The sequence below is a fragment of the Theobroma cacao genome, chromosome 5 (genome assembly GCF_053813885.1).
Source record: "Theobroma cacao isolate CCN51 chromosome 5, ASM5381388v1, whole genome shotgun sequence".
Taxonomy (NCBI): Eukaryota; Viridiplantae; Streptophyta; class Magnoliopsida; order Malvales; family Malvaceae; genus Theobroma; species Theobroma cacao.
Window position 1 is genome coordinate 38,760,154 of NC_142643.1, and position 108,596 is coordinate 38,868,749.

General features: G+C 32.0%; 13 protein-coding genes, 1 non-coding gene and 1 pseudogene across 20 annotated transcripts; 10 read left to right on the top strand and 5 right to left on the bottom strand.

Annotated features, from left to right (window-relative positions):
* The first annotated feature begins 5,073 nt into the window (after window positions 1-5,073).
* LOC18599371 (WRKY transcription factor SUSIBA2) lies at window positions 5,074-10,469 on the top strand. The gene is made up of 5 exons (XM_018121345.2): window positions 5,074-5,616; window positions 6,983-7,144; window positions 8,217-9,106; window positions 9,212-9,370; window positions 9,608-10,469. The coding sequence occupies exons 1-5, from the start codon at window positions 5,302-5,304 to the stop codon at window positions 10,350-10,352; spliced, it is 2,271 nt and encodes a 756-aa protein (XP_017976834.2). The 5' UTR covers window positions 5,074-5,301; the 3' UTR covers window positions 10,353-10,469.
* A 4,114-nt stretch (window positions 10,470-14,583) lies between these two features.
* On the top strand, window positions 14,584-15,341 carry LOC18599372 (protein METHYLENE BLUE SENSITIVITY 1). Its single transcript, XM_007029316.3, has one exon. It carries the CDS (start codon window positions 14,730-14,732, stop codon window positions 15,042-15,044), a length of 315 nt encoding a protein of 104 aa, XP_007029378.1. The 5' UTR covers window positions 14,584-14,729; the 3' UTR covers window positions 15,045-15,341.
* Window positions 15,342-20,177: 4,836 nt separating this feature from the next.
* LOC148762859 (small nucleolar RNA snoR8a) lies at window positions 20,178-20,270 on the top strand. Its single transcript, XR_016026854.1, has one exon. It is a non-coding gene; the product is annotated as a small nucleolar RNA snoR8a (small nucleolar RNA).
* Window positions 20,271-21,757: 1,487 nt separating this feature from the next.
* On the bottom strand, window positions 21,758-24,673 carry LOC18599373 (inositol diphosphatase DSP3). The gene is made up of 5 exons (XM_018121348.2): window positions 24,272-24,673; window positions 23,721-23,814; window positions 23,101-23,158; window positions 22,946-22,989; window positions 21,758-22,430 (listed from the first exon to the last, which is right to left on the bottom strand). The coding sequence occupies exons 1-5, from the start codon at window positions 24,421-24,423 to the stop codon at window positions 22,173-22,175; spliced, it is 606 nt and encodes a 201-aa protein (XP_017976837.2). The 5' UTR covers window positions 24,424-24,673; the 3' UTR covers window positions 21,758-22,172.
* Window positions 24,674-37,257: 12,584 nt separating this feature from the next.
* On the top strand, window positions 37,258-39,483 carry LOC18599375 (photosystem I reaction center subunit XI, chloroplastic-like). The gene is made up of 2 exons (XM_007029319.3): window positions 37,258-37,535; window positions 38,863-39,483. Exons 1-2 carry the CDS (start codon window positions 37,374-37,376, stop codon window positions 39,352-39,354), a joined length of 654 nt encoding a protein of 217 aa, XP_007029381.1. The 5' UTR covers window positions 37,258-37,373; the 3' UTR covers window positions 39,355-39,483.
* A 1,562-nt stretch (window positions 39,484-41,045) lies between these two features.
* On the top strand, window positions 41,046-41,861 carry LOC18599376 (uncharacterized). The gene has a single exon (XM_018121347.2). It carries the CDS (start codon window positions 41,046-41,048, stop codon window positions 41,673-41,675), a length of 630 nt encoding a protein of 209 aa, XP_017976836.1. The 3' UTR covers window positions 41,676-41,861.
* A 67-nt stretch (window positions 41,862-41,928) lies between these two features.
* On the bottom strand, window positions 41,929-43,282 carry RIC4 (ROP-interactive CRIB motif-containing protein 4). Of its 2 annotated transcripts, none has more exons than XM_018121349.2 (3): window positions 43,027-43,282; window positions 42,785-42,943; window positions 41,929-42,403 (listed from the first exon to the last, which is right to left on the bottom strand). In XM_018121349.2, the coding sequence occupies exons 1-3, from the start codon at window positions 43,154-43,156 to the stop codon at window positions 42,168-42,170; spliced, it is 525 nt and encodes a 174-aa protein (XP_017976838.1). In that variant the 5' UTR covers window positions 43,157-43,282; the 3' UTR covers window positions 41,929-42,167. The 2 variants fall into 2 exon arrangements, with proteins under 2 accessions (XP_017976838.1, XP_017976839.1); XM_018121350.2 differs by having other exon boundaries at window positions 42,785-42,928; window positions 43,027-43,280.
* Window positions 43,283-44,600: 1,318 nt separating this feature from the next.
* Window positions 44,601-48,309, bottom strand: LOC148762860 (pentatricopeptide repeat-containing protein At2g03880, mitochondrial pseudogene; annotated as a pseudogene). Of its 2 annotated transcripts, none has more exons than XR_016026362.1 (2): window positions 45,634-48,309; window positions 44,601-44,819 (listed from the first exon to the last, which is right to left on the bottom strand). The product of XR_016026362.1 is annotated as a pentatricopeptide repeat-containing protein At2g03880, mitochondrial pseudogene, transcript variant X2 (transcript). The 2 variants fall into 2 exon arrangements; XR_016026361.1 differs by lacking the exon at window positions 44,601-44,819 and adding an exon at window positions 44,864-45,208.
* Window positions 48,310-48,407: 98 nt separating this feature from the next.
* On the bottom strand, window positions 48,408-53,508 carry LOC18599379 (GDT1-like protein 4). Its single transcript, XM_088806570.1, has 9 exons — window positions 53,142-53,508; window positions 52,959-53,027; window positions 52,238-52,381; window positions 51,898-51,996; window positions 51,615-51,687; window positions 50,731-50,816; window positions 50,184-50,267; window positions 50,000-50,059; window positions 48,408-48,824 (listed from the first exon to the last, which is right to left on the bottom strand). Exons 1-9 carry the CDS (start codon window positions 53,217-53,219, stop codon window positions 48,636-48,638), a joined length of 882 nt encoding a protein of 293 aa, XP_088662696.1. The 5' UTR covers window positions 53,220-53,508; the 3' UTR covers window positions 48,408-48,635.
* Window positions 53,509-57,963: 4,455 nt separating this feature from the next.
* Window positions 57,964-64,984, bottom strand: LOC108661863 (rust resistance kinase Lr10-like). Of its 4 annotated transcripts, XM_088806566.1 has the most exons (4): window positions 64,188-64,984; window positions 62,709-62,744; window positions 62,043-62,072; window positions 57,964-59,128 (listed from the first exon to the last, which is right to left on the bottom strand). In XM_088806566.1, the coding sequence occupies exons 1-4, from the start codon at window positions 64,879-64,881 to the stop codon at window positions 58,089-58,091; spliced, it is 1,800 nt and encodes a 599-aa protein (XP_088662692.1). In that variant the 5' UTR covers window positions 64,882-64,984; the 3' UTR covers window positions 57,964-58,088. The 4 variants fall into 4 exon arrangements, with proteins under 4 accessions (XP_088662692.1, XP_088662694.1, XP_088662693.1 ...); XM_088806568.1 differs by lacking the exon at window positions 62,709-62,744; XM_088806567.1 differs by lacking the exon at window positions 62,043-62,072.
* Window positions 64,985-66,385: 1,401 nt separating this feature from the next.
* On the top strand, window positions 66,386-68,992 carry LOC18599381 (rust resistance kinase Lr10-like). The gene is made up of 3 exons (XM_018120634.2): window positions 66,386-67,209; window positions 67,573-67,599; window positions 67,681-68,992. The coding sequence occupies exons 1-3, from the start codon at window positions 66,465-66,467 to the stop codon at window positions 68,829-68,831; spliced, it is 1,923 nt and encodes a 640-aa protein (XP_017976123.2). The 5' UTR covers window positions 66,386-66,464; the 3' UTR covers window positions 68,832-68,992.
* Window positions 68,993-74,167: 5,175 nt separating this feature from the next.
* ZFN1 (zinc finger protein 1) lies at window positions 74,168-84,934 on the top strand. Its single transcript, XM_007029329.3, has 7 exons — window positions 74,168-74,659; window positions 76,665-76,822; window positions 77,251-77,313; window positions 79,856-79,975; window positions 80,542-80,832; window positions 82,193-82,519; window positions 84,338-84,934. The coding sequence occupies exons 1-7, from the start codon at window positions 74,545-74,547 to the stop codon at window positions 84,617-84,619; spliced, it is 1,356 nt and encodes a 451-aa protein (XP_007029391.1). The 5' UTR covers window positions 74,168-74,544; the 3' UTR covers window positions 84,620-84,934.
* Window positions 84,935-92,356: 7,422 nt separating this feature from the next.
* Window positions 92,357-96,612, top strand: LOC18599384 (protein SIEVE ELEMENT OCCLUSION A-like). The gene is made up of 7 exons (XM_018120620.2): window positions 92,357-92,617; window positions 92,749-92,844; window positions 92,932-93,332; window positions 93,438-93,535; window positions 95,030-95,157; window positions 95,253-95,723; window positions 95,813-96,612. The coding sequence occupies exons 1-7, from the start codon at window positions 92,468-92,470 to the stop codon at window positions 96,404-96,406; spliced, it is 1,938 nt and encodes a 645-aa protein (XP_017976109.2). The 5' UTR covers window positions 92,357-92,467; the 3' UTR covers window positions 96,407-96,612.
* A 3,292-nt stretch (window positions 96,613-99,904) lies between these two features.
* LOC108661854 (protein SIEVE ELEMENT OCCLUSION A-like) lies at window positions 99,905-103,154 on the top strand. The gene is made up of 7 exons (XM_018120618.2): window positions 99,905-100,119; window positions 100,245-100,340; window positions 100,425-100,825; window positions 100,911-101,008; window positions 101,531-101,688; window positions 101,816-102,283; window positions 102,359-103,154. Exons 1-7 carry the CDS (start codon window positions 99,958-99,960, stop codon window positions 102,950-102,952), a joined length of 1,977 nt encoding a protein of 658 aa, XP_017976107.2. The 5' UTR covers window positions 99,905-99,957; the 3' UTR covers window positions 102,953-103,154.
* Window positions 103,155-105,876: 2,722 nt separating this feature from the next.
* LOC18599385 (ubiquitin carboxyl-terminal hydrolase) lies at window positions 105,877-107,316 on the top strand. The gene is made up of 2 exons (XM_007029333.3): window positions 105,877-106,416; window positions 106,525-107,316. The coding sequence occupies exons 1-2, from the start codon at window positions 106,324-106,326 to the stop codon at window positions 106,771-106,773; spliced, it is 342 nt and encodes a 113-aa protein (XP_007029395.1). The 5' UTR covers window positions 105,877-106,323; the 3' UTR covers window positions 106,774-107,316.
* Window positions 107,317-108,596: the final 1,280 nt, after the last annotated feature.

Genomic DNA, 108,596 nt, shown 5'->3' on the forward strand with positions numbered 1-108,596 from the left:
AAGTATATTGTTGATGATTCCTAAAAATTTAGAGAAGAAAATCTATAAAAACTTAAAATATATGATCAAATAAAATAGAATTGAAAAAAATAAACAAATATAAATAATAAAAATAATAATATAAATGAAAAAAGAAGGATAAAAAAACTTTACTTTTTTGTAATTTCACAATGAAAGGACAAAAAAGAAGAGAAAGAGAAAAAGAAAGAGATGGAAAAAGGTGTGAAGAAACTTAAAAAGAGAGAAAATTTAAGAATTAGCGTAAAATTAAATGGATTTATAAGGTCATTTTATTATTTTTAAATGATAATATATTGTATTAATAACTTAATTAAAAATTATTTTGGAGGCTCATTAAAAAATATATGTAATATATATAAAATTTTAAAACTTTTGAAGTTTAAGGTTTAGGGTTTAGGATTTATGAACACTCCACCCCTGTTCTTAAGTGAACTTGGTTAAATAAAATAAATTTTGAAGTTAAATAATATGATTACAATGTGTTTGTTCTCAATCATAAAATAGATATGAACTTGTTGTTGCAATTATGATTTCCTTTGAAGTTAAATTATAATTCGTAAAATTGCAAAGTAGAAATAGTATAAAAAAACTAACTACTTTAATAATGTCCGACCGTAAATTAACACAAGTAGGAGGAATTTGACCACATGATGGCAAAGTTAAAGGGTAAAATTTTCTCTAATGTTTGCAGCTTCTTGCATGTAGCAGTGGCCGTGAGGAACGATGAAGAGTTTGAGCAATCTTTCGGGGACTGTAAAGATTGCTAACATTTATCAGAATGTGTTGCCAAAGAAGATTGGGTGATATTCGATTGCCTTCACAACAACTTTAGAGAGTATTTTTAGAGTGTGAGAGAGTCTCCTTGTCTTGGAACTTTATATTTGGTTTTTGTTATGGAAATATTACTTGTCCGAGGAGCGCCTAATTTTTTATACTATTTCTACTTTGGAATAATTTTCTAGCAATAGCCCAACTTAACTTACTATTGCCTTGGTATTTCTGGTGTTTAAAACGGGTCGTATTGTCCAGTTACATGGTTTGGGAGGCAAAAGCATTTTCTGATTGCTGACTCTGCCAAGATTAATTACGACAAACTATACGTTTTGGAGGCAAATGCTAAATGGGATGTAGCTCGAATGGTAGAGAACTAGCACCGCTTTGATTGGGAGAAACAACGTCACGTAATATGATCAAAACCCACATCAACATGATCAAGAAAATGGGGGCGATACTTATGGTCTAACAATTGAGGATCAAGATAGTGAAAGAAAAACCCTAGTTACCTATCAAAAAGGATGAAAGAAGAATCTTCTTAAATCTAAGTAAGCGTAAAGAAGATCCGAAATAGTTAGAAAAAACTCATGTCAAAGGCAATTTAATTTAGGTATGAGAATTTTAGTGTGTAAAACTCTAAACAACTAATCACTTTGACTGAATTCAAGTCAATTCAATTCAAAAATGAAAGTTTGGTTCCCACATCTTGTTACTAAGTCAATGAAGATGTTAAGAGTGAAGACAAATGAAGTTCAAATTAATCTCTTTTGCATTACAGAAATTAATTTTTTTTGTGAAGATTTACTATTAGGATTTACTTCCCATTATTGGCCTCTTTTTATTGTAGGACATATTTGTGAATAAAAAATCAATCGAATCTTGATAAATGATTGATCTACTGTCAATATGCTCCCTTTAAAGAAAATGAAAGAGCTTGAAGTTCTTTTGAATGAACTATCCAAGAGTTGCTTAAAAATCCAAGAGTTCAATCAAGGAAGCTCTCAGAAAAGTTAGGCTCCAACTTTTCATTGATGGCATGGATTCAAATCCTTTGTCTTTTGTTTGATGCAAAGACAACGAACAACATATTGTTAGGGCAACCATGGATGCATCAAAATGGCGTTGTCTCTTCAGCACTTCATCAATACTTATAATACTCTAGAAGTGGTCAAGTGAAGACAATTGTTGTAGACTTTAAGCCATTTACTATAACAAAGGCATGCTTTTATTAGAAAGCATGTGAAGGAAGTACAACATACACATGATCAAAGAATTAATGAAGTTGAACCATCAAAGCAAAAGGGAAAGAAATTGTCCTTGACAATTAAGGAAGATGAAATTATTCTAGGTTTAAAGAATTTGCTTCTTCCATTCACTTGCTCAAAAAACTCAAAACGTTTTTAAAATTTCTATTAAAAGAATTCATAAAATCGACAGAAAGATCATTGGTTGAACATGATGGACTTCTTTGTAATAAGCAAACGGTTTTTATCATAATACTTACAGATTTCTAATAAGAGATATATACAAATGATGGGATATCACAAAATTGGCACACAAATCAAGTCAACCAACTCAAGAGACCACACAAGTTTTAACCAAGATTGGTAAGGTTTGGGGAAAAGAGACTTATTATTCTCGTTGAAACTTCAAAGTTAGTGCTTGATTCTCTCTATTGAAATTGAAAATTCGCCAAGAAATTTTAAGATACATAACAAAAGAAGAAGTTGATGAGGAGGACGAAAATCCAATCGAGTTTTCTAGACTTTCAATATTTTATTACTTGAGTATGTCCACGGCTCAAATATCAAATTCCCATCATTTGAGCATGTCTTTGATTCGAGATTCAATTTTTAATTCAATTAAAGCAATAACACATTGAAATTTCAAAACCATCTAAAAGAAAGCTTAAAAGTGATTTTTTAAAATTGTAATTTTTTTTAAAAAAATATGGATGAATGTTATAGTATAAGACCCTAAAAGTGATTTTTCAAAATTAACCATCTAAATATTATTAAAAAGATAAACTATTTTCTATAAATATGAAAGCTCAATAGGTCATAGATTATAAAATTAAAAGTAATATTCTCTAATCTTATGAATTCAATCTTTCTTATACTAAGCTGGGGAAACTCTAAATTGTGTTCTCAACATTTAGGATAGACTGAAAATTCTAAAAGGTATACGTCATCACTTTTGTAAATTCGGAATGATACAGATTTGCTAAATCCTACCGAATTTAACACATGTGGATATATAGTTACAAGATTCGTGCAATTAAATTCGGAAGTTAGGCTACTATAAATTGTAAACCCGTGGGGAAGAAATTTTTTTTTCTTTTTTTTTATATTTTAATTTTTTGTTGTGGAGATTTCTCATGTAGCATTCCAGGTGTCTTTTCAGCCGGAAAAAGCTTGAACGAAAATCTAACCTCTTTCAAGATTTTATGGCTCTACCCTCCGGTTTGGGCTCCGCTCCTCGATGGCAAACACAATCATCGCCAGAAAAAGGGCGCCAGAGACAAGTGTCCAACGCTAGCTTCTTTTTTTTTCTTTTTTCTTTTTTATGAAAAAGAAACTGATTATTTTTAAATTTCTTTCTTTTTTTTATAAAATTTGAGATAAATAAGTTATTAATAAATTTAATTTCTCATAGTTACTATTTTATTTATTATTTTTACTATAATTGTAATCACTGTTCATGCACATTAGATTCATGATTTATATAGATAAAGTGAACAAAATCATTTTGAATTGAACAAATTGATAGAATTGAATTGAGTTTGGTCAACTCGGTTCGATTACAACAACAGTTATTGATGAGTTTAATTTCAAAGTTTGGTTATTTTGGTGGGTAAATTTTTCAATCAAATCAATAGAAAAATCAAACTTAAATGAATATAAATTTAAATTATTATATATGTGTATGATATTTCTTAAATATAAATTTGTGAAAATTGCTATTGAATTTGTTAAAAATATTGTTAAATTTGTTTGAAAATGTTGAAATTTATATTTATATATATTATCTTGAAAATTTTTAAAAATATTGTTAAAATTTGTTTGAGTTCAATTTTTCAAAATCAACTGCAAATAGTTTAGTTTTCGATCCATTCACTAAGTTATAAAAATTCAATGGAATTCAATTTTTGAATAAATAAATAAATTTATTTATTTATTTATTTATTTATTTTTAACATCAAATTGATTTAAGTGAAGATTTGCATATCCCTATTTATAAGTAAGTTTTAGGTACCAAAGATTTCCATAAATGATTGAAAAGCAATAAATTAAAAAAATGAAAGTTTTAATTTAATCTTTCAAATTAAAATAAAATACTTTGTAACTTGTAAGATTAACACTAATAAAAAGACACTAATAAAAATACTTTTACCTATTGAGTCAATATTTAATGCTAGAAACACGAAAGCATAAACAGTTACTCCACATCAATATGAAAGAGAACAATGAAAACACTAATGCAAGCATAATTGTAAACTAGTGATGGATAATTCAGAATGTGTGTTTCAATTAATGGACGTGAAGTTTTTTTTTTTTTTTTTTTGGTTTACACTTTACCTTCAATTTGACTTGAAACAAATTTTAATACAAAAATTTGTCTGTTAGTAAAATATTTATAATTTTGATCATTAATTTTTATATATACACATAATTAAAAATTTTAAAACTTAAAAAAGGAAACCCAAAATGAAAAAAAAAAACTGGATTGATTGAACAATAATTAAAACTTTTTAAAAAATGATCATAATTTTAAATAGATTGTTTTATGCAAAAATATATATATACAGAAAAGTAATAATTTTCCTGTAAATTGAAAATAAAATAATTGCAATACACATTTTAATAAAAAATAAAAAAAGGATTTGGATTCAACTTTTTCAAAGAAGATACATTTACCTAACATATATATCCTTTTTATCTTGCTTTCGTTTGATTCAAAGAAATTGAAAGAATATAACAAATTGCTTAACAAAATTATATCAAATTAGATTTTGAAATTCAATCAAGAAAAATTTTCTTTTTTCATATTCTTCCCTTCTGAAACTATAGATGAAAAATGATAATTAAAAATTTATCATAAATTCAAAATTTAAAATACAAAAATATATAAGCTTTTTAAATATTTCCCTTTTTAAAATTCTAAATATGGTAGCATTTTTTGTAATTAAGGTAATATAATAATAATTTTTTCGTAAATATGGTAAGACAAGACAACAACCGAACAAACAAGCTGTAACTTGGCAAACCGGACCAAAAAATGTTTAAATCTCTTGCTGTCTCTCTTCCTTCTAAAATTCTTTTCAAAACTTGAAAAGCTCTGAAAAAACATTCTCTCAACATTTCAGCTCCAACAGTCAGTGGAGCTGAAACGAACCAAAGCGAAATTTCCTTTTCTTTTTTATTTTATTTTAATTTTCAGTTTAAAAACCAAATGCCTGATTCCAAAATCACAGCTGCATAACTTTAATCTCTCCCTTCCCTATCCATGGACCACAATGTAACCGTTTTCACCAACCGCCAAGAATCCGTTACGGCTGATGACGATGATGATGATTCCAAAACCGCTGATTACGGCGGAGGAGCCGGAGGCGGCGGCGGTTTTGGTAAGAGAGGCGGCAGCATTGCGGAGAGGAGGGCTGCAACGTGCGGGTTCAAGGCGGAGAGGATAAGTACGGCGAGGTTCCGGGCGTCCACTAGCCCCTTGGCCTCCCCATCGGCGCGGTCGCCTTACCTTACTATTCCTCCTGGGATTAGCCCCACTGCTTTGTTGGATTCTCCTATTATGTTGCCCAACGCTCAGGTACCGGTTTATATTATTTTTTTTCTAATTAAGTATTATAATTTTTTCTCAATTAATAATTTTTCCATGTTTAAAGTTTTACATTCTCTGAAAACAATTTTGGAGAAAATGAGGTATTTTATTTTGACTGTCACAAAGTCATCTTCAATGCTTCTTTTTGAGTGGCAAAGGTCATCTTTTAAGCTTTGTTTGGTTGCTGTTGTTGTTTTTTCTTAAAAAAAACTTTAGGAAGCAAATAGCGAAAAAATTCGTTTAGATGCAAATGTGAAAAAATTTGAAGAATTAAAAATTAAAATTGTAATTATTTCGGTAATAGAGCACACAATTTATAGTAATATAGAGTATTTTTTTTAAGGTACTGACTGAAATATGGAGTATAATCATATTAAAAGTGGTGTTGTGTTTTATAATTTGTCTATTTCTAATCAAATGCGATTTTACTCTATGCTATTTGCTTTCACTTTTTAATTGATCCGTAAGAAGCAGAAAGTGAACAAAAAGTAGTAACAAAGGAGCGGAACCTTGGTTGTCTAGTCCCAACTAAGTTTTTTGGTAGGTTTTATTTCCCTTACAGGCATTTTTATTAGATTCAAGGATGATGGACGTTTGATGTTGTACTTATGATATGAAAATTGTAGTGTATGTGTGCTTGTGAATCAGGCATTTATTATTACATTTTTAATTGAAATATATAAATGCAAAGTAATGGTAATTCATATGATGTTAGTTGTCTAGTCACAACTATTTTTGTTTATAGCTTTTGAAGTTTGTATCAGCATATAATTATTTTCAATTCTGTCATTGGCAGCCTTAAAATCTAGCCTATTTTAGTTGTCTGGTTACAAGTTAGCTGCAGAAGGAAACTAGAAAGTAGGGTCCGCAAAAGTTTATGGATTATAAACAATCTATTGAAACCCCTGAATTGAATGCTAATAAAGGGTTCTTAGCTTGTGGTGCTGTTGGTTATATTTTTACTTGATTTCGGATATTGGATCTTAAATCTGAACGCCTTATTCAAGTACATTTAAAGCGAGTTCTTTTGTTCGGCAATATTGCAGATCAGTTGAATTAAGTGAAGCATGCTAGTAAGCTTTAATAAGTATTGATTCTTTATGAACTGGATCGTAAATTAGTTTGCCTTGTGTTTTGTCTATTATATTTAAAAGAGAAAAATCCTTTAGTCAACAGTCTTATCTAAATTTGTTTATCTACGCTGTTTAAGAAAAATATCATATAGAAATAAAAAAGGTTTTTTTTTTATCATTTTTAACTGATAGATGAATTTATATCTCAAAGTTCGTGTTTAATGCATAACTCTGGAGTTTTTCACTAGCATGTTCTCTAATGGCTTCTGTTTCTGGAACAGGTATCTCCCACCACTGGAACATTTCCAGTACCCTTTCTCAATCATGATAGTCAAGTGCTGAATCCTAGCAATGGGGACAGAGGCAGCAATATAGTCTCTTCCTTCACATTCAAGCCGCAGAATTTGGATTCTCAGCCAAGCTTTTCTAGTTTAGAAGATCAGGTGATTTCTTCTATTCTATTAGTACTTTGTCATAAAGTTTAAACCCCTGCTGATGGCTGCCAGATTCATAAACTTGACATGTTCCTAATCCTTCACAAGTGTTTATATACAAACTGTATTCACAGTGACTTATCTAAACTTTGGCGTGTATAATTATGACTTCTATGCCTTGTTTTTCAGCCTTCATTTGTAACTCAAATTCATTTCAACCTTAGTTGACCTATTTGTCTATATAATATTCTTCATTGCACATTACCTCTTTTGTCCATCCCTTTTGTTGTTCCCTTTGGCATATTTTTTATTTTTTGATGCAAAATCAGTTAAGCAAGCCTGTTTTAGAGATCAGGAAGGATATTACAACAACATTTTTATGTTCATTCTACTATAGAACTGGTGACATTTGCTTTTGGGTAGATTTCTACAGCCCTCCATGAGATTAATCCCTTCTCTTTTATAGTTGACGAAATTTCCCTATTATTCTCAGCTTTTTGTTCATTTGGGTTTTGGGGGTTAGTCCTGAACTTCTTAGATGCAATGCTCTAAGGGTGTTAAAGTAGGAATATGCAGTGCTAATTGTGCTGGTAAAACTATCCTTCTTTGAGAAGTTTGGTTGAAGTGGAATCCAAGTTATTCCTAAATTCTATTAACCTTGTTCTACTGTAAGTAGATAGTTCAGAATGTCATCTTTGTTCATCACTCAATGGTCAGAATTCAGTTTGCTTGTGGATATGCATTATCATCAGAGTTTATGTTGTGATTAATCTGTCTTTCATTTTTTTTAAGCTTAAGCAGGAAAACTATGTTCTTTATGTTCACATATGTTCTTTATTATGGTTTATATGTTTTATCATACCGTCAAGGGCATTTTTAAAAGGGAGTGGCATCATCCTGGCAAGCAGCAGAATTAGATTATTTATAGTTCAAGAGTATCTTTCGATGGCCAAGTTTTATACATTTGGACAAGTTTCTGAATCAGAGTATCAAACATGCAGTCCCTATCCCCTGTCACATGCATATTTAAGTGTTTCATATAAAACACTATTTCAGTTAGTGATCAATTTTTTTTTTGTAGGTTTCTTCCTCTTTTAATCTTGTTCAGAGTGCTGAGGTTCATTGTCAACGTCTTGCCAAATTGGAACCACCTTTGGATTTTGAATTTCCTGCAGAATTCTCAAAAAAAGCTAGTTCAATGAATTCTGCAGCAGTATCAGTTGCTGATGTCAAAGTTTTAAATGACATTGTGAACGATAATGCTAATTTGGGATTCCATCCTTCTGAGTTGGCTAGTGATGAAATGCCTATGCCGAAAGAACCTCTTCTTGGACAAGATGTTAACACGCATCTTTCTGAAGGTGATCAGAAGGGGATAAACACTGCAATGGGAATGGCAAGAACATCAGAAGATGGATATAATTGGAGGAAGTATGGACAGAAACAGGTAAAGGGTAGTGAATATCCAAGAAGCTACTATAAATGTACCCATCCAAATTGTCAGGTGAAGAAGAAGGTAGAGCGTTCACTTGATGGCCAAATTACTGAAATCATCTACAAGGGTGCCCATAATCACCCAAAGCCTTTGCCTTGTCGTCGGCCATCCATTGGGTCCACTTTATCATCTGATGAAATGTCCGAGATTGCAGAAGGTGGTGGAACTTGTGTCAAAGTTGAGGGTGGTTTAATTTGGAGAAATGCCCAAGCAGGGTCCAGGGATATTAAGCTTGGGTCTGATTGGAGAGCTGATGGTCTGGAAAGAACATCCTCAACATCTGTTGTAACAGATCTTTCTGATCCACTGTCAACTGCCCAAGGGAAATCTTTTGGTGCATTTGAATTGGCTGAAACTCCAGAGTTTTCATCAACACTTGCTAGTCATGATGATGATAATGATGATAGGGCTACCCAGGGAAGTATATCACTGTGTGATGATGCAGCTAATGATGATGAGTCTGAGTCAAAAAGAAGGTAAGTTTCTATATTGCTATACATGTGACTCAATGATGGTGTATCCACTGCTGTTCGCTTTTTACTAACATTTTTTTTTTGCTTTGTTATCCACTTTTATTGCAGGAAGACAGAGAGCTGCTTGACGGAGATGAATGCGACATCTGGGGCTCTTCGTGAACCAAGAGTTGTTGTACAAATAGAAAGTGATGTGGACATACTTGATGATGGCTATCGTTGGAGGAAGTATGGGCAGAAGGTTGTCAAAGGAAACCCTAATCCTAGGTACTGAAACTTGTCAGCTGTCTCTCTTTCTTGCTCCATCACAATTCTTTTGTGTGTAAAACTAAATGAATCACCCAAAGATGGAGGGTTAAATTATACGTTTATGCTTCAAGCATGCACAGTTCTGTTAGTTTTATGAGGGTCAAATTCATGTTATTTATTCTCAATCTTACCAAAAAGCTTGGTGCTCTCATATATAAAGACCTATTGAAAATTTTTGTTGTTTTTGTCTTGTAGGAGCTATTACAAATGCACAACTCCTGGATGTCCTGTGAGAAAGCATGTGGAAAGAGCCTCCCATAATCTAAAATGTGTACTCACGACGTATGACGGAAAACACAATCATGAAGTTCCAGCTGCCAGAAGCAGCAGTCATGTTAATTCAAGTGGTTGTAATTTACCACCAACCGTGCCTAACACTCAAGCTGCCCTGGCATTAGCCAGAAATACCAATGCTCTGAAGCCTGAAACACCAATTCAAGATATTGTACCTCCTTTTGATCAAAAGCCTGAATTTAAAAATGAATATCTGAGACCTAGTTTTCTTAGGGATTTCAGCAATGAGATGAAGCTTGGGGCAGCTTCACTGGCTTCTGTTTACCAAATGAAGTTTCCTTCCATACAGAATACTATTCCTTATGGCTCTTTTGGAGTAAATCCAAACTGCATTGCAGCTCATCAATCTGGTTCACTAGCCTCAACAGTTCCGAATTTTCCAATGTCATTGCCGTTGAATCACCCAACATCAGCAAATCTATCATTGGCTGGTTTTGATATTAATAACGGTGGAAAATCAACTGGTCCAACACACTCTTTCCTTCCAGGGCAACAGTTAAAAGAGAGTACTACAAGGTTCCTTGGGATTAAACAGGAGGTAAAGGATGACAACCTTTATAATCCTTGCCTACCCATTGTTGACCATGCAAGTGCATCATCATTATCATCAGTCTTTCAGCAGGCCAACGGAAATTTTCCATCCTAGATCACATTTATTTGCTTCATAGAGTCTTTAAGATGTTGGATTCTACTTGACTTTCGATTACTATGTTGCTTAATTGTCATATATATATACATATATTTATTTATTTTCTCCTTCAAATCTGTGCTGTTTCTTATACAAAATGCTTACAACTATATATGTATGTAATCCTTTATGATTTTCAATTTTACAATAGAAATTTAATATTACAGGTTAAAAATTGGTTGCATCTTATGCTTTGTGCATGAGTGTGAAATTGTTTCTTAATGTTTTATTACTTATCATTATGCATATATGAAAGGAAAACATTGAGGCTCAAACCAAAGTCTAAGCTCATGTCCCCACCCCACCCTACTATAGGGATGCGTTGTTCTCCATTCCTCTCCTTGACAATGTGGCAGGCCATTGAAAAATTCTATAGTAGTTGATTTTTTTTTTCTTTATTATGTGTTTTTTCATTTTAAGTTTATGGAAGAATCAGGTATGGAGCTTGGCATGGATTTGAATGTATCAGCTGTGACTGGATTCTCATATGCCTGTTGCTAGAGAAGATTGCTGACAAGTAAGTAGATGCATGGATGGTTAAATATATGACTATAGCATGTTACATCCTCAAATGCCATCCTTTTCCATTTGCATTTTTAAATATCTTGTTTAATATATTCAAAGTAAGGCAGTAATTGAATCCATCATGTTATGTTGTTTTTAGATAGTTGCTGCAGTTTTGTGATTCTTGAAACATGGTTACCATTTGGGGCTTCTACTCCTATAGGAGCCCAAGGGGTGGTCTGCTCTGTTTTCTCCCTTCATTAGTATCCCTGCGTGTTTGGCTGGCTCTGTTCCTGAAAGAACATGTGTTCCTTTGTTTGGTTGTCATATGCAGCCATTCTTCTTGAATGAATATTCTTCAAAATCATTTAAAATTAAAGAATAGTTAATACCAATTAGCTATTTCATAGTTGAGGAATGGTTTTAAAAAATGATAAATATCAAAATACTCCTTACAAATTTGAAAAATTATGATCTTACCTAAATAAAAATGTTCTTTTTTTCTCTCTCCTCTCATTCTCCCTTCATTCCTTAGCCTTTCTTTCTCTCTAATTTTTAATTATATATCTTAAAAATTTATATTTTAAATTTAAAAATTAATTGAAATTATTAATATTTTAATCATAACAACATTTAACTTATAAATAAAAAATTAAAACATTAATAATTAAATAATAAAAAATATTAATATATAAATTATCAATTATTCATATTTAAAATAAAAATAAAATTTTAATTACATATTATAAAAATAATAGTTTAAATTTAAACATTAATTAAAATTATTATTATTTTAAAATGTTAATAATTAATTATAAATAAAAATATTAATATTTTAAATTAATTATGACTTATTAATATTTAAAAATAAAATAAAAACTATTCTTGGTTATATATTATAAAAATAATATTTTTAAATTTGAAAATTAATTTAAATTTATTACTATTTTAATCATAATAACATTTAAATTATAATTTAAATTATCAATTATTAATATTTTAAATTAATTAAAAATTATTAATATTTATAAAGTAAAATAAAATAAAAATAAATTTTTAATTATATATTATTAAAATAATATTTTAAATTAAGAAATTAATTAATTGTTAATATTTTAATCATAATATATTCAAATTATAAATAAATATTAATTTTTTAATATATTAATGATTAAATTATAAATAAAATATTAATATTCAAATTATCAATTATCAATGTTTTAAATTAATTATAAATTATTAATATTTAAAAATAAAATAAAATAAAAATAAATAATCATATATTATAATAAATGATATTTTTATCTTTTTATTTTTTATTTTTTTATTATTTTAAAATTATTTTTACCAAACAAACATTGTAATAAGTCATAATAGCAATTACTATCTTATTTCATTCTGTTAACTAAATTACACAATAATATTTTTATTCTATTCCTATCTTATTTTATTTCCATAAAATACTTATTTTATTTTATTACATTTTATTCCATGAACTAAACATACCAGCTTATTAATATACTCAAAAGACTCCACGATTAAGTAGTGTTTTGTTTTTGTTTTTTGAGACAAAAAAATTTAACAAAAACCCTAGTTTTCAATTTCCTTCATTTGTATTCCCTTTTCGATTTTTTTTATAAACTAGATAAATTATTATATACATTACGTGTATCACGGGCTAGAACTTCAATCCAACTCAGTGCAGCTTTAAACTCTAAAAATAGAACTTAAGTAAGTCTATAAATCACAGGTGACGTTTCTAACCCAATTTTCAGTTTCCCTCCTTTGTATTCCCTCTCCGATTTTCTTTTTATAAACTAGATAAATTATTATATACACTACATGTGTCACAACCGAAACTTAAACTCAATCCCGTGCAACTTTAAGTTCTAAAAATAGAGTTTAAGTAAGTGCATAAATCACAAGCTCACGTTTTTAACTCAAAAGACATGTCTGATAAGTGCGGTCTTAAGCTCTCAAAATAGAGCTTAAGTCTGCCTATAAATCACATAAAGCTTAAGTCAACATTTAAATCACAGGTCCACGTTATTGTGTTTAAACGTATAAACGTGTTTAATCGTGTTATCGTGTTTAAATGTGTATACATGACATGTTTATCAACTTGTTAAAAATTAATAGTCAAAAAGCTATTTTAGCCTTACTTAAATAATTTTAAACAATTATTTTAATAAGATTTTTAAATTTTATAAAGATAGTAATGTAATTATGTTATGCCCAAATCCTAATTTTAAATTTTGTTTTGTTATATTTGATGTTTTTGTTATTTTGTTTTGTTATAATTGTTTTTATAATTATTGATTTTAAATTTAAATAATAAAATTATATTTAATAGTAAATATTTTTATTTAATCGTGTTAAACGTGTTTATCGTATTATTAATCGTGTCGTGTCATATATTTACACATTTAACAAACGTGTCTAAACATGTTATGTCGTGTTACACGATTATTAAACGTATACATGTACGTATTTTAGATTTAAAACACGAATTGTATTCGTGTCGTGTTTGTGTTTAACCTTAACGTGTTTCGTGTCTAATAGTGTCTGACACGTTTAAGATACGAAAACATGAATTATCAAGTCGACCCAAGACCTATTTCATCTCTTACTGATATGGGATACGTGACATTCTACATTTACTCGTAGAGAAGAATGACTCTTACACTAGTCCGAGTCTACCTCGACTTTTGTATTTCTCATGTGGGTCTCACGTCAATGAATATCTGGATCAACTATGATATTTAGCTTTCAAGAGTCAAAACTTAAGTAAGCTTATAAATCACAAGCTTCCGTTCTTAACTTAAAAGACATGTTTATTAAGTGGTGAAAGATTCATATTTATATATTCAAAATCTACCTTTTATTTCTTATTAATGTAGGATGCGTGATAACATGCATAGTCATATGGTAAAACTTTATACATGAAACAAGGAAGGGGGCACAAAACGGTATTTGTTAAAAAAAGGTGGACATTAGAAACATATTGATATTTAGTTGGATACTCAAAACTTGAATTTGCTGTTTGTTCTTGACGAAAAATTTGCAGCTATTGGAATTAAAGTAATAGTAAGGTTACACAATTATTTTTATTAATTAACAATTTAATTAAATATTCATGAAAAATTAATAAATAATTTTTTTGAAAAAAAGAAGTAATATAGGAAGGGCAAGGGAAAGGAATATGGACATTAGAAACACATATTGATTTACATTTGAATACTCAAATACTTAAAACTATTTAAAAATCCTTTTCATAATCAAACTGAACCGCAAGAAAATTGCATCCCTGTCCATCTCTAATTGAGATTCATATTCCAAATGTAAATGCTTTAATCAATTTCAACTTATTTATATATTGACACCAATTTTGATCAAATTGACTCTATATATATATATATTAAATATAATTAAATTGAGACATGATATTGTGAATATAAATCAAATAAGTCAAGTCCAAAATGATTCAACTCAAAATAAATTGGCGATTATCCAAATCAAATATGAATATAGCAGTAGCACCTCCACCCCTGCCCTAAAACATAATGGTAGGATATGAACTCTAGCTCATAATTGATTATTGATCAAACCTCATCTTAACCCACATTGATAGCTGTAGCCCACACGCCATGCCCACTCCTTAGATAAGCCTATAAATTGCCACACCTTTCCCCTCTCCCTTACCCCAAATAATTCTAACATTACCCCTCGTCCCCCAGAAGGCCAGTCCACCCAAGAGATAAAAAAACAAAAGCTCCTCTTTCATTTAGGGTTTTGCTTTTTTTTTTTTTTCTTCTTTGTTATCTATCAATCATGACAGGCAAAGCCAAGCCCAAGAAGCATACGGCCAAGGAAATCGCGACCAAGGTCGACGCCGCAACCACCAACCGAGGCGGCGGCAAGGCCGGATTAGCTGACCGTTCGGGTGTGGAGAAGGGTGGACATGCCAAGTATGAGTGTCCTCATTGCAAAACAACGGCTCCCGATCTGAAGTCGATGCAGATTCATCATGATGCGAAGCATCCGAAGATTCCCTTTGAAGAATCAAAGCTTGTGAATCGTCATGCTGGTCATGTGGCTGATTGTTCCAAGTCTCGTCCCGGTGTTAGGGGTAGCTTTAAAAAGTAAAAAACAAAATATTGTCTTTTTGGTCAAGATTTGGTGTTTTGGGGATGTTTTGGATTCTGGGTTTGGTTCCTTTTTTTTCCTTTTTCCTTTGTCTTTTTAATTGTTTGTGATGGTAGTAGAGATGGGAAAGAGAAAAGGGGGGTTTGGTGAATGAAGGTTGGATATTTTTGTAAGGCCTTCCTTAATTATGATGATGATGATGATGATGATGATGTATATTAATCCATCTTGATTATGATGATGATGGTGATGTTATACCTTCTTTATTAATCGTAATGAAGTGTTTGTGGGATATAAGGTTCTTATCTTGTATCACTGTGTGCTTGTTTTCCATTATATTTTTGGGTTATATTGATAGTTCAAGAACTTGTTTTTAGAAACATTTAAATCCTAATGCTTTGTTAATTTTGGTGGACTGTAATTTCTTTTGGAGGCTTTTGGTAGCTTTGAATAGCAGGTTCCTATGATTGCTAACCGATTCTAGGTTCTTTCTTCGTTGTCTAATAGCAAGTAGCTTAATTTCTGTAGCTATGCTTAAGAATGAGAACTTCTACATGTTGAAATGCTTGGATCTTTTAGTTCAAGATTGGTAAGATGATTTCTAAAGTACAAAGAGCTTGACTTTGATCCTTTTATCGGATTAGGGTGCTAAAAGAAGTTGATTCTGCAAAGTATATACATGTAGGAATTAGGGTGCTAAAAGAGGTTGTTTCTGTGAAGTATATATGCTTTGTGATGCCTCTATGAAAGTGAATCATGCATGCACTTGCCATATTAGTTTCTCTATTGTTTCGAAGATTGTATATTTGGGTAATTAAGTAGTTTAAACTTATTATGGGATGCAGATACTGAACAAATGTGTCTAATTGCTGTTTTTGGGCATTCTTTTTAATATAATTAAAACTGGAATTATAAATGTGTGTTATGCTTGAGTTAGATTACTACTAGTAATTGAGTGTTAGAATTTTATTTACTGGATCTGTGAGTTTTAGTTTTACACTCATAGCGCTTTATGCAAAACCCTGGCAGTGATCTTTGTTGTAGTTAATGTCATTCCATGAGTTAATTATGTTGCTGCTGATGGTAGATTAAAGCTTTATTTGGAGAAGTTCAAACGTTCTAATTTACCTATGAACGAGTTTATTATAATACTGGATAATGTTAGAATGAGGTTGATCATGCCCTTCACCTTTTTCTTTTCTTTTGTGATCTAACGATGGTCAGGAAGGTTTTATTTCTTAGTGGTTGCTCATGCTTTCCCTTTTTACTCTGGGTTTTATGCCTTTGACGGAAAACTTTGCTGAAGATCTTGCTGTACAGCTTGTGCTCTGTTTTCACTTTCATATTACTACAAGCTTATATTCTTGGGTAAGGACCATATCATTTTTCTTCTGGCAGGCATCTTCATTTTCCCCTGCCAGACATATGGAAGTAGTCAAGCAAATTGCATTAAGTTATTTTGTTTTAACATGTTTTCTTAGTCTTGCTTATTTGCAATTCTTCGAGCAAGTATGACGTTGGATATTGTTTTGTTAAGGAATTGATCAGGGGATTTGGGGACATGACTTGGAATGGTGTTAACTGTTAACCCCTTATAAAACATATTAAGGTATTTTCCACATACTGATCCATGCTTTATGATCTCACTATACATGGGCATATGTCTATTATTACATTTCCTTCCTTACAAGGACTTCAGAAAGTTATCCCCAGTCTTTTCCTACTGGCGAAAAAAAAAAAAAACATTTTGTCTCCAGCACCTAGTCCAGAAATTGGTGAGACCTCTGTAGCAGTGCCCTAATTAACCTTAACATTTGGAATCTGTAAGTGTAGTGCCATGTTTGTGGTATCAATAATGATGAGAGTATATGCACAAATTTGTGTTGAGAAAGGAGAAGGGATTATTGATTAATTACAATATGTTCATGAGTTCATCAAATGCCATCTCAAAGATGCTGGATTCTCTCCACTTGCCTTCTTTTCTGATCATTCTGGGTGCTTTCTTCCAGAGAAGATGTTTTTGAGCATGACTACCAGCCTGGCCCGGGCTCCTGCTTCTTACAAACTGTTTTGAAATTTGTTTACATTTACCACGTCCATATTCTTTCAAACCAGCTAGAAATAGCATATGTTCCATCTCAGTCCATGGCATCCCAGACAAAAAACAGAAAGAAAGAAAGAAAGAAATTATTATCACATTAACATCGATGCTTGCAAGTGTTCCACAATATAAATGCTTAGCTCGACTTATATTCTTCCAATATTCAATATAGTTCATTGATTTTTCCTTTTTATTTCAATTGCTTTGAGAACTCTTAATTGTTCTAAATTTACCAAATTTAAAATATTATTAATTAAATCAATAATAATTGATACACGATCTCATATCTTTGAATAGGGTCAAATCCTCCTTCTCCCAAACTTTTTTAAAAAAAAAAAAAAACACAATCCAAAAACAAGAATTAAAACCCACCCAAAAGTAAAGCAAAGTATACTTATCATGATGCGAGGCTGCTTAAAACATGGCTACCAAGTATGAACCTTACAACATATTTAATGAATAGGTATTAATTTTGGCAGGCAATATGGTTTAATTAGCTCAGCTAATTAACAACTGGTTAATGAATGCTAATAACATACATATATAAGATAGATGTTCATCTATTTTAATTGATTTGATGAAGAAAGAAAAGTGTCAAAACAACATAAAAAATAAAAAAGTCATACCAATTAAATATAGAATTATAGTACCTTATACCAATTAAACAGATTACAAGTAATTATCACAACACAAATTTAGTATCCTTTTTGCATTTTGTTAGATCAATGCCAAGGAGCATGAGGGCTTGCCCTTTACGTATTGAATTTTGGCCAGTTTTGTGCCTTTATTGCCAATGAGATTAAGGAATAAAAAATGATTGTGATTTAAATTAGCCCTAGTCCATGCAGGGTATAAATAAGACCTGATAATCCATTCAATATTTAACACATTTACGATGCAATCCAGCATTTTCTTGCAATCCAAACATGGAAATATTGATATCACAGAAATTAGTGAAACCCATAAACTGATCAAAGAGGAATTTGCATGGTTCGGATAGAGAAAATTTGGCTATGTCTAGCTAGAAATTTGGTGTATATGCGTCAAGTATATACTACAATTTCTGATCATTAAAATCACATGAACAAAATCTGTAGATCTTTGTTATGATAGTTGGAAACAAAATCACTAAAAATCAAGCAAAGAGATAAGTTTAATCAGTAATATAATTATATCGTATATATTGATTATATGGTTTTTATATTCGATATATACTTTAGAGTTTTTTTTTTTCATGTTCTTGCACATTATATGTTGCACTATACTAAATAAAAGTATAAATTGCATCTTCACAAAAGTGAAATAAATATGTTATCGCTCAAATTGGAATTAAAACACCCGATTGGTATACATGTGCATTGACCATTTATAAAATCAAGTGTTGGACCATACTCGATTTGCCATGTGTAAATATGGTAATTATGAAGTCCAATGATTAGGAAAGTTTATGTTTTGAGAGTTGTTGAAACCGTTGAAAAGTAGCGGAATTGGAGAATTGTAATTAGGTGTAATTGATAGAAGAAAATTAAAGAGTTTAAAATCAAATCATAGGTGGAGATTTGTTGAGTTTTGAGTTGATTGTAATTCAAAATCTTATTTGATTACAATTCTTGTTTGTGTATAATATTATGAGTATTAATCCTGCAGTTTTAATTTTCTTGTCCCATATTGAGTATTAATCCTATTCTATTTTAAACTTTTGTATTATAAAAGTGAATCTCTAATGAAGTACTATTTTTGAGAGTCCTAGAAGAATCATCTATCTTTTGCTCTAGTTAAAGTTAAAGTGGGTGTAGGTTAGTGTGTTCTTATAAGGTTATTGAGAGAAGGTGTACAAAGAGTCTATTGGGTTGGTTTGAGAAATTATAGAGAGAGGTATTATTATATTTTAATTTCTCAATAGTTGAAAAATTATTTCATATATAGGGTCGAGACCGAATCACATAAATTTGTGTTTTTTCATTTATTTAATTTCTCTTAAATTTATTTTTATTGTTTTTTAAACAATTTTCATAACATGACACTAGTTAACTTCACAAAAGTAACATAATCATGTCACCTACATCTACATCGAGATGGAGGGGAAAGTTGTCCATCGCAAACTGTGCATTCCATTTTTGTAAAGAAACAATGGAAACGGAAAATACGCTGGTCAAAAGAACCCTTCAGTCCCTATACTTTTTAATTTTATTCAATTTAATTGCTATACTAAAATCGAAGCGATTTAGTCATTCAATTTTGAAAATTGCATCAATTTAATCCCTCATCCTAACGGCATCTAATTTTATCGTTAAAGGATGACGTTAGTACTGACATCAACGATGACGTAAGTGTTGATGTGTCACATTTTGATGACGTGGTGTTTGAGATAATGATGTGGCACGCTACGTGGCATCGAGTGATAATGTGGCAATGCCACGTGGCAGTATACAATGACGTGGTAGTGCTAACGTGACATTGACATGCTGACATGTCGGTGCCACGTGGAAGATCAAAAAATTTTCCAAAAAAAAAATTTTTGCCACGTTATAAGGACTAAATTGAACAAAACTAATATATTGAGGGACTAAATTGAACAAAATTAAGATGTTGAGGGACTAAATTGAAAAAAATATTTAAAAAATATAAATCTTTTAGTAAATTATTGCTATGCTTATTAATAGATCAAATATTTAAGTGTAAAAGATTTATAATATTAAATATATATATATAAACATTTTCTTACTTGATTATTTGATTCTAAAATATGTAAATTAATTTATATTTTTTTACAAAAATTAAGTTTGAATACTCCTTCTACAAAAATAATTTTGAAAATAATTTCATACTTGAAGTCAAATTTAGATGAATAACTTATATTACATTAACATAAAATAATGTAAAATGACTAAATAAATTCTTTTTTCTTCTATTTATAATAGTATAAAAATTTGAAATTTATTTAACTTAATTTTTAACTTGAGCTAAAGTCAAATTAACAAAATATGTTGATTTAGTTTTTTTTTCAAAAAAAAATGAAGAACAGAGATATAGAGTTAGCAATGATTATAAAAATAATTCTTCGTTTTGACTTGCTTAATTTGAACATGACAAGTCTCTTATTACAACCATAGAATCTAAGCTCCACCATTTTAATTTTTTATTTATTTTTTATGTTTTTATTTTGTTTAATATTTCAAGTTATATTTTTTAAGTTGGAATTTCTTAGATTAAGGATTGCATTTATGGTTGATAAAGTTAAATATAATTCTAGATATTTGTATCATTTTATTTTATTAACAATTTTTTTGTAGATCCAAATTAATAATTTAAATTTAAATTTAGTAGAATTGATTGTGGTATTTGAGTTTAAATAAAAACATTTTATAAGAAATTTTTAGTAAATTTAAATAAAAAGGTAAATTAAGTAAGAGTTGAATAATTGCAAAAGAATGTGTATTTGTAAATTGTGAAAGTTGTGACTAAATCAATATTTTTTTTAATTTGAGTAAATTTAAATAAAAAGTATATTGGTTAAGAGTTGAATAATTTCAGAAGAATGTGCATTTACAAATTGTGAAAGTTGTAACTAAATCAACATATTTAATCATTTTATATTATTTTATTTTAACAAAATGTAAGTTATTCAACTGAATTTGACTTTAGGTATAATATTTTCAAAATTTCTTTTATAGAAGGAGAATTCAAATTTAATTTTTGTAAAAAAGATAAATTAATTTACATATTTTAGAATCAAATAATCAAATAAGAAAATATTTATATATATATTTTTAACACCTTTTACATTTAAATATTTGACTTATAGATAAACATATCAATAATCTAAAGATTTGAACTTTTCAAATATTTTTTTTCAATTTAGTCCTTTAACATTTTAATTTTGTTCAATTTAATCCCTATATTATATATTTTTATTTAATTTAATCCCTATGACTTGATAGATATTTTTTGAAAATTTTTTTAATCTACCACGTGGCACTGACATGTCAGCATGTCAGTGGCACGTCAACGCTACCACGTCATCGTATATGCCACGTGGCATTACCACGTCATCACTCGATACCATGTGGCATGCCATGTTATTATCTCAAACGTCACGTCATCAAAATGTGACACATCAGTACTGACATTACCCTTTTACGATAAAATTAGATGCCATTAGGTAGAGAGATTAAATTGACGTAATTTTTAAAATCAAAGAACTAAATTGCTTCGATTTTGAGTACAATAATTAAATTAAATAAAATTGAAGAGTATAGGGACTAAAAGGATCTTTTGACCAAAAGACAATCTACAGTTGGACCATAGATAAACTGTATGCCTCGACGTCGTGAGCGGCAAGGTTGAACCGTTTGAAATGCAAACTACACATTCATATTCACCCAAAACTGTCAAAAACCATACAATTGAATCACAGGGTTCCAGGTTCGAACTCCCCTTTCCTCAATTTTTAAAGTCACAAATTCTTAACACAATTAAAAATAAGTTGGTGACTTGCTATCACAGTCACAACCTCATTGCTGCTAATCTCACCGCTGCCATCGCACTTCTAATCTCAAACTAAAACATGAACGTTCAATTTGAAACAAAGATTGTATCTTTATAAAAAATAAAATAAATAAATAAATATATTATATAATTTAAACAGATCTTGTCCATGGAAGATGTTGGTTGCCCATGAATCAATAAACAAAGAATGCTATCCCAACACTTCACTGTAAAGACAGTACAGACTGAAATACATTCACAGAGAGAGAGAGAGAGAGAGAGAGTAAAAATTCTTGATTGATCCTCCCTGTAAAAATTTCAATGAAATGCAAATTGTTCTTATGGTGGAATAGAACTACAGTGCAAAATTACTTCCCCTATGTGTATGAACTAAAATTGAAAGAGAGAAGTACACCAAGAAGGCGAAAGCGAAAAGTACTTTACACAATGTGTTTTAAAAGTTGTATATGAGCGACTGCAAAACTGACATTAAGTAACCACTTTTTGAACTCCAGAGTATAACCAATGTGTGGACTTGTTTAAACCGAGGTTATTTGGGGCTTCTGTACAGTCTCTTCGCTGTAAAGCAACCTCCTCTTCTTTGAACCGTATCCTTGGTACTGATAAATGAGGCTGTGAAGGCACTGCCTGAGGCTTATGATATCAAATGTTTCTATAAATCTCAAATCTGTAGTCCTGGATTTGATGCCAGCAAAACGTTGATACTCCTCAAATACAGATGACAAGCACCAATTCTGCAATTTCCTCAAGCAACCAACAAGGCTACCTGTGCGATGCTGCATTAAGTAAAAGAAAAAAAGGTCAGAACTGCTATAATTTACAAACGAAAAAAATATATATACAGAAATTACAACGTAAACAAGAAAAACCAATCCTATGATGTCACTTCAAGAGAAAAAACAACAAATTTCAGTCTTAAACCCATTAAGGTACTCATCTATTATTATAAACTAAGGGCACAAATGAGCTTCAAATCCAAATAAGATTTATTTTTCCTTTATCTTTACTCTTTCAACAAACCAACCAATCAGTGCACAAAAACCCATACTGTTGTTTCCACAAAACTTCCATGTAATTCAACTTTATAGTGTAGTTGATGCAAATTGATCAAGTATAGGTGTTTCTTATCAGCTAAGCTAAACTTGTAAAGGAAACTCATGCCTGACAACACACATGTATCATACATGCCTAATATCGACAAGCAAACACCCATTATGAATTCAGTTCACTCAGCAACGCTAACTTTACACAGGGAAGTAAGCACGTGTAATAGCTGAATTTGAACTATTACCTTTCCACGTTTGCAATGGATCAAAACAGGATGATTTCTCACATCTGTAAACAACCAAAAAAGACTCTTAGAAAACCATAAAGGTCAAACATGCTGGTAAGGAACAAAGAAGTGAAACTGAAAGACATGAATTCCATGGTTTATGAATTCAGTACCAATTAGGATCTTGAGAGCACCCCTGATGGAATTCTTGAGAGTAGCAACAGAAGGCTCCTGTGAATACAAAGGATTATAAACAAAAACATCAGCAAAAACAGAACCCCAATTCTCTATAGGGAACCAAAAGTACCATTAACAACAGAAATACCACATCCACACTTGGCAAAAAATTTCATTCAATTTTAAGATAAGATAAAATTGACTTTCTTGAATCATTAATGATTTATCAATTTTCAACATTGAACATTCTTCTTGACCGGCAAGTTGTTGAAATTGTTATCACCTAATAAGTCCTAGAATTAAACAATTAATATATTCTCGACCAAATTTCCATACGCTGGATAGTCTAACTCTGCACTTAAATCCTTCACCAATCAGTGATCCAAAACTCTTGTGAAATATTTAAAATTCCACAAAATTCTTCAAAACAAAGCTGTATTAGACTGGCAACTAATTTTGACTGTGTAAGTGATCAATTATTCAAAGACGCAAACTAATCAAATTCAATAAGTATATAACACTGATCAAAATATTAAGTATATATGTATAAAAAATTTATTTATAAAAGCTCTGTAAATTGCCATTAAAGCAGAAAAGAAAGCGTAGAGGGAAATACCGTTTTCCCTTCAATCCCGAATTGGAAAAGCCGGATATTATGAGATCGAAGAAACTCCAAATTTTCTTCTGGATATGGCTCTGTACACAAATATCTGCTCAAGTTTTACAAAAAAAAAAAGAAGAAATTATTTTCCAACTGAAAATGGCACATTCAGAATTCACTCGGCAAAGGTTAATTTCCTCCATTTTCAGAACACAAGATAAAACATGCATGTTAAAAATTAAGTATTTAACCCATTCAACCTGTTTCTTTATTATTACTTTTTATGTTCTTTCTTCTTTTCCCCTCTCAATTTTCTCAACAACCAAACAAAGAAAAGAAAAAGAACAAAAAAACTGAGATTTAATAAAAAAGAAAGTATTTTTTTTACTTCTTAATTGTTCAGAAAACCAATGGCATTAACCACAAAAAATAAACCACCAAAAAGTGCAAAAATAATAGGAAAAAAAAACACCATTATCAATGCGACACAAAAACAGAAAGACTTCATTCGTTTCATTAATACAGCCAAAAAGAAGAAAAAAAAGAAAGAAACAGAAAGAACTTACATGATGGATCGAAGCTTTAAGGTTTCTACGAAGGCGAAATTGCAGGGTTGAGGGAAACTAGATCTATAAATGCCTTCTTCAACCATCGAAAAATTAGCCGGCGGCTCCAGTACGACGTCGTTCTCTTCGTCTCCTTCTATAATGAACCCCATCTCTCCTCCCCTCGCCCTTGCTATCAAACTCTTTGGAATAAAAAAAAGAATTAAGAAAACCAGCAACTAGAATGCAGCGATCATATACTTATGGAAAACGAAGAAGAGCCTTGTATGGTTAATGGTTTTATAGACACGGTTTCGGTTTAACCTCTTTTAAGCCTGAAAACGACGACGTGTTCCTTGTCGGTTAGGATTCTAGTAGTTCCATCCCTCTCCTTAACGAAACTCCTTTTCCCCGAGGGAATTGTCTGTCCTGCGGGGGGGGGGGGCGGTGTGGGTTTGGTTTTTTTTTTAATTTATTTTTAACAAATTAATTTGACCAAAAGGTTAAAAACAAAACGTTATGCTTTTTAATAAGAACTAGGGGTAAAAGTGGAAAAACAGCGGCGGCTTAAAAGCTATAGAAAGTCATTCGATTTAGAAGTGGTCTTCAGGACTGCCATGTGGACTTGGACTTGGACTTGGATTTGGATTTTGTGAATATTCTTTGAATGTTCTTTAATTCTCACATGTGATAATATCTCCTCTTTTTATTTTTCTTTATAATTTGATAAAAATTATTTACAGTGGGAGAATTTTTTAATTTTGGATAATTATAGCGGCAGAATTTTCTCATTAGAGAATATGAGAAAAAAATTATTAAAATATTATCCTATACATCCCTTTAAAGATTTTAAATTTTACTATTGAGATTAGAGGATTGATACGTGTCTTATTTAAATATTTATATAAAAATTAAAAATCAACATATGATAATTATCTAATTTTACTGGAAGAGTTTAAAAGTCTATCGTTCATGCATAAAATAATAATTCAACAAAAATAAAGTGTTAATCCATTATTCAAAAGAGATAAATTAAGTGGGAAAAAACACTCTAATTTGTCAACGAGATCCTCCCTAAAATTGGGCTTTTGAGTTATTAAACTGAAACCAAGAAGAATCCCACTTCTATTTTGACTATTTTCTAGAAAATTGTTTAGTTTAATATTTTCAAATTTGAAGAAAATGAGGTGTTAATTTAAGTAGGATATTACTAAAGCCAACTTGTTTTTTTTTTTTTTTATTTAAGGCGTGCTTTTTTTTTGTTATTATGCAGAAAAAATAGAAAGCAAAGGAAAAAAATAGTTAATTTGGTTCTCAAATTATAATGAAAGTATACATTTTGCACTTGAAAAAAAATTTGTAATTAGGTACTTAACTTTTTCAGTCAAATGTATGATATGTCAAAAAACACATAATCAAAATACTTGTCATGTATCTAAAAAAACCATATCTCTTTTTTCTTTCCATTTTAAAAATTTTCTAATTTTTTTTATTTTTGAATTAAAAATAAAATTAAAAAATTAAAAAAATATATCAAAGAGAGACTTATGGAAGAGAGAAAGAGAAAGGAAGTAAGAGAGGTTTTCAAAAATCTCACATCAAGCAAGTAGATAAATTTTAAATGACTTATAAATGATGGCGTTATATATCTCATAAATTAATCTTTTGAAAAAAAAATAATATTCCCGTGATAAATAATATCAAAACAAACTCAACTTGATTCAATTCTAGGCTAAGCACCTTCAGAAGGGAACAACTAGACACTTAGCACTTCGGGAAGAAAATAGATAAGGAATCCCGCCTGAATAATTCAAGGGACACAGGACAAATCCACTTAACTTTTGGTAGATTGACGTCAAACACCCCTTCCTCTTCCTTTATTTCCCTCTCTTCCCTTCCTATCTCTCCAATTTCCTCTTTCTTTCCCTTTTTTTTTTGAATTTTTTCTTTTCAGTAAAATTTTATAATTTTTTTCATTTTTTGACCTTTTAATTTGTAAATTTTTATTTTTTATTCTCAAAATATATATTTTAAAAATATTTCTAAAAAATAAAAATAAAATAAATTTTTTAAACACGTAACACTATTTATTTATTTAGGCAAATCTAGTCTAAACTATTGCTAAAGCATCTACTCGAAGATAAGATGAAATCTCATATGGAGGAGATATAAATGTATATAAACCTAAATTAAGATTTTCATAATGTGTTATCATCCAATCAACACATTAATTGATTTCATGATGAACGTGAGAAATAAAACATTCCCAATCTCTCAAAAAAGTAAATTTTTTATTTTTGAAATCAAGTGACCATTAAGATCCAAGTGTAGAGCAGCATTTGTACTTGAAATTTTTTGAATAGCAAGTAGGGAGTCTGACTCAACTTGTACTCTTCTATATTCCTTATTGCAACATAGTAATAAACCTTAATAAATGGCTCATAATCTCTTAGCACTGCCATCCACATTTAATTTAACAAAATTTGAATTCGGTCTCAACCAGCTTACTGCGAGCTCCTGTCTTGATCTCTGATGTTCTGGACCCATAGCATCCCAAGCTTGCACCATTTTATTGATTGTGTTTAGACACAACTAACGAAATTAATTAAAAGTTCAAATTGATTGACAAAAGTATATTTCAAGTACCTAAATAACAATTTTTTTCTTCCAATACCAAGGCAATTATTTTACAATAGTTCAAATGCTAAATATATAATTAATTAAAAAGAACTTTGTTTTAATAAAAAAATACAAAAATATTTATGTTGAGTAATTTATAGCAAAAGTATAATTAATTTAGGCTTGATTCATGGCTTTTTTTGTGTTTGCTCATATACCATTTACAAAAATTTGTTTTCGCTAACTATTTGATTTTACTTTTAAAGTAGCGAAAGTCAAAAAACGAAAGCCACTATATAATTAACCGCGAAACTCAATTTCTCTTCCAAAAGAAATAGAGTTTTCCTTGAAAAATGATTAAAAAATAGTCATCACCAGTATATTTTATCAAAGACTGACAGACGATTTGGTCAAACAGAGGTTTCGGGTTTGTCAAATCAGACTTTTCTGTGCAAGATTTTAGGTGCTTCTTCCAGAAAAGTAGGATAAGGGTGTTTGTTTTTCATGTGAAAAGGGACAGCGTATCAATCACGTCGCTTTGGGTCATAAAATTATATTTATTCATTGATATTCCAGAGTTAAAGTTTCTTAAATAGGTGAAACAACTGTGTTAGTGTATTTTTAAAATTATATCTCTTTATATGAAAAATTATAGATAAAATATTGTGTTTTTTTATATGAAATATTGTGATTATTTGAAAGTCACATCAATTGAAAAAATTATGTCACATGGTGTGACTTATTATGACTATTAGATTGAATATGATTTTTTATATATAAAGTGACATTTAAAAAAATATTTTTAAATTCAACAATTATAAGATAATTGAAAAATACTATTGTTTAAAAGTTTTGATTTGAAAAGTAATCTTTTTATATTATTGGAGAATTTTTTATTTGAGAGATTTATTATTTTATATAGTCTTTTTTTAATTTTTTTTTAAGGATCAGAAAACTTCTTTTTATATTATTTGCTTTACAAGCAAGTCATTTGTGTGTATATATATATGTCTTTATCTTATTAATGAAGAGTAGGATTTTTCTAACTCTATTCTTTTGAGTAATTTTATTTTCATAATATCAAAGCAGGTTACAAACCTTGTTTTTTTAAAAAAATGGTAGGAGATGATGTGAATAATGACAAAGGCAAGAGTATTGAAGAATTTATGGAGATTAAGAGTGCTAATCAAAGTAAGTTCATTGACGCCATTTCTCCATACTACTTGTATTCGTTTAATCATTCAGGCCTGATTTTTGTAAAGTATTTCTTAGTGAAAGTAGAGATAATTATTTCACATTGAGGCGTAGCTTTATGAACGCGCTCTATTCCAAAAACAAAGCAAGTTTTATGGATGAAACGATAAAAAACCAGATGTTGATTCTCTGGATTTACAACTATGGATACAATGCAATGCAGTGGTTCTTTCATGGTTTACAAATGCACTAGCTAAAGAGCTTCAAGGTAGTGCTACTCATGTTGAAATTGCAAGAGAAATATGGGTAGATTTGGAAGAAAGATTTATGCAAGGAATTGCCTCGAAAGTCTACAAGTTAAAGCGCATCATAGCTTTTTTACAATAAGAAAAATCCTCGATATCGTGCTATTATGGTAAATTAAAAATCATTTGGGGTGAGTTACAGGGTCTCAATCCAATCTCGTCATGCAAATGTGGATGTACCTGTCGTGTAGCGAAAAGGATGAAATCTATCAATGAAGAAGAAAAGGTTTTTGATTTTTTGATGGGACTTGATGAAGTATATTCAATTGTACGATCACAAATATTGAGTGTTAACCCATTGCCAAATCTTGGAAGAGCTTACTCCATTACAGCACAAGAAAAGAAGCAACGTTCGGTTGCTACAACTAGTGCACCCATCATTGAAGCTACTGCCTTATTGACTAAAGAAAATGATTTGCGACAAAAAAAAAAATGATGATGGGAGTCGTAACCAATTTCCATCTTGTATCCATTGTGGGAAGACAAACCATAGCAAAAAATATTGTTTCAAAGCGATTGGTTTTCCAAATTGGCGCAAATTTGGAAAGAGGAGCGGTAAACAAACTAATAGTGATCAATCGCATTCTCGAGGAAATGAATGGGACAGTAGCGTAGCGACAAACATGTCTTTAAGAGCTGCTTGTGCTGCCACAGTGGATGGAGTTGGATCGCCTATCCCAAGTTTGAGTTATGCACAACATCGGTAGCTATCTGCAAACATGACAACCTCCAACGCTTTTGGTAAGAGAAATGATGAATAGGTTGTAGATATAGGAGCCACAAATCATATAACCCATAATATAAACTCTTATCAAATGTGGTATCTCGACTTGATATATCATTAGTACAAATTCCTAACAATGAAACAATAGAGGTTCATCCTTTGGGCAAAGTTGCTTTTGAAAAAAGATTAATCCTTGAATGAATCCTTGAGGTTCTTGATTCTTGTTTCAATTTATTGTCTGTTAGTAAATTGACACATGTTTTACATTGTATGGTAACCTTTTGGCCTTTAATTTTTTTTTTGATTCAGAACTTACTGTCGTAACGTGCGGGTCCAGGAACCCGACCGCCAGACGCGATGTGAAAACTCTAAAAACTAGGAGTCTCCACCAATCTTTTTATTAGATGCGATTGGTCACCTATTGACTCGATTCTAATCGATGAAGCCTTAAATTAATTTTAAGCCCACAAAAAAAAAACTTTAAACTGGTATACGTTTTTCTAGATCTAAGTTCGGGAGTACGATTACACCCGAGAAAGGATTAGCACCCCTGAGATGCTCGTTCCATGAACGGTACCATTTTTAGATTATCCTATTAGACTTTTATTATATTTTCTTAGTTATGATTCTCTTATTTTATCCTTTATTTATCCTAAAATGGAATGCAAATGTGAAGTAAGATGAAATGCATGGCGTGAGATAAAAATGTCGGACGAATAACCTTTTATCGAGGATATTTTCCCGAATACGCCCACATACTGGTGGGACTCGGGATATTCTCTCACCTAGGGAATTATCCGAGAAACTCGTCCTTGCAAATTCGACAAATAATTCCCGTCATCGGGGTCATCATACGTTTTCTTTTTAAAATAATATTTTTGTGCATAATGAACCTAATTCGGATAAAAGCCTTTTATTAAAGATGTTTCTCGAGCCCTCCCATCATACTGGTGGGACTCGAGGACATCTTTTCACCTAGGACACTTTTCGAGAAATACCCGCCTTCGTAAGATCCTCGAAAGATCCCATCATCGGGGCTTACACTCGAAAACAAAAATATTTATATGCAATGATATGCATGATGCAATATATATGTACATACCATGCTAATACAATTGTCCATTTTTTTATTATTAATTATTACTTTCATTTTATTTTATATTTTATTATCATATTTTCTATTTTATTTCTAATTGTTATTTTTTTATACTTTACATTTTTTATTTTAAGTGACTCTTATATTTTCCTTTTATTATTAGATAAATTGTTTATGATTCCATGTTATTTTAATGAATAACAATTTTATTTTTTTTTATTTTTTTATTATACTATTTCTTATATTTTTTATATTTTTATTATTATTATATTTTTTCATAACCAAACTTTTATTAAAGCCTAAAATCTTATTTTATATATCTATATTTAATTTTTTTTCTTATCTTTGTCTTCACATTTTTTTATAATATTTATTAATTCATAGTTTGTGCCACTTGAGATTTAATGCTTAATTTTAAATTAGTTGTTGTTTTAGATTTTTTATTATATTTTTTGTAGTGTCTACACTTACCTTCGAGGAAGCCGATTAGAGTGGGTAGACAGCGAAATGCTCTTTATTACTTGGAACCGATGAGAGGGAAGAGGGCATTGATAGCTAGCGATTCGGTTAATGCAAGTTTATGGCATTGATGCTTGGGGCATCTACCAGTAAATCGCATTCGTTTCGTTCCTAATTTATCTATTTCTTTTGATTGCAAGAAGACTTTGTTTTGTGATGCTTGTTGTAAAGCAAAACAAACACGATTATCTTTTCCCATCAGTATAAATAAGACTATGCATGCCTTTGACTTAGTACACTGTGATATTTGAGGCTCATACAAAACAAAATCATTTTTTAGATCTCACTATTTTCTAACCATAGTGGATGATTTTAGTCAAACAACATGGGTCTTCCTCATGAAATACAAGTAAAAAATCAGAACGTATCTACTGTAATTTTTTAATTGGGTTTATATATAGTTTAACTTGAGAGTTAAAATTCTACGGACAGATAATGGCTTCGAATTTACTTATGATGATTTAATGACTCATTATTTTGATCATGGCATAGAACATCAATCTAGCTGTACAGACACACTGCAACAAAATGGAGTTGTTGAGCGAAAGCATAGGCATCATTTAGAAGTTCCACGAGCATTAAGATTTCAAGCTCATCTTCTTATTTCGTTTTGGGGTGAATGTGTTCTTACTGCCGCATACTTGATCAACCACATGCCACTCATTATTTTACAAAATAAAACTCCTTATGAGGTTTTACTTAGAAAAAGTCCCACATATGATTATTTAAGAAGCTTTGGATGTCTTTGTTATGGGCATATAATTAACAAGCCACGTGACAAGTTTGCTCCATGTGCTAAACCAAGTGTTTTTGTTGGGTATCTTAGTGGGCAAAAGGGATATAGAATTTATGATCTTGAAAGTAATAAGATTTACGTTTCGTGGGATGTTTATTTTTTAGAAGCCATTTTTCCATTTACAGATTCCTAGGTAGCAAAATTTGTACAATCAATTGATTTGGGTTGGACTACTGAATTGGATAATCCATCCAACCATGTAGTGCCCAATGTCACTGAACTTAGGATTAACGAGTCATCTACAAGCATCAACCCAACTACAAGCACAATTGGACCTGCGTCTCATAACCATAGGCTTGCAATAGACGAACCCATGTCGCAAGCTATTGCACATGAGTCTACTCCAATTGGGTCCACCTCATTCACCAATTCGCATGAGTCCTTTTCACTTGCCAGTGCTTAGTTAAAGTCAATTAGATCCGATTTGTCAGCAACAAAAGCTTCCTCGTCTGACTTAATTGGTTCTAACTTTGTTAATGAGTCTGAAAATATTATTTCAAAAACTCTTATTATTTTAGGCAAATGACAATTGCAAGTTTCACACTCCTTATTTGATTATGATTATATTTTACCCCCTCTCTCACGCTTCCAAGCATCCGTCGATCCCATCTCTTCTTTCGGCCAACTCAAGTTACATCCTCTTTCACAATTTATTTCTTACTCTAAATTTTCTCCCAATCACATTGCCTTCTTAGCAGCCATCTCATCCATTGATGAGTTGAAATCATTTTTTCAAGCAGTCAAACATGCACATTGGAGGGAAGCCATGGTGAAGGAAATTTTCACTTTGGAGGCAAATCATACTTGGACTTTGCAACTCTTACCCCCCTAATAAACGGGCTATTGATTCAAAATGGGTTTACAAAGTCAAATATCAACCAGATGGAAGTATTAAGCATTATAAGACGCAACTTGTTGCTAAAGGTTACACTTAAATTGAGGGTGTTGACTTTCATGAGACCTTTTCTCTTGTTGCAAAATTAGTCACTGTACATTGATTGTTGACACTTACTTTGATTAAGCATTGGGAATTACATCAACTAGATGTGAATAACGCATTTTTTACATGGTGACTTGGAAGAAGAGGTCTACATGAAGATCCCGCAAAGGTTTGCTAAATAGGGAGAGCAGCGGGTTAGTCGATTACGGAAATCTATATATGGACTCTGTCAAGCATCTCGAAATTGGTATCATAAGTTTACCACTTCTCTTCTTGCCATTGGTTTTTGTCAATCACAAGCAGATCACTCTATGTTCACTTCTTTTTGTATGAGGGTATTTTTTATTGTAATTCTCATATATGTTGATGATGTCATCATTATGACAATAGATTATGATCGCACTTCTCGGTTGAAATTTTATTTGGATGCAAAATTTTACATCAAGGATCTTGGCAAACTCCAGTATTTTCTTGGAATTGAAGTGGCACATTCTGCAGCAGGTATTGCACTAAGCCAACGTAAGAATGTACTTGATATCTTAGCCAAGAGTGGTCTCACAAGCTGTAAGCCGGCCAACTTTCCCACTGAGCAACAGCACAATTTTTCACTTGACTTTGGTGAAATTTGCATTGATCTAGGGCATTATCGTTACCTAACTGGTCGTTTACTTTATCTCACCATCACCCATCTAGACATCAGCTATGCAGTGCATATTCTTAGCTAGTTTATGCATGCCCCACGACAACCGCATCTTGATGCTACTCATAAAGTGTTGCGTTATCTCAAAAGAACCCCCAAGATAAGGCATTTTGCTTCCTTCGAATAGTTTACTATCTTAGCAAGCATATTGTGATGATGATTGGACAAGATGTTCGACGACACGCAGATCCACTACTGGTTATATTATCTTTCTTGGGTCTTCTCCCATCTCATGGCAATTTAAGAAAGAAATGGTGGTTTCTCGTTTTTTCACTAAAGCTGAATACAGAGCCATGGCCGCCACCATTAGTGAAATCATTTTGCTGATATAAATTTTACGAGATCTTAGAGTGACACATACTGCACTGATTCCCTTGTTCTGTGACAATTAAGCTGCTATTCACATCGTAGCCAATCCAGTCTTCCACGAACGAACAAAGCACATATAAATAGATTGTCATTTCATCCTGTAGCTCATTCAGTCACAAACTATTGTTACTCGAACTATTTCGTCACAAAACCAATTGGCTATATTCACTAAAGCACTTGGGTACGATCGATTTCATAAACTATTGGTCAAGTTAGGCATTCTACTCTTCATGCTCCAACTTGAGGGGGAGTATTGGAGGATTTTTTATTTATGAGATTTATTCTTTTATATAATCTTTCTTTGTTAATCTTTTTCTTTACTTGCACTACAAGGAAGTATATGATTAGAAAACTTCTTTTTATATTATTTACTTTACTTGTACTCCAACTAAGCCATGTATATATATATATGTGTGTGTGTGTGTGTGTCTTTATCTTGTTAATGAATAGTAAGATTTTTCTGACTCCATTCTTTTGAGTTATTTTATTTTTCACATATTGTAACTCAAAGGTTTTGCTTTATAGAATGAAAAATTGTTTTTTCATAAGTAATTATTGGAACAATACCTTCATCCAAAGATTTTATCTTGTAATAGGCATATGTGTCTTTAAGACTTACAAGTATCTTGATGAAAGAGTTGTATCCTTAAAAAGAGACGCTAAGAAGTCTATATAAAATATTTGCTATCAACCTTTTTCACACACCAAACAAACAAGATAAGAATAAAAAATCAACAACAAAAGAAGTGTTATGTTTTGAATAAAAATTAAAAAAATAAATATAAACACTTGAGATTTCATCTAAATTCTTTATAATCTACTTATCGCAAAACGTAGACTCTAAGACCATACAAGTTTGCAATTCTCGATTGTGTCTAAGGTCCTACTCTCATAAATGTAAGACAAGGTTGGAAATAGATTTTATTTTATGCCTAAGCTAGTCACGTAATTTCACGTAATTCCTCTGTGCACATTGAATAGTGAGGCTGAAATAAATCCTAAAGGATGATGCCAAACAAAAGAAGCAAGAAATTCATCCTACTTTTTGGTTAAAACTTTTTGTTCTCAAAGGTGGGCGCTTAAAGTTAGAGTACAGGTGCATAAAACCTCTAATCTTCACCCATTAATTTAGACCGGCTATTGACTTTTTAGACAAAACTCGTCATTTTTATATTTAAATAACATTTATGAAATATACGCTTTGAATTTTACTGATTTTTATTGAATTTCAACTAAATCTCATTTGTGCCAACATAGCACCTACCCTATCAGCAATACCATCTTGTGATTGATTATGAAAAGTGAATGATCAATGAATCGGTGCAAGAAATGATATGCACTTATTATCAATATATATTGTAAATAAATATTTTATAATGGTACGGTTTGTTTCCATAATTTAATTTAAAATTAATTAATAATAAGTGAAAATAATTAATTTTATATTTAAAGACTTATAGTATCCTAAACTTGATATATGCTCGTTAATATATTAACGTAAAGACGTTAATCTATTATTTCCCTTCAAATTAAATTTTTTCACTTTCACTGTTTTAGTGATTGTGTTACATCCAACGTCCTTTTTAACTTTTCTCGAACCTATAGTTATTCTACACTTAAAAGGCTTTGTATTTATTCACCTTTGCTTGTACGTAAGATTGTGCATCACTCAAATTTAAATAGAAATGTTAGGTCACCTCCCGTAACAGTTTAATATTTTGAAATAATCGACCGATCTTTAACAATTTCTTTAATAACTCTAGAAATTTATTTATCAAAAAAAAAAAAAAAAGCTGATCTAGACTCTAGACATTCAATGGTGACTTTTTTCATTGCCTTCTTGACATATATTATTTGGCTAAATCTACAAATGAAATAGGTAGAATTGTTATTTTGAGTCTAAATAATATTAAAAAAAATGAGTTTTTCGATATCTAATATATAATAACTTTTTAAAATTGCATAACTAATTAATAATATAAACCTACCAACAGTAACTCAATCTCAGTTAACCTTATTAATTTTATGTATATATTACATATTCTCTTCCTCTTTTGCTGGGATTATTTGCCTTCATGGTTGTGGAAGTAATCAAACTCATACTTCTCTTACTCACGTTTGATATGAGGTTGAATTCTTTGACCTTATAAGGCACTAAAAATTTTTTATTATTTCGCAAGATGGGGTAAGCCTATGTGTAAATGCCACATAAGCCATTAACATCTCACTTGTCTCTTGTTTTCTGTTTCATTCTTTTTCTCCTTTCCCAGCCGCCCACGCCTTTATGTGATATTCATCCGTGAAGCTATCATGCAAGACTAAAATGTTATTAAGAAAAGAAAACAAATTAATTTCTAGTAAGAATAAAAGGAAGTCTCTTTGTGCATTTTTATTTCTTGACAGATGATGATTACCTACCCTTCACATGAGAAGGAAAATTTTCTCTCTATTTGGGAGGAAATGTAAACTTTGTTTAGAGAGAGATGATGTCATGCCTCCTTTGGGAACATTTTTTTTTTTTTTACTTCATTTGATGTTTCCTTTTAGTATTTTCTTGTAATTTTGTGTTACTTGTTTTTAATATTAACATGATTCTTGCTATTAGATTATTTATTTTTGTTATTAAGATTTAGAGTTAGGGTTTAGGTTTTAGGAATTAAATTTTTATTAATCCGACACCGACCCTAGTCTTAGCCTTTCTCAGGACACCTTCCCTTCGTTCCTTGGCTTAGCAATAATTACTAATCATGCATGTCGACGTGGAATTTAGTTGGACAAATTACCCTATTCTAATAATAGAGTTAATTTGGGAAACAAGTAATCTTGTCCTTCCCAATGACGATGTTTTGTGTTTAAAACATATTAGGAAAAAAAAAAAAACTCTTTTCACCTGTTTAGTTAAACATATTAATAAGTTAGGTTTTGTGCTTTCAGTACAAATGAGGATGTTTGGGGCGGAGGGATGTTACATTACTAAAGGCAAATAGGGTCAAGCATTGGTTGTTATATTACTAAGTTAGTTAATAAGTGAGAAATTAAAGTAATTATTCCAACAAACTAGACATGTCCAAAAACGTGGCCTCTCTTTGGGTTACAAGGGAGTAGGGTGTTAATTAGTGACGGAAATTTCCTTTTTTTTTTCATTATTTAGTGACCAATTTTGGGGTATGGGAGAGAAAATTTTTTGTTACAGATGAGACATTCTCTGATAGAGGGTGTGAGCCCTACTAGTGAACTAATCTAGGCTAGGCAAACATACACCAATGATATTATGTAATAACCTATAAAGATGCTATACCTTGAATTATTGATTTAATCAAACTAATATAATGGTAGTAGTTGAATTGGTGTCATGTTAACTTGACACCTTTTTAAAAATTTGGACAGCCATATGTGACTTTGAGTGTTATTTTACATGTTCTACATTACCTAAAATTTATAATTTACCAAATCAATCTTACTAAATTGACCAATTACATTTTGTGTAATCAACTATTGGTCAATCTTTCAAAATTTTTATGCAATGTACGCCCTTGGCCTTTGAGGAGAATTATAATCCAATCCAAAAACAAATCAAGAACTAATTTTTTTTTATAAGCAATAAGAACTGATTATCAATGTTGCAATAACAGGAGATAAATTGTGAATACACAAAGCATACACACAATAGTTTGGATAAGAGATAAGATGTTGGTAGCATTTGGTCCAAAGAAAAGACTGTGCATCAAGAGCCACAGGCCACATAGCCATTAAACACAATCTCATTCATGGACTGCACTTAGCCTCTCAAAAACCTTATATCGCCTCTTCTCTCCTTCCATTGTCGTTACCAATCTTTTTACCTTGTTTGAAAGCAAAGCCATGGCAGCTGCTTCTCCCATGGCTAGCCACCTAAAGTCCAGCTTCACTTCACCAATTTCAAGGGCACTGGTCTCACCCAAGGTTCCCTTTGCCTCTCCACTTAGAGTCTTGCCTTCTAGGAGGCAATCTTCCTTCACCATCAGAGCCGTCCAATCTGAAAAGGTATGTTAATGTTAACCTATTTACGAATTTGAATATATATATATATGTGTGTGTGTGTTTTCTTTTTGAAAAGTTATTTGAACTTTAGAATTTAAGAATAGCACAGTATACTAACGGGAAATTTTAACCCTCTTTGGTTTAAAGAACAAATATGGACCACAAGATAATGGGAAATAGTCAAGTATGGTCTCCTATCCATAATGGATAATTCCCCTTGGAATTTGCAATGCTCAAGTTATCCCCTTTGATTTCAGCCGACTCTTTCCACTACGTCTAGCCACTTTTCAAAGTAACGATAATGCAATATTTTTTTTATATATTTTGTTGGGATTTTACTTAATAATTAGAATAAATTAACTTGCACATGGTGCGCATATAATTGAATTTATATATAATCTAAAAATTTCAAGGTATGAATTCTCTTAACCATTGAAAACAAAAAAGAGAAGCTTTCGTTGGCCTTACCCAGAACCTTAGGAGTCCCTTTGAATTCCATGAAGTCGATGTCATATTCATGCCGAATTCGAAGTGTATCATTTTTTAAACCTAGTTAACCAATAATAAAGCAATAACCCTTATATAAAAGGGACAGTGGAAAAATGATTAATTATGCAATCTTTGCAGTCATTTGACCAACTGAGAGACAAGATCAATAAAGGGTAATGATAAAAATGAGCAAGAGCAGTTAATTCAAAACCACGATGCTAGACAGATGGGCAATTTGGCGGCCTCCGAATTCCATTTCTTTGGGCAAAATGTGCTGGAAAGTGAGAAGTCAAGCTTGGTGTACAAGCATTAAGCATGTGGGTGGCCATTGAATATAATTTGTTACCCACGTAAAGGTCCCAAGGCAACTTGATCTTGTTTATATTTCACTTCACTAACCCCACACACCACTCACTCACTCTCTTTCTCATTACAAAAAGTATACCTTTAATGGAGGAGGATTTTGACCTCTAAATTTTCTTCTTCTTCTTCTTTTTATTATTTCTTGAAAAAAAGATGCTTGTCTCTAAGGGAAAGTAAGGTCAATGCTCGAGCTTATTGATTATGACTTATACCATGTCATATGATCCAATTGGCTGAAAAGGCATGCACCATGCTTAAGTGCTCAACAGGTAAATTGACTCGCCCATAAGATTTTCCCGAGATTTCGAAAATGTGGATGGGTAGAGATGTGGCATGATAGTTTAGAGACGACGTTTTCTAGGTCACAAGCAATATTGTCCACTTGGAAGGCCTTGTCTTTTTTACTATATTTTATTAAATTTGTTTGCTTCTGGGAAGAAAGCTTAGGACTAAATGTGGCTTGGTCTGGTTTTTTCAGCCAACGTACCAAGTAATTCAGCCCATCAATGGTGACCCATTTATTGGAAGCCTAGAAACCCCAATCACATCAAGCCCATTGATTGCTTGGTACCTCTCCAACCTCCCGGCTTACAGGACAGCAGTGAGCCCACTTCTGAGGGGAATCGAGGTGGGTCTGGCCCATGGATTCCTCCTTGTAGGACCATTTGTTAAGGCAGGGCCTTTGAGGAGCACCCCCGTCGCTGGGGGAGCAGGAAGCCTGGCAGCTGCTGGTCTTGTGGTTATACTAAGCATTTGCTTGTCAATGTACGGAGTTGCATCGTTTAAGGAAGGAGAGCCATCCACCGCACCTTCTTTAACCTTGACTGGGCGGAAGAAGGAGCCAGACCAGCTGCAAACAGCTGAGGGATGGGCTAGTTTCACTGGAGGATTCTTCTTTGGGGGAATTTCTGGTGTCACGTGGGCCTACTTCCTCCTTTATGTCCTAAACCTTCCTTACTTCTTCAAGTAGAGTTTTTTCTCCTTTTCAATTCTCTTCTGAAAATCAATGTATGTACGTTTGATATTATATGTTTCAAGTAGATGTTTACATTGTAACAATTCAGACTTGATATAGCACTTGTTATATCTTTTGCTTACAGCTTTGGTCTATTTCGATGTAGAGTATCAATTCTTCATGCTAGTTTACTAATTTGAAGATCGTTTATGATATATACATTGAAGACTGTTTAACTATAATTATAAAATTTACTTGTAAATATAATCTCACTAAAGAAAAAGAGTTAAACAAATCAATCCTTAACTAATTCTATAATCGTATTGATTAATTTGCATGCAGCGCCAGAGCAACGTTCCTAATGATCATATGTCTTCTCAACCATACGTGGGAGAAGAGTCAATCAAAATTTAATTTATTGCGACGAGGTGTGGTGTTTTTTTTTTTTTTTAAGAAAGAGATTCGAACTTTACTTTTTTAAGTAAAAGAACATATACTAATTAATGAGTTAAATGTTTGGGTACTACAACGAGATATGATTATTCTTTGCTATGTGCATTTCCCAACCACAGTTTGTTAGCAAAGTAGGTTTCGATATTTATATTATTAATGTTTTATTTTTATAAAAAAATAAGTAAAAAAATATTAACCAAATAAAGTATTAATTATTTAGTAAGTTTAAGATATAGGAGAGGAATTATGTTATTGGACATTTTATTTTATAGATTATTAAACTACACATCTGACGATGAAATTTTTGAATTACAGCACATGGTTATAGAGTTAACACAATAATTATTATATTAATTTGACTCTAGATAAATTTTTTTGATCGTATATATAATTTTGTTTGCACTATTTTATAAGAATTCCTTGGTCTTCTTTTTATATGCTGTTTAATTTTTAATTTTTCTTATTTATTGTAACAATAGAGTTTACTTTAATTTTGGCTGATAATTGAATTCTTACTATTTGTTTAATTTTGGCTGATAATCCTTTTGTATTTTTGCTGTCTTATTAAACTTTTTACTAATTTAATTTTGGTTGTGTACCAAAATAAGTTTTAAGATTTTGTCAGTACTTAATATGAGAAAATCAAGGAGATATATAATATAGTTTATACTCAAAAATCATGTCAAAATAATTTCACTTTAACTCACTGATAAAGAGTAATCTATTCAAACACAAACCCTATATATTAGCCTTAAATTGAGGTAAATTGATGCCATAGTCTATTAGGTGACTAGGGGACGTTACATTTTTTTTTTCTTAATTATCGTGAAATTTCCTGAACAATATTGGGTCAACATATATCAATTAATTTTCTTTTTGCTTTTAAGTTTTAATTATATTATATGTTATCATGCGTGTTTGTTTTTATATAAAAAAAAATTAAAATGCATCCTGAATTGAAAGAGTTGGATTCAAATTCGGTATTTTTCCTTCTTGAATTGAAAATGTTAGATTCGAATCCGGTTTTTTTCTAAAAATAAATAATTTTGTCTTTAATAAGAAAAATCGTATTAGGAAGGAGAATTGTTTTAATGAGAAATAAAATTTGAAGGAGAAGAAAGAAAAATTGAAGGAGAGATATTAATGGGATACTCTCCTATTTATACTAAGATGATAGAGATAACCTCAAATATCTCTTTCTTCTACCATCACCTTCAAGTTTTCTGTGTCCTATTCTCTTCTCTATCCTCCTTATGTCAGGCAATATCTTTGATAACTATTGTCAGGTATGGGAAGTGGACGAGACAAGAGTTGAAGATGAGTTGCTGGAGAGCTCTATTTTCTCCATTGATGTTCATGCTTCCTTCACCTACCCGAACCAAGATTGCGACGACGAGGAAGACGACCTTGACATCGAGTGTTACGATAGTGTAACTATACGAAGGACTCACGAGGTGCAATTCGATTACATGAATAGCGATCCTCGTTCTGCCATTCGCGACATGCTTGTTTCCATGCACGTGCCGGTCGAGGACTTCATGATCGCTGAAATATCAAAATGTGCTGGTCGCATGTCAACCAAAGACTGTTACAAGAACCGAAAGGTTTTGAGGATGTGTGTGAGTATTGATGTTATGGTTGGTGAATTGCCATTTCCTATTGATAAGCCTACGACGACGCCTGCGAGTAAGGAAGCAATCCGAAGGTTGGAGAAGGTGGTGATTGAAAATCCCATGGCTTGTGCAATTTGCTTGGATGATCTCTCGATCGGTTCTGAAGCCAAACGGATGCCTTGCTCACATTTATTCCATGGCCGTTGCATTGTTCATTGGCTAGGGATGAGTAAGTTTTGTCCAATTTGTCGATTTGAGATGCCCAGTTGATTATAATTAGGACTGTGTAAGAGTGATGTTTTCTTTGATTTACTTGTGTGACTGTTATATTTCCATTTCCTTCCTGGGATTGTCAATCATTTCATGATTATGTAAAAATTGGGATTGTCAATCATTTCATGATTATGTATAAATTCTTGTTTGGATTAAACCATATTTGAAGGAATTGTGGAGTTAGCATTAATCAGTTAAAAGTAGTCAAAAGTATTTTATCCAAATGCTGAGTATGTTTTCTTTTACCACATAATTACAAACCATGAAATTGTATTTTTAGCACTTAAATTTTATACATCCACCATGGAAGTTTTTGTAACAACTACAAGACAAACAAGGGGAGAGAACCCCATTACAATTTTAACTTTTGTTGACAGTTAAATATACCTATTAGCATCACCAACACCCACTATTATCCATTCTGGTGTAGACAATCCAGTCTCACCAGCATAGCAATCATGATCTCTTAGGCGCCTTTTTTTTGTCTAATTAAGTAGAGGCTTGAACAAGAGGTGAGGCAGCTGCTGCCTGTTTTTCCATGGGGAGTTCACACTGTCCCGAAGGAACAGAGGGGAAAGTGAAAAGCTCATGAGGAGAGAAAAGATTTTCCCAGCTGCCCATGCTGGGGCTGCTTGATGCAGAGCCATCCAATCCTATGTGTGTCACATGCTTCACATCTGTTGGGAATCCTATTTCCATTTCTTTCTCCGAGTCTTCCTTGTAGGCTGACCAGTCAGATAGCCAAAAAAAGAGAAAAAAAGAATGTGATTAAGAGCAAGAAATATAATGTCATTCAAAGTTAAACCACAATGAAAATATTCACAAAGGGATACATGACAATCGAGCATGAACATGGCTCTTGCTCAACTTATCATCAGACCTTGAAACCTGTTGGAATAATGGTGTAGAATTTTGAGTTTATCTAGTACTTAATCAAAATTGTAAAGTACTTATCGAAAGTGGCACTTAATTTTATTACTAAATCCATTAAATACTGGCAATAACTAATTAATCAAATTGAGTAGGATAGTTAGCATGCATGTTTGGTCTAAGCATCAGAAGAAAGGCAATGACAAGTGACACAGAACAATATTGGCTAGACTTACCAAATAATTGAGAAAAGGTCTTGAAACTCTTGCACAGCCTATGAAACCCAGTTGATATGTCAGGCTTTGGAAGGGGCAGGAATTTCAATGAATACTTCATGCTTTCATTCGACAAACTTTCTTCGTCTTCCTCTCGTTGTGCTTCTACAAGAAGTACAACTAAAAAAGCCTAATTAGTCTCCACTAAGAGAAACCAAATGCTAAGAAAGAAGAAACAAGAAAAAGGAAATAAAGAAAGAGACTTGTTGCAGTTGGATTGGTGTCTGCAGGCTTTGATCTTCTAGGCTGCTGCACAGCTACAGCCACACTTGATTCAGAGACGCAACCAACTGAGAAGGGAAGAATAACAAATCTTTCCATTCTGTCTCTCATTTCTTCATTAAACAACTAATGATAGGAATAGAATAAGAGAAAAAAACAAAAAAAAAAAAGGTGAGTGAGTGAGTGAGTGGAAAAGTGAGACACCCAAAGTAAATCGGTTGTTGAGGAAATGCAACCCATGGAAGTGTAATTGGTTTGTTATATTGGGTGGCTATGGCTTTGTTATCAAGTTACAATAATTCTATTGTATAAAAAAGGTCAAGATACATTCGAGTTTAGTTTGGTAGAGAAAAAGAAATGCCTGAAAATACCAACTGATCTGATAGGTACATTCGGACGTGTATCAATTAATAGTAACAGGATATATTTTGAAGCTTAAGCCTAAAAACAGGCCTAACCCAACGTATCCATCTTTCTTTTCTGGTCATGCATTAACCTAAAGTAGGTGAAATTTCTATGTTTAGGGTGCTACAAACCCCAAAATGAACCCATCTCTAACTTTCTGTCACTTTCCCTATAAAACTTTTTACTGTGTTAAGTCTCCCATAGTGGGCTCCTTCTCCACCCTCACTTGCCTCTCTTATACAATAAGCTACCATTTTTCTAATATGTATTTCTTTTCCATTGTGAATTTTTCAGCCCCAAAATATTTTTAATAGTAGAAATTTTTTCTCTTTTGTTTACTTAATTTGGACTCTACCTCTGAAGAAGTGCATCACAAGTGATCTTTAGCGTCCAAAACACCAAGCTCTTGGTGATGGATACCAAATGGGTGTTTCTTGATTTTAAAGAAGAACAAAATGATTGAGGATTGAATTTTTGGGGAATAAAAATTAATTAATTTTTTGATAATTTTATCGGAATTTTACACCTAAATGCTCAAGAAATTTTGCAGTTTAATACTAGAATTTTTATTTTTTATTTTATTTTAATTTTGGTATATGGTTTTTGTTGTTGGATTGGTTCAATAAATATGGTCAAATTTAAAGATAGGAAGATATTGAACCCACCTACCTAACTAGGCCTAAATCAACTTTATAAATTAAGCTCGACCAACATTCTGCCCTCAAATCAAACACCAAACAAAGAAGGCATTGATCTGTTAATCTGTCATTCATATGTCTTGTTCTTTCAATTTTTGTGTGTAAAGTACATTTACTCATTGCTGAGTTTGAAACCCAGCAGAATCTCATGATATTCTTCTTGCTCTAAAAATCTTTATAATAATTATTTATATATGTTATATAGAGAACTCGAGCTGTCCTTTTCGCATAATAATTTTCAATATGTATGACTTAATTCATTCACGAAAGAAATCAATAAATAAACTAAATAAATCAAACAAAATTAATATATAGTGAGAATAAACTCGCATACGATGAGACTTAAACTTGAAATTAAAACTTACAATTATAATCAAATGAAGCAAACAAACAACAAACCAAACAAAATTACACATCAAATGGAAGTAAACCAGCACATGGTAGAACTTTTAACACAAGAATATGTACAGTATGTTACATATGATGTGCATTAATATTAAAGCGTTAAGACTAGTACATTATTGTTATAATATATATTACATGGAGTAAAAGACAATTCCAATATTTATAAATGAATTATAAATATAACATTCTTATTAATCTATGAATGAAAAAATAGTTAAGGTAGCATTAGATTTAGTGCAAAGGGGAGATATTTGTGCAACGACCACCTGCAGATAAACATCAGAATGAGGAGAATTTTCCCCAAAGAAAATGCTTTACAGAAACAAAAGAAAAAAAAAAGGGATTGCTGAAAAGCAATGCTTGGTAAAACTTGAAGTAAAGTGCAAAGCGCTTCTATCAGTTGCCCAAGTGCAGTCAGGAGAAAATGTAAGATGATGACAAATAGGAACAGCCTTGAGATGAACTTGTAGAATAAGTTAAGCATTTATCTATCAGATAACTAATCTCTTTTAATCATACAGATAGAATAGAATGCAGTAGAGTTTGAAAGTTAAATTGTATGAGTACATTAGCACATGTCTAAATGACATCCCAATCCTATATATGTACTGCCACTCAATCATGAAGTGCTCGATCCAACTCTCAGAAGAAGAAACTGAAGACAAAAGAACGATGTTGTAAAGTTTGTAGGTATATTGGCTATTAAATTTTAGCAACCACAAAATATTTTTTTAAGTTCCAGGAAAACAATAGAAGTCATGAAATACATGATATCCTATAAACCTGCGACCAGCTGCAAGTTGCAGGCATAATATGTCTCACAGATGAGTGCTATTTCAAAGCTAATTCTAATAGCACACAACCATGAAGAAGTGCCACTAAAGCAAATTTGCATCTAAAAGAAAAACAAAAACCTTAGCTAAACATTGCAGGTATAAAGTGGTAAAGATCCTTAACAGATGTCTTCCAGGTGAATGCAACTTTCTTGGCTGTACTTAAACTCCAATAAATCAACTAATCAATGCATAAATCTGAAAACAGAGTAAAGATAAAGAAGAGTTTTTGCCAAATAGAACATACCTGTATTTTCACTTCAGCATATCCCTACAGTATCATAAGAGAAGCCTAAGAGTTTTGAACATGGGTATTCATGACATGCTAATCCCCTTGGCTGCGCTACATGGGATTGACAAAATCTTCAACTTCCATTCAGGAAGCTTGTTTGAGGAAATCTGACCGGTTAAGGCTACTGGATTCTTTACACCAGTGAAATAATTTCAACTACTGACAAGCACCTGTTCAATCACCAGTAATCTCCACAAGAGCAGCAACCACGCTTAAAATGATGAAATCGGCGAATATCTCTCACAATTATTTCCCTATCCAGAAGCTGAGAAGTATATTTCATAAAGGTATGACAGTCATTGCAAACTCGAAGGTTCTTCATTATCCGTATTGGTTTTTGAGATGTCATGCTAATGATGCCGTAAGCAGTGGCAAGTTTTTCACTGTGGAAACCAAGTAGCATTTCTCCTTGCTCTTCTTCCACATCCTGCATCACCAGTTTGGTATCAGATGAGTACCCGATTTCCCTCAATCTTCCAATTAGCTTGTCCAAATATGCATAAATCTTGTCTATTTGTGGATGGGATCTATCTCCCATGACAAAAGTGTGAACCTGATTCTTGATCTGGATCCAAGATTGACCAGGATGCTTTTTAACCCCTCTGCTTTGCATCAAGCTTCTCACTTCTGCAGCCTCCTCCCATCTTTGTTTTGTGGCATAGATATTCGACAGCAAGATATAAGTTCCAGCATCAGGTGGTTCCAGATGCAGTAGCTTTTCAGAAACCCATTCCGCCATCTTAATATCTCTGTGAAGTCGACAAGAAGATAGAAACGACCTCCATACCGCACTCATGTGATCGATACCATTTTCATGAATAAAATTCTTTGTCTCATTCAACTGACCAGCTCGCCCATATAAATCAACCATGCAACTGTAATGGTCAACTCCAGGCTTGATACCATATACTTCTTTCATCAGCCTGAAATATCTACAACCTTCTTCAATCAGCCCTGCATGGCTGCATGCAGTTAAAACCCCAATGAAAGTTACCACATTTGGTTTAATTCCCTCACTCATCATGAACTCAAATAGCCGGACAGCCTCCCTCCCTTGACCATGTAAAGCGCAACAAGATATCATTGAAGTCCACAACACAACATTCTTATCATTAGTTTGCTTGAACACCATCTGAGCATCATCTAAGCTTCCACATTTACTATACATGTCAATTAATGAGGATCCCAAGTGAGCATCTACTCTATGCCCAATTTTCTGAATAAGGGCATGAACCTGCTGACCAAGTTCCAACACTCCAGAATTAGCACAAGCAGAAACAATGCTTGTAACAGTAAATCTATCAACTTCAATTTCTTTAGAAATCATAGAGGTAAATGTTTTAAAGGCATCTTCAATCTCACCGTTCAGAACAAAGCCAGAAACAATCGAACTCCAAGAAACAATTTCTTCAATGGAATTTTCTTTCCTCCCAAAATCGCTATTCATTCTCTTGAAAACTTCCAGTGCCATTTCCATTTTCCCACATTTGCAATACATATCAATAAGTGAAGCCCTTATGAACCCGTCAACATGAAATCCCAACCTCAACACCCTGCCATGAATCTGTTTCCCTAATTCTATATCCATAAACGATGAAACCAAAACCAAAGAAATAGAAAAAGTGACTTCGTCAAGCACAGTTCCATTCTTAACCATCTCATACAGTAGTTCCAAAGCCATTCGTTTGGGCCCATTTCGCATTAAACCATCTATAATTGTATTCCAACTGGCAACATCCTTAGAACTCAACCTTCTAAACATATCAACAGCCTTCTCCACATCTCCAATATTCAAATGTGCACCAATCATTATATTCCAAGACACACTATTTCTCTCTTCCATTAACTCAAACAACCATTTGGCAGATCCAAAATCCTCACATTTGACATAAAAATCAAGAAGGGAATTCCCCAAAACAACATCAAAAACAACCCCATTCCTTAAAATCCACCCATGAACTCCTTTGCCTATCCTAAGCTCACTCAAACTAGAACAACACTTCAAAACTATTGACAAAGTGAATTGATTTGGTTTAACAGTCTCATTTTGCATGTCCCTAAAAAGTTCCAACACAATCCCATTAGAACCAGCACGTGCAAAAGAAGAAACTAGTATTGTCCAGGTCCGTACACCTCGCTGGGACATTTCATCAAACACTTTACGTGCATCGCTTAAACATATAGACTTCCCGTACAAATGTAAAAGGTAGCTAGCCACGTCTAAGTTTTGAAAGGAACCATTTTTTATGGCCTTAGCGTGAAGAAGGGAATCATTAGCGGATAGAAGCAATGGTTGGCGGGAGTAGAATTTGCATTGATGAAAATTGAAGGGAGGTAATTTCTTTAAGAGACAGAAGATTTGTGGGGATTTTGGAACACATTTTATTACTGCTGCCCGTGGTAGAGTTTGCATTGTTAGAGGCGTAATTGTTGGCATCTGGTTGAACAGAAAAGATAAAGGAAGCTCACAAAGGGGATGTTGGAAGTCATCAAATGAACATAGCTATACAAATTTAGTTTTGGCTTCGTTCCTTTCATGGCGAAGATTGGGTTTGCCCTTAACCCCTAACCAATCAAACGCTTAGAAGCCCCTTTACTCCTCTTTCTCCCTGTGAACATAAGAGGGATACTATGTAATGGAATGCTGATCTAAGTAACAGTTCTTTGTGAATAAAGGAATGGAAAAGAAACCATTAAACCAACAAAATAAAGAATGAGCCACCATGACGTTTTGCTTTCAAAACCATTTTCCAATATCTGCAAGAGTAAAGTCCAAGGCAAAGAAAGCACTCATATATAACAAAGTTACGTATACAAAAGAATAAGCACAACTATCTGGCGTTCAACCAGTTAGTATGATAACCCTTTTCAGTGTTCATATAACCAAAAGGAAAAACAAAAGAGAAAGATTGAAGTGAAGAGCACTAGTGCTCCAAAAGAATCATGTTAGCCTACAATCATAGGGGAGGATAGAAATATGAAGACAGTGAAAAGCCAAGGAAGAGCACGCCTCCAATTGTAGCAACAGTTCGTTGCGAAATCTTGGCTGCTAGCATGCTTCCTCCCACCACAGCCAATGATGTACAGATGGTGTGCCCTAATGTTGCTCCTACAGCTACTCCAAGTGCATTTTTATGAGTTGCCAGCTGCAGCATCAGAAACCATTGTTTAGAAAACTAAGACTTCTAAAATTAGAAGTTATACTTGGTATTGAATTTTGTACGCATAGAGTTTTCGCAGACCAACACAAATCTAAATCTAAGGCTGAATTTGGCATTGTAGTTGGGTTGCAAAACTGTAGTTTAAATCAGCCACAATACCAAACAATTCAATATTATTAGCTCAAACTGATATTTGATTTAACAGAAGGAAAGATTTTCAACCACAGTATTATAGTCGAATAAACAAAGCCCAAGTCAGTTGCATATCATTCATGCAAATTCATCATAATCAAATTTGTCAATGAAAGGAAAATAAACAATGTGATGCCACGTCAAATACAACTGTTGCAGATAAGTGTCACACAAACAGATAAAGAAATTTAACGATTGATATAAGCACACTTCAGTTACAAAAGTCATGTCAGACTTGGGAAAAAGTCCAATCTCCTTATTAAGGAGCAAATGCAAATGTGAATGGGAAATAAGCAAACTCAACAACAATCTCATCTTTATGGCTGGTGCATTGAACAAAAGAGGCAGTTAAGTGAAATTATTCTTACTCAATTTTAAGCAAAGTTTCACAAATAAACATAAAAACAAATAAATTCATGCTATACAGGGTGGTAACATGTAAAAAATGAGACAAACACAATAATTCCCACTTCCAACCTGCCGAGAAAATGATAAGATAGAGCCAAAAGGCTATTTTACATGGCTGGATTAGTTTTAAGGAGGACACTCAGGAATGCCAAAAACCAGCCATGGTACTGCAGCAATTACAGCCACTGCCCTCAAACATCTACCTTTAATCATTTCACCCTCATTTTTAATGGTGATTATTAATATTACCATCATTCATATGAGAGTTATCGGTTCCTCTCAGTATCTGTTGCAAATGATTGTCTTTTCTGTTCCTCTTAATAAGATATCAGCCTTAGGTTTTACGCTAACAGCAGGACGTTTTCACCTAACCGATTAAGATCAGGGAGGTTCATGCATTCTTTCATTGCAACAGGATGAATTGCATTTTGAGAGAAGAAAACATGTAAGCTGTTGTTTCTTACAAACTTCTTCACAAGTAAAAGAACCCAACCATCACAAACGAAGAGACAAATTTGAATCATAGAGATAACTTAAGGTCAATGGTAGAATCATCTTACAGCAATTGTAGCAATCTGACTTCGATCCCCCCACTCCGCTAGAAATGTTAAAATAAATGACTGCAAGGAAAGAAAAAAACAAAAACAAAAACACCTTACTGATAATAGATTATTTAAATAATGCGTGAAAGTCAACTACATATATATAATTAAGATGAGTGGCAATGAGGAAGTAAAATGAAACCTCCAAAAATATTGGTGTACAAAATCTGGAGAAGATGCGCCGATAAGATGTTTTCCCTTGCCCAGTCTCAAGTTTCTCTTCTACCTAAACATGTGAGATAACCAAAAGCAAATTCAGTATGAAGGTGATGTGAAAATTTTGGCAATAAAAAAAAATATGAAAGAGCTTCAGATGCTATATGATGCAATTCTTTAAATATAGTTTAACTGCTTGATACTGGATAGGTTACAATTCAAAGAATAGTTATGTGCAAGAATCCACATACATTTACACATGGATTAGAAAAGTTCAAGATCCTTTTAAAGAAATTATGCACTTCACTGAAAAGGAAAAGGCACTTTTTCAACTGTTTACAATGTAGAAAACAGAGAAAGGAGAGTCCTCATCCAACTCACTAAATTTTCAAGAATAACCAGTTAAAACTGCCACAAGATATAATCTGTTTCAGTTCTTTTATGTTGCGAGAAGCATCTCTCGTAACCAAATATGCTAAAATGGATGTATAGAAGCAAATGTGAAACTCAAATTGAGCGCCAGGGAGACATACTTCCTCAATTTCCTTTTTCTGAGATGCCTTTGAATCTGATCTCCACGCAATGTAAAGTAACCGAAGCCCAAAAAATGCATAGAGAACTGTATATCAGGGAAAAACACAGCACTTAGGTCATTTTAGCCTCAAAAGCAAACTTGCTCTTTGTATTTGATAACTTTAATAGAAAAGCATAACATAAGGAAAAAGCAAAGAAACAGGTGGACAATTCAATCTCAGATGCTTAAATCAGAATCAGCAACCAAGAAACTATTTTGCTATTAACGAGGAACCCTTTTCCAAAGTTTCTACTATTTAAAAGTGAATTTTCACTGTCTATATTTCTACACATGAGATAACTGATCCTAGTTCTAACTACACCTTCGGTGTACCATCCAAAGGCATGTATACAATGTAGCATCTATTTACAAAGAAACTAATATATAATCCCTTCTACAACTTATGGATTTACCAATCAAAGAGATAGGTTTCTAATTTCTACACTCTAAAGGCACCAAACAATAAAAACAGTCAAATTACGCTGGCAGTATGAAGCTCAATCATTGGCAATTCTCACTTCTAAAACTAGCACCAAAGATAAAAGGGCAAAATGTAAGGACATGAATTCACCAGCATACACCAGAATTTAAATCGAGAATTATATGCCAAATACCAAATTCAAATAGGTTTTAGCAAATCCAAAACCATGCACATGGAATGACACAATCACTTCGAAGACACTCCAACAAAGGATCCACAACTGAATGACCATAAATGAAGTCAGAAAAAGAAATGGCTGTGTGATGAGCGAAAAACAAAATGAACAACAAAACCTGATATGAAAAATTATCGTATAGAAACATGAAGAAAGTACATGAAAAAGAGAAAGTCGTTATATATACCAGTAGCCGCACTATTGGTGTGCTTCCTTGATATCAGATTCGGCACAATCCTACCTAGTCCAGTGGAAAGTACCTAATTGACAAGTAAAGAAATTCAAACCTTCATAACATTAAGAATAAGCAAAAATGCCTTGGGCAGTATATGTTCTGCCAAAAGCATTTCATCACAACACCATGCAAATTGCATTATATTGTAGGAACAAATAAGAGCAGGGGCCTAACACATTGCATAGGTCAAAGAAAAGACTTTAAATATGAAAACAATAAAAAATGGCTAACTTACTGTCATAACAATCAGGGCAGTAAGCGCACCAGATAAAACAGTTGATTTTGGGTGCCGCATTGCCATAAGAGCTGCTATTATAAACGTCTCATCTCCAATCTATCATTGCATTCACAACACACCAATTACGCATTTCCTCTAATCAGAATTACTAATAGAAACTACGCGATGAATTGAAGAAGCAAAATAGTTTGTAACAAAGTAGCCAGATGACACGTTTCTTAGCAATAAACGAAACTACCTTGAAAAGCACATAACAGTAAGATATGTGGAAAACCATTATCATTTCAAAATGTCAAACGTAAAGTTGTAACAAACAAATAAAATTGAATGTACAAACCTCACTGATAAGTATCATGGACAAACTTGTGAGGAATGCATCGAAAATGCCAAGACCAGCTGAATCAAAACCGAAATTAAGACCCATGGAATCAAGATCAGCGTTCTCGTCTAGAGCACCATTCTGAAAATTCTTTGCAACAATCTGTAACCAGAAAGTCCATTCATCAACATAATCCAAAATACCAACACAAATTACATTTTTAATGAACCATAAAATACATAGCTTCAAGCATCAAAAAGTTACATAATATTGTAGGTTGCAAATTAAAAAATGAAATGTAAAGGCAGAGCTAATATTACACTTTAATGTGATTTTAACAACGTTCTGCTTCCTTGTTTCTATTACTACTTACTCCCTATTTCGTAAACAGTTTCTGGAAAACAGAACCATAATTGATTAAAAACAAGTAAAATGTAATACCAATTCTAACATTATTGTTCAATTTTAAAGTAAAATCATGCATTTTTTATCCAAAAAAAAATTACATTTTGACCATTTTTAATTCTTACAATACATGGTTTGATAATGTATCAAAACGTGCTTCTGAAAACAATAAGCAAGCAGCAAAAACAAAAAACCAAGGGTTAATAACTAACCAGCTGAAAAGAAGTTAATGACTGTTTCTCCTCCAAATAACTATTACAAAACCACATGACCTCTATAAATTCTAAGTGTCTCAATAGTCAAACCGGGAAGAAAGAAAAAAAAAAAAGCTGACCATGCCACGGCGGCCGAGATCTTTAATTGACCCACCAGATTCCTCCTTCTCAGCTTCAAGTCCAGACTCCTAATAAATCATAAAAGGACAAAAAAAAAAAAAGCCCATCACTTTATTTACATAAATTTGAAAGAATAAGCTTCAAAAAAATGATAAGCAAAGTAAAATAGAGGGAAACAAAACCTGAGCTAAAGAAATGGAAGAGAGAGCAAAGAAGAAAAAAGTAGCAATGAAGAGAAAGCGAATGGAAGTGGAACCCATTTTACGAAAATAGTGGGGAGAGAAAATTTGGGGGATCTGGAGATTTTATCGGACAAAAAAGAAGAGACAATGAAAAGGGAAAAGAGAAGGATCTAAGTCAAAGAAGAGAGGTCTGAGAGATGGGAGTGGGATCTGAAGGGCGCTTCGGCGGGATCGTAGAGTTCATTTGTGAATCAATGAGATCTGAGAGAGAGATCCTTCGAAGAGCGAAGATCTTCTCTTCTAAAATTTGTAAGAAGAGAAACAGAGTAGTTTTTATTGCATATGAAAAGCCTGAGAGTCGCTAAGAAAGTCGGACCCTCACCTTTCCCCCTTTTTTTATTTTTCTTTTTAATATTTTTAAAATAAACGGGGATTTCGATGCTGACTTTCTTTTTATTACTGATAACGAATTTTGCGGCAGCGGCGAAGTGCACAAAAGCCGATTGGACGGTCCGGTTCGGTAATCATCTTTTGTTCACATTACGTCGCATTGGCTCGGGTTATTTTGTACACGTGTCATTTTCGATTTTAGTAATTTCGAGGTTGATTTGCTTGAAATATAAGATTGATTCAATTCAACTTGTGGAGTGAATATGTAAATATTTTTCATGTGGAGTCGGATTTTATCAATATTAATTAATAATTAAATTATTTAAGAGCAATTTGTGACACAACTTCAATTTTTACTTTTAAATTGTTATTCATCTATTAGAATTATATATTTTGTAATTTATTAAGAATAAAAAATAAGAAGAAGAAAAAAATGAAATAATATGTTTTATATATGGAGTTTTGTGGGTAATTGGCTCAGTTTACGAGAGATTTTTTTTATTAAAAAGCAGACTATATTTAGCTTTTAGATGAAACTATAAATCAAAGTTCTTTCCAAAAAAAAAAGTTGTAAATTTATTGTCATTTTTTATTTATTTTTGAACATAACTTGTGCCTTTATAATTTGGATAATCTTGGGCCCTATTGCAATTTCGTTTTGATCCTACCTATGTTGGGCCCTTCCTCAAGAGAAGACACATCCTCAGTTACCCTGCAACCCCAAAATCATACCCAAACTAGCATGTTCTTACAAAGTCAACCCTAATCCTCTCCATCAATTAACCAAACTTGCTGTATTGTTTTTTGATTAAGAATCAAATTAAGGAGAAATCTTGGTAAAAACTTAGAATTAGATTTTATCCGGTCCTTTATCAACAAACACCATATCAAGTATATACCAAATTCCTTAGCTAATTGGCACTTAGGGCACGTTTGGTTCACGAAATAGACAAGAATATAATAGAATAGTTATTACATAGAAATAGAATAAGGTGGGAATAAAATAAAATAAGTATTACGTAGTTTTGTATGATAAATGGATTAGAGTAGGAATAATTATTATGACTTATTACAGTGTTTGGTTGGTAGCAATAACTTTAGAATAAGAAAAAAATTGAAAATAAAAAGATAAAAATACCCTTTATTTATATATAATTATTTATTTTTATTTTATATTTTAAATATTAATAATTTATAATTAATTAAAATATTAATAATTAATCATTTAAATATCAATATTTTAGTATAGTTTAATTATTAATATTTTAAGTAATAATATTTTATTTATAATTTAATATTATTATGATTAAAATATTAATAATTTTTTATTTTTTATTTATACTCATTTAAAATTTAATAAATAAAACATTAATAGTTTAAAATATTAATATTTTAATATTTTAATCATATTAATATTAATAATGTTTAAATTATATATAAAATATTAATATTTTAAATTTTACAAATAATTTTTTCTTTTTTATTTTATTTTTTTCCTTTTTTTTTTCTTCTTCATAGGCCGATCACCGGAAAGGCGATCGGTGTAATAAAACGCCAATCTGGCACACTAGGTGGCCGAATCTGACCACTACGACGTCAGATTGACGCTTCCCCAGAGCTGGATCTGGCCGTGGAGTGTCAGATCTAACCGTGGGATTTGGTCGGGAAGCACCAGATCCGGTGCTTCCCGCAGCCAGATCTGGCCGTTGAGTGCCAAATCTGGTTGGATCTCGGTTGAATCTTGTCGGAAAGGACTAGATCAATGCTTTTCGACCATATTCGGTAGTGAAACCGTTGTTGCCGACGCTATCGTCGCCGTCGTCGCCGCCACCAACATCATCTTCGGTGTTGAGTGCCAGTTAAAGAGAGAATGAGAGAGGAAAGAACGTGAGAAGAGAGAGAAAAAAGAAGGGAAAATGAGAAGAAAAAAAGTATTTATAGGTCTAGGATTGTAATATTTTTAAGTTATAAGGGGCATTTTAGTCTTATCACATTTTAGAGCTATTCTCTCAGTCATGGAATAGCAAAACCCATAGAGCATGCTTGGTTGAGGGGAATGGAATAACTATTCCTCCCTTATTCTCATTCTTAAGATAAAATTACATTTGGTTCAATGGAATGGCTATTCTGAAGAATAGCTATTCCGAGAGAAGTCTGAATAGCCATTACCCCTCCTTGGTAATGGCTATTCCAAATTGTTATGAATAAGAAAAAAAATTGATTAGACAAATATATCCTTTTATAATTTAAAAAATTACCTTATAAAAAATACTAAACCTATTTTTTTCTCTCTCTTCCTCACTCCTTCTCTCTTTAAAGTACAAAAGAAACAAAATTTTTTACTTCATTTTCAAAAAAAAGGAAATGAAAATATTTAAATATTATTTAATATATTAATATTATTTAACTATAATAAATATTATAAAGCATATTATTTAATATTATTATTTGAATATAATAAATGTAATAAAGAATATTATTTAGTGTTATTTAAATTTAATGAAGAATATATTTTATCTTTTAATATTAAATATTATTTAATTATAATAAAATATTTAATTAGCTTTTAATACAAAATATTATTAAATTATAATAAAAATATGTTTGTATTCTGGTGAAAATATTATTTAATTATTGCTCAGAATATTTTTATCTTTTAACAAAATAAATTCTTTAATTTTAATAAAGAGTATTTTTTTTCATCATAGTTTTTTTGTTTTTTAATTAAAAAATTTTTAAATTTTAATAGAGGGTATTTTTATCATTTACCCATTGTTCCTTAACTATTCTTAAAATTATTCTTGCCAACCAAACAATGAAATAAGTAATAATAACAATTCCTATTCTATTCCATTCTCATGAATCAATCTATATAATAGTTATTCTTTCTCTATTCTATTCTCTTGGAATGACTATTCTATTCTCATTCTATTCTTTCTAGTAAACCAAACATGCTAATAGGGAAGCTCGGGTGTAGTTACGCCTGAGTTTTACTCCATTTTAAAGAATAGCTATTATTAGATAATAGTTATTCCTTGTGGCATTGCTTTACCAAACGGAGGTAGAGCAAAACCATGGGAATAGACAAAGAATAATTTAGTTATACCCTATACTAAATGTGCAGTTAAAGATGTTTAATTCGATTCAGACATAATTATTTGTGGCTTGAATAGTACGGTTTGGATTAGGACAACTGATAAGAGCATGGTTTGGTTTCGGACATCATTTAAAATAATCCCTGAATCTGATAACATTCTAGGATGAATAAGGGGAGTATAGCTCAGACACTAGTGAATTATTTTCGAAGGGCATGACATGAAGGGTGCGATCTACATTAATATATCCAAATGTTCCCAAATTTGAATATTTAGTTATTAGGGTTTTTATTTTATTTTTATTTGTGGTCATAAAGTCCAAAACTTATTTTGGCTTTGACACCAAGCAATAAAATGTGTACTTTTCAAAAAAAATTATATACCAAAATCTTAAAAATAAACTGCCACTAGTGAACCTACCCTCTCCCACCTTCAACAACCCACTCACCATCGTCCATGCACCACACCACAACCAAAAATGACGAAAAGCACACAAATCTATGTGGCAGATGATATGATATAAAAGTGCAACATGTACCATTGACTAATGGAAGTTAGTCAACAGTTAGGAAAAATGGCTTATATGACTCGAAATAAAAATTTAAGGGCTTACTTGAATGCAATAAAACGATAGGGGTTGAATTGTTTTTTTTTTTTTTGACATGGTTCAGGGGCTTATTTGGGTATTTAACCTATTTTAAACTAAAAAAAAAAATTATTAACATTTTAATCATAATAATGTTTAAATTATAAATAAAATTTTAATATTTTAAAATATTAATGTTTAAGTTATTAAATGAAAATATAAATCAAAAAATGAAAAATGCAAATTGAGAAAAATAAAAAACATACTAATACTTTAATAATAAATTATTAAATTTTCAAAATTTTAATGAAAATAAAAATTAAATTATTAAAAAAATTTACTTAATTTTGTCTTTTGGTATAAATTTTTCTAAATTTGTATAAAGAGTATTTTTGTTTTACATGAAAATAAATCTGATTACAATAAAGAGTTTAAGTTTTTAATTTATATTATAAAAAATAATATTTTAAATTTTAAAATTAATTAAAATTATTAAAATTTTGATCATAATAATATATAAATTATAAATAAATTATTAATATTTAAATTATTAATATTTTAATTATATTATAAATTATTAATATTTAAAAAATAAAATAATATAAAAATAAATAATCATATATTATAATAAAAGGTGTTGTTGTCTTGTTTTCATTTATTTCTTTGTTATTCTAAAATTATTTTTACTAACTAAGCATTGTAATAAGTTATAATAGCAATTCTACTTTTTTTCAATCCGTCAATCAAACTATATAATAACATTTTCATTTTATTCCTACCGTATTCTATTACTACAAAATACCTATTCTATTCAATTCCTTTCTATTTCATAAACCAAATATGCCCTACAAAATCAAAATAAATTAATGATACCATTTACACCAGATTGAATGGCGCTGGAGGCATTTGTAAGCATTCAGCTTCATTTTCTAGCATCTCAACAACTTTGTTCATGGAAGGACGATTACTAGGCTTCATTTGTATGCACCACAAGGATACTATCACCATCTTCTTCACTATCTCCTTCTCCTCATCCGTGATTTCTCCAATTTCAATTTCTTTTCCCAAAGTCAATTGGTCAAAAACCCAAGAAGGGAAGTAAATTTGACTTGAATGCTCTGCAAAAGCATTTAAATTCTTTCTTCTACCAACCATTTCCATCAACAACATTCCGAAACTATAGACATCAGCTTTGTAAGAAATACCTCCAATGTTTTTATAGAATAACTCAGGAGCCATATAACCCATTGTACCTCGTGCCGCTGTCTGAGGAACCATACTGTCTTCTATTGGATATAATTTTGCAAGTCCAAAATCCGACACCTTGGGATTGAAATTTTCATCCAGAAGTATGTTGTGTGGTTTGATATCAAAATGTAAGATCTGCATGTCGCAACCTTTATGTAGATATTCAATCCCACGAGCCACGCCAATAGAAATCTCGTACATTTTCTTGCAACTCAAGGAGGTACTGCTTTCATTTGAGAATATATACTTTTCAAGAGACCCGTTGGCCATGAATTCGTATACAAGAGCACGCTTAGACCTTTCAGCACAAAATCCAATTAATTGAACTACATTGACATGATGAATCCTCCCGATGGTAGCAACTTCATTGATGAATTCTTGTCCATTACATTTGGACTTGCCCAATATCTTTACGGCTACCATACAGCCGCTTCGAAGCTTTCCTTTATAAACAGAGCCGTAACCACCTTCACCTAACTTATTCTTGAACCCATTAGTCATTTTCTTGATTTCTGAAAATGAGTACTTGATAGGCGTGAGATTGTTCTGACTTTGAAGAAAATCTTCCACCATGTCAAACATTGATAAATGTCTTCTTCGCCATTTATATATTAAGAATGCAATCACCAATGGTAGCCCACATAATCTTTCAGCAAACATTAGTAGTACTGCATTTAAATATAGTAAAACATTACCATTTGCAGGAAACGACATATAACATGAGAGCTCAAATATGTGTGGGGTTTTGGCAATGAGAACAAATTTTGAAGGACAAACTTCTCCATAATAATTTATTATAATTTGTTTAATTTTAGTTTTCTCATATATGCACTACAAGTGTATGGATATTTTGCTCTAAAGTATTGTAGTAATTGGTGTTTGTTGATCTTATGTTAGATATTTGGTTACGCTGGTAGGATAGTCCTCCTAGCTATTTTGTCAAACTTCAAACTAACCTTTTTTGTGAAAATAATATATATATATATATATATATATAAATTTTTAATTAATAACAAACCAAAATCTCATAATTTGGGCTTTAACTCTACAATCCAAGTAAAGAAAATGGGTATGTAAAAGAAAGGATTATAATTAATCTTTTATAGAAGATAATGCGAAAACAAAAGGTATAGAATTGAAGTCTTTCTGATGTTGATCAAACAGAAAAAGAATGTTATGTTATGCATCTCTCAATTTATTTTATTATAAAAGTAACTTTGATCTGATCATTTGTTGCCATATTTATATTGTGAAAATTTGTTGTTTCATGGTGTTTTTTTCTTTTTTGATAAGCTGTTGTTTCATAGTGTTAATATAGACTAACAAACACTTGGAAAACACTCCAGCTAACATTAGTGATCAAAATTTAAATTTTCATATTTTAGTGACCAAAACACATATTTTAACAAATTTAAGTGTTTGTTCATGTAGTTTATTCTTCTTTTTTTTTTTGGTACTCTAATTATTTATATTTTTGTTCTTGTGTACATAGGACTTTAAAGGTAATTTTCTTTTATTTCATAAAATCTTTACCCTTCTGATTTTAAGTAGATGTGTCTAAGGATTGGGCTACCTGTCCAGGCTGGCGAGCTTAGGCATAATTTTTGTATGCCTAACTTAATTTTATTTTAACTGATATATTTTTATTTAATTTTAATTTTAAAATATATTTTAAGATATTAATATAAAATAATAATTTGTTATTATAATAACAAAATAGTTGGTAAATGGATGAGACAAGTCAAGTTTAGTTTTTGGCTATTACAGAGCGAGGCTGGGTGGACCAAAACTGGCTCGTTGAACCCTTCTAATGCCAAGACTCAAATCTAAAACCTCCAACTGAAGCCTCAAAGTTCTATGTTCTAACAAATACATATTCCCTTGGGGATCATTTTCCTGGTTATATTTTAGTAAGTTTGAAGATTCTGATTTGGTTTTTGAAGTAAAAATGGTAGAAGTTGAAGTTGAAATTTTTTGAATTAATGTGTCCGAAATAAACATATTTATAAGTTTAAAAATTATTAATGCATAGTTTACTCTATCTTTTTTATGTTTCATTTATCTATAATCTATAAGATATATAAAAGTAGGAATATTAGAAAAATATTTTATGATAAATATGGGGTATTTTTACTCATTATATTTTTAAATTACCATTGTAAATATTTTTATTATAAATATCTATAAGATTTATCCATTTCCTAAATAAAAACTTTAATTGTATTGAAATGACTTTCATTAAAAAATATTTTTATTAAATCTAATAATATTAAATAATTATAGATTAATATTATAAAATTTTAATTATTTATATTTCAAACTTTGTGCTCACTTGTGTTTATATATAATTGTTAAAACAAAATAAAAGAACAAGTATCCACATGGGACGAACGTGTCAACAAGTACTAATTTTACCCTAAAAGTTGTAACTTTTAGTCATAAATAAATTTATCAATCTAGAAATTCATTTGGATTTCCTAGTTTGAAGAAAATAAAAATTATAGCATAGTAATTCTTCATTCTTCATCTACAATATTGTCCACATACCCAAATACCTCACTAATACCATTCACTTCTTTTTCTTAGATTTTTTCAAAGGATTTATATTTGGTGTATTGTCATGCCTATGTACTGTCACTTAATTACAAAGTGTCTGTTTATAAATGTGTAAAGATAAAAAGTTAAATGTTCTCCACAATAAATATTTTAAAAATTATGAGAATTTATTTTTAAATATTTTTAATTTTTAAATTTATTTATTAATGAAGTGACAACATTTATTCCCTGATAGTGTGTAGGTAATATACAATGTCTCACTAAAACTATTCATTTCATTTTCTGCAAATACAATTATAATTAAGTCTGTCACCCACCTATTTTACACTTATATTGACCCTCCAGTTTTTGAAATTTTGTGTAAATATGGACAGCCATTAATTAAACTATTCATTTCTTTTTCTCCAAATACTCTTATATTCAATATTATGGATTTTGCACATCTAATTTGGGTCATGGTGATTAGGAGGTACAAGTAGATCTTATCAAGAGAAGCCTTGATGGGTAGTCCTATTAGGGTTTCATATAAATATGACTAGATCCCCTCTTCACTCCTAGTCCTACTACAATGAATTTTACCGATTAAAAGCCGTCTAAAAGAGAAGATCCAGAAGGAAGAGCACAGCCTTAAATCTAATTTTGCCTTAACTCCTACATACAGTTATTGATAATTTCAATAACCCTAACAGTTATATAAATATGCAAAGCATAGCATATAAGATCCGGAAATTAGCTTACTTGCATTTCCACTTAATCGTAAAGTCATCAGCCTGTATGCGTAACAAAGTAATGAAGATACTGACAAACATAAATGTGCTTCAGACCAATGATCAATGTCATATTATAAGCTAGACGAAGAGGAGCTTTCATTTTCTTTGTCTCCTTTTTAGCTTTGTCTTTCAAATGTACTTACTGTGTTTTGATATTTTTATTTCTCTTTTGGACTCAATAGACAATTTTAACAATAATATAGAGATAATGATGTGCATATGTACGAGTTTTTCTGTTTTATAAAGGTGGTCTTACCAATCAATGGTGCTGCATACAAAGGTAAACCTGTAACAGGGAATGAAATAAAAGACATTGAGATGACCAAATAGTAGATCGAAGGATAAAATATTCTAATTTTCTTAAGTTTTGATCATAATTTTATATGAGTTTATTAATATTCGAAATGGATCATTCGCTTTAAAAGAATATCTTTTGTTGAACACATAAGTCTAGTTGTTAATCAATAGTTAATATTTTCATTAATTTGATAACGCGGTAATATTTTTCGAATAATTTTATCCTTTATTAATTTTAAAAATTATCATACTATATAAATTATAAATTTTTATTAAAAAATTTTTCTCTTCTATTCAAAAAAAAAATTCTCTTTACCTTAACTTTGACGTTCCCACTGCCAGAACGCTAGATCCGACCGCAAGGTGACCAGCTAACGTAAAGGAGCGTTGTTGACAGATTTGAGAAAATGAAAAATAGTGAAGAAAAAAAAAGATATTTTAAAAATTTCACGTTTACCCGTTAAATGTTATTTATACGTTTGAGACAGATTATTCATTTTGAATATTAATAGATCCGTATGAAATTATAGTCAAAACTTGAGAGGTCATAGTATTTCACTCTTTATCTAACTAAAGAAATAAAGATAAAACGTTCATTAATATAAATGCTATTAGGAATACTCACTAATCGTTATAATGAAAAATATGTCTGCGATTTTACCTGCATTTAGAAAGCAGAGAAGATTGTTAGTAATGTGCAGTTAATTAAAAAACTTTATGCACCTGACCTAAGCTATCCATAACAAACATAATCCCTCAAAGTGGCAGAGACCAAGTTTAGTAGTGCATGTTGGTTGCTAGTATCAATGTTATTAAATCATTGGCTAATAAATGAAGATGAAGGATAGATGACGCATATATCATTGCTGAATTTTGAGTCTCGCTACTACCAAGGGGCAGAGACTCTTTGGCTTTGTGAATTAATGATTTTGTGAAATTACTACCTTATAAATGTTATAACCTAACCTGGCATAGAACAACCTTCATTTTTCTCTTTTTCTTTTTCTCTCTAAAATATTAATAAATTGAAATGAAAATGAAAATTATATTATTATGTAATTATAAATCATTAATATTTTAAATAAATTATATTTTTTAAAATTTTAATATTTAAAAAGTGAAATTAAAGAAAAAATTGAATTAAATTAAATTATATAATCATATTAAATTTTAATTATAAATTATTAAATATTTTAAACAAATCCTACATTTTTAATATTTTGATATGTTAAAAAATGAAAATAGAGAAAAAAAAACAAATTTAAAAAAAAAGTGTCTGCAGGGGAGGGATGAGTTTAGTTAAAAGGGATACGATGGAGATAATCGGTTGAGGAGGTTAGGAGTTTAGTTAAAATTGTAATTACAGGTTTCACACTTTTCATTTAATCCTTCAATGTTTTATGTATCACATCAAATTCTTGAGTGATTTTTTTATGTATTCAGTAAATATCATATTTTTTACTGTTAACAAAAATATTATTCTTTTCAGTTTGACTTTTTTAATATACATTTTGAAAATTGATATTTGGTGGTTTGTTTGGTTTTTTATATAAATATAAATCTATCAATTACAACTTTGGAAATGAAAAATTAAAATCTAAATTCTTTGTGATGAAAAACCATATATTAATCACTGAATTCACCATCTTGTTTCATAAAATAATATTTTTATACAATTATTTAATTATGAATTTTTTAATAGCATTAAATTAATACAACTAGACCATCTTTCTACCTATTTTTTAATTTCTCTTTCTACCTCTCCATTTCTTTCTTTAATATTTTTTTTCTTTTCTTTTATGTCCTTCACGTGACTAAAGTAGGAAGTTCCTTTGAGCTTACTTTTACTTATGTAATAGATATATATATAAATATAAGAATTTTTTTGTCTTGCCTTTCAAAAAAAATACAAGAATTTTTAAGAAAATAAACTTTAAACTAATTTATATATTTTAAAATATATAAATAATTACATAAGATCTATTTATGTTTCTTAACTTAATCATTGTTAAATAATTATAAAAAAAACCTTAATTTAAATTGACCCCTCGCTTTTAATCAACATAATATATGAGTGCTTGAAACAGGATACGAAATTACTTACGCAGAAAACCGAAAGGATTAGGATTGGGTTCCCCGTACCGAAGCTGAATTCCATAGAGGAGCTCGTTGTGAATGTCTGCATAGGAAAGATTTTCACTGTATATTGTTGGAGAAGACGACTTGACTACCATGTCTATCTTGCAGTGATCTGCAATCTCTGACACTTTGCGATACCCCAACATAACATAAGAATAATATTGCCTTTCCATTGAGGATCTGTTGGATGAATTATAAACACCATGGGTACAAGGCCTAGTGTCTATGTAGTGAGAAGAATCAACTGGATTTTCACAACTCAAGTATAAAACTGTTGCCATGGCCATTAGGTTTAAGCCATCATCCTCGAGATCATAAGAACTGACAGAACGAAAAGGAAGGGAGGAGCAGTTGTTCCTTTGAAGAAGACCAGCATCAACGACTCGGATCGTGGAATTCTGATAATCGATTGCCAGCACGTAGTACTTGAGGTCTTTCGAGTTAAAAATTGTGTTATTGTTCTCGCATTCCAGCTGGTAACGGGGTTTCTCACCGCAGTTTCTAGGATCACCTATCAATCCAAAAGGGTGTGAGATGTTGAGAATTTGGCCGCAGGAAGAGGGTTTCTGGCATTGGTAAGGGAGTTTCTTAGCACCGCAACAAAGAAGAAATAGTTGTAGAAGGAAAAACGTTGTGCAGACAGATCTTCCCAAATGCATGGTGATAGCGGATACCCTGACTTCTGAGACAGGAGGAAGGAAAGAAGAAGGCCGGCCGGGTAATTACCCAACTACAGCAAGTTGCTGTGTGTTTTAATGTTGTTAGGAATGTATTTTAAAACACAGGAAAACGATGGGACATCACTTCTGTCTAAACTTAATTAACAAAGATGGTAACCAAAATAATGGGAGGAAACAAAAAGATTTAAGAATTAACACAATTAATTATACCGTAAAAGAGCACCCCCAACATTTGGTCTATGAATTATACAAATGCATCTATCACGTATTTAAATATTTAAATTTGAATTTCTTTTTTCGAATAAAAATATAAATACTATTGAGGAGGGAAAAAAATGAGCTATAGAATTTCTTAAAAAAAAAATTCATGAAGTTTTGAGGATTGAACAAGAACTAAAATTTGAATTGAGGGGATTAGATATATATAACATATATATATCATAGTTATTATAGTTATTATATAATGATATTATATTGTAATAATATTATTGAGCAAAAGATAATAATCAATAAAAACTAAAATGCCCTAGTGAACTTTTGGACAATACTCTATTATAATAGGTTGTAACGTTTTTGTTGTGATGTTCTAATTATTTAATATCTAAGGATAAAGTTTGAAAATATACAAATATGCATTAAAAATAATTTTAAAATTTTATATTATATTCTCAATAAAATATTTATAAATCAAATGTTATAATCTTAATTTTTCAAAATTTTAATTTAAAATTTTTTTATATATCTCTATCGCTCAATACTATATTCTCAACAGTTTAATATCTAATTTCTATTAGCTAATACTCCATTAGGATATCCTAATTAATTTCTATTAGCTGGTACACCATTAGGATAAGAATCAAGGCAACTTGGGGTCAATTACTCAAAGTCTTTGACAGCTCAGTCTCACCCACTCTTATAATCGACAGATCTTTCAAGGAAATTGGGTGCCACACACCGGCGTTTTAGTCTGCAAAGTAGGCCCAACTCTGTAATGGCCTAAGACGTTACATATCAAGTTGCGTATTTTGGCTTTAATTCCCGTCTAAGAAAAATGTTGCATCATCCATTCTAAGAGATTTTTCCACGAAGCTTGGAATCATTTGCGGATGGTTTATTCAAAGTCTCCTTACTATTTCCAAGTCAATCTTTCTTTTTCAACTTATTGAAATATCTTTGATATGTGACTACGAGACTAACTCGCCGCTCTATTATTTCATTTAACTGGGTAATTTCGTGACTCTCTAGACTTAAAATAATTAATTAAAAAAAGAACTTCAGACCTAAATGATTTGCTAGCAGTCTTTAGCCATTTCAACTCTCACTTTCTCTTCAACTTTAGAAAATAATATGACATGAGTGCATGCATGAGCATGTCTACCTCAGCCTCTTGCGGTAAAAAATAAGGAAACAACACTAACTTACGGCTAATAAACCTTTTGTACAAAAAAATAATAAATCCCAAATTTGGTGATAAATCAACTTGTTCTAAGAAGCTGTGGTTTATGGCTAAAAGGTGCATATATTGTGACAACTTATAATCTAAGAGAAAATCATTCAGGTTTATGGCCTGTTCAATAGGAGAGATGGTTCCTCTGTTTTGCTTCTTTTACTTGTTAATAACATCTACAGCATCTAAAGAGATCAATCAGGAATGCCGGGAATTAAGATGCAGTCGCCATGGACCATCCGTCCGTTTCCCCTTCCAACTTAAAGGTATCCATCCCGATCACTGCGCCTATCGTACTGGCTTTGATCTGTCTTGCACCACAAAAAATGAAACAGTGCTCGAACTGCCCGTTTCTGTGAAGCTATTTGTTTCAAAGATTGATTACCAGTCACAAATGCTTCATTTATATGACCCAACTCTCACGCTTCTGAAACGGCTTCAGTTCCTGAATCTATCCGATTCTCCATTCAGTTTTGTTTTCTGGTACTCTTTTTCTGAAGGGGGAAGGGGGATCGGGTACTTACCGTATCAGGATTATTCATTATTCAATTGTTCGAGAACATTTCACCGATGGGAGTCGGAACAATACCCTTTCTTCCTCAGTCAAGCTGGCCATCAAATTGTCGCTCTTGATTCTAGCAATTCCATAGATAAGTCGCCTTCTCTGTTTTCTTGCACCAAGATGTATAACGTTTATTCAGTTCCGCTAGATATACTTTACGAAAATCATGATATTCAATTTCGTTGGTCTTCACCAAAATTGGAATGCGGAAGCTGTAAGGAAGAAGGAAAGATTTGTGGGTGGAAGATGAATGCCTCAGAACCTCAAACTTTGTGCTTCCCTAAACACAGAGAGAGAGGTAACTCTTGTGTCTTTTCTTTTCTCTTAAATTCTCTATTTCTTACTTTAAAGTTTTCGTCAATTATTTGAAGCAAAAGAGGTGCTGAAATCACATCTCAACTAACAACCACTTCTCAAAGAAAAAAATGTGTTGGATGAAACCGTGATCCATTCAATTTCTTACATAGGAATTGGAAGCTTGGACTCAAGTAATATGCCAATAATAAAAGAAAAGAAGAATTCGTTTCAATTTGATTCTGTTTGAATTTCATATGTTCCAGAATGATTTAGCTTATAAGTTGAAATTTATTTGTTTTGAATCGAAAGATGTTTTGTCCAGATTTTTGAACTGATGATAGTATTACAATTGTACTCCATGCAGGGGCATCAACAGGACCAGTAGTCACAGGTAAAAGTTACCCTGCTTAAATATTAATATCATAAGTAAGATTGAGAGAAACTGCTCTCAAATTGTTGGAATTATGTGCAGGTGTCGTTCTCGGTTCGTGTTTGCTTGCAATAATTGTTATGGCACTCTATGAAGCTTATATATCAGACAAATTGGACAGGGAGAACCAGATAAGAATAAAAAGGTTTATGGAGGATTACAAAGCTCTCAAGCCCACAAGATACTCCTATGCTGATATCAAGAGGATCACAAACCAATTCAAGGAAGAACTGGGCCAGGGTTCGTATGGAACTGTGTTCAAGGGAAAGCTGTCAAATGAAATTCTAGTAGCTGTTAAAGTCCTCAATGAAACCAAAGGGAACGGAGAAGAATTTATCAATGAAGTCGGAACAATAGGAAAAATCCACCACATTAATGTGGTTCGCTTGGTAGGCTTCTGTGCTGATGGATTTAGACGGGCTCTGGTCTATGAGTTTCTGCCAAATGGTTCCTTGCAAAAGTTCATTGCTTCAGCTGACTCTAAGACCCTTTTTCTTGGCTGGGAAAAGCTGCAGGGTATTGCCCTTGGTGTAGCCAAAGGACTCGAATATCTTCATCGAGGCTGTGATCAACGAATACTTCATTTCGATATCAAACCTCACAACATCTTGCTCGATCACAATTTCAATCCAAAAATCTGTGACTTCGGTCTATCTAAGATGTGCTCGAAGGATCAAAGCGCAGTATCCATGACAACAGCTCGAGGAACAATCGGTTACATTGCACCTGAGGTGTTCTCCAGGAATTTCGGTAATGTGTCTTACAAGTCTGATGTTTATAGCTTTGGAATGTTATTGCTCGAAATGGTCGGAGGCAAGAAAAACATTGATGGTAAAGATGATAATGCTGTGGAAGCCTACTACCCTGATTGGATCCATAATCTTTTAGAAGACGGGGAAGATCTACGAATCCCAATCGAAGGAGAGGAAAGTAGTAAAATTGCCAAGAAACTAGCCACTGTAGGACTTTGGTGCATCCAATGGCACCCCGTGGATCGTCCTTCCATGGAAGTGGTGGTGCAAATGTTGGAAGGGAAAGAAGATCATCTCAAAATTCCACCAAATTCTTTCGACTTTACAGGCACAAGACCGAATGCTTCTATACCGGAAAGACGTCGACGCCAACAAGAGCTGGATGTAATTTCCGAAGTCCATCAGGAAATGGAAGAGATCAACGATCTGCAAGAGGAATGACAGAGGTTTGGAATTTGAATGAGTAGAACTTAAAACGTTTGTAATATTTTATGGTGAAGCTTTTGTAATTGGTGCTTGGGAATTGTAAACCTTAGATAGCGTTAGAAATGACTTTTAAGATCACCATAATGATCTTATTATCATAGTTCTATTATCATGGATGATTTAAATATTATCATATTTAGTTAACAACTATTAATTACTGAGAATTAAAGATCATCCAATTTGATATCAGGTAAAAATCATATGCAATTTTATTTACAATTACCCAAAGTAATCATAATAATTTGAATATTGTATAAAAATAATAATATGTAAAATATTAATATTATTTCTTGGATATAAGGTATAATTAAATGATTACCAGGGTACATTTATACTCTTTGTAACCTCTAGGTTTATAGTGTATTTTCCCCCTTTTATAGATATAGATAATAGGTACAAAACCACATTAAATATTATCTCTTATAGTTGATTTATTTATGTATTGATTTCAATGTTAAATACGTTTCTACTTAAAAATCCCAACAAATAAAAAATAAAAGGAGAATTATTTTGATACTTTTTCTCAAATTTAAGACGGCAAAATAGAAGCACAAAGAGAGAAGAAGATGGCAGTATCCCATAGGGAAGGAGATGGGAAAAGAAATAAGGAAAAATAGATAAAGAGATTAAAAAAACAAAAAGAAAAGACACTCAAAGCAGAGCCACCCATAAAGTTGCAAAAGTAATTACCACCAGAAGAGGTATGATGATAGGATAGCACACCAAAGGCTTCCACATGTGTATCTCTTGGCCCTTTCTTTTTCGCTGATTCTTTTTGAAAGGCCGACTTCCAGACAAAGCTAGACCCAAGGCAGAGGCCCCTAATACCAAAATTAGAAGATAAGCTTTCCAAAGTTGCAAGTGTCAAAGCTGAGCCAAGAATAAAGACACCCATTGCCAAGGTTCTATATTTATATCCGCCAATGCCATATGAGATCCTCCTGCTGCTACTGCCACTGGTGCCAAACTATTTGATGCTTCCATCTCTCTTCCTACTGCAACAACTTAAATGCAATTCAAAAGCAGTTAGCCTACATTGACCCACATTTTGAACCACAGTCCCCAGAGTAATGTATTGCATTTGCAGCATATATCCCTTTGAAAAAGGTTGTTTAGGTTAACAATCACCTTTGAAAAAACTGTTTAAAGAGTTTGAAAAGATTGATAATTGACTTAAGCATCCGAGTGCTATTTTCCTTCTTGCTTGCTTGCAGATCCTATCTCAGTTAGCCCTCAACATGCACATAATAAAAGAGTAAGAGTGTATATGAGAATTTTATTGTAGCTCCAAAACTTACTTGGTCATTATGCCCGATAATTATTTATAAATTTTGGTTGCATTTAACATTTTTTATTGAACTAATTATAATTAATCTCATAAAGAGTATGGAAACTTTACATTTTAATTTTTTTATGTTTGATATTATGTTCGAATAGACATAATTATATCATTTATTCAAAATAAAATGTTAGAGGTATTATTTTTTGTTTATACACAAACAAAGTGTCTCACAATAAAAGTTAACTTCTTCAGCCTTTTTTTTTAAATTTAAATCTGAATTATTATATTTTTTAATTTTTTTGTTCTCTTATGGGGCTTCATTAGGTCTGTTCTGATACTACTTATAATGAGTCGGTGTTTTCAATCTAAAAAATATGTATGATAGGTGATGAAAGGATTATGTTTATATACCCAAGATTCATCTTATTTTTTTACAGATATGAGATTCGTGACATTAAGATATTGCTAGTTTTCTTAACCAATGAGATTTTAAAATTATATGAAGATTAATTAACTCAAATTTTCATTTTTTAATTAATTAAAATAAAACTCCTATATTTTTTTTTGTGGCATCTTCATATAATTTGACACAATTAAAATCTACAAGGTTCAAGGACGAATCCAGGTTGGGGACAATGAGGGTAATTGTCATTATTGATATCCTAATGTCTCTTTGATTTTATTACAAAAATAGTTTAAAATTTTAACCCTTTTATATTTTTTTCATTAAAATTGAAAAAAATAATATATATATCACATCATTATAAATATTTGAAAAAGTAAAAATATAATTATTATAAAAAGTGACTTATTTTTCATATTAATAGTTTGTATAATATTATTTATAAAATACGGGCCTTATAATTAATTTGTTTATCAATATAAAATCTATTAAAACTTTAAAAAAGAATTATAAAACAACAAATAAAAAATATTTATAAGTTAAAAAGTTATCTTTTACCTCATTTGTTACTTTTCTCACCTACAAAAAATTATAATATCTAATAAAAGCAAATGAGGAATCAGTTGAGAGAAAAGAACATGACAAGTAATTTTATGAAAGAAATGCCAAAAAAAAAAGTCAAAGGGGTGATATTGCTTGCTTTTTTCAAAAATGAAAATATTTGTAATTAGTTTTTTATATTTTTGATAAATTGTTATTATAATAGAGTATTCATTTATTATTAGAAAATTTTTTTACTGAAAAAACAATTTGATGTATGTAGAATAATAACTTAAAAAATAAGATTATCAATTTTGAAGAGATACTCTTGAATGAATGATTCTTTAATTAAATATATAAATAAAAATACATTTTGTAGTATTGATAATTTAAAAAATTTTACAACACTTTCGAACTATAAGAACTCGCTGACAACTTTCGTTAAACTAGAGTTGATTTGTATTTATAACTTTTGTGTATTTAATATATTTATATATATAGTTTTTTTAAAAACTTAATTATTAATAATTTTTATATATATAGTTTAACTCCATTGAATATAAATCCTAAATGGTCTCTTACAAAGTTAAAAACTGAGAGGAGGCAACGCATGAGATAGGTAAAGGGGACTAGACGAAGATGATGGAAAACGTTTTTACGCATATTCTTTTCACCAATTAGAAAATATCTATTTGAAATTCACAAACCTATTTTGGCTTAGCTTATTTTTAATTTAAAAGCTATTATTAAGCTTTTATAAAAAATAATAACTTTTAGAATTAAGCTAAAACTGTTTAATAAACTGTTTAACAAAATAAATTATATAAGCTCTAATTTTGGTTAAAATTACCATAAAGAATATATGCCATCTTCAATCACCTAATAAACTATAATGTAATGCTTCAAGTTTATATATAATTTTATATGTTAAAATCAAATAAATCAATAAAGAAACGGAACAATTATCAAACTTATATAGTAGCAATAGTATTAAATTTTTATTGATCTAATAAGCAATCGGATCATAATGCTTCAATTTCTAAAAAAAGAAAACGATGTATTTAATATTAAAATCATTTTTGGTGAAAAAGAAAGAAAACTTTTAAACAGTATTTAAATGCATTTTTGAATTTTAGATTTTTTTTTCTTAATCTTTGTAAGAACAAAAATTTTTTAGATTTTGATATTCTGTTGTTGGGTCTTCTGTTTTTTTCTGAATGTAATTTTGAATTTTAGATTTTTTTTTAATCTTTGTAAGAATAAAAAAATTATAGATTTTGACATTCTGTTGTTGGATCTTCTGTTTTTTTAGTAGTTTTTGTAGAGAAAGATAAAAAAGAGGAAAATCACAATTTACGTTGAAAAATAATAATTTATAGAAAGAAAGAGAGGAGAGGAGAGGGAGATTGATTAAGAGAGAGATATTTTTTGAAAAATTAATATATTTTTAAAAGAATAGGAGAAAGCTCTTTCCTGTAGTTTTTCTTTAAGTTTTTTCTTTTTTAAATTTTGTTCTTTAAAAAAAAGTTAATTTTTTTAAGAGTTTCTAAAAAAATCATGTTTGACTTTATTTTTATGTTTAAGATGTAGATAAGTTGAAAAAAAAACTAGATCAAATAAGTACTAAATAAATAAATAAAAAGTTTTAATTTACAAAATGTTTATATTCAATGCCATTTCATCTGTGTTCTCCAAGAAAAAAAAAAGTCACTTTTTTGTTGCATACAAAACTCATACAAAAAAGTAAGCTTTTTTATCTGTTTTTTTTTTCCTTTTAGATGTAACTTCACTTCTTCTCTTTTTTTCTTTCATTTAATTTAGTCAGCAATTAAACATGTTTTTGTTTTGTGGAAAAATTAGGATGCTTTTTATTTCATAAAAGAGAAAATTTAACATGTATTAGACTTAGAATTTTAATTCTTAAATGAGTCTGTTTTTTATTTTCCTCGATAAAAAAAGATACAATGTTATGAAGTCGAATTTTAGAAAAGTAAGCAAAATTTAAAGGATATAGAAGTTGACTATCATACCAACACATTTTTTTAATGAAAAGTGCATTTTTAATTGGTACGGGGCACCAATTGAGGGTTGTGAAGGTAATAAGGTTACATAAATTGTGATTAGTATAGTTTAGATCATCACATCCTTGTATTCAAGTTGCATATATTAATTATAATTGGGCAAGATTAAGTAATAATTCATCACATAAAGTTTATAAAATTTTTATTTAAAATTATTAAATAAAAAAACCCAAACCAACTAATTTGACTAAATTTAATTAGTATATCAATCATATGACCAGAATTAACTAAAAACAGTATTTATAACAAAATCTAGTATATATTTGTCGAATGTCGAAATTTTAATAAAAATTAAAAAAAGTATTAAAATTCATTTAGAAACAAACCTAACATAAGAATCTCTATTTAAGTTTTGCTTATATCCCTAATATGAATAGGGTAACATCTTTTTTTCCTCAACAGTAATGAATTTATTTCACATCATTATAAAAATGTTCAAATATTTTATTTTCGTAATTAGTGGACTCAAATGTTACATCATAAGCTTAAAAAAATCTTCTTTTTTCCTTAATTTTTTTTCTTATTTCTCTAAACTTTTGGATTATAAGATAGAATTATCGTTTGACTAAAACAACAAGTTGATCACACAAAAGAATAAAGAGCAGCCCAAAATAAAAAGTAGTGACTCCAAAAAATCATTAAAAAAAACCCACCTGGAAATAGTAAAACGGGATCCCTACCCCAGCCGGTGCCAAACGTTGCACTCGCTTTTACATAATGACACCTGTCCAACAAAAAATTTAAGCCACCAATAGAAAGCCACCTGAACAAATAACAAGCCATGACGTGGCGATGTAAGAAGAGATTCGAGATGGGTTGGGTACTCGCGCGAGTGAAGAGAACGTTGATCGTTGGTTTTGTGTGAAACGCTAGTGAAAAAAAAGCGAAAAAGAAAGGAAAGGAAAAGAAAAATAAAAGAGTTGGTGGGTTTTGGATGGTTGGTTTTTATTCCCTCTTTGTCTCTCACTTTCTTTTTTCTTTTTTTCTTTTTTTTTTCAATTTTTTCGATTTTGTTTTTGTGGAGAAGAGAAAACAACGCTCTTTCCTTTCTCTCAAAAACTAAAAGCAAAAAACTTAAGAAAAAAAAAGGGAAATTGTTTGTTTTGTGGTTTTTTTTTTTTGGAAAACGAGGAAAGACTTTCCGTGAAGAAAAGCTCCCTTTAGTATTTCTTTTTTTCTCTCTAAAAAAAGTAACCGTTTTTTGGTTTCTCTGGTTTTCGGTTAGGAAGGAGGAGAGGAGAGGGGAGGAGGTGGAGTTTTTTTGCTAAAGTGACAGCGTGGTTAGTAACGGGGAATGAAAATTCCGGCTTGGAGGTGGTGCTAACGTGACAGTAGTCGGTGATGGAGGAAAATGACTGCTGAATGGAATTCTCATTCGATGCTGGAATTCCGATGCCCCGAACAGCAGCAGCGGTGGCAGCAGCGGCGGCGGTGGCTGTGACTGAAGGAACCTCGCTTTCACCGTCGTTGAATCAAGGCATCTCTCTCTCACTCTCTTCATATATTTCTTTACTCTGTTTTTATTTATTATTTTTTTTTCGTTTTTTATTCTGTGAAACGCAAGAGAAATGCGGTTCACATGTTTTTGTTGGTTATATTTTCCTGTTGTGAATTGTCCTTTTTGTCCATTTTTGATGGTGAATTCCGCTTTGATCATTGTCGATAATCAATCATTTCTTTGGTTAAATTTTAATGAAGAAACTATGTAAAGTTTGAATATTAATTATTCATCTTAAATTCTTACTTGCGTTTCAATTATTGAGAAAATAGTGCAATTTTTCTGTGATTTTGAATAAGTTGTCGCAAATTTTGTTGCGGTGAACGAATTTGAGATTCCACTTTTTTTAGTTTGTTTTATTTTTTTTTAAATTTCAAATTCAATGTCAAATTTAAGGTTTTAAGAAATAAAAATGAAATTTAAAATTTTGTGTGATTAGGTTTTATTCTTTATTTATTTGTTCCTTTTTTTCTTTTATTTATTGCTTTATTTTATTATTTCTTTTACTGTTTTTTTACTATGTAAAAGCAAATGCTAGTAAGCAAAATTATGAATTGGTTGAAAAATGAACAAACGACTAAAATGCTACATTTATTCTAATAAGTATAATTGTTATATATAGAAGTAAAATCATGCATTTTGTCATTAAGAAAATACATTTTTAACTTTTCAAAAAATATTGTTTGCTTTTAAATTTAAATTAAAGCTTTTGCCTCTTGATTCTAGAAGAAAAAGGCAAGTAGTGAAAGGCATCAGTCCTCTTGGACCTTAATGCTTTTAATTTTTTATGAATTTGGTTTGATCAATGCTGAAATTTGAGCTGCATTAATTTACTATGTATCTTTTGAGGTGGTGATGGTCGTTCTAGTCAGTCTGTTTTCACATCTTTTTGTCACTGTTTGATTTAATTGAAGTGACAAGAGTGAAATTTCTGAATTATTTTTACAGTTAGAATTTTTTTTTAAATATATATTCTCTTCATATATCAGATCTGCTAATGTGATTGTGGGAATCATATTAGTGCATCAGATATAAATTGTATTGTTGTTCATGCAAGTTGAATATGGACTACCCATATGAAACACATATCATTTTAATATGGAGAAATCATATTAAACATGATTGTTCTAGACATAATAGTTTGTGTCTCAGGTTCCGAAATGGTGGAAATAGAAGCTTTTTTCTCTGAGTACCATTTCTCAGTTAATATTCAGTTTTGTGGTAGTCTTCAAAATGGATTCATTGCCTTAATGTTTTTACTTCGACTCTTGTCTCTTTTGAACTATAACTCTTTTACCTTTTGTATTTTTCAGTTATCTTGTATAGGATGCTACTTTTAAGCACCATACTTAGTGTACTGGAACAGATTCTTAGATAAAGTATCTTTCTGTTGAACAGAATATTGCTGCATTTATTTGTTTTTTAAACTTTCTGGATTGTACATAGTTGATCTTCATGCTTCCTTCAAATGCTGAATTTTCTAAAATGAAATTTTCTGTTCTTGGTGTAAACATTCTCAAATTAGAGGGCAGTTTGGATCTTGAAAAGGAGGGAAAGAACATAAACCAGTTTTATAAAGGTCTTTTATTGAGGCCTTAGAAAAACGGATTTGCATTTTTTTCCTTAATAATTTGGCCACTGTAGAGGCATGCAGAAGTCAAAGGTTAGACTGAGATTTCTTACTGCTGCTAGCCAGAATCATGTTTGTTAAAGGGATTCTCATCCTGTCCCAATTATTTCATGCAAATTCTCAATTATTTGCACCTTGATGCTTTTCACTGTTAGAACATTGGGTGAGTCTACTTTAAATGCAAGGGATAAATCTATGATATTTTAAAGCTAATATGAAACTAAAAATTGAAATTTAGAGTTTGTACATTCCAGGTATATTGTGCACGAAATGAGAATTGCAATACCCGTATGTAGTTCCTTGACTCTATTTTGTCATGTATTTTCTGAACCTACTTATTTAATATTATTTCAGATGCTATGTGGCAAATGAACTTGAGATCGAGTGAAACAATGGAATCTGGTCCCTACCCTGAGCGTCCTGGAGAACCAGATTGTTCTTATTATATCAGGACAGGCCTTTGTAGATTTGGGGCAACATGTCGTTTTAATCATCCTCCTAACCGAAAGCTGGTATAAAGCTGTGGCTTGTTTGGACAATTCTTATGAACTCAGAGTTAATGCTATATGAGTGAGATATTATTGGTACAATGCAAAAGAGCCTCTCAATTTCATGCGTTTAGAAGCCTTATTATTATCTTTGACATAATATCGGTAGTTAAGTTGTAGAAACTTGAGGTGTTTACACATGGGTGTTTACTTCTAAATCACCCTAAAACAGAACTCATTTTAGGAAAATTTATAGAGTATATAGATGCTCAAGAGATAAGCATGGTTTTGTATATGCACGTGCGCATGCAGACACGCACACACTTGCTGCTCTGAACATTGGCATACTTCATCTGATACTGTCATTTCATTTTAACCGTCTTACTACTTGTTTGAGTTTTTAAATATCAATTGTCATTTGAAACATTTACTTAGACTATATCAAATTCCAGGCTATTGCCGCTGCAAGGATGAAAGGAGAATTTCCAGAAAGAGCAGGACAACCTGAATGCCAGGCATGTACTTATTCCTTGGTTCCCTATGTAATAACAATGTTGCTGCTTTTATCTATGTTCTTTATAATTTGCAATGTATGATTAACATACAATATGTGGAGAGGCTATTGGCACTCCCTATTGTCTATTCACACTCCCCACTAGGAACTTAACATTGTAATTTCCTAAATTACCCTCACTTAAATAACTTTTTATTAAAGTTAAACTTTAATTAAATATATTAATGTTTGTCTATTCACACTCCCCGATATTAATTATTTGTATTTTTACTTATTTATTGAAATCTTTACAATTTTTTATTATAATTGCAACTTAATAAAAAAGGAGGAGAGTATTTTTCTATAAGAAACTCAGATTCATATGCTGAAGCAAATTTGTATAGCAAACTCGTAGAAACAACTTCAGAAGAAAAAGTACAAATGGCACTATAAGAACTGCACAAAGTTGGATGCCAATATATTTCATGTTTATTAAGTAATTACATACCCTCCCTATAAAAATAAAAAATCAGTAATAAATATTTTATGTTCTTCGTCAAAAAAAATATTTTATGTTCATTTACTAACTGGTGTGTTTGTTACAAATTATCTACAGGATGAGGAATAAAAAACTCTAATAAGGAATGACCTTAAAAGTGAAGACAAATATACTAAACATTCAACAATAAATAACCCCATTTGATTGGTTAACCAAATTCCAAAACAGAGAAGGAAAAATCAAGCTTAACAGCAGATTCATTGAATCCATATTCAGTCCCAAACGCAATCATTAGTTTTGCCACCAAACAAGCTTATGATTAAACTCATATTTAAAACAACTGGACATACGTAATTTACTCTATTAAGTCATTAGGGGTTGAGTTTGCTACTTACTTTAACTATGGAGTGCATTGAGATCTATGAGACTTCCACTTGCACCAAACCTTGAAATTGTTACAGACCTAGCATCTAAACTTGCTCACGATAATCTGGGCCAATTTTCTTATTTAAACATTTACGATAATCTTCTTTATTTCCTATCTATTCCATTAATTTGCTACCCAACTTAGACTTTGTACATCTGAACTAAAACAGATATGACAACTATCTAGACAAATAAATTTGGAAAAAAGTTTATGTTGAGCTAAATTTTTAAAATAAAAAAAAATAAAGAATTATTTAAATAAAGAAAAGAAGAACATACCGGAAGAAAGCATGCCAAGATAAGAATTTAACTCCAATTCCAAGCTATTTTTGCCATTAGGGCAAGAGATTTCATTAAAGTTCATGTTTTCATCATCGATTTGTTGCTGCTCCATTGTTAGATTCATCTAATATTAATGAATTGAACGCTACTAGAGAAGAAAGAAAGAAAGCAATGAAGAGTCACAAGGAATGGAAGCTATGGAGAGTTAAAAGGTGCGTAAACAAAAGGTGAGAGTAACTGAGATTAACTAGGAGTGTGAATAGATAAATAGTAATATAATTAATTAAAATTTGACCTGAATAAAAAATTATTTAAGTGAGGGTAATTTAGGAAATTACAATTATAAGGTGTTAGTGGGGAGTGTTAATAGACAATTAGAAGTGCTAATAGCCCCACCCTACTTTTACGTATTCAAAGAGGAAATTTATTTTATTTGTTGTGTCTTGGAGATTTCACCTATCAAAATGATGGGTCAAACATTTCAATGATTTTGTAAATGCAATCATTTTAACTTGAACAGTCTAGATTGATGCAGATATTTCTCTATTAATGCTTATGCTATTTTTGGTGAATTCTTATGGATTTGACTGTTAGATCCATTTGTTACTTGAACTTGTTGTAATTGAGTCCGTGGATGTTGAAAATTGATAATTTGCAGTTCAGAATTTGTTCACATCTATATGGGCGATACACTAGAATTAGACAAGTGTTCCTGCTACGTTTAAAGTTGTTCAAAATGGAAATAAAGACTACTTTGCAGGTTTTAAAGGAAATCCTGCTGGATGTTGAACATAGCGAGATTCATTAGATTATAGGTTAAAGGAAAATTTATCGAAAATAATAGTGTAAACAACACAGACGGTTGATGATAGAGGATTTCCGTTACTTCTCATATGGCCTCCTCCTCCTTTGTCCCTGCTTTTTCCTCAAAAGATTCTTTTAATCATGTGCAATTCATAAAGACGAATCCAGTCCGGTCTCGATCCTAGTATAAATAAAGTAAACAAATAAAGAACCCAAGAAAATGGAAATATGATGATAATTTGGATTGAAAAAAATTTCCTTCTCTTTCTAGTGGTTTGAGATATCAATCAAACTTAGTCTGAACCCTCAGCTTGACTTGATGGTCAAATTCTCCTAATATTTTCTTTATTCTTTTATGTTGTTTTGACTTTCTGTTCTAGAAAGAAAGATAGCACAAACTCCTCTTAGATTGTATGGAAGCTAAGTTGCAATCTTGACAGAAGCTACTCTTTTGGTTTTACTGCCTCATGTTTCAGATATGGGACTTCATGTTTCTTGTTTTCATGGATCTTTGGATCTGACAATTGACATTTTGCTTTTAACTGCTCTGCAGTACTACCTGAAGACAGGAACTTGCAAATTTGGAGCTACATGCAAGTTTCATCATCCTAGAGACAAAGCTGGGATAGCTGGGAGGGTTTCTTTAAATATTTTGGGCTATCCTCTTCGCCCGGTTCGGATTTCATTTTTTTCCTTTAACTCCTTACAATATAATGATACATTATGTCAATATTCAGGTCTTTTCCTGTTTCATTTTTGTTTGTTCCATTGTCTTTATAAAAAAAAGGTACAATCTTTTGACTGGGTTAGTTTAGCAAAGAGGGGGAATTGATATCATCCAGTTTAGCTTGTCCAATTGTTTGCCAATTGCATAGTTATATTGACTGAATGTTAGTTAGTTTATCCTTTAGATCTGATATGCAAAAATAAACACATACGCAAGGATCATAAAGTAAAATGTATATGGCTTGCTATGACTCGCAGAGAACTTTTTATCTTTTTAATTTCTATTTTTAATTTTTTTTTAAACTTTAAATTGGATTGCATGAATGAATATACTGCTGAATTTTCGACCATTGCTGGACTCAATATTGAGGTTAAATTATTGTATTAGTTTGGACCTCGTTAAGGCAAGCTATATTTCTTAAATGATTTGTTTCTAGCACCTGGTTTTTTCTGATTATTTGTGTTTCATAGGCTTAGTGTAACTTCTTTTTTTTTAACTTTTCCTTCATACAGAATGAGCCAGAGTGTGCTTATTATTTAAGAACTGGACAATGTAAGTTTGGGAGCACTTGTAAATTCCACCATCCTCAGCCAACTAATATGATGGTCTCAGTGCGTGGCTCTCCTATTTATCAAACTGTCCCTTCTCCTACGACTCCTGGTCAGCAGTCATATGCAGGAGGGATTACAAATTGGTCAAGAGCATCTTTCATTCCCAGCCCCCGCTGGCAAGGTCCTTCAAGTTATGCACCTTTGATTTTACCTCAAGGGGTGGTATCAGTTCCAGGCTGGAATGCTTACAGTGTAAGCTTTTCCTAAACTTATTTCTAATGCTTTGTTCATTAAGCATGTCTATTTAGTGTTTACATGTGTTTGGAGAACATTTGGGGTGACAAGTGAGGCGACTTAAGGGAATTGTTGTTGTCAATATGCTAATACTTTGTATTTGGAATATATTAATGCTTGTATCTTGAATCAAGAAGTTGCTCGATTATTTTTAGAGAAGCATTATCAACCTTCATCACAAAAGGTTTCTTTTGTGGTTGATAACCTTTTATCTTTTCCTGGGCCTCAACAAAACACATCTGGAGCATGCTAAAATGGTGCAATTTAACCAATGACCTCTTTTTTTCCTCTAAAGAAGAATCTTATTCTCAGCTTGGGTACTGTTGCATGATGCTAAATGCTAATATTTGATGGAGCTAATGTCCAGAGAGCCATGGGAACAGTGATTTCGTGATGCTTGCCATTAACGTGAAATTAATGGTACTTTGGTAGCATTATGAAAGCCCAGAATTAAGTCTGATGGAAGTTGGTTAAAGTGTTGGAGGTCACAAGTCGACAGTATTGGTGCTGTTACCAGTGGTAGTGGAGTTCTGTTGTTTTTTGTTGTAGGAGACACTTGTGGTTGGCTGATGATGTGCTTGGACAAGTGCAGTTTGCTGCAGATCTGGTTGATATTCTGAAGGAACTATTCTGGCCTAAAAAGTTAAACTTGATCCATATATTTCTTATCATGCTTATTAGTAGGTTTATGATTAAGAATTAAATAAGCATGTCAAAATCTGGGTCAACTCCCATCAACAGGTGAGGTGGATTGGAATTTAACTCTTAATGAGAGCCATTCATATGCTGGTTGCACCAGTTTGGTCTTTGGTAAAAGTAAACATGAAGTGCAGAGGTTTCTTTTAAAACTATGTACATGATTGTTGAATTACTTGACAATTAGAAATGAGAGTCACATTGAATCCAAAATTTTTAGTTCAACTAACTTATTTGATCAGATGCTTGTTTCTACAAAACAACTAATCTATCTCCTCCTGAATACATTATTAACTGTACACTATAAATCAGAACCTGACCATGAATGCATTTCCATTGAAGAACAAATGTTTTATGGTAATATTATAGTTGTGCTTGTCTCTGGTGCTCAGTTATTTCTATGGTTTTGGTCCAAATGGTTTGATGGCATCTCTAATAGTGTACTGTATCAAAATGCCTGAGAGCATACATCTAATCTCTGGTTTTTTTTTTTTTTAAATATTTGGTTATACAGAATTTGATTTTGTAAGTTGATTTTCACTTTGACTAGCAAGCATCTTTGCAGCGTGTAACATGTGATTTTTGAGAAGTGCTACCATTCTAATGCTTCTCATTTCTCTAGGGTCAACTGGCATCAGTCTCTTCTTCAGAGAACCTGCTGCAGACAAATGGAAATAATCAATATGGAACCACACACCAGAATGAATCGGCAACTGCAGGGTCTCAAGCATCCTTTTCTCAATTTCGTTCTGGCTCTGTCCCTGTGGGTTTTTATGCATTGCAGAGAGAGAATGTATTTCCTGAGAGACCTGGCCAGCCTGAGTGCCAATTTTACATGAAGACTGGAGATTGTAAATTTGGTACAGTTTGTAGGTTTCATCACCCAAGAGAGAGAGTTCTTCCTGCCCCAGACTGTGTATTGAGTCCTATAGGCCTTCCTTTACGTCCGGTGAGTTATGTATTCGGTGGAAATTCTGTCTCCGTTTACTTCTGTGTCTTTATCTGTTTTAAATAATTACAGCTGTTTATGAAAAACCCAGTCTTAATGCTATTTAAAACTATGTCATTCCCTAGCTATTTCCTTACATGACCTTTTCTTTTCTAGAAAAACTTGGTTTTGTTTTTCTAATTGTTGGGTTTTAGTTGCAGCTCAAGCTAATGATTTTTGTTCTTACAAAAGTAGATATTTGATTTTTGGGCAATTGTTCATTCTGTGGATAAAAGAGTCTAAGGCTATTAGGCATTGATTGAGTTTTGATAGTGAAAACGTTCTGGAAATCAAGAATTTGGTCACCGCAACTTTTGCCACTACTATACTTAATAGGATGTCTGAGCCACATTGAAGATAGGTGGTTCTTGTTGTGATCAATTCTAGGATGACTGGGGTTTGTTAGAATTAGGAATTTATGGTTAAGAGGAGCCACAAAATTGTTCTAATTCTGCAGATAGTTATGAGAGCACCATAAACAATCCATCTTGATTCATTTAAAACAAATAAAATAAAATCTTACCCTGTTAAAGCTATTCTCAATCTAATTTTTATGATGCAGTCATGGAAGACAAAGCATTGGAGGCAGAAATTATGTTATTTCCATTTTGATTTAAGGATTTTTTTGGTATTTTCAGATGCAGGGTTAGTTATGTGTGTGTGTTTCACTGTTCTAATTTTTGGGGCTAGTTTTGGATGCTTTAATGTATATTCTCTCTTGTCCAGTCTCCTTTTCTTCTACTCTCTCTGTCTCTCTCTTTCTTTCCGTTTTCCATACTGCATCAGATTAATAACTTTAACCATGTGAGAATTCTTGTAGACTTATCCAACCATTAGCCCTCTCCAACCTTAAAGGTAAAAAAATAGTCCACAAATTTGTGGTAATTTTGTCCAAGAATATTTCTGTTAGCTTCAAGTTTACGTAATAATTTAGTGAGAGCAAAGTTATTTCTGTTGATTGATTTACAGAACCAGTATAGTTAAATTTCCATTTTGCACAAACTGTAGGGTTTAATCTTTTAATTTAAAACTGTAAACTGTGTACCAAAAAGAAAGGTAAACTGTAGGTTTTACCACAGGATCCTCTGACACTTGTGTATGAACTCTTTAATTTTGTTTTAGCCCCATAGGGTTTAGGATAGTGCAATATTCCTATGAAAATTGCTACGACTCAATGACCATCTTCAAAGAATTTGACTTCATTGACTATGATTGCACTCAGTCGTGCTGTTCTTGGTCTTTAATTCTGCTCAGATAATATGACCTGTACAAGTTAAATTCTAATTGGAAATGAATTTCATGCTGAGATTTTTAAGTTAAAATCTTCATGTATCTCTTTTCTGATGGATAGATCAGAGTTAATAGGTTTTCTTCCTAGTTAACTTCCTCATTTTATTGTTTCTTACTGTGTCTTGATTTGTTATGGTAGAGAGCCTTACCTCGCACACTTGTTTTGAAGCTTTCATGTTGCCCAGATTATATGGTCACTTGTAGAATTTGATTACTTTGACTTTCTTTTTGTCATTCTTAATTACGAAACTTAGTATGTTTTGCTTATTTGTTATCCATCTCACATTTTTATTCTGGTTTGAGGTTTGCTTTTGTTCTAGTCATTTTATCTTGCAATATTCCCATGATTTTATGGTGCATGTGGTTAGTTCACTAGGAGAGATTCCTTACTATGTGCAGACATGCTTTTTTACTATGTTGCTAATTTTATTCTTTCATTATTTGATATTTTCGTCCTTACGATGTTGTGGTGCTTTTATATTTTAACAGGGAGAACCTCTTTGCATTTTCTATTCTCGATATGGAATTTGCAAATTTGGTCCAAGTTGCAAGTTTAACCATCCTATGGGAATTTTCACATACAATTATTCTACATCATCTCCATCTGATGCCCCAGTTCACCGTTTATTGGGGTCTTCTTCAGGAACTGCTGGGTTAAACCTGTCATCAGAGGGGCTTGTTGAAGCAGGCTCTACAAAAACCAGACGACTTTCACTGTCAGAGAATAGACAATTGTCTTCCAGTGATGATAATATTGACACAGAGGGATAAGCACTGCAACAAGATATGGGCTGATTACCTTTGACAATCTTTTGATGGATGAGGAAGAGTAATCTGTAAATTCATTTCCCATTGTTGGAGATGTACAGAGTTCATGTCAAGTTGATTCTGTTCTTTAAAAAATATGCAATTCAGTCGATAGTTGCCTCTTCTGAATTTCATGTTGCTGCATTGTATAAATCTCAAAATGATGTCACATTTGGTAAAACCCAATGTGAACAGTTCATCTGTCCCAAAGCTCTTTTTCTTTCTAATTTTTGTGTTATGTTTCTTTCACAGTATGTTATACGAGGCATTTCTTTTGCAGTTTTTATGCCTCAGCCTAATTTTCTGGTGTAACTTCATCTAGCTGCTGTGTTTAAGATTTCCAGTCCAGGCCCTTGCTTTTCAAATATGAGTAATTGTCTGCCACCCTGCTTTGTTCATACAGCATAGCTTTAACATTTATATCATACTTCTTCCTCTTCTTTTTCCTTCTTGGACCTCACATCCACAGACATTTCCTAATATCAGCCTTATTTCTTGAGGTAATAGTTACTATGTTCCCATCATTAATCAATCTTGAGTGATTCTTAAAGTTGTTTCTTGCATTGACGTATTTTACTTCTTAATTATATGTGAGAGAAATTGTGAAGCTGAAGTATAAATGAGTAAACAGTTCATTCCCCTGCAAAAAGAAGTGGAACAGTGTTATCTATATCCTTGTTAGATGAATTTTCAAACTCTTCTGAGCTCCTGGTGATCCGATCCTACTTCATGATACGTGATTCTCTGAAGATGAATTTGTAAGTCATTCCAACAGAATCTCTCATGTTTTGTGGGATTATTTTATCTTTATCAAGCATCATACCCTTGTCCTTGCAGGAGGCTCTGGAAAATGATAGAGAATCTTCAGATATTGCTCAATAAAATATTTCAGATTTCTATTAAATATCCTTGACAAAATTATATCAGGTATAGTGCAATCATGGAAAAAGTAGTGTTTTTATTCTTTTTTCTATTTAATGAGAAATAAGTTCTGTAATTATTGGAAGTTTACCAGTTTATGATTGAGAAGGTTTTGCCTTCTTTTGGGCTGCCTGTTTTGCTTAATGCCAATTTTTGATGTGTCCTTGTGCTTCCTTATTTCTATGCGTCTCAGCATTCATGACCTACTGATTCAATGTAATGTCTGCTGGATCTTTCTGGAAAGTGTGGTTGCTTTGCTCGGAACTGTGGCAATGCTTATTGCATAGGGAGAGAAAAATATCAGAAAAAGAAGAGAGAGAGAGGGAGGGGGGGGGGGGGGGGGGGGGGGGGTGTGGGGGGAGAGGTGTCAGTTGGATAAAGAAGAATTTTGGGTTTGGGACCTTGCAATTTCCTCCACTTCTGTTCATCAACATGAGGTTGATCAAAGTTATTAGGTTGTAGTGGCTTCTTTTATGTTTCATTGCAACTTTGGTGTTGTAGTTTTGTGCTTACAAACAGAGAAATTACTGGATATAGAGTGTTTTAGATGCTTGACAATGCTATTTTCTTTTATATTATGATGTAAGCTGTGAGTTGTGACCATACCGCTTGTTCTGAAATTGTTTTCATTCTGGATAGCAATTAGGATCTTGCATTTTTGAATCTAATGTAATCATGCGTTTTGATTGTAGGTCAAGGATAACAGGGTGCTTATAGGATAGATCAGCGGTTAAAACCTCAAAATATCAAATAAAGCTCACGTCAGGCTTATGATCTCAGGGCGGAGGAACAACAAGTGAAAATGTTTGCTTTCTTGCTCCTACTTTTGATTTCCTGATTGCCATTGTGCTTGGTTGGCAAGAGATTCCATTTTGCTTAACTCTGTGTTCTGTTAATTTTGGTCGTAACTGTTTAGTTTGGAACATTTCTAGAATATATCTCCTTTCACTCAGTATTATCACATTTGGTTCGCCTAGCATTTTTTCAATCTGACATTTCCTTCAACCTTAGATGTCCTAAGGCCCCGTTTGGCTCAGCGAGACGGTGAACTACCCACCACACTGTCCCGCGCTTCCAAACGGAGTCTGGAGGTATTACCTTCCAGCTCAAGGCTTGGAATCATATTACTATTTGAAGAGATGTTATTGTCAAATATAACTACTTCCTTTGTCCCAGAAAAACTTGTTACATGTTGATCGACTTTTGTCAGTCAAAATTTTTTTAACTTTTGACTTTGTAAATGCTTTGTTTAAGAGTTGTTTTACAGTAATGAGAGTTAGTGTGGAATAGTTATATCATGTGGATAACAATGAAAGTAATACTAAACAAATTATAGGGTTCACGAATTAGTTTTACAATTGGGCAGTTATAGAGAGTTTAACTTGGTGACTCAGTATATGGAGCTAGTTAAGTAGTTTTTTTCCTAATCATTTTTCGAAGTTGAAGTGTTTTTTCCTTTTCTTTTATTTTTAAGAAACACGTGACATATTGTCAAGTGTCATTATGTCATTAAACCAACATGAATGTCTATGACCCAATATACGTAGTGAATTAAGCTAACTCGTTATTCTCGTGATGGACATGTTCCTACATAATGATGAATGTGTTTTTACATAATGGACTTGTTCTTCTTATGATAAACTTGTATTCTTCCCGTGATAAATAGGTTCTTCTATCACGGACTTGTTCTTCCTATGATGAACATTTTCTCCTCAAGTGTATTCTTCCCGTGACGTTCAATAAATATTTTCTTGCCAATCACTTTTACTTGGTATATATAAGAGCCTTGACAATTCATGAAGAACATTAGAAATTCAACATATTCTCTCCCTAAGATATTCTCTTTAAAAAGCTTAAAAAATTTCTTCCCGAATACTCTCTCCTTTACAAAACTCTTTCCATCTATTCTCTATTGTGCTACGTCACCACACTTATTCTACCTTTTTTTTTCTTAATTTATATTTTTTACGTCAAATACTTAACACTTCAAGGGTTGTTCCAAGATGTCCCTATGTTGTTTTTAGTGCATCTTGTTTTATTGGTTACAACATTAGTTTTCTCCTTATCAAAAAATCCCTCTATAATTTGTAATAAAAAAAATGTATTTTTAAAAACCTTTGAATGAAGTAATTTCTAAACATATGTATATATATAGAAAAAATAAATTTTGATCAATTAAAATATTGAAAATGATAAAGATTGAAAATTTTGAAAAGTAAAAAGAGTGAAATGTGATAATTGGGCTGGGCTCAAGCAGTTTTAAACTCACTTGGTGGGCTTTTTGAACTTTCATTTAGTGGGTTGATTGTTCGTTGTTCCTTGTCGCACAATGGGCAAGTCATACGGTTCCTCGCTTGGCACCTGGCAGGCCGGTTTTTACCCTCAACGGCCACCCTGCCTTTTAACACTTACCATGCAAACATCTTGATAGCCTATGGTACAAGAGAAATAGGATCACATTTTTTATAATGTGTCTAACTAAACTATATTATAGTATTTGTTTTGTAATAAATTATTGTAATATATATCAAGAGATGTAATATGATTACAATAAAAAATCAATACAATTACATTGCATTGTACTCTGAAATGTTGTTAAGGACATTTTTACTTTTAAACTTTATTACTTTGTTAAATATGCTTTGTAATATTATAATTAAAATAAATTATATAATGTAGGAATTAAAAATTAAAATAAAATATAATATAGGAAATTAAAAATTTATATAACATAGAAAAAAGAAATTAAAATAAAAAATATAAGATAAGAAATTGTATTAAAGAAATGAAAATAAAATATACAAGATTATAATAAGAAATGAAAATAAATATATGACATTAAAAATATATTTAAGAGATGATATTATCTAAAAATTAATAATAAAAAATACAAATATATTAAATTTAAACTTTACTAAATAGGGATAATTTTAAAAATTAACATTACATTTTCAGCAAAATGCTTGTAAACTAAATGCTGTAATGTCATTTTCTTTGTATTTTATCATTACTTTACTTGTATACCAAATACTGTAATATTTTTTAATTTCCTTACAATCTCATTGCTTACAATTATATTATCTGTAATTACATTGTATTGTGAAGTATCAAACGTCAACCTTATATAAGACAAATTCATTTTGAAGCGATTATGAGATAGGACAATTTTGTAAAAGGAAACCTTTCCAAATTAATTGGTATTGCATGTCCTTCCGAAAGAATACATACTCTAAAACAAGGCCTAGTTGATTCTATTGTTCCATAAATATTGGTTGCTTGGTGACAAGGGGGTTAGCCTACCCTGGCCTTGACCAAATTCATTAAAAAACAATAAAAATGTGGGACGAGCACCATGCTTTTAGTACTGTATCTTTCCCTCCAAATACAGTGAATGGACCAAGACCAAGAAAGCTTGAGAATTAGCTTCTCCAAAAGCTCTAGCTTTTAAGGCTCCTGAATACCCTACTTGTTTTTACAGCTAGGATAACTGGAGAATCTTGACCCAAAGCTCCTTAAAATATAAGCATTGGAGAAAAATAAGTTATCTCTACTCTTATGTGTCCATTACAAAAAAGACAATAGGTATTATTTGAGACACTCAAACACCCAAAAGCACAATCTTTGTAGGGTAGGAAGCCAGTCATAAGAATTGCTGTCCTAGCAATCATTGAGTGCCAAGGGATATGCTCTTAAAACCAAATCAGCTTGTGTCGCCCAACTCTAACTTTGCGTGTGTTTTCATAATTGAATTCCGATGTGATCAGCTAGCTTATATAAGTCCTTTCATTTTGGAGGCGAGTCTTCAATATTGTTTCCAAGGACAAAACGAGGTTTTTGTGATCTTCTACATCAAATTCCATTAGGTCATTGAATTAATGTCGGTATATATAGAATTTTTTATATTAATAATGAAAAACTTCGATTCCAATTATTTAAACAAAAAAAAATATGTACCAACCATTGAACTAAATGTTTACAATAACTTTATTATGAGTTTGAGGGTCATTTGGAACATAACTTAACAGTTAAGACCTCAAAAAAAAAAAATAAAGTAATAACAAAAAAATGTCTTGATCATTGCAGGAAACAAGCATTCCATAATCTTTTGAAGATGATTGGAGGCTATTAGAGAAAGGGGAAACACGAAAACAAAGTGCTACAATCGTTTTCCGGAAGGAATGCATGAATTGAATTTCCTTCTTCTGCTTTTTGTTTTTTAAAGTACAAGAGTGATACGTATTGAAGTAAGAATAGGTGGGAACAAAAGTCGGTTTGTTTGTAAGACCAATTCTGAAAAAGAAAAAGGAGGGATGCTTAGGGCAAGCCCACGACCAGAATAATTTGTCGCAAATGATTATCAACGAGTTCCACATTGTCTTGTATATGTGCATAGTTTCTCCCATAACATGCATTTCTAGCTAACATAAACATGCATGCATCTGACATGCATGAACCTAGCTCGTGCTAATATTGGCTCTTCTTCAGCTATAACCTCTGGTCATCTACGTGAGTTACACAAAGATTTTCTCGTATTCTATATATAAAATCTCACCTTCTCTTTTTCGATACTCAAAATAAAAAAAATTTCTGTATGTAATATATATAATCTCACCCTTTCTTTTTTTATACTCGAACCTGATATTTTCAAAAAATATATCTTAAGATATATTTTTTCAGTTATTTATTTATTTTTTATGCAAATTGCTTTGTCATAAATTGTTAAAATGTGTTGGATTAAATACTGAAGTCAATTTATGAAATGTAAATAGTTAAATATGTGACGTTAATATATATATTTATTTATTTACGGTAGAGAAGCCATAATGCAAACATGCATGCATGATAAGAAGTGATCTATCCAAAATAAAATAAAAACATGGCACAAGGATAGCACATAAACGGTTGCCCTAATTGGGTCTGACGAGTCAAGCAAGAATATGGTGCCAAGGTGAAAAGCAATTAAAAATGATAAAATAAACAAAAGCACAATCCCAAAACTAAATCTCAAGTTAGGAGATTGATCAATGCTAGCTGTTCCTGATCCTGCCTTAATTAAATAAATCCAAGAACAACCTTTTAACTTTGGTCGCGTCGGATATATATATATATATATATGCCCTTACCTTTTTGTATAAATTTTCAACTTTAGTCAAAAAGAAGAAAAAATAAGTGTTACATAATTTTAAATTTATTGCTTTTATGTAATTAGAATTAATTATTATTATTTATTTATATCCGTTGTTTTCAATTATTTAACAATATATTATAAGATTTTTTTAGTATTAATTATATTTTGTACGATACAGTGGCGGATCCGGGAAAAAAAATTCTAGAATTCTTGAGCTAGTTAATGGTTTTAAATAATAAGTTAGGTAGTTTATCATTGTTTCAAAATAAATTGTTTGATTTGATTAGAGTTGACGAAATTATATATATCAAAATTTATACATATATAATAATAAAAAAATTAAAAATTGAGAACTTGCAGCCGTCACCTTCTGTAATTATGTACGATTGAATATTTGAAATGTAAGACAATTTTAATATTATAATCATAGATAATTTGAAATGTGACATTTTATTACCTTAAATATATAAGTTGGAGACATGCAGCAGCATTGCAGTGATAATGACATTGGAAGAGCATGGCCTGCTGCGAATGTTGAATGGGTATTTAGCCCAGCAGGGGGTACATCGGGGAAGTCCAACTACCATGTGGGATAAGGGAGCTTTGTTCAGTGACTTGTCACTTGTCGATTACCTGGAAAAGATTTGTCCTAGTCAAAGGGAGATGGGTTGTTGAAGATTTTAGTTGTGTAGTCTAAGATTGATCGGTGATTATGAGTTCACACATATTCCACGAGATGTTAATTCCTTGGCGGATGCTTTAGCAAAGTTGGGTGTGGGGAGGGAGGAAATGCTCTTTGTCTGGTGGTAGCGTGATAGAGATCACGGGAAGATGCTTTACATTATTGTTTGAGGTCTGCTGTGGGTGAGCTTCGGACTCTGTGTGACCACTGGACATACATTTTTGGTGCACAACCCCTGCACTTTTCTTGCATTAGTTGTTGTTGCAGAACCTTTCTTACGTTGTATTACCTAATGGGGTTTATATGTTGTTATGCTTTGGGTGTAGTATATCATTACCGGACTATCCTTGTCTAGACAATGAATCGAGTCTAATATTATACTCAAGAACAAGATTCACATCGACATTACAATTTTCACTTTTCAAAATAATATGAATCCATTGAAGAGAAAAATATTAAAAGCAACTTATAGATTTGTATTTGTCTAATCACGCTTGTACAACATGAGATCACCCACCTCTCCTATCATTGATAAAAGAATGTATTGTTTTACTTTTTGGTTTACTCGTTTTAATTTATTAATATTTATTTTTAGTTTAAGAAACTTTGAGGTGAAAATAAAAACAAAAAAAAAAGTTATAAATATCTTAATAGATTATCCTAATAACAAACTAGCTAGCTTAACCCATCTATATAGTTAGTCATCCAATTATACAAATCAAAATTAACCTTGCAATGACCTATTTGACGCTCCTAATCTTTCTTCATCAAATATCTGAACGCCATATTTCATAGAATTGAAGTTGTGTTTTGATATTATGACCCAAATGAGTGAAGGAATTCTTTTTGTGGTAAAGAAGATTGAAGTTAGTAAGTTTTTCTTTAAAATCGTCTTGAACTGATGATGATGTCACTTATCTGACATCATTTAAATTTGCATTGCACCTACCTTACTATGGCATCTTGTCTTCCATACCTAATGCTTTCTTTTATATAAGTGCGTTTGCTGCACCATCGATCGGAGTCCTCACTCCAAACCTGAAAACACCAACTCCGTCTCTTCAATCTCGATCATCCTAAAATGGCTGCAACTACATCCAACAGTCGGTCCTCCTTTTACAGCATTCTCCAAACCCATGCCTTTGATCAAACTCGCGAAGTTGATCTCGGACCTCTAGTCAAGGTCATCGAGAGCATTTTGCAAAACGCTGCCGCTGCGTCTGTTTCCAAGGTACTTACACACTTCCCTAGCTAGCTACTTTGCCTTTTACTTTGCTCCTTGATCATAGAAAAAAGCTTTTAAAACAGTGTTATTCCTATTCAAATGATTGATACGTATGAATTTTAATTTCTTTGCTGTAGGGTGCATATGAAGGTTTAAGCGATATGATCGGCAGCCTGGAGAACTTTGATGGCATGCGTCAAGTATTGGATGATATACGCAGCATCTCCTGTGAGGTTGTTGCCTGACATATAATTATAGATGATTTTTTTTACGAGTACTGTCTTACTCTTAAGGATTCTGAATTTTACGTGTACTCGTAGATGTCATGCAATCTCTCAGATGTGGAAGCAACGACAATGGAGCTGCTCAAAAGGCTCAGAAATTATTCATGGAACGCCAAAGTGGTGCTAGCCGTAGCAGCTTTCGCCTCCAGCATCGGGGAGTTGTTGATGCTTGTGAATCACCGAACCACGGACCCAATTGCAAAGTCGGTAGATCTCCTCAAAGGTCACTCGTTTAAACTTGATATCAATGTGCTTAAACAGCTTTTGAAGGCCATGATGGATGTGGTGAACGTCAATTTCGCCTTCTTGGTCCCAACTCTTTCCAAGATTCCGAAAGAGGCACCGTCCATGAAGGATGCCATGGAATATTTCCCCACCGCCACTTACAAGATCCTTAGCGTTATTGTTCAAATTGCAAGCATTTTAAGCAAAAGGGAGTAAGCCCCGATCCATCCATGAATCGTGCCCAGCTCCAACTTAATTATGAATACAATTAAACTAATTACCAATTTCTTTCTTTCTTTTTTTAACTCTGATTTCAGGCAAATTATTGACTCAACAATAAAAAGCTTGGCATATGAAGTTAGCTGTGTAAATTACGTCCTTCAAAAGAAATTAGAACGTTGCAAAATTGACGCTGGTAAGTCTTTTAACTTTGGATATATAACATTTATTCATTTTGGGTATATATACATAAGCCATCAAGTATTAAATTGAACATTTTCTTTTTGTTCTTTTAATTAAGAGGCAAAACAAAAAGGATAGATGGCTTGAAATTTATATATACTATACACTAAAACTCATTTCTTTGATTCTCTTCATGCACTCACGATGCACTATACTGATAATGGTGCTATTTATATATTTTTTTCCATTGCACTTCCTTTTTCATTTTTCTTTTCCTTTCTGCAATTTTAAGGCTTTGTGGACCATTTGCTAGCTAGCTTTCTCTTTTGCTAGGTTTAATTACATTACTTTTTCCAATGCAAAGTGCTTTGGCATTTTTATAATATTTTAACACTATTTTATTTACTGATCATTTTTATAAATAATTTGTTTTTTATATGTTAAAAAATTTTAAATTAAGTATCCTAAACTCTAAAGCGCCGAAGAACAAATTTAATGCTATATGCCTTTCACCATTTTATAATATTCAATATTTTAGCAATTACTAATTATGAGTGAGACAATTTGGTGCTGTTGTAGTACCATTTTATGCTCAACAATTTGATTTAATCATAATATTACTTTTAATTTTTTTTGAAAGGTATAAGTATTGATTTTATTACTTAAAATTATCATACAATAATAGTGGAGCAGAGCAATGCATAGAGGGGTAAAGCACTCCCTTAATTACTGCATTTATCTGCGTATATGAGCATGGACCAAACTATCTCGATTGTGTTTGAGATCAAACTAACCGGTTATCCACCTTCCTTTCTCACCAGCAAAATCAAAAAGGCCATAAGGAGTAGTTGATTGTTTGAAGGTGCATAGTATAAATTCCATGAATTAAGTATGAGTTTAACTGAGTTACCACAGTTCTCTAATAAATTTAAACATGTGACAACCAAATAACAATGCTCAAGTGATACGAAAAATTATGAATTGCTTTGATTAATTTATGAATTTGAGACATTGATGACTGCAAATGTTTAGGGAATAATTTTGAGATCGTTAGCTTTAAATTGCAATGAGGAACTTGATTCTGTATTTTAAGTTATAACCAAAATTATTTTTGTTCATTTTGATTAGCTTCCAAAAACCCAAAAACAAATTCATGTTTCATAAAATGATTTTCATTTAAAAAATCGTTAATATATTCATTACCTATCTCTATATTTCTATTTTTTTTAGTATTTTGATATTGATAAGTATTTTTAAATAATTTATCTCAATTCCGCAACCACGGGGATATTTTTATTTTCTTTTCAAGTAAAATTTTTATATATTAATTGGGATAAAGATTACATGAATTAATTGATAACCATAAGTCATCCAGACATTAAACTCAGTATAACATTCGTGTACAAGGAAACACATAGTATTTCCACAAGACATCACCCCCATCCCCTCAATTCCCGCTAAAAGTTTGTTACTTGGCAATGGAACAACTGATGACCATACGATGCAGAACAAGGCGAAAAGTACCACAAGCATGAAGAAACAGAGTACCAGCGGGATGAAGACGTTTCGGAACTCATTCCTAAAATTGGCTTTTGGGAACTTTTCGGTAAAATTAAGCAACATATGAAGATTCAGGTTGCTTCATTTACACTTCCTCTATGGTTGTATGCTCCGTTTTCATGTCCCTTGCGTTTTGCTAAATAAACCCTATATTCTTCTGGTGCAAACAGGTTCCTGAAAAACTGAGGAAAAAGCATGTGCTGTTTCTCATATCGGATCTTGACATCTCCTTTGAAGAGATTAAGGTTCTTGATCGGCTGTACCAAAAGAACAACCAGAGGTATGAAATCCTGTGGCTCCCAATTGCGGACTTGACTACCCCTTACGAAAAGACAAAATTTTCAGAGCTGAAACAGTTGATGAAATGGGGTGCGGTCGAACCCTCCAAAATTGGACCGGCCTTCATTGAGTACATCAAGAAGGAATGGCATTTTATAAAGAACCCCATTGCTGTGTCTTTGAATGAAGAAGGAGAAGTGACGTGCCGGAATGCACTCCCTATGCTGTGGACATGGGGCAATTTGGCCTTCCCATTCACTGATGAAAAAGAGCATCACTTCTGGAATAAGATTGATGAGAAAAATGGTTGGAAACTTGAACTCCTGCTTGATGAGCAGATCGATCTCGACATACCGCCACGGGTACATTTTTTTTTTGTTTGCTTGTTTTTGTATTTAAGCCATGGTTCAGTTTCTGATACTTGATCACTGTTGGGTCCTTGATTTGTCAGATGCGGAGCGTGACATTTGTATGCTTGTTTGGGGGTGAAAATATATCATGGATTCAGGCGTTCACGGAGAAAGTAAAAAATGCTACCGCCGGTGTTTCCTTTAAACTGGTTTACGTGGGAAAGAACAAAGGGGAAGGGCTACCAAGCCACCTGCTAAGTCCTGACATTCACGTGATCGACTCTGAATTCCAGTGGCAGTTTTGGACCCGACTGGAGAGTATATTGTATGCCAAAATCCAACAGGACAAGACCAATCAAACTGATCGCGTGCTGCGCGAGGCCTTGAAACTACTTGGCTACGCTGGCAGTGGCGAACCGTGGGCAATGTTCTCTGTCGGATCAGCCGCGATGGTCACGACCAACGGAGAAATGGCTCTAAACATCATGTCAAACTATAAAGATTGGAAAAATGACACAACAGGGCCTCTTTTTCTTGAGGCACTCAGAAATTATTACATGTATAAAATGCAGGATACCCATGGCTGCATCAATGTTCACCTCCCCGTTCTCGGGGAGTTCCCAGGGATAGTAAGTTGCCCGAAATGTTCCAAAGAAATGGAGATGTATTACACGTATCGCTGCTGTGCTGAGTAATTACCAAACTATATGTTTGAGAAGGAGATGGATAAGATGCTTCTATGACAAATAAAGATCAGCTTTGGAAGCACAAGGTTATACTATATGTTGCTTTCTTATTACTACGTTATGAATAATAATTTTTGGGACTCCTATTCATTAGCTTTGGCTTGTGAAGAGTTAAGATTAGTGTAATGAATGGTTCATCTACTATTTTAATTCCATTGTTTTGGTCTTTCTATCTCAAGTTTTAATAAATTTAATTTCTACACCTTCAATTTATAGACGATTGATAGTGATAAAATTTTACCATTAATTTCGACTACTTGACCTTTTTGTTGATAACATAATATGCCAACTTGAATTATTTTTTAGCACATGGAACACATATAGCACACAAAATTCTTATTTTTAATAAAAAATCTAATAAATTATGTTTTTTAGAATATAGAAATTATTGTTTTTAATTAAAATAAAATATTATTTTTATACTAATATATGCCTCGTGATCAAAAAATAATCTGTCTCATCATGTCAATTTATCACCAAATGCCATGCCATCCTAATTGATTACAAAATTTTAATACTTTCATCATTGTCATCAACTTCCTTCTAAATTGACTTTTAATAAAAGCGTAAATAATAAATTCATTAAAATTGAAGTAAAAAGATTAAAATTATCAAATTAAAATAATAGAGAGGGATTAAATTCAAATTTTGGCACATGCTTTTATCTGATAATTATCTGCCTCACATCTCCCTTTGGCATATGCTTTGTATAATATAACTTGATGGTGATTCCTTAGGTTGTGGTGTGATGATGTTCTTGATGGTTGTTCTTTTGATCCCATTACAACTTAAGGGTGTGTTGAACTTGTATAGTCTGTTTCGACACTACTTATCTGCAGCTCTAGCCTTCTATCCCTTCTTTTTTACAGGAAGTTATTAATGAAATCATCTCTACTTTTCAAAAGAAAAAATTAAAGAGCAGACACATTACTTAATAATTAATTACGTAACACAATGAATACTCGGTTGATCACTGCAAAATTTTGGAAGTTTTCTTTGAAGGCTATATAATCAAAGAGCAAATGAGCATTACTTCTACTATATGACAACCAATGTGACATTTTCATTATTTTTTATCTCTCACCCTCCTCAAAACTAAGTAACTTTGAGGAGGTTATATAAACCTTGTCATTTTCTTCTTTGAATGAAGTAGCTTTTTAAATGCATATATATCTGTTATAAACTTTACCCTTTTTATTATTTTAAATATTTTGTTTATTAAAGTTTGAAAATTTTGATTCGTAAAAAGGGTGAATTGTGATAATTAGGCAGCTTGAGGCAAACGGGCTCTTAAGTGGTGGAATGGGAAAAGATGAATTGTGATAAGCAGCCTTGACCAATTCCATTGAAAAACAATAAAAATGTGGGACGAGCGCTAACCTACTTGTTTTTACAGCTAGGATAATTGGAGAATCTTCACCCAAAGCTTCCTCAAGTAAGGATAAGAGAGAAATAAGTTAACTTTAGTCAAATGTGTCCATTGCGAAAAAAGAAAGACAAAAAGTATTATTTGGGACATTCAATACCCAAAAGCACAATCTTTGTAGGGTAGGAATTGCCAGTCATAAGAATTGCTATCCTAGCAATCATTGAGTGCCAAGGGATATGCTCTTCAAACCAAAGTCAGCTTGTGCCAGACAACTCTTAACTTTGCTCGTATTTTCATAATTGAAGGCCCATGTATCAGCCGGCTTATATAAGTCTTTTGATTTTGAGTCAAGTCTTCAATATTGTTACCAAGCACTAAGAGTTTGTTGTGATTTTCTATATCAAATTTCATTAGGTCATTAAGTTAATTTGAATAAGGGATTTTTTATATTGAGGATGGGGGATTTGATTCCAACTAATTAAAAAAAAGAAACATGTATCAATCATTGAATTAAATATTCAAACATTAAGTAAGAAACTACGTGAAAATACTACAACAACTTCCATAGCCGATTAGAGGCAGCTATAGCCATAACGGAGTCATTAAGAACATAACGTTAACAGCCAAGACCCCATGTGAGGATTGTTTTTTTGAAAAGTATATTTGAATATTGAAAATTAAGATGTGGGTGCAGGAGACGAAAATGGAGACATGCAGTGATAATGAGATTGGAAGAGCATGGCTTGATGCGAATGTTGAATGGGTTTTTAGCCCGGCAAGGGGTACATCGGGAGGTCTAATTAATTACCAAGTGGGATAAGGAAGCTTTTCGCAGTGACTTGTCAATTACCAGGAAATTAAAGATTTGTCCTAGTCAGTCAAAGGGAGATATGGGTGATTGAGGATTTTAATTGTGTAGTCTAAGATTGATTGGTGATTTTGAGTTCACACATGCTTCACGAGATGCTAATTCCTTGGCGGATGCTTTAGCAAAGTTGGGTGTTGAGAGGGAGGAAATGCTGTCTGGTGGTAGGGTGATCTTTGTCACGCGAAGATGCTTTACGTTGTCGTCTGCTGTGGGTGAGCTTCGGATTCTGTGTGACCACTGGACATACATTTTTGGTGCACAACCCCTGCACTTTTCTTGCATTAGTTGTTGTTGCAGAACCTTTTTATGTTTATATGGTGTTATGCTTTGGATGTAGTATATCATTTCTGGACTAACCTGGTCTAGGCAATGGTATGCAAGCTTTTTTTTAATAAAAATGAAATTTTTATTAATTTTGAATCATTCGTGAAAAATACATTATTAATAAATTCTTTGATGATTAAGAATATATATATATATATATATTTTTTGATTGAAAGAAAGTGAAGAGTCTAATATTCTATTTAAGATTAAAATTTGTATCGATATTACAACTTTCACTTCTCAAAACACTATGAATCTATTTAAGAAAAATCTTAAAAACAACTTATAGATTGTTATTTGTCTAATCTTGCTCACACAATATGAGATCCCCCAGCCCTCCTTTCTCTGCTTAGCTAATATATAAATCCTAGATTCCATTGATTTACATTTTTCAATTTAATTTATTAATATTTATTTTAGTTGAAGATAATTTGAAGTGAATAACAAAAAAAATTATAAATATCTTCATAGATTATCCTAATGATGAACTAGCTTAAACATACAAAGTTATAAATTTCATTGAGAAGTAATGAATGACAATAAGTGGTTACTTAAAATTATAAAGAAATTCGGCCTATCTATACAATTAGTCATCCAATCTTATACAAAAATCAACCTTGCAATGATCTATTTGACGCTCCTAATCTTTCCTCATCAAATATCTAAACGCCATATTTCATAGAATTGGAGTTGTGTTTGATATTATGACCCAAATGAGTGAAGGAAAAATCGTCTTGAACTGATTATGTCACTTGTCTGACATCATTTAAACTTGCAGTGCACCTACTTTACTATGGTATCCTGTCTTCTTGAGTACCATACCTACTGCCAGCTTATATATAAGTGTGTTTGCTGCATCCTTGGAGTCCTCACTCCAAACCTAAAAACACCAACTCCGTCTCTTCAATCTCGATCATCCTTAATTACCACCTTCCTAAAATGGCTGCTACTACATCCAACTGTCAGTCCATCACGATATCTCAGGAGCTGTCACAGAAGATTCTGATAACCCATGTCTTTGATCAAACTCGTGAAGTTGATCTCGGACCACTAGTTAAGGTCATTGAGAGCATTTTGCAAAACGTTGCAGCTGCTTGCAAGGTACTTAAACATCACTCCCCTAGCTACTTTGCCTTTCATTTTGCTCCTTGATCATAAAAAGAAAATTTTTAAACAGTGCTATTCCTCTTCGAATGATTGATTCGTATGAATTTTATTTGTTGCAGGGTGAGTCTGAAGGTTTAAATGATATGATCTGCAGCCTGGAGAACTTTGATGGCATGCGTCAAGCATTGGATGATATACGCAGCATCTCCTGTGAGGTTGTTGCTTAACATATAATTATAGATGATTTTGTTTACCAGTGTCTTACTCTTAAGGATTTTAAATTTTACATGTACTTGTAGATTTCATGCAATCTTTCAGATGTGGAGGCAACGACAATGGTGCTGCTCAAAAGGCTTAGAAATTATTCATGGAACGCCAAAGTAGTGCTAGCCGTAGCAGCTTTCGCCTTGAGTATCGGGGAGTTGTTGATGCTTTTGAATCACCGCACCACGGACCCAATTGCTATGTCCGTGGATCTCCTCAAAGGTCACGTGCTCAAACTTGATATAAATGTGCTTAAACAACTTTTGAAGGCCATGGTGGATGTGGTGAACATCAATTTCGCCTTCTTGGTTCCAACTCTTTCCAAGATTCCAAAAGAGGCACCGTCCATGAAGGATGCCATGGATTATTTCCCCACCGCTACTTACAAGATCCTTAGCGTTGTTGTTCAAATTGCAAGCATTATAAGCAAAAGAGAGTAAGCCCTGATCCATTCATTATGTCTCAACTCCAACTTATGAATACAATTAAAGTAACCAAATTTTTTTTTACTCTGATTTCAGGTACATTATTGAGTCAACAATAAGACGCTTGGCACATGAAGTTAGCTATGTAAACTATGTCCTTCAAGAGAAATTAGAACGTTGCAGAAAGGATGCTGGTAAGTCTTTGACCTTTGGGTATATAACATTACTCATTCTTGGTATATATACACAAGCTATTAAGAATTAAATAAGACATTTAATTTCCTTTTGTTCTTTTATGACTCAAAACAACAAAAGATAGATGACTTGAAATTTATATATACTTTATACTAAAACTCAATTCTTTGATACTCTTCACACACTCACTATGCACTCCCTTTTCATTTATCTTTTTCTTTCTGCAATTTTAAGGCTTTGTGTGGACCATTTGCTAGCTTTCTCTTTTGCTGAGTTTACAAAAGTTTTTCAATGCCAAGTTCTTTGGAATTTTAATGTATAATCTTTTAACACTATTTTATTTACTTATCATGTTTTATAAATATATAATTTGTTATTATATGTAATATAAAAAACAATGTTTCATAAATTGATTTTCACTTAAAAATTGATGATATATATATACATATATTCATTACCTATCCCTATATTTCTATTTCTTCTAATATATTTGTTTTGATAAATGTTTTCAAACAATAAAGCCAATTTAACAACTGATTACGAGGCAAAACAAGGCGAAAAGTACTACCAGCATGAACAAGTAGAGTACCGGCAGCATGAAGGCGTTTGGGAACTCATTATTCCTAAAATTGGCTTTTGGGAACTTATTGATAAAATTAAGTATCATATGAAGATTCAGGTTGGTTCATTTACACTTCCTCTAAGGCTGTATGCTCCGTTTTGAAGTCCTTTCCATTTAGCTAAAGCCTTTATTATTATTATTATTATTATTATTATTGTTTTTCACATTGTATGTCTACAAACAGGTTCCTGAAAAACTGAGAAAAAAGCATGTGTTGCTTCTCATATCAGATCTTGACATCTCCATTGAAGAGATTAAGGTTCTTAATCGGCTGTACCAAATGAACAATCAGCGGTATGAAATCTTATGGTTCCCAATTGTGGACGTGGCAACTTACGAAAAGATAAAGTTTACGAAGCTGAAACAGTTGATGAAATGGGGCGCGGTCGAACCCTCCAACATTGGACCGGCCTTCATTGAATACATCAAGAAGGAATGCAATTTTATAAAAAACCCCATTGCTGTGTCGCTGAATCAAGAAGGAGATGTGACGTGCCGAAATGCACTCCCAATGTTGTGGACGTGGGGCAATTCGGCCTTCCCATTCACTGATGAAAAAGAGCATCAGCTCTGGAATAAGATTGGTGAGAAAACTGGTTGGAAACTTGAACTCCTGCTTGATGAGCAGATCGATCTCGACATACTGCCACGGGTACATTTTCTTTTTTCTTTTTTGCTTGTTTTTGTATTTAAGCCTTGGTTCAGTTTCTGATACTTGATTTATCAGATGCGGAGCGTGACATTCGTATGCTTGTTTGGGGGTGAAAATATATCATGGATTCAGAAGTTCACGGAAAAAGTAAAAAATGCTACTGTCGGCGTTTCCTTTAAACTGGTTTACGTGGGAAAGAGCAAAGGCAAAGGGCTACCAAGCCACCTGCTTAGTCCTGACATTCACGTGATCGACTCTGAATTTCAGTGGCAGTTTTGGACCCGACTGGAGAGTATATTGTATGCAGAAATCCAACAGGACAAGACCAGTCAAACTGATCGCGTGATGCACGAAGCCTTGAAACTACTTGGCTACGCTAGCAATGGCGAACCGTGGGCAATGTTCTCTATCGGATCAGCTGTGATGGTCACGGCCAACGGAGAAATGGCTCTAACCATCATGTCAAACTATAAAGATTGGAAAAAGGACACAACAGGGCCTCTTTTTCTTGAAGCACTCCGAAATTATTGCACGTATAAGATACCGGATATCCATGGCTGCATCAATGTTCACCTCCCCGTTCTCGGGGAGATTCCAGGGATAGTAAGTTGCCCGACATGTTCCAAAGAAATGGAGATGTATTACACGTATCGCTGCTGTTCTGAGTAATTAGCAAACTATGTTTGAGCAGGACATCGACAAGATGCTACTGTGATAAATAAATATCACTTTTGGGTTTTACCAGACCGATGGGATGATCATGAAGAAGTACAAGATTGTATTATATGTTGCTTTCTTATTATTATGTTATGAACAATTTTTAGGAGTCCTATACATTAAGGAGCTTTGGCTAGTGAAGAGTTCAAGATCAGTGTTCATCGACTATTTTAATTCCTTTGTTTTCGTCTAATTTCTATTTCAATTTTTAATAAATTTAAATTCTACACTTTCGATTTATAGATGATTGATAGGGATAAAATTTTACCAATAATTTCAACTACTTGGCCTTTAATTTATTAATAATGTAACATGTCAACTCGAATTATTTTTTACCACATGGAACACATATAGCACAGAAAATCTTTATTTTTATATAAATTATTCTTTAGAATATAAAAATTATTATTTTTAATTAAAATAAAATATTATTTTTTAGACTAATATATGCCACGTGATAAAAAAAATGAATCTATCTCATTATGTCAATTTATCACCGAAATGCCATGCCATTCAAATTGATGACAAAATTTTAATACTTCCATTGTTATCAACTTCCTCTAAATTGACTTTTAATAAAAGTGTACGTATCAAATTCATTAAAATTGAAGTAAAAGGATTAAAAATATCAAATTAAAGCAATAGAGGGGGATTAAATTCAAATTTTGGCATATGCTTAATTTAATTTATCCCATAATTATCTACCTCACATCTCCCTTTGTTCCCTTCCCAAATCCCAACCCTCACCAAGAGATATAGGAATTGAAAAACAGACTTATGTAGCACAATGAAGACTCTATTTTTAGATAAGCCTTGGCTCAACCATAATTTTCCCCTTCTCTATTTTTTTTTTTTTTTTGTTAAAGTATTTTAAAATTATTTATTATAGTAATATTTAATTTTTTTTAAAAAATAAAAATTAAATAAATTTATTTATTTATTAATATAAAAATACTATCAATTCTAGTTGGGCGGGAATGACGTTTACAACTTGAGATGTTAAAATGGTGGTGGATGGAGATAAAACTAAAATATGGTATAAACAAGTACAAAATATCCATGGAAAGGAAAGCCCAAATTAATAGAGCCTACTTGAAACAACTTAAAAACAAAGCTTGGGCTCAACAAGGGTAGCCCACTTAAAAGACCTTAATATCAGCTAGCTAACCTCCCAAACTCAATTAAATGTTTTTTTTTTTTATAAATTTGAAAAAACTTTAATCTTAAAAAGGTTATCGTATTATATCTGTTTATTAAAATAAGTCCTTCATCTTTTATTAAACTTTTAATTTGAACAAAATCAATTCTTAATCTTAATAGATTTAATATCAACGTGTATTTTTTTTTATCTATATGACACATGATATGATTTGATTATATAATCACTGTGACATTTTTTCTTGATTATTTTCTCGCACTTTCCTCAAAATTACGTATAATTTTGAGAATGTTATATAAAGCTTCTCATTTTCTTCTCGCTCTTCCCATCTCTACGTCCTTATTTTTCAGTTCCTTTACCCCTCCCTCTACCTTTTAATCTGTTTAGCTTCTCCAAAAAATCCTTTTTTTTTTGTTTTATCTTTCTTTGTTCTAAAAAAAAAAAAAAAACCTAGACCTAGTTGTCAAGAGTGGACTTTTGCCACCACCTATTCCTTTGTCCTCTATGACTCTCTTCTCTCTACACTTTCATCGGTTAATTTTCACTAAATCTCCAAACCAAAACTTAAATTTAAAAGTTTTAGGCTTTGGGTTTTTCTAAGATTTGAAGAACAAGAAAAACTTTCTCAAAAAAATGAGTTCAATTAATAAAAGAGGAGAAAGAGATGAATAAAAAATGTTTTTCTTTTTTGTGATTCCAATGTTGACTGATGATTGACAACAACGACAGACTATTGATAATTGGCGGTCAATAAATTTAAATTGTGATTTTGTCACGTGATCACGTTAACTAGACAAGTTATACCTCATGTGATGAAAAAGGTATAATTAGCATTAAGTCTAATGATAGTTACATTTACATTAAATTAAAAAAACTTATTTATATCAAAATAAAAATTTAAAAATTTATCTGATATATATAAAACTTTAATGAATTTTATTTTGTTGCCTATCCTCTTATTCGAGCCTAATAATTAAATTCGTTTTCTCATAAAAAAAAATGGTTTTGATGATGGTCCCTCCACCAAAACACTTTCAGAAAAACAAATGGAAAGTCTACAAAAAAGGGACCACTATGGTAAAACAATATGGTCTGTGTTTTTTCCCATTGCCTTGTACCCATCCCATCTCACAATAATTTCTTCCTTCTTTTCTTCACTACAACTAACACCAATATGCATGACAGATATATGGCAGAGGAAAAAGGGATTCTTTGTTGAGAAACAAAGACAACCCACTCCCTCTTTGTAATCCATAATTCTGTATCGTTATTCTCCTTTTTGGTGTTGTATATGGGTTTTGATTGTACATTGATAAGAGGTACTGCACAGTGCACACCCAAGCCTTGAATTATTTTGGATTGCACATTTTTATTGCTCACAGACAATGGTTGTCGACTTGGAGGGATTGATCCACGTATGCTGATGGTTTCTTTTATTATTTATTTAGAATTAACTTGACAGGAAAGGTTAAAGAAATAAACTTTGTTCCTTGTTCACGGAATGAAAACTCTCATTGCCTCCTTTTAGTTTATGACAGCTCATGCTTGATTGTAGCAAAACCCTACATATGTTTTTTTGCAAGAAAAAAGATGAGATGCAGCCATTCCCATCTTCATCAGCACACTGTGATTTGCCACGTGGCATTGTTGGAAGGGACCTCCAAACGGTTTCATTGTAGAGCAATGTGAGATGTAATAATTAATTACATGAGACGGAGAGGCAAAGTGAAGTAGTAAAATCAAAGGGCAGCAGCAGATGCTTCCTCCTTAGTCCTATGGACTGATTCACAGTCTCAACAGTGCGAAAAGGTGCTCCTCCATAAACCAAACTCTCTCTCTCCCTTTAGTCTCTTTCTTCAAAAATTCCACACCCAAAAAAAAAAAAAAGAAGATTTCTTGTATTTTAATTCCTTCTACTCCAGCTAAATCCCATTTAAGATGCACTCAATTTAGCAGCACCACCAAACAAAGCAGTTCAACAAGACAATTCTTTTTCATTTATGATTTACACCAAATCAAATTTAAACCAAATACCTTCCTCTTTACAAAAACAAAAGACAAATCAATTCCCATTTCGCATTCATATACATTACCATTACAATCCCCTTTTTCTTTTCTTTTACTACCTGTTTAGCAAAAACACCAAATACCCACTTCAAGAAACATGAAATCTGCTTATGGGGTCACTCTTTTTCTCCTGTTTCTGCTCTTTTCAGCTTATGTCTTCAATTACAATGAAGCTACAAGCATGGCCCAAGTAAGTCAAAAACCTTGCTTTGAATGCCTAGATCCCTTTGCTTTTCATGTCAAAGTTGTCAACTTTTTGGGTATTTCGTGGATTTAAAGTTGGTTTCTTGATTTGAAGGTAAATGGGTCTTCAGAAATGGTTCCATTGGTGGAAGAAAAGATGATGAAGATGATGATGTTCAATGAAAGCAGAAGAAAGTTAGGGAGTTTCCAGATATGCGCTGTTTGTACATGCTGTGGTGGAGCTAAAGGTCTTTGCTTGCCATCTCCTTGTTGCTATGCTATCAATTGCAACATTCCAAACAGACCTTTTGGATTCTGTTCGTTCACTCCCAAGACCTGTAATTGCTTTGGATGCCATCTCTAGTTTAAAGGTTTATTATATATATATTTGATCATTTTGCTTTGTTTTAATTTAGGAGTAAAAAAAAGCTCTTGATTCTGTTGGGAGTGTGAAAGGGGAGGAAGAGAATATCTGTTTTCTTCATTTGTTTGTTTATAAATTTTATAAATTTTATAGGGGAGGTTGCTCTTTCCAGGATAGTTTTTTGGCTATCTCCAGTGGGATTTGTCTATATATTTTTTTTAAGGAAGTAGCATTGCCTGGAAATAGATATGCTAAGCATTAGAGCACGATATATGGATAATTAAGGAAACATTGTCCCTTGTTTATGAAGCTACTGGGTCTTATGATAAGGTTATTTTTCTTTGGTTAGGATATAAATTAATGTTAGTGCTCAGTTGGGTGGAAGTGTTACTCATGACAAAGATTCAAGATGTCTATTATTTTAATATTGTTTTGTTTACTTTTTTTTATTTATATGTTTAATGTATTAGTGGGGTGTAATGCAGAATGCAACTTGGAAAACTGTAAGAGGATCTTATTTTAATGTCAATTTGTTTTTGGACAGTTTTGTTTATCTTAATCCTGTTTTTTAATTGTACTAATGTTTCTGCTGCTTTAATTATGCTTCACACTTGATCTTGCACAGTATCTTAAGTCAGAGTGGTTCAATACATAAATAAATCTAAGCTGATGTTGCTCAAGGGAAAGTAAATTGCTAGAACTTTGCAGTTGGCTTGTTGTGCCTACCAAATTTTGAAGGATTTTGCAATTACTTTTTTAACACTTAGCTTTATGGCTCTGGCATGTTGCCTCTCTTTCCTGCGGTGCCAGATACAAAAACTCTAGGTTGACATACAATGTCTTGCCAATTTCCGGCAGTTCATGCTTTGATTTGGGTGGGCCAATTCTTTGAATAGTGGGGCATCTAGGGAGGAAGGAAGAGCAAGAGGGAGGTATTATGAGATATGAATTACCTAAAAAAAAAAGAGAGGTTTGTTGGTAGAAATGCCCTAAATAGCTGAGATTTAAATGTTGGTGACTTTGGTGGATGGGATAGATGTGATGATATTAATGCATGTAGGTGTAGCCAACAGAAATATTAGGGTGGGTGGAAGTTGGGTAGAGGCCATTAAGCCTAGCTACAATTGTAAGGTGGTGCTGTTAATATTTCTAGAGCTATTTATGTGTTTCTCTGCATATTTTATGTCTATTTTGTCATAGATTATAATGCGTCTTTTTTTTTTTCTTTTCTCTTATAAATCATGAAATCCCCATTAGAAATTCGTAGTTTTTTTGTGAGTAGGACTCTTCTTTTCATTTTTTTTTAATTTTAAAAAGGGAATTTTAATGAGGGATGGGAGGATTTAGACATTGCAGCAGCAGCCAGCAGGTTATAGAGGCACATTTGTATTTGTTGTCTTGAGAAAGGTGTGTTGGGAATCTCATTGACCTTTTGTATGAAGGCAATATGCGACAACCCATGTGCTGCTAAAACATCAAATAACAATCAAATGGGTTGGCAATTCTAGCACGACCTTATAAAATATTTCTCATATAAATTTTTGGTTGAGAACTTGTGATCATGTTCAATGAGATTTGATTGCAACTCTATAAACTCTTTGCTTGCTCTGTTTGGTTATATCTTATCCTCTTCTATTTTAAATGCAAATCATAGCTTTTTTTTTTTTTGACAATGATTTATTGATATAATGAGAACAGCTTGCATATACAGGTTGGTATTCATTTAGGTCACATGTGATGACTGATTAGTTGCAACTTCTATGGGATCCACCAATACCATAATATGATTCAACAAATGTAGCTACAAAAAGACCCAACAGCAA

Coding starts and splice junctions, on each gene's coding strand:
- LOC18599385 (XM_007029333.3), top strand. CDS start 106,324: ATGAAATCTGCTTATGGGGTCACTCTTTTTCTCCTGTTTCTGCTCTTT. Junction 106,417..106,524: donor AAGCTACAAGCATGGCCCAA/GTAAGTCAAAAA, acceptor CTTGATTTGAAG/GTAAATGGGTCTTCAGAAAT.
- LOC18599376 (XM_018121347.2), top strand. CDS start 41,046: ATGTCAGGCAATATCTTTGATAACTATTGTCAGGTATGGGAAGTGGAC.
- ZFN1 (XM_007029329.3), top strand. CDS start 74,545: ATGGAATTCTCATTCGATGCTGGAATTCCGATGCCCCGAACAGCAGCA. Junction 74,660..76,664: donor TTCACCGTCGTTGAATCAAG/GCATCTCTCTCT, acceptor ATATTATTTCAG/ATGCTATGTGGCAAATGAAC. Junction 80,833..82,192: donor CAGGCTGGAATGCTTACAGT/GTAAGCTTTTCC, acceptor TCATTTCTCTAG/GGTCAACTGGCATCAGTCTC.
- LOC18599381 (XM_018120634.2), top strand. CDS start 66,465: ATGGCCTGTTCAATAGGAGAGATGGTTCCTCTGTTTTGCTTCTTTTAC. Junction 67,210..67,572: donor CCCTAAACACAGAGAGAGAG/GTAACTCTTGTG, acceptor TACTCCATGCAG/GGGCATCAACAGGACCAGTA. Junction 67,600..67,680: donor AACAGGACCAGTAGTCACAG/GTAAAAGTTACC, acceptor AATTATGTGCAG/GTGTCGTTCTCGGTTCGTGT.
- LOC18599379 (XM_088806570.1), bottom strand. CDS start 53,219: ATGGGTTCCACTTCCATTCGCTTTCTCTTCATTGCTACTTTTTTCTTC. Junction 51,688..51,897: donor CTGCCCTGATTGTTATGACA/GTAAGTTAGCCA, acceptor CTTGTCAATTAG/GTACTTTCCACTGGACTAGG. Junction 50,817..51,614: donor CACCAATAGTGCGGCTACTG/GTATATATAACG, acceptor CCTGATATACAG/TTCTCTATGCATTTTTTGGG.
- LOC18599375 (XM_007029319.3), top strand. CDS start 37,374: ATGGCAGCTGCTTCTCCCATGGCTAGCCACCTAAAGTCCAGCTTCACT. Junction 37,536..38,862: donor GAGCCGTCCAATCTGAAAAG/GTATGTTAATGT, acceptor TGGTTTTTTCAG/CCAACGTACCAAGTAATTCA.
- LOC18599384 (XM_018120620.2), top strand. CDS start 92,468: ATGGCTGCAACTACATCCAACAGTCGGTCCTCCTTTTACAGCATTCTC. Junction 92,618..92,748: donor CCGCTGCGTCTGTTTCCAAG/GTACTTACACAC, acceptor TCTTTGCTGTAG/GGTGCATATGAAGGTTTAAG. Junction 92,845..92,931: donor TACGCAGCATCTCCTGTGAG/GTTGTTGCCTGA, acceptor GTGTACTCGTAG/ATGTCATGCAATCTCTCAGA.
- RIC4 (XM_018121349.2), bottom strand. CDS start 43,156: ATGAGAGACAGAATGGAAAGATTTGTTATTCTTCCCTTCTCAGTTGGT. Junction 42,944..43,026: donor CACCAATCCAACTGCAACAA/GTCTCTTTCTTT, acceptor AGGCTTTTTTAG/TTGTACTTCTTGTAGAAGCA. Junction 42,404..42,784: donor GACCTTTTCTCAATTATTTG/GTAAGTCTAGCC, acceptor CTGACTGGTCAG/CCTACAAGGAAGACTCGGAG.
- LOC108661854 (XM_018120618.2), top strand. CDS start 99,958: ATGGCTGCTACTACATCCAACTGTCAGTCCATCACGATATCTCAGGAG. Junction 100,826..100,910: donor AGCATTATAAGCAAAAGAGA/GTAAGCCCTGAT, acceptor CTCTGATTTCAG/GTACATTATTGAGTCAACAA. Junction 102,284..102,358: donor ATCTCGACATACTGCCACGG/GTACATTTTCTT, acceptor TTGATTTATCAG/ATGCGGAGCGTGACATTCGT.
- LOC18599373 (XM_018121348.2), bottom strand. CDS start 24,423: ATGGGGTTCATTATAGAAGGAGACGAAGAGAACGACGTCGTACTGGAG. Junction 23,815..24,271: donor TTAAAGCTTCGATCCATCAT/GTAAGTTCTTTC, acceptor AAACTTGAGCAG/ATATTTGTGTACAGAGCCAT. Junction 23,159..23,720: donor TCGGGATTGAAGGGAAAACG/GTATTTCCCTCT, acceptor TTGTATTCACAG/GAGCCTTCTGTTGCTACTCT.
- LOC108661863 (XM_088806566.1), bottom strand. CDS start 64,881: ATGCATTTGGGAAGATCTGTCTGCACAACGTTTTTCCTTCTACAACTA. Junction 62,745..64,187: donor TAATCCTTTCGGTTTTCTGC/GTAAGTAATTTC, acceptor TTCTAAATGCAG/GTAAAATCGCAGACATATTT. Junction 62,073..62,708: donor ATTTTTCATTATAACGATTA/GTGAGTATTCCT, acceptor TCCCTGTTACAG/GTTTACCTTTGTATGCAGCA.
- LOC18599372 (XM_007029316.3), top strand. CDS start 14,730: ATGACAGGCAAAGCCAAGCCCAAGAAGCATACGGCCAAGGAAATCGCG.
- LOC18599371 (XM_018121345.2), top strand. CDS start 5,302: ATGGACCACAATGTAACCGTTTTCACCAACCGCCAAGAATCCGTTACG. Junction 7,145..8,216: donor TTTCTAGTTTAGAAGATCAG/GTGATTTCTTCT, acceptor TTTTTTTTGTAG/GTTTCTTCCTCTTTTAATCT. Junction 9,107..9,211: donor GAGTCTGAGTCAAAAAGAAG/GTAAGTTTCTAT, acceptor CTTTTATTGCAG/GAAGACAGAGAGCTGCTTGA.